The sequence below is a fragment of the Ochotona curzoniae genome, unplaced genomic scaffold, assembly GCF_017591425.1.
Source record: "Ochotona curzoniae isolate NIBS_2020 unplaced genomic scaffold, NIBS_Ocur_1.0 contig_3498, whole genome shotgun sequence".
In the NCBI taxonomy this organism is placed as follows: Eukaryota; Metazoa; Chordata; class Mammalia; order Lagomorpha; family Ochotonidae; genus Ochotona; species Ochotona curzoniae.
Window position 1 is genome coordinate 43,739,675 of NW_024465885.1, and position 142,720 is coordinate 43,882,394.

The following is a 142,720-nucleotide window of genomic DNA, read 5'->3' on the forward strand; positions in this document are numbered from 1 at the left end:
CGTGTAGCACACACACCATACACAATGCTCACAGCATAACCACATAACCACATTGGTCACGCACAGCATACATCATATGTACCACGCATACCACATACACACCAGACACACACCACACACATGTACATCACATAGCCACACTCAAATACGTATACCACACCCACAACGAACACCTACAACAAGCATACCACCTACTACATTTGCCACACCCACAACAAGCATCGCACAACCACATGCATCACACACAGCATGCACCATGTATACCGCACACTACACACATACACACCTCATACATAACCGCATGTGCCACAAACACCACACAACATACACCACAAACCACATGTGCTACATACACCACCCACACAAGATACATACATACAACATATCCCTGAAACCCACAAACCCCTTACTCCCACACACCCCCAGCCCCCACCATGCCCTATGCCCAGACCATCCAAACTGCACACAGCCTCCAGTCCACGCATTTGAACCAAGCAGACCCTTTCCGGCTACCCCACCCCACCCCACGACCCGATTTTCTGGCTCATGTCCGTTATGCTTCCCTCCTTTTCTTCTTGGTCAGGAGGGCTGACTTTCCCAGATTCTTTTTCCAACCCACACATCTGCCTCAAGCTGTAATTTGCAAGCGCGGAGGTGGACGAAGGCAAAGAGAATTCACAGGCTGTGCAGAGCAGCGGCTTGCTCTGCAAATGCCAGCAAATGTCCCCAAGCCCAAGCGCAGCCACTCCTCACCACAGCCCTGCCACAGGGGGAGCAGCGGAGCCCACAGCCTACCCTGGGGACAGCCTGCTGGAGACACCCTTGCATGGTGTTGCTGGGCTACCCTGGGCAGTTTCTCCTGCAATCACTTCTTTGTCCCATAACAGGCTGGGGCTCTTTTGCCTTCTTCAAGTCAGTGCTGCCTGCGGCGAGGCTGGACCAGCCCTTTGCATCCTGGGACCCAGTCTACCGCAAACATTCAAAAACAAAAATGCATCTGAACATGTGCAGAGCTTTTTCTTCTGCTCCACACTCTCTGAACACAATTTACCCAGCACTTGATGTTAAGAGTGACCACTTGGTGCCAGGCAATGTGAAGTGGAGGGCAGGACAGGATGAACAGAGAGGTTGCCAGGAACACCAAGGGATGGGACATGAGTGTCCTCTGATCTGGGTTATGTGCAGATGTCCCCAGACCACCACCAGGGCTGCAGAGGAGTGCCAGAACTAAAGAGAAGACTGCAGAATGAAACAACCAGGAAGGCGGGGCCGAGACAGCATGCCCGCCCTGACCCACACACAGTTGGGATGAATGCTGGGTGCGAACTGCGGAGGGGGAATGTTGTGGGCTGTTTTGATTTCACTGGGAGACGCTGGATCCACTCCACTGCCTTCACAGAAACTTGACCACACTGAGCCCTGGCAAGCATTCCTCGCGTTTCCTGGAAATTTTCTGTGTGCCAGGAAGGATCAGCCTGCAGCAGCCATGACTCATCCTGAGTTAAGACAGGCCCTAAGACAAACAGCTTCATTAGCCTTTGCCTGTGGCCAGCTCTGAGACCGCTGCTCAGAGCAGGGTAATTCCTGCCCTGGAATTTCCCTCCAGCGGCCCACAACTCAGCTTTTTGAGCCATGCCAGCCAGCATTATTAGCAGACTCATTCCAAGTCGTGTTTGTTTCTTAATAACACCAACTGTATTAAGAAACATGCACACTCAACTATGACAAGTGACCTTTAATCTACTCCCTTGTAGGACATTTCCATGAAGGTTATAACACGATAATAAAGCAATTTGAAGACATCTATTGGAACGCCGCATCTGGAATTAGAGAAGGTGAGTTGGAGCCCCAGTTCTGGGCCTTCATTTCAGTTTCTTTCTTTCTTCCTTCCTTTCTTTCTTTCTTTCTTTCTTTCTTTCTTTCTTTCTTTCCCTCTGGAAGGTGGCAATGTTGGCTCAAGTGTTGGGTCCCTGCCCCGATGGGGGAATCTGCAATGAGTTTCTGCCTCTCGGCTTTAACCTCAGCCATTCTGGGCATTTGGGGAGTGAACCAACGCATGGAAACTCTCTCTGGCTTCTTTATAAAAGAAGCTTTTTAAATTTTTTATTATTATAAAGTCAAGTTCTACTTAAGTGCGCTTTTAATCTCCTTTGCTGTAAAGAAGTGATTTTTAGCATTGTATTTGTTTGTTTGTTTGTTTGTTTTTATTTATTTAAAAGGCAAAGTTACAGAGCAAGAGGGAGAAATAGATATGAATATATAAAAAGTTCTTCCGTCCACTGATTTACTCCAAAATGGCCACAACAGCCGGGGCTGAGCCAGGCAGAGATCAGCAGCCAAGAGCTTCTTCCGAGTATCCCACACTGGCAGCAGGATCCCAAGCATTTGAGCTGTCTTCTGCTGCTTTCCCAGGTGCATTAGCAGGGAGCTAGATTGGAAATGGAACAAGCAGAACTTGAACCAGTGGTGCCCATAGAGGATGCAGGCATTGTAGGCAGTGGCCTTACCTACTGTGCCACAACACCAGCTCCAGCAACGATTATTATTTTTTAAATGGGGACTGTCCTAAACTACTCAGGATGTGCAACCACTGGGTGTGAATCTGTGGATTCCTGCCTGCACATACAGACTTCCCCCTTGCTGCCTCAGCACCAGCTTCTCAACTACCCCAGCCTAAGCCATAGCCTTGCTACAACACTCAACTCCTTCTATCATAGTCAGCATCCTTGCGGGATTCCCCCACAGACTCAACATAACTCACCTCCCCCTTCTCACTTCGCATTCTTCTACCCCCAATTCCTAGCATTTCCCTGCCTCTCCAGCTGCTCCGCAGCTTCCTTGCCCTAACAAATCTCCATGTTGGCATCTTCCTTTGCTTTCTCCTCTTCTCATTCAATATGCCTGCTCTGGGCCACACATTCTTATGGGGAGCTGGGTGAGATTAACTTTGTAAGAGTGGATGTTGCAAGAGAATCAAGATGGCAGAATAGGGTAAGGACATGTTTAAACAGATGGAGAAATAGTGTGAAGCAGAGGGCACATTCCAGGAAATAGGAGAGGACAGAACAACAGCAGAGGGGCATCTGGAGACTGACAAACACAGGAAAGCAGCAGACATAATGGTGTGGTGTTGCAGTAACCAACACCACAGTGGCATTTAGTGAGCAGCAATCTGGACTACACCAACAGCCAGAATTCAAACAGCAACAAGGTGGAAAGGGATATTCACTGAGAGCTCAAGGAGATGAACCCAGGCTAAGAACTGGCCCGTACTGCTAGTCTGTTTGATTGGACCAGTAGCAGAGACAGAGTGGCAGGTCCCAGATGGGCAGTTCAGGAACAGGGTAGATTTCACAGTCCAATCCACCCCCTAGAGATGAATCTGGATCCATTTTGTAGAGGGAAGCAAAGGCTATGGGACAGTACTGTGCATGCACTGAGCTGGGAGTGATCTCATTTCTGGCTCAGTGAATTGCAATAACGTGGCATCCTACAGGTTCCACCTAAGATAGGTCTGGGTAGCCCTCAGACCTGATGGCCAGCAGATCAAGAACTCTATTAGTGGCACATTAGGCATCATTTCGTACAGAGTGGCAAAGAATTTAAGACTACAAGGGACAACAGTGAGCTGCACATGCACTGAGCTTGGCGAGAACTCACTGAGCTCCATGCATTGCACTGATCCCACAGGAGAATAATACCGGTTTTGGCATCCTAAGAGTTAGAATAGGTCCGGGTGCCCCTCAGACCTAACAGCCAACAGGTTCCAGCAAGATCAGCACCACTAACAACCTAGCTATGTAGAATACCCGGTGTCTCCCTAATCCTGGGACCTGCTCCAACTGGAAGTGGGAGAAAGGCTGTACAGACAACGGTGCAGCCTCAGCATAGTATCACAGGAGGTGGAGAGTGGTGAGCCAGGAGCTGGGGGTCTCCACCATGGAGACCATGGTGCAAGTCTAATATACCCAAACCTGGAACTCGCTAGAAGGAGTGGCACAAGAACCTGCAAACAAAGAGCCTTGTGTTGACTGCAATAAGCAAAATCAAACTGTAGTTCTGTGGGTGACACAGCTTAGAAACCTGCCCCAAGAAGAAGAATCTAATAACCAGAAATATAATGACCAAGAGTAAGAGAAGAGACAAAGGCACAAAGAATATTACTGAAGACTTCCCTGCAAAAGAGCAAAAGCCTTTACCAACCTCAGAATTAACTGAAGACTACATTGAGAAAACTGGGGATACAGAATTCAAAACACTTGTTATAAAGCTTCTTATCAACAATGAGAAGCATATAATACAGGAGTTCATGGGATTTAAGAAATGTGTCGCACAGGAAATGAGTCAAATGAAAGCTGATCTATCAGAAATTAATAATACAGTTGAGGAACTTAAAAGTACAGTGGAGAGTCTCCAAAAAAAAGAATGAATGAAGCAAAAGAATCTCAGATTTGGAAGATATTTCCTGTCACCAGGAGGAAACAAGCAAAAGGCTGAAAGCAGAGCTGGATCAAGCTAAAAAAAAAAAATCAAGAATTGAAAGATACTATTAAAAGGTCAAACATAAGAGTTATGAGAGTCCCAGAAGGTGCAGAAAGAAAAACAGGGTTTACATATATATTTAATAAAATGATAAGGGAAATTTTCCCTAATCTAGAGAAAGGATTGGGAAACAACATCTAGGAGGGGCACAGAACTCCCAACAGGGTTGACCAAAAGCGATCTTCACCACACATGATAATTAAGCTCTCTTCAATTGGACATAAAGAAAAGATCCTGAAATGTGCTCATGAAAAAAAAATCAATTGACATATAAAGGAATGGCAATTAAACTCACAGGAAACCTCTCAGAGGAAATTCTCCATGTCAGAAATGAATGGAGCAACATATTCTAAATTCTAAAAGCAAAAAAAAAATGTTGATCTAAGATAATGTATTCAGCAAAGCTTTCCTTTGTCTTTGAAAATGAAATAAAATTTTTCCACAGTAAAGAAAAGCTAAAAGACTATGCCTTGTCCAAACCAGCCCTACAAATGATATTTAAAGATGTTCTCTTGATAGAGAAGAGGAATAGCGCCCCAAAGCCAAAGGCAAATATGAAGCACATCCCAGAAAAATAACAACAAAACACTAAATCCATAAACAACCCATTGCTAAAATGACAGGATGAAATAACCACCCACTCATATCATCCCTGAATGTAAATAGATTAAACTCATCAATCAATGTAAATAAGTAGACTGGAATAAAAAAACAAAACCCATCTATTTGTTGCCTACAAGGGACATAGCTCACCAACAAAGATTAACGAAAACTATATCTCATGGATTTTTTTTTTTTTAAAGATTTATTTTTATTATTTTTTATTGGAAAGGCGGATATACAGAGAGGAGAGACAGAGAGGAAGATCTTCCATCCGATGATTCACTCCCCAAGTGAGCGCAACGGGTCGATACTATGCCGATCCGAAGCCAGGAGCCTCTTCTGGGTCTCCCACGCGGGTGCAGGTTCCCAAAGCTTTGGGCCGTCCTCAACTGCCTTCCCAGGCCACAGGCAGGGAGTTGGAAGGGAAGCGGGGCTGCCGGGATTAGAACCGGCGCCCATATGGGATCCCGGGCGTGCAAGGCGAGGACTTAACCACTTGCGCCACCGTGCCGGGCCCTATCTCATGGATTTTAATGGTTTTTTTTTTAGTTCATCTTTTCAAAATACAGTTTCTCATTAAATCATACAATAGCAACATTTTCTTCAAGAAGGTTCTTTATTTCCTTTTTCATCCCTTCGGTGACACATTAGTCATTCAGTAGCAAGTTAACTTCATGACATTTTTAATTTCTTCTTTTCTTCTTGTTGTTGGTTTTGTTTTGTGGCTTCTCATTTACAGGGATGTATAGTAACTGTGTAATGGAGGCTCTCATATCCAGATGTGAGGATACAATGCAGTATGCATCTCTACTTCCAGACAAAGATGGGCTCCCAATGAAACTGTTAACTATATCTTCACAATAGGGTGCTGGACTCTCTGCCATTGCCCATGCCAGCAAAGATGGACATATGACTGTTTATGAAGAATTGTACTATAGTAATAATATAGGGGAACTCAGTGGAGGGGAGGAAACTTGGGGAGGGGGTAAGGAAAATCCCAGAGCCTATGGAAATGTATGATAAAATTATAATAATAATAAAAACAAAAATAAATAAATGCATATGCCAAAAAAAAAAGAGTAAATGTTGCATTACCAGCACGCAGTGGGTGACGGCAGAGAGGTCAAACAGGGCGACATTGCCAAGAGGCTTTGTGCACCCTGCTGAAGACGTCACCTCCCTCCCAAGGACTGTTACCTCTGTGGGCCCCAGACACCCATGCCAGAACTTCTCCGAGCTCAGCTATCACATTCACACACACAACAGGGCTGGCAGAGTCAGTGTGTCCTGGATCTACCCCATTATCTCCTCACCACACCTGCTTCTCCTCCCGGGTGCCCTTCCCCATGCCTCAGCATCACCACTCAGCCAGGTGCTTGAGCAGAGGAGTCCTGCACCCACCTGTCCTTCCACCCATGCCCAACCCAATCACCAATCCCTTCCAAGACCAGCTCCTAAATATCTGTAAAACCTAGCCACTTTTCTCCACATTCAGAACCACGGCTTCAGGCACTGGCCATCTCTCCCTGGACTTCTGTGGTAGCCTCCTCCCAAAGCTGCCTGCTTCACAGCCCCCTATGTCAACCAGAGCTAACTTGTGACATAGCTGCTTTGCTCTGATCTTTGACTCTCTTCCTTAAGCTCCACAACAGCTCCCACAGCTCTGACAGTGCAGTCCCCAATCCCTGACCCTGCAAAATTGCTCTCCCCACATTCTTTTCAAATTTCTTGGCCCCATTGCTGTTTCCTCTGGCCATATCAGCCCTTGCCAGCACCTCGATGACTATATGCCCTCCTTACCCAACTGGAGCAAATTCCAGTCCTTCTCAGACTAGATGCCTTAAATGCCTCTGTCCAGCTCAGGGCTCAGATCCAACATTTTTCCAATGTCCTAAATCAGCCACTTCTTCCAAGAAGCCTTGCTCAATCACCAAGAAGTGTCTCCTTTCTAGAACTCTTCCCAAGGACCATGGGTCACCTAGGTGTGAAATGACTTCTCTGGTGGCCCTCTTCATTGGTGTGTACACAGCTGCGTAGGGACACAGAACATGACAGCCCTGCCCACTGTAAGTACTTGGATGCCCAGTACAGCTCCCAACAGAGAGAGCTCAGTCAAAACCCATTAATGTGGACTGCTGCTCCTCCCAAGTTAACCAGAGAGGAACTACAAAAAGCTGATGAGTGAGAGGGAGGGAGAGCAGATGGGAAGGGTGGGCTCTGGTTGGGTGCAGATTGTAGTGGGTAGGGTGAAAAGGAAGAGGAACTGTGAATTTCTGCTTTTGTTTCACATCCTGTTGGTACCAGGGACATCAGGGCCAGACCTTGCACCCATGCTAACGCTGAGCCAAATCCAGATAACCCGTTGTTTAAAAAAAGAAAAAAATCTAGGCATTTCAGAAGTCCTGCACCTGCAAGCAACTGGGAAGGGTTGAGGCGAGATGGGGAAAAACAAATCCCAAGCCATTGTTTCCCTCCTGATCCTTCCTTTCCAAAGCCAAGGAAATTATAGCCTAGTGAATGGATCTTCCTCCAAGGCATTGCTCTGGATGTAAAAACTGACCTGAGGAGTCATCTAAGGGTGGGCATACATCGGGGATCGGTCTGTCCCCCATTCACTCTCCTGAAACTGTCATATGTCAGAGTCCAAACTTCTGCATAGTCATTGCCTAGACAGAGAAGCCAAACACCATCCCCATCTTGTAAAATGACTAATGGCTAACATGACAAGGTGATTGAGAAGTATAAGCATTTTCAAAAAAAAAAAAAGCTATTAGAATACAGATTCCATCAGGAGCACAAATGTTAGAATATTATTAACTTATGTTTTAGCTTACTAAAGAATAAGGAGAGGTGAGACAAAATATGTTAACAATAACAACAATTTAAAAACCATTAGTATAACAAAGATGTACTTACATGTGTATGGCACTGTTAACACTGTACCCTATAAAAATATACAGCCATCATATGTCAATAAAAAGTGTCTAGGGTGCAGGCATGCATCTCCTATTGGAGGGCCCAGGTTCCCAGCTGTGCTCCTGATTGCACCTTCCTCTTGATGCACACCCAGGAAGCAGCAGATGTTGGCTCAAGCAGCTGATTCCCTGCCATGCTCAGGAGAGACCCAGACCAAGTCCCTAGCTCTTAGCTTCAGCCTGGTCCAATCTTGATTCTTATAGATATTTGGGGAGGGGGAAGGGAATGAACCAGTAGGTAAAAGTCTTCTCTCTGGTTTTCTCTCTCTCTCACTTTCTCTTTCAAATAAATATATGCCTACAAAACTTCTTGGAGGGGCCAATATAGTAATGTAACAGGTTAAATCCTCCACCATGAAGCACTGGCATCCCATATGGGTGCCAGTTCAAGTCCTGGAAGTTCCACTTCTGATCCAGTTCTCTGCTTATAGCCTGGGAAATCAGTGAAGGATGGTTCAGGTCCTTGGAATTTGCATCCGTGTAGGAGACTCAGAAGCAGCTCCTGGCTCCCAGCTCCAGATCAGCTTAGCTCTGACCAGTGTGGCCACCTGGGGAGTTAAACAGGAGACAGAAGAGCTTCTCTCTCTATCTCTCCTTCTCTCTGTAAATCTGCATTTCAAATAAAAAATAAATTAATAAATAAATCTTTTTTAAAAAACTTCTTGGAAAAACAATAAAGAACACATTGAGAGCAACAGGCTCAAAATGAATACAGCTTGGAGACAGATGGAGGAGTTGGGTGTTGAAATCAAAAGATGATCAAAATATTAAAGAAAAGCAAACAAGATGGGGCAATTTATAAACAAATGTTAATGTCCAGATAATGAGAGTCTGAAATATGAATAAAACAAAGAGGAAATGTTTGGAAAAATAATAAAAGTAGAGCTCTTAAATTTTTTCAGATCAAATTTCACAGTGAAAGAATCTACAGAATTAAAACCAGCAAAAAAAAAAAAAAAAAAAAAACTAGACACTTTATAGTAAAGTATGAGACTATCAAATACTGGAAAAAGTAGCTCTACAAAGGAACCTAAACAAGAGTAGCACCTGACTTTCCAAACACAACAGAGCATTCATGAAGACAATGGAACTCTGCCAATCAAATGACGAAGGAGACAACCTTAGAATTGTGAAATACAGATATGTTCTTCAACTATGTCAAATTCCATGCATCAAGTCCACCAACTCAGGCCTTTAAAATCCCATGATAACAGCACCTTGATTAGTGTTGGATTAAGTACCACGTGTGTTCCCCAGGAATTTTTGCATCCATACTTTACACAAGTCAGTTTGTGGGATGAAGCATTTCAGAGCAATGAAATGAAGCACACAAAAGCCATTTGCAACAATAGGAGGGGATGCCAGTCGTGTGTGAGAAGACACAGTCCCCCAAAGACTACAATGTAAAAACAGCTAAACATGTGAGAAAGAGAACAAGGACACAATTAGCTGAATTTGGGATAATGGCTGCACAGGTTTGGGGAGGGAGAGGATGGGATGCTGGAAGCTTAGATGTGTATGACTGCAGAGCTTGGCTTGAGGGAGGGCAAGTGGGTATATAGAAATTGCTAGATTATTTAAAATACAGGACCAGTAACTAAGACAAAGCAAAAAAATATGAGATGAGAATGGAGAAAGTAATGGATCATAACCCAAGTTATTCCTACTCCACAATACTTATGAGGCCCAATTAAAAATAACACAGAAAGTGGCCAACACTCTCTGTAGTGCAACACTTCACAGTGCACCAGTTGGAGTCCGGGCTGCTCCACTTCCAACTCAGCTGCCTGCTAATGTGCCAGTGGAGGATGGTCCAAGTGTTTGGGACTTGCACCCATATGGGAGATCCAGAAGAAACTCTTGGCCCTTGACTTTGGATGGGCCCAGCTCTTGCCATTGCTGCCACTTGAGGAAAAAGAGTTTCTCTCTCTCTCTCTCTCTCTCCCTCCCCCCACCCCACCTTTCAGATAAATAAATAAACGACTGATTCAGAAAAGAAAACAAGACTTATCAAGGAAAAGGGAGTATTATGCAATCACACATTGTGTTCCCCATATACATAGGGCAGGGAGAGCCATTCATCTTCCAGGTAACATCAAGGAGGTGCCAAGTAACTGGTCTCCTCAGCTCAAACTTGTCATTCTGGAAGCTTCCAAAATGTGAGATATTTGCTCTGGGGAAAGCCTAGTCAGAAAACATGAAGAGCTCTCAGACACCACAACCATCCATTCCAAGCTTGGTGTCTCCTTTTTCTCCATCTTGGCTGCAACCACACTTTAAAAATGCAAACGGGCCACTCCCAGGTGGTGAAGGGAGAGACAAGCACCTTTGTTTCCAGTGCATCTCCAGGTGCCTCCCACATTCACCCCGCAAAATGTCCTGACAGCTAGTTCCCATTCTCACCGCCATCCTCCCCATCGCACCAGTCCTGCACTTAAACACGCTCTGTGTCCAGTTGTTCATCACCCACCCTCCCGACTCTACCAGCCACTTCCCCCTGAGACTTTCCCAGGCAGCTGTGACACTGTTTTGGGTTTTCTGTAGGGTTTCTGACCACACTTTTCCTGTGTCATTCTCCTCCAATTTCTTCAATGTCAAAATCACCTGGTCTCTGTGCACCTACCTTTGACTCTTATCACATATTGCAACCTTCAGCCAAAAAATTCCTCTTATTTTGCTGCCACCTCACTCTCAACCCCAGCACACTTCCATATGCACCCAGTAGTCTTAGTGAATGTACATTTGTACAGGATCCTTGCTCTTGGGACAACGCTGGTACAGTCACCTCTTCCCCTGACCAGATTTCAGATGCAATGGAAAGTCCTTTACCAATCTCTGCTCTGACAGTTAATCAGAAACAAAATCATCCAATGTGTGTTTTGACTCAATACATATCACTTGCAATCAAATGCATTCCTCACTTTTCCTGGCCATACCTGCCCAAAGGGTAGACAGCAAGGGGTCCAGAAAAAGGCTTTGGTTCTGCTCTTCCAAGCTGAGAGATTACTGGAATGCCAAATTTGGGTTCTCTGCCCACCAACATCACAACTCTTTAGAGTACTCAAAGAATGGGTCAGAAGAGTCCTCCAACTTTGTTGGGATCCCTACGGCATTCATCTTTGAGATTCTTGTAGCTATGAGAAGGCACTAAATGAGTTTGGTATGAGATTGGGGGACTGCCATGATCCTGATATGGTGTGTCCTAAAAGGTGTATGCACTGGAGGCTTGGTTTCTAGTGTGGTCCTTGGTTGTGGTGATGGTAACAGATAGGGGGGAAACAAGCTGTGACAGGCATTAGTCTAGCACTTAAGATACTAGTTAGGAACCCCAGGGTCCTACATCCAAGTGCCTGAGTTCAATTTCCAGCTCTAGCTCCTAACTCCAGCTTCCTATTAATGCAGACCCTGAGAGGCAGCTGAGTTCCGGCCACCCACAGATGAGACCTTGATTGAGTTCACCCAGTTCCCGACTTGGAGCTGGCCTAACCCTGGCCATCTGAGGAGGGAACAAGCAGGTGGAAGCCTCATCCCCTTACTCCTGCCTCTCTCTCCACTCTGTCCTGCCTCAGTCTCTTTAAGTCTCAAATAAATCATTTCTTTTGTTACAGAGAGAAGCGGGGCCTCACTTTTTCTCTTTCCTCCAGCACTGAATGCAGTCATTTCTCAAGCAAACTCAGGGGACAGCTCAGGCACCTGTGGCAACCCCAGGGCCCTTGTGTATACACCATAAAATGGTTGGTACATGAGGATGGAGAGAACCAAATCCCGGTGGTGATACTGGCTTTAAAAGAGAGCAAAAGAGGAACAAAATGAGTAATTCTGAGAACCAGAGGAGGAAAGAGAGTCGTGTTTTGCACCTGTTTTGGTCCTTGGGTTGAAGTTGGGTGTAATAGAGTCAGCTGTTTTTCTGTGTCTGCCATACACAGAAGACCACGGCTTGCACAACTGCACAGTTATGTTACTAGAAACATCTAGAAACCAAGCTGAAACAACAACTGTCATGCCCCTCCCATCCCCACTTCCTCCCATCTACTGAGCTAAAGAGGGCAGTTGCCTAAACAGAGAGGCCAAATGTGACCAAACTATGGTTTGGGGTTTCTCAGACACCAAAAGAACTGTCCCCCCCCAACCCCCCCGGCCACTTCACTCATGTAAGGTTGAGGTCAAGTTTCTAGCTGCTTGCAGGTTTAGCCACATGGAATCTCAGCCAGAACCAGCCAGGAGGAGACTTGAGGGGTGAGTTTGGCCTCAGAAGTGAACTTGGATCACCTCTGGTGCTCTAGACGCCTAACCTGGCACTCTTTCCACTGACCCCAGGAAAGCAAGACGTGGGGGTTGGGAGTGAAGAGGAGGATCCAACCCGTGTGAGGACTTTCTCCAGCCCTGAGAAACGACTTCACGGAGTCATTTTCCATCTGAAGTCTTCAATAAACACACATCTAGACTGTTCTTTTTCAGCAAACAATGTTGCCACATCCTTCCTGCAAAAAACAGAAGCTTCCTATTAGGGACCATCCTACTTTCTGCCTTCAAAGCTATGTACTCTCTCTCTCGTGTTGAAATCGTTGGGTTAATGTCAGCATGCCATATAGCTCTGCATCCTTTGAAATTTAATCTATTTGTTGCTCTATTTATATCAAGTGGGTCTCTTATAGACAACATGTACTTGGATTTTGCATATTTCATTCATTCTAAATCTCTGATTTTTAATAATGTTTAGATTTTTTTACCTAGTGCTGCCATAGATGCAGGTGGATTGGTATCTGCTACATTTTCAGCTTTTCTGTTCCTTGCATTTCTTGTTCAGTTTTTGATTGGTTGTTGTTTATCTTCAATTATTTTCCTATCGACTCTGCTTTTTAAAATTTATTGGTTTATAGTTTATTCCCCAAATGGCCACAATAGCCAGGGCTGGACCAGGCTAAAGCCAGGAGCCAGTCACTCCATCCAAATTTCCCTCCCATGAGGCTGCCAGGAACCCAAATGCTTCAGCTATCATCTGCTGCCTAACATACACATTGACAGGAAGTTGAATCGCAAATGCAGGAGCCAGGACACAAACCAAGCACTCCAATATGGGTGCAGGTGTCCGAGGAGCATCTTAACTGCTGTGCCATCCATCCCTCTACTCTGGTTTTAACTGAGCATTGTTGTATGATTCCATTTTTTCTCCACATTTATTAACCAAATTATATTTCTTTTTCTGCTTTTTTTAAAATTGGAAAGTCAGATGTACAGAGAGGAGAAGAGACGGAGAGGAAGATCTTCCATACGAGGATTCACTCCCCAAGCGGCTGCAACAGTCAGTGCTGCACCAATCCAAAGCCAGGAGCCAGGAGCCTCTTCTGGGTCTCCCACACGGGTGCAGGGTCCCAAAGCTTTGGGCTCTCCTCGATTGCTTTCCCAGGCCACAAGCAGGGAGCTGGATGGGAAGCAGGGCTGCTGGGATTAGAACTGGTGCCCCTATGGGATCCTGGCACATTCAAGGCGAGGACTTTAGTAGCTAGGCTATCATGCTGGGCCCCAAAATTATGTTTTTTTTTTAAGGCATACATTTAGTGATTTCCCTAGAGTATGCAATATTATGTTGCAAGGAATTCGAATTCTCACTGTATGATTCCCTGGGTAGTACAGGTCCATTATAACAGTGCTCCAAACCCTTCTTTCCCATTCTTCAGACTGCTGCTGTGCCATATCCACTTATCCACAGCCTACAATCACTTTATACTTTGCCTTGATTACCTTTGTTTGAAGTCAGTTACTAGCCTCAACTTGAAAAAGAACATTTACAAAATTCCTGAAGTTCTTCCCAGGACTCAGGAATGCACGTGGAGCAGCCAGATGGATGAGATGCAGGAGGAGCAGAATTCATGCCTTCCCCAGGTGCGCCATCCTTTCAGCACCTGGCTTTGATCACCAGTCCAGGAGCTCTCAGGGAGGCCTGGTCAGGCAGACTTGATTGATCATTAACTCAGTCTCCAGTTTGAGGAAGGTTGTGGGCTTCATTGTAGAAGGCTTGGTCTTTCTGGCTGCCCAGCCTTCATCTTGACAGTATCCAACTGCTCCCCAAGAGTCACCATTCAAACGGAAGCAGCAATCACCCCAGTCACTCAGAAGACCCAGACAGTGCGTGTCAGGAACCGAGACAAATATCACACATCCAGGAAACCATAGAACCCTTGATGTATGAATTACATGGATGTCATTTTTTGCATTGATTTATTTTAATTTTGTTTGAAAGAGATGCATAGACAGATCTCCCACTTGCTGGTTCCATTTCCCAAACGCCTGCAACAACTGAGACTGGGCCAGGTTGAAAGCAAGATCCTGGAGCTCACTCTGGGCTTCCCAAATACAGCAGGGAACAAGTGCTTGAGCCATCACCTGCTGCCTTCTAGGGTGAGCATCAGCAAGAAGCTGGATTGTAAGCGGAGGAGCTGGGATACAAACCAAGCACCTCAATATAAGGTACATCCCAAGTGGTGCCTTCAGCACTATACCAAACCCTCACCTCCGTGCTGATTCTAAACGTGTACTCTGATCTTTGCAAATTCTCTGTCACACCTGAGTCTTATCCTTAAGCCTGACTTTTCAGATTTTATTCCTTGCCCTTTATATACCTTGTAGTAGTCTTTTCAAAAAATATATTTATTTGAAAGGCAGAGTTACAGAGAAAGAGACCTGTTATCTGCTTCACTCCTGTTAGTTATTTAAAACAGTATTAGAGTTCTAGTTCTAGTTCATACAATATTAAGATACTTTACGCACAGCTAATTCCCACAACCTGGTTCTTTACCGTGAGCTGAAAACACCAGACGCAACGAGGTATCTTAGAGGTTTATTCCAGCGGGGCAGGAACAAGGTGGAGGTGGTGGAGATCAGGAGAAAAGGGCAGAAGGAAATACCTGGGACCTTTTATGCAGGTAGGCCCACAAGGTGTGGGGGCGGGGATTGGGAGGGGTCGAGAGCAGGCCCCAGGGGACTAGTGCCTGGGGATGACTGGTGAGTGGGCGGGGTTGGGGAAGGGGCTGGGAGATTGGGGGTGGGATTCTCAGCTGGAATGCCAGGTTACATCTGATTGGTGGATGGTTAGGCTGGCTCGAACTTCCTGAGCTGTGAGGAAGAGGAAATGGCGCCAGGTCCAGGGTATCAGTCTCCGTGACGACCTTCAAATCACTCCTCACAACTCCATGAATGGTCACAACAGCCATGACGGACCAGGGTGAAGCCTGGAGCCTGGAACTTTTCCTGAGTTTTCCCATGTGGGTGGTATTCTACCGTCCTGTGACTGAAGCTCAGGCCTTGGGCCGTTTCTGCTGCTTTCGCAGAGGCGTTGGCTGGGAGCTGCACAAGAAGTGAGCAGTTCAGATTTGAACTGATGCTCCCATTGGGATGTCAGCATTGCCAACAGCGGCTCCACCCACTGCACCATGACACTGACCTCTGCCTTGTGACTTTTCTATGGAAAGCTAGATGTATCAGGTATCAGGCACCAAGATGCATAGTCCTTCAGTGGAGGGTGTTTGCACAAGCCATGTTGGCTACAGCTATGGTGTTGGCTCATATAATCTCATCTAGTAAGTTTCTCTAGAAATGCCTTCTTAAATACAATTAAAACCTATTGTTATTCTACAGATGTTCTGATGATGTGGTTGTAAGGTATTATGGCTGTGTGTATTTTGGCTTAATAGGGGGTGGGGGGGAGATCTTTTACAACCCTGTGACTAAAGCTCATGGTTGGCTTTTAAAAAATTAAGTCTCATCTACGGCCATCCCACCCTGAACGCGCCCGATCTCGTCTGATCTTGGAAAAATTACGTCTCAAATGGAGCTCATGTTGTGACATAGTAGGCTAAACCTCTGCTACAACACCGGCACTCCCTAAGGATGCCAGTGCATGTCCTGGTTGCACCGGTTCTGATCCAGCAGTCTGCTTATGGTCTGGGAGAGCAGTGTAAGATGGCACAAGCACTTGCATCCACAGGGGAGACCCAGAGAAGCGTCTGGCCTCTTGGCTTCTGGCTTTACATCCACCCAGCTATAGCTGCTCCACTCATTTGGGGAGTGAGCTAGAACATCTGCCTCTGTCTCCTCTCTTCTCTGTAACTCTGCCTTTCAGATAAAAATCAGGGGGAAAAAAGCCTTTGAAAAAAAAAATGAGCCAAAATCAATGTGCTATCATCTCCAGAGAAGTTTACCTTTGTTTCCACATACACACATAGCCAGGAGGGTTGGTTGGGCTAAACTAACTGCCCTTTTCTGAGATCGGAGGCTAATGAAGTAACACCCCTTTGTTATAGAAACTGAGTACCAATTTCTAGAGATGCTAGAAATGCCACTTGCGGAAAGGAAAAAAACAAAACCTTGGTTTACTCTATAAGACATCAGGTCAGATCACTCCACAATCGCTGAACCCCAAAGACTATTCTCTGAAGGGTGTTTTTTGTTTTGTTTTGTTTTTAAGATTCACTTTTATATTTATTGCAAAGTCAGATATACAGGGAGGAGGAAAGAGAGGAAGATTTTCCATCTGATGATTCACTCCCCAAGTGACTGCAATGGCCGGTGCTGCACCGATCCAAAGCCAGGAGGCACGAGCTTTCTCCAGGTCTCCCGTGCTGGTGCAGGATCCCTAGAGTTCGGGCCATCCTTGACTGCTTTCCCAGGCCACAAGCAGTGAGCTGGAAGGGAAGTAGGGCTGCTGGGATTAGAACCAGCACCCACATGGAATCCAGAGCGTTCAAGGCGAGGACTTTAGCTGCTAAGCCAGACACCGGGGCCTTTCTCAAGGTTTTATAGAGCAGTTGTGTGAGCTATCTTTAGCACTGGTGAGAGCAAGTGAGTGGAGATACAGGGACAAATACACAGCAGTTAACTTTGGGTATTTACAATCCTGGGAGCTTCCTAAGCTGTTCCAGCCAGCATTTCCTTACCTCCTTTCCTATCCTAGGCATTCTTGTCTTTATCCGACTTTGATGTTTCTGTGGAACCTGTTTCCCTGCTACATGACCACCGTGTCCTGCTTGTGAACCTGGGTTTCTCCCCCATGTGGGTCTGTTTCACCATGAAGACAGGCTTGTGTTACAGAACACGTAGGGCATATCTCAAAACTGTCTTTTCTCTCTCCCCTGGACCAAGACAGGGGAGACCCTTTCCGGGTCATCACTAGCACAGGACCTCTCAGAGTGAAGCTCAAGAAAGCAGGGGTGTTACACTAAGACTCAGCTGTTGTGGTTTAATTAAAAAAAAAAAAAGTCTTTCCTTTTTTGAAAGTCAGAGTTACAGAGAGGAGAGTACGTCCATCTGCTGGTTCACCCCCCAAATGGGCTCCATAATGGGGCTGGGCCAGGTGGGAGCCAGGAATGCAGAGCTCCGTCCAGACCTCCCACGGGGTGCAGGGTTCCATGTGCTGGGCCATCTCCTGCTGCTTCCGCAGGCTCAGTAGCAACGAGCTGGACAGGAAAAGGAGCTGCCAGGACAGGAAGCAGTGATTATTTGAACGCTGGCATGGTTGGCAGCACCTTATTTTGCTTTGCCATCATGCTGCTCAATGCTCCAGGAGTTTTTATCTCTTCAACTAGTTCAGTTGCAGCCTCCAGAAACTCGACGGCTACTGTTCACCTTTTCTTGCTGTGTTGGAGGCTGCCTGGTCCCGGCCCACTGTGATTCTCGCCTTTGCCTATTGTTGACTTTAGGATTCTACTCACTGAGACATCAAAAGAGTTGTTGGTTCTTAGTTTATTCAGCTTTTCTCTGGGTGGATGATGCTCTTGTTGAGAAAAAGTATATTGCTTTGTTTCTGATAGCTTAATGTTCAGGGTGTGCACATGTTACTGAAAATGAACTCGCATCCTCCTTCGACGTTGACAGGGCATATCACAGGTAGACAGACGAATGAAGGGTGTCCTCTCTACCTGCCTGGTATCTGGGGGCGGCGTCTGAAGGGAAAAGCTTTGGGGTGCAGGGTCCAGGTAGGGGGGCGAAGTCCGCTTTCCAGTCTTCCCACTGGGATGTCGGTAGTCTTCTCCCGTTTTCTGGGTGGGAAAATTACACTCAGAGCAAGCTCAGGTGACTGACAAGTAGGGAAGCCAGTGAAGAACCCATCACATCACAGTTTCAAATACTGAGGAACCTGTTTCCTTCCTTGTCGCGCCCAACACCTTCCAACCCTGAGGCGGAGTTTAAGAGCCGACCCAGCCAGGCAGTGATGTCATTCGGCATCCCCGCCCACGCCCCTATTTGGCGTGGCCACGCCCCTTGCTGCGGCCGCCTCAGTGCAGCCTCTGGCCCCGCCCCACTCCCTCCGCGAGGCCCCGATCCCGCCCCTCTGCAGGCCCCGCCCCACTCCCTCAGCGGGGCTCCCGATCCCGCCCCCGCAGGCCCCGCCCCTCTGCCGGCCCCGCCCCCGCAGGCCCCGCCCCGCCCCCGCGCTCCCTCTGCCAGGCCCAGCGCCAGCCCTCGGCCTGCGTACCGACGCTGCCATCTCTACCCCGGAGTTCCCTGGTGGCTCGCGGAGCGCCCTCTGACGCCTGCCTGTTCCGCTGCCCAAGGGGCCGCCAGGAGCTCGCATCCCGGCGGCGGGAAGCTCACTGGGGGCGCCTGGCTGCGAACCCAAGGCCCCGACTCTGGGTGGAGGGCCGGAGGCCGGCATCTCTGACAGGAGTCGTGGTGCTCAAAGCCAAGGTAAAGCGGCATGGTGGGGTGGAGGCCCCTTGCAGTCCTCTGGTCGGCCCTGCGGCCGTGCCCGGATCCTGGGACCTCAGTCCGCGCGCCCTGCGCCCCGCATGGGGGACCCTTGGAGACCCCGCAGCCCTCCAGCTGCTCTGGGATGCCGCGGGCGGCCCCGTCAGTCATCGCCCTGCTGGGGGCCTCCTTGGCTGGGAGTCCAGGCTTGTGTATCCCTTTTTTCCCCCCCGAATAAAGGGTGTCGTCTTCCCCGACGAGGAAGCCCAGAGTGCTTGGGCGGGTCACCTGGCTCTTGTCACTGCTGCCTGGGCATCGTTAGGAGGCTAGGGGGTCGCAGTCCTCAAAATCCAGCCCTCTTTCAAAACGGACTCATTGGGTGAGGCCTCGGGTTCCGGGGTCTCCTGCCCCTGCACCCCAGAGTTGAGTATGCTTTGCCCCCACCTGCTCTCCCGCCTGGGAGCAGTCGCTGCTCCAGCCGAGGTTGGAGTCCTGTGCCCTCGAGATCCGTCGGTGGGGAACCGGGGTTGAGGGGAGGAATGCGGGGACACTTTCGGGGACCCCAGACCCCCCCACCGCCGGGTCAGTCGGGCGAGCCGTTGGGAAAGATCATTCTTCAGGTGCTGGGCGTGTGGGGCGCCCGAGCGAATCAATCGGAAAGTACCGGAGTGTGGAAACTCTGTCCTCTTGTTTATTTGACTAGCGGGGAACTAACCTGCTTTCCATTTCAGTCTTTGTTCTGAAATAACAAACGAATGTAACCCCAGCATGCTCTCCTTCCCTGGGGGAAAGGGAAAAGGACAACGCCCCTAGCAGGCTGTCTTGCTCTGTGTGTGTGTGTGTGTGTGTGTGTGTGTGTGTCTTGGAACAGAAGTTCCTTGTGATTGCTTTAGACCTCCCACAACTTGATTAAAAATTGAGTTCAATGAAGTAAGCTTAAGGATGACACAAAATTTTAATGGTGATAAAAAAGACTGTAGACCAAAGAGAATAATTGATAAAGACCATAAAAATACAATTGCAAAGGAGATAATTTGGAGGACAGAACAGACTAAATATGACCAAAAAATAAAAACACTTTACTAGAGGAAAAGACGGAATGTAAGCCTGACGAATGCAGATAAAAAGAGAACGGTCAAGTCCATTGCTGAGAAGTCTGACTAGGAAGACAGAACACAGAAGCCTGGGCTCATTGCAGTTCCTAATGTAGAGAAACCGACGCAAGGGACAGAAAACACAAATTAAAATAGAGCAAAAAAAAAAAAACTTATTGAAACGAAAAATAAAATGGCCTATAGGCCAAAGACCATGTCATGATCCAAGAAAATTTCCTGTAGGTGTGCTTGTCACCACCTCATCTCAAATGATTCCTTAGGAATCCACAGACAGCCAAGCTGGCCTGACTTCCCCAGAGAGATGCTGAATGCCAGCAGGTGGTTGTTCTGAGGGCAGAGTTCATGGGGTCACAGACTTTTCCCAGGGGGCTTCCCTGCCCACTCAACTTGAGAGTCTGTGGGTCTGAGAGTCTCAGGCTTGAAGAATGGAGCAAAGTCAGCACCCAAGGGCCCTTTTGGAAACGGAACAGATGGGTGCTACAAGCCAGGAAAGAACAAGGTTGAGAACTCTGGAGCAGAGGACCTGTCAAAAAGACTCTTAATGAATATCCGATTTAACTGCAGAGCTAATACAAACTTTAGAGCTATTAAATAGGATGGGATGTGATTATTGTAAATCTAGATCAAAATACATGAAAAATGTACACCCATAGGAGAGGAAGGGGAGAGGAAATATCAAAATGCTATTGTTACCTTTCAAACCATCGTACCATAAATATTCTGTAAAATTCCAAAGTGCTATGAATATGTAATACTCCGACGTCCAGACTAGGGGCTATTTTAAGAGGATGTTTTTTCTTATGGTCAGAATTACATTTTTTATTTCAACAATTCTTCTGGCTTTCTTTTACCTTTTCTCCCAAATAAAAAATAAATTTAGAAACACTGTAGTGTGTTTGTTTATGTATAGAAAAGTCAGTGAGATTATGTTTACCTAAAGTTAACGATGGGACACTTATGTAGATTATTTTCATTTAAAAAAAAAGATGCAGAAGAATGCTTACAAAAAGCAAGAAAAATACTTGAGAAATAAACTAGGAATACACCAATATAAAGAATGTTTTCTATTAAATGGTAGATGATGGGGCTGAAATTCAGATCTGGCTGCCTGCCATCATGCCCAAATGCAGTCCTCCGTGACATTTGTCCTACACTTTCACATCTGGCGGTTCTCTGATAAGATTCTGCAGCCACTTGACAAGGTCCCACCTAATTCCTGCATTTCCTTCCACCTTCCCAGGAGACAAAACCTATCAACCGTGAAAGTACCCACAAAAAGCTTTTGTAGCCCCTGCCCACTGCTCAGGACATTCTGAGACTCTAAAACTAGAAAAGGCTCAGCCTGTGGAGAATCTGGGCCTTCCCCATGTGCTGCTTCTGTCTGCACGTTGGTAGCTGGTCACCTCTTCGGATTTATTTCTCTCATATTAGATTCAATTTGGCTGTGAGTCCACTCTCGGTGTCTCCTTTGCTCTGCAACACTTTCCCAACAATAGAAATAAGGACATTTGTTACTGTTTTCTTTGTACTTTTTTTAATTTAATTTTTTTCCAAAAAATATGTAATCATATGAGTGTGTTTTATTGTTATTTATTTGAAAGGGAGAGAAGGAGAGGGATGAGGGACAGAGGCAGACATCTCCCAATTCACTGGTTCACTCTTCGAAGCTCTTCTATGCGGGTGCAGGGTCCCAAGGCGTTGGGCCATCCTTGACTGCTTTCCCAGGCCACAAGCAGGGAGCTTGGAATAGAGCAGTCAGGACATGAACCGGCACCCATTAGGGATCCCAGCACATGCAAGGCAGATTTAGCCACTGAGCCATCACACTGGGCTCCACGACTAGTATTTTATAACAAGTGTTGAAAGGTTCTTTCAAACCAACCAGAAGAAGCCAACTTAAGCCAGGTTCAAGAATGTTGTAAAAGAGGAAGCAAGGGTCTTCCCCAGGCACAGAGCCATGCACAAGAGTAATCCCTTGGCTATGAGGGTAGTGATGGGCTCATGAGGAATTCCCAACAGCTGCTGGGGCTCCTCTGCCCAGGCAATTGCAGGCATACAGACACTTAGGCCTGGAGTCCCCCTCTTGGCACCTGCTCCTCAATCCAGCATGTGACAGGTTCCGGTGAAGTTGAGCCTAGCATCTCCTCTTCCAAGGACCTCCCATCCCAACCCTCAGTATAGTGGCCCCACCCAGAGGTCTTTAAACCTTTAATAGAGCATGCTAGGTGCCTGGCTTAACGGGGAACTACAGGCTCATCCTCTCCGGACCCAGCCTTCAACCAGCCTGGGTAAGGTAGGCACTACCTGATCTGGACTGGCATACCTGATCTTGAACTCCCTGGCACTCATGCACGGAGGGCTTTAGAGGAACACTGGGACTCTGCCAGTGTCACCCAGCTGGCACCCATGCAAAGGGTGGCAGGGCCTGGGAATCAGCTGTTGAGAGCACATCTTGCAGGGAACAGAAGCCATGCCTGTGTGAGCTGAAGCTTCCATCTCGGGGTGTGTTTTTCCCTGACCCACCAGCCTCCCACTCACAGACTACAAATGCAAAGAGAGAATTACTACAAAAATCCTGGCAGTCACAGAAGACTGTTCAGCCAAGAGTGTTTGTTGGAACAAAGAGAAAATAAATCCAAAGAGGGTGATCAGTCGCCAACATGCTGACAGGAGGGGTGTGTTGCAGATACCCAGTCTTTCAATGGGCTGGGTCTTTCCTAGTTTGAGGATCTTGGGGTATTTGGAGGAGTAGGGAGTTTGGAGAAATGGGTAAGTGGGCAGAGACTGGAGTTGCTTTCTTGTGGGCATCGTAGTTGGAAGAAATGCAGGGGATGGGTCTTTTGGAATGCAGGTGCCTGTCCTGGGTGGGGGATTCCTTTAGTGACAACCCTAAGGTCATGAGTGACACCCATAAGGTCAGCCCCAGGGGACCCTGGGGGCAGAAGCTGGCCCTCCCGGCAGAGACGAGACTAGGCAGGCTTTAGGGAGACTGCTCTATTTGAAGTCGGGGAGAGTTTGAAAAGGTCTCTATTAAAATAATTTCTGGCAGGAGGTACAGACATTGGCTGAAGATGTTTAGACCGCACGTTGGAATGCCGGCAAGGGTCTTGGGCTTGAGGCACACCCCCACTCCCCCACTCCCCCACTCCCCCAATCCCCACTTCCCCCACTCCCCCACTTCAGCTTCCTGCAAATACGCACATGGGAGCCTCAAGCAGTAAGGGCTCTACTGCCCACACAGGTGTCTCAGCTGTTGCCAGCATTGGAGAGTAGAACAGCATGTGGCAGATCCTTCTGTGTATGTCTCTCAACCCTTTCAAATCAATTTTTAAAAAGTTTTAAAATTAAAAAAAAAAAGGCAATCCAGACTAGAGAACAAAACGCAAAACTAGATTTTTGCAAACAAGCACAAATCTGTTTGTCAGACATAAGGTTCAGAGTAGAGTTTGGGTCATCAGGAACAAAACAAGGGGAAGTGGACTTCCTGCTCAGGGCAGGAAAGCAGAACCTCTGTGTGTGTTAGAAGTTCATGTTTGGGGACTGGATCTTCATTGCCAGATATGTAACAGAAAATTGATATAGAACAGAAGATATATAACGGAGTTGCATCAGCTATAACAGCAGCAATTGAGATGTGCCCAGCATCTAAAGGAGTGGGTGCAACCATGCATCTCCTCCACTGTGAAGATGAGGATTGGCACCAAATACATCACAGAGGTCTCCTAGCAGGTGTTTCTAAGTAGGCGTTGTACAGTGGGATAAGCTGTGGGCCAAGGGGCCTAAAAGTCTCATCAGTGTGCAGGTAGAATGTGCAGCGGGGATACAAATGATGACATGGAGCTTCTTGGACAAGACAGTCAAGAGGACCTGTTAAAGGAAGTTTTTGGCTTGGGCTCAATCTGCTACATCATGATACGATTTTTGCTTTGGATCTGAAGCCTTAGACCCCTAGTGTTTGAGGTGTACAAGAGCCCAAGGACAGAGTGAACAAGACCTGCTGGAGCTCTTTGCCTTTCTTGAAGAGTTCCTTTCTTACCTCAACAGTGGAACAGAATTCTAACTACAACTCATAACTCAGATGCTAATAAAATACCTTTTTTAAAAAAGATTTATTTATTTATCACAAAGTCAGATATACAGAGAGGAGGAGAAAGAGAAGAGTATCTTCCATCCAACTGATTCACTGCCCAGTGTCCTCAACGGTTGGAGCTGTGCTAATTCGAAGCCAGGAGCCAGGAGCTTCTTCCCAGTCTCCCACATGGGTACAGGGTTCCAAGGCTTTGGGCCATGCTCCATGGCTTTCCCAGGCCATGAGCAGGGAGCTGATGGGAAGTGGTGCAGCTGGGATAGAAACCAGTGCCCATATGGGATTTGGATGCCAGCATTTGAAGGTAAAGGATTAGCCTAGTGAGCTATGGCACTGTCCCGCACCCCTCAAATATATATATTTGAAATGGTGAAATCACAGTGGAGCAGGGACTATATGTGCATTTTCATGTCTGTTGTCTAAAGAAGAGGGAGGGTTAGGAGATATACTTTTTGCTTATGTTTAAAGGCATTCTGGAAGATTTGGGGGAAAGAAAAGTCTTTTAAAGGAACAAGATTCCTCAGTAGGTTTTTGTATGCTTAATTTTTTGAAGGAAGTGACTGTTTATATTGTTTGAAAGTTTAGGACTGTTCCCTAAAGGCTGACAATGTGACCCAGCGGGTGAAGCCACCATCTACAACACCGGTGTCTCATACAGATACCTGTTCATGTCCCAGCTTACTCCACATCTGATCTAACTCCCTGCTAAGGCACCTGGGAAAGCAGTAGAGATTGGCTTGCAGTTCTAAGGCTTTGCTAGCCACACGGGAGATCAGGATAGCGTTCCAGACTCCTGGTTTCAGTCTGGCCCAGCCCCAGCTGTCAGGGCCACTGGGGGAGTGAAGCAGCGATGGAAGATACCTCTTCAACTCTCTCCCTTTCCTACTCTTAACTCTGCCTCTCAAATAAATAAATAAATAAATAAACCCTGTCTTTCAAAGAATATCCCCACTGGCTAGGAAGAAGGTCGGTGTGAGAAACTGAGGAAGGGTGAGTAAGTGCGTGGGGTCCAGTCCCATGGAGGGTAGAAGAAGCCTGGACTCGGGAATCTGACCATATTGCTGGCCTAGTGCTCTGATCTTTGCTTCCGTGCTTCTCTTTACAATTGGGACACCAGAATTTTGCTCACTTGCCCTGATTTCCCTTCAGGTGAGAACGAAGCAGAGTTTAAAAAATAACCAAGAAAGATGCTTTTGAAGCTGAGTGTTGCAGCCATCCAGTCCCTTCATTTTGGTGCTTTGGGTAAGTGTTACTTTCTATCCTAACTCTTGCAGGAACAAGCCTATGATGTCCTCAGCACCAGGGCCCTGCCTAGTGTCCAGTCACCTGTAGCAGCTGTGTCAAGAGTGACATAAAACTCAGTAAAGATGAGGAACACTTTGTGTGTAATTTGAAGATGATTTCTTTTAGTTGTCCAGGGTAGAATTTGTCGCCCTATTTGGGGAGGAGCGGGGAGGAAAGTCAAGCTCCTTGGAGCCGGTGCAATAGCTCAACTGGCTAATCCACTGCTTGCAAGTGCCAGCATCCCGTTTGGGTGCTGGTTCCTGTCCCAGCTGGCTATTCTATTTCCTCTCCAGCTCCCTGCTTACAACCTGGGAAAGCAGATGCACATGGGAGACCCAGGAGAAGCTGCTGGCGTCTGGGCTTCTGATCAGCTCAGCTCCGGCCACTGTGGCTGGAGTAAACCAGCAGATGGAAGATCTTTGTCTCTCCTTGTCTATAAAGTCTGCATTGCCAATAAAATAAATCTTTAAAAAACAAACACACAATTAAAAAAAGAAAAAAAAGATCAAGCTCCTTATCTCCTACCACATCCATCAGGCTGAAAGCTCATCTCTGAACCCTGCTGGTTGTAATTTTTTTCCTTGAGTGCTATTGATCAAACCCTCTCACTGCCTTCCCACTGATCCCTTTTCCATGTCCCTATGTCATCTTTTCCATGGTTTAGCAGTAGAGAATCTATGAGAGGGATGGTTCTCTGGGTGCAGGCCATGCCTGCACTTGACAATGGTTAGCATCCTTGCTGTCCTCTTACTAAAATGCTGGTAAGCCCAAATCCCTAAAGTCATTGTCACATCCAGACAAAAGGACCCCATGATGAGACTCACCAGTTTCCACCAGGAAGTTTATTAATTAGCAACATGCTCATTCACATTTGGAGAATGTTCTAGGAAGATAAGCGCTTCTCAGGGTATACCATTAACCAGCCCAGTCCTCGTTGTTAGTGTCAGATCTTGCATAGATCTGCTTTTGCATAAACTCAGGGTATAATTCTTAGACCACATGTTGCTAGGCAGACAGCTCCCATCTGCTGGTTTACTCCCCACATGCCCACAACAGCTGAGGCTGGACTGGCCTTAAACCAAGAGCCAAGAACTCATAAGGGTAGCAGAGACCCAACAACTTAAGCTATCACCTGTGCCTCCTGGGTGCATGTCTGCTGAACCTGCAGTCAGAAGCCAGAACTGATACTCAAACTCACATACTCTAATATGAGATGTGGCTGTCCCCCCAGATAACATCTTAAACAACAGCTCAAACACCCACCCCTGGTTTTTTGTTGCTTTTTATCAAGCACAAGAAAGTTTGAATCCAATATGAATACATGTATAGAGAAGACGCTGAAACTTAGAGCGATGATTCTAAGTTGAGCCCAGAGAAAACTTGCTTGTTTTCTGACATGCTTTTCTTCTTCCTAGTGTACATCAGCCTGATGTTTGGGATTTCATGTGCTTGGCCTGGTAAGAGATTTTGGTGTTTTGATTACATTTTGAATAAACTGTTGAGGTGACCATTCGATTTCTTATCCCAGATCTTTTGTCTATTTTATTGGAAGCCTGTAAAAGGGAAAAAATTATGACTAATTTTTCTCAATGCTATTTGTAGAAATTAACACTAGAGGTCATTTGAAAAACCCTTGAAAGAATATTCAAACTCTTACTATTCTCACTAATGGAAGAATGGGGAGACCCCAGTAATGCCAAACAAAAAAAAATTATCTAGAAATAATTTCCATTTCATTTACATTCTTCCCACTTGTTCATTCCAGATAAGAAAAAAACATTTTTTTAAAACTATGACCACTTCTTGGTCTTTTGACTAAGTAATACGTCAACTGAATTTCTTATCTACTTATATAAATTAGTTTTAGATCTCCACTAAACATTCAACAGGTGTCAGATCTTGTGATAAACACAGTTGACCACCACAAAGGCCTGAGTACTAATAACAGGAAATCCAGAAGTTCATTACAACTTTTTACCGTATAAGGCAGAGCTTGACAAGGGGTAGCCTTCAATTCTCAGCTGCCACCATGCTTCCGGGCTGCATAACACTGTATAACAATTCAGTTTCCTGCTCTGTAAAATGGACCCATGAATGCTACCTACTGGGACGTTGTTGGAAGCCTATGGCCTACAAAGGGCCGGTCTACAGAAGGCCACACCTACACTCCCACCTTCTGCTTCTCTGTAACAAGAAGGAAGTGCAGTGGGGAATCCAGTGCAAGAGCAGATTGTAGTCCTGCTTAAAGAGGACTTGATGGAAGGAGGAGCGAGGAGCTGGGTTGAGGGGCTGGCATGGGGATAGTGAGGGATACACTCCATGTAGTCCAGGAGGATCTGAATTGTTTGGGTCTCATGACATCCCTCAAGTCACCAATAATCAGAACAACCCTTCTGGACAAATTCTGCTTCCTTGAACTTGCTTGCTCCAAAAATGTGTTGCTCATTAAGAAGCTATGTTGATTAGCTCATTTCCTGTATCCAGCAGATTTACTGTGCTTCAAGACCCCATGGCTATCCCAAGGGAAAGGTTGAACAGTGGCCAAAAGACACCCTGGGCTCCAAACACCAATGCTTTTCTCTGCCACCCCCTACCCCTTTCAATTTTTCAGAGAAACCCTGTGTTTTAAAAATGAAATTACAGAATCTACGGCCAGTTTTATCATGGGAATTCAAAAATGATTCCATTGTACCAGCTTACTACAATTTGCAGTACACAATCATGAGGTTAGTTGACTTCTTTTTTCTTTAGCTAAATATGCTCTCTTTTTGTTATCAGTGTTTACTCTCTCTGACAGATTTTTATTCACAGAATTAAAAAGCTAAAGGCACCATCCGTTTCTCATTAATTGTTTCCCTTTAATAATCTAAAGCTGCTTGTGACAATTCTTGCATTTATATTCAAAGCTAGTTTCTGGAAGTCAGAATTCCATAAGCAAAACAGTTATTGTGTATGGTCCCCGCAATGCTTTCTCTAACTTACTCAGCCTCAATGTTTCCTAAAAGTCCAAAGATCTGTTGACAGTATCAGTGATTTATGTTCACTTTTCTTTACTTAGGGCCCTCTGTGGGGCACCAGTAGACACCAGTAGACACTGGGTGCAAAGTCTAGTTTAGTCACTAATGTCACTAATCAGATTACCACTTGGGATACAATGTGACTTCCATTTAGGGGTTGTTGCAAGGGTCAATGATATGATGTGTGGAGCCTTCTTCAGTTTCCTTCTGCCTGTATCCAATAGTCACATTCCTAAGGCATTGTTTTGAGCCAGCAGGCCCTTGGAGAATCTCTTTGTGGGCTGTTTATCTGGCTGGTGGGTATCTGGAAGTTTCCTTCTGCCTTGTGCAGGCACAAATCTCACCCACTTACCTTTCTGAAGCTTGATAGATAGAAATAACAGGGCTGCCTGAGGCACAGGACTGTGCAGCTTTACTCCAGGGGGGACGGTGTTTCAGAGAAAGAATTAAGAGTTGTCCTTTAGGGAAATGCTGAATGGGGACCTCTACTGTAAAAGTTCAATCATTCATTCATTGGACAAATGTTGACAGAGCAAGGGATCCAACCATGGACCCAAGTCCCTTCCTTTCGGGAGCAGACATTCTGAAACCGGGCAGAGACATCATTAAACAAATGAAGATGCACTGTAGCAGGAGAAAGTGAACACGATGAAAATTAAAAAAAAAAAAAAAAGTAAAAGGACCAGGATAAGAGGGATTGAGGTGCAGAGTTGTGGGCGGTAAGGGGTTACAGCTTACATAAGGTGCTTAGGGAAGGTGGCTTGATGTGTGTGATATGAGATATTTGGGCAGAGTTCTAAAGGAATGAGGAAATAAGAAACACCGAAAATAGTTTCTCATGAGATAAAGTTGTCCTTTTTCCATCTCTTTTCATCCCAAAGTAAACCAGAAGCTATAAAAACTATTGAAAGCTGTACAAACATCACAAGCACATTTTGTGACCTGACAGAGGCATGGGAAGACTTTTATGAGAACTACTTCATCCTAGTGGAAGGATTCCAAGGGGCCGTATCGGTGAACTGTTCGGCCGTTTTCACGTCTCTGGACTGTGAGTGGATCTCTGTTTGCCAACTTCCTCATCATCCAGAGCATCATTTGTACTCTGCCATGAGATGGGGAGGGCTGGAAAAGTGTTTTAGGCTCCTGGCGTAGGTTCAGCCCTGGCTATGCCATCTCTTGCTTTGCAACTGCATTAGTTCCTTGGCAGCTCTGAGCTTTAAGTTTTTTTTTCTGAAAACATTATGAAACCGTAATCTGGGCTTTGCAGATTGTCTCCCAGTGCCTAAACAAGGTGGCCCTTTGGGCAGTCCTAGTCGCTGTTTTTCTGTTCCTTTCACAGTCTGACAGGATGTGGTATCTCTGCTCCCCGTGAGGTAACCCAGTAGCTCTTGCACAAGGGAGCACCATATGATGCCCAAGAGTACAGCTGCGTCTTCTTTCTGTTTTGTTTTAAAGATTCACTTATTTTAAAGCCAACAATACAGAGAGAGGAAGAGAGAAATTTGCCATCTGCTGATGAACTTCTCACATGACTGCAACAGCTGGGGCTAAACCAGGCCAAAGCCAGGAGCCAGGAACTCCATCATGGTCTCCCATGTAGATTGCAGGGGCACCACCAGCATCCCATATGGGCACTGGTTCATGTCCCAGCTGCTCTGCTTCCATTCTAGCTCCTTGCTTATGGACTGGGAAAATAGTGAAAGATAACCCAAAGCCTTGGGACCTGGCACCTCAACAGGAGACCTGGAAGAAACTCCTAACTCTTGTCTTTGAGTCGGTTCAACTCTGTCTACTGCAGACATTTGGGGAGTGAACCAAAGAATGGAAGATCTTTCTCTCTGTCTCTCCTTCTCTCTGTAAATTTGCTTTCCAAATGAAAGCAAATAAATCAAAAACCAAAAACAGAGCAAGGAGCTGGATCAGAACGCAGGCTCCATGGCTCCATCAGCCCTCCCATATGGATGGATGCCAGCATCTCAGGCAGTGACTTAAACACTGCACCACAGTGACAGGCCCCTGGAGTTGCCCCATCTTTCTTTTCCTATGCTTGGAAACAGCTCCCTAAGACAACTTCAGCTCCATTATTTTTCTTTTCCTAATCTCAGAGAAATGTATGAGACTGCTACAATTTGTGTTTGCTATAGATCTGTGTGTAAATATGCCTAGAAAAGCAAATATTAACTTCCAGATCATTATGATTTATTAAAGAATGCTCACTTAAGTAATAATGAGATATTTTTCATGATTCAACCAATAACTATAAAAAAATGCATGAAGAGCCAGATGGGGGAGGGGGCAGTGTGCTTTGTCCAGCACAATCCTGGGAAGGGATTAGGTGTGTATTGAAACTTTACCACAGGGCCTGGCAGCGTGGCCTAGCAGCTAAAGTCCTTGCCTTGAATGCACCAGGATTCCATATGGGTGCCAGTTCTAATTCCAGCAGCTCCACTTCCCATCCAGCTCCCTGCTTGTGGCCTGGGAAAGCAGTCGAGAACGGCCCAAAGCTTTGGGACTCTGCGCAACGGCAGATGCTGCACCAATCCGAAGCCAGGAGCCAGGAACTTCCTCTGGGTCTCCCATGTGAGTGCAGGGTCCTAAAGCTTTGGGCCATCCTCGACTGCTTTCCCAAGCCACAAGCATGGAGCTGGATGGGAAGTGGAGCTGCTGGGATTAGAACTGGCACTCATATGGGATCCTGGCGCATTCAAGGCGAGGACTTCAGCCACTAGGCCACGCTGCCAGACCCTCAAGCTTGTTTTGCACTGCTTTTAGTTCCTTTTCCGGTGCACTTTTTAAAGCAGCCATGGGTAGGTATAGTTATCTACACGTCACATAGGCAGAAGATGATTAGCCACATATAAAGAAAACTGCCTGTTCTTGTTTCCTGCCATGATTATCTATTGCTATTCTAATTTGAAGTCTATTTTACTTTCGTGTTTTAAATACAAACAATTGAAAGTTACTGACTTCCAACCTGAATCTTTCCTCAGATTTCCATGGCTCTGTTAACCAAACCACCTCACTTTTACTCTTCTTAAGATTTTCACCTATGAAATTAAAATAGCACATGCTACTTTTAGAATCATTGGCCAGACTTAGGTTGTATCGTGCCAGTATGAGACACTATTCTGCAGTCTTTGGCTGATACTGGGTTTATTTTCTTTCTGTTTTCTCCCACAGTATATATTGAGCCACCAGAGTTTGAAATTACTGACTTCACAGACCACATTAATGTTACAGTAAAATTTCCATCCAAGCTCCCCAAGGTACTGAGGAACAATTTAGAAGATTACTTACGGCTCATCATCAGTGAGGAGACTGGAGGGATTGTTAAGACGGTAAGTGATCCCTAGGGGTAAGTCAAGTCAGTTTGGCCTTAGCTGTGGACACATGTGCCCCCTTAAATAAAGCAATCTGTAGTTGAACTGCTCAGGCACCTCAGGGTGGTCTGGCTTTAGAAAATTCCTCTTTGTGGTTTGTTCATTGTAGCAATGTGTAGAGTTGGCCCAACAGCCCCAGTCTTTAAAAGAGTAAGTCACATGTACAATGTTAGGGGACACCCAGAAGAGAGAGATGAATGGTATAGACCAGGACAGCAGTCAGATTTCAGAAAACCAAAGTGAGAATGCCTTGAAGAGTAGTTTAGCTGGGCTACATGTGTTGTACAAAAAGTATCTGCCTGCCCCTGCTGTTCTCACACACAGCAAGAAAACTGGCCCTTCCCAGCAGCTCTGTCCCTTCCTGATTTCCCCTTTGGGGCCCAACTAAAGGTCAGTAACCTTGAGATGACCGCAGTATCATCAGACAGATGTGGATCTTCAACTGCCTAGTGTCCCGAGCTACCCAGATGACGGGAATAAGCAATGAAAATGGATAAACCACATCCAGCAGGCGGCCCTGCTGTCACAGCGGCTTAGCTTTGGGGAGCTCATTTCAGTCCAAAATTCTTTTTTGAGTAAGACTAGCCCACAAAACTCTGGGTAGAGTCCTTTCGGACACAGAGCACAGGCGGGCCAAGGATCCTAAGTCCGCAGTGGGCCCTGTGGATCTGAGAAATGACAGGGAGAGGAGTGTAACTAAGAAGGGAGGGTTGGAGGAAGTGAGGTCAGAAGCCAAGGGACAGACCCATTAGGGCACTGTGGGCTTACCAGGTCATCCCACAAGCGTATTAAGAACAGATCACAGGGGGCAGAGCTGGAAGTGTGGAGACCAGCTAGGACCTTGTTAGGATGATAATCACTTCACTGGCAGTAACAAATTACATTATCACTTTGTATTTAATACCCGTATGAATTATAGTCTACACACCACAAAATGAGAGAAAAAATGTGAGTTAATGCGGCTCAGGGTGCATATCAAAGGACATTACATGTATTTTCACCATTTCTCATTTATTTTTAACCCATGAACCATTACCTATCTGAGGTAACTATTTCTTTTTGTTATTATTATTTGAAAGACAGAATTGGGGAGGGAGAGAGAGATCTTCCATTTGCTGGGTCACAGAGGCCACCACTGTACCAGGCCAAAGCCAGGAGGATTCATCCTGGGCTGATTAGGATGTGGACAATACTAGATGTGGAAAATCATCATTAATAAGGATCTTATTCACAAGAGAATACTCATCCTTAAGTTAAACCAAGCAGGGGAAAAGCTATTGATGTAGTCCACGGAGCAGATGGTGTTTGCTTGGACTGCCTGGTGGCTGTGGGGACACTGAGAAGTGATCAGTCCTGCACAGACCTTGTGAGTGCAGTGAACAATGCTTGCATATTGGCTGCGTGATGTTGCAGGAATGGAGTGTAGGAAGATGTGGACCAGTTTCCTTAAACCTAATACAATGCACTCAGTCAAGTCCACACAGACCACAGCAAGCAAAGGCTTATCGCATGAAGAAGCAGAAGGAGGCCAAGAACCAAAGCTCAGATCAATGCTTCCAGGACTGGGGACCCTGAAGGCAACTGGCACTGTGGTTTTCTAGCACTTCGTCTTGGGTGAGGACCCTTAGTGTAATTTTGAAGTCACCTGCTGTGTAGGCCATCTGGCCATTATATCCATATGCAGCTTCTAAGTGAAGGATTTCCAAGCCTGCATTTTTTTCCCCTCATCTCCAGGTAGTCTTATTCTGTCTTTTATCTCAAGCTCTAGGATCAGGGATTTCAGTTAAATAGATTAAACAGAGAATTTGGGGATTTACTTTTTTCAACTTCCCCCTTAATCTTATTGCCTTTCTGCCTCAGTATAGCAGAAAAAGAACGAAGTCAGGTCTCTGATGCTTTGGTTAAGGACCAAGGAGCTATGAGTTGGTTATCAGCACTCAGGTTTGGATGTGCTTAATCAAAGTACCCAGAAGGCACCTTGGAGGAGATGTTTGTTGGCAGGAATTGGATGTACTGAGCCTAGAATCTGGGGAAGAACTCCCAGTGAGGAAAATGTACTTAGGGTCATTGGCTTTGTGATGTCTGTTGGATTTCCTCAACTATTAAGTGGGGGCACACAGAGAAGAGATGTCCACGGATGGAACTCCAGAATGTTCTAGAATGTGGAAGTCTACCAAGTGAGGAAAAAACAGCAAAATGGACTAAGAAGGACCCAACCTATGTTGAACCTAGTTCTCTTCCCACCAACCTATGTGGTGGGAAGAGAACTAGATGAGAGTGATGTCCTGGTTGCTGAGAGAGGAAAGTTCTGGAAGGAAAGTGGGAGTTATTGAATCAAATGTTATAAATGAGACAGGTTAGGACCATGAACTGAAAATTTTGGTCTGGGCAACACGGTAGGCATCGTGCCCTTAATAAGACAGTTTTGGTGGGGTAATGAGGGCAAGGCCTGGATTGGGTGAATTCAAGAAAGAAGGGCAGCTATAATGGAAGACAAAGGAGAGGCTATCGAAGAGTTTTCTAGAAAACAATGCATATTGGTAGCTACAAGGGGAAGTAGGAGAAGAGGAGAAACTTTTGAAGGTAGAGGAAATTGTAGCATGTTTGTATGTAGATAGAGTCTTCCAGAAGGTATTGTTGCAGTGTGCTAGTGCAGGTAAGAGTGGATGGTGGAGCAGGTGAAGGTTAGCCTTGCTTGTAGACTTACTGAAATTGTGCCATGGCTGCACCCAGCAAGGCACCAGGATGCTCTTCTTTCTGCCACACAGGCTCCCGTAAGAGATGTGAGAGCCCTACTGTGGTACTGGGTATAGAGCCTGGTGTGGTGGTTCAGTGGCTAAATCCCACTGGGATACTGGGTATAAGGTGTGGCGTGATAGCTCAGTAGCTAAATCCCACTGGGATACTGGGTACCTTGATCCCCATTTGCTACTTTATTATTTGCATGCATGACCTTGCATGTTACCCTGTTTCATCATTTCTCTCCCTTGCCAACAGAAACACACTATCACAAAAGACTGAATTTCTAGAAATCCACATTTATTCAGCCGCTAGTAAGCACGCATTTTGGAAACTATAAAACATGATATGAGAGTTTCTCTTCATGAAAGGCTTCATATCTTCTTGTAAATTCTGGAACAGAACCAATTTGAAGGGAAAGAAGAGGCAGGGTGTTTCCAGAGACAGGAGAGTGGCTGCCTGGAGCTGTGCAGTTTCCTCATCTGTTGAGCAGGGAGATGCCTGCTTTGCAGATAGTTTTGGAAATCAACCAAGTTAAGGGCATATTATAAAAACTATGCAGAAATTTCAAGTGTTTTTTTTAAAGATTTGTTTGTTTTACTTAAAAAATCAAAGTTATAAAGAAAGGGAGAGAGAAATATCTTCTATCTGCTGGTTTATCCCCAAATGGCTGCAACAGCTAAAGTTGGGTTCATCTGAAGCTGGGAGCCAGGAGCTTTTACCAAATGTCCCATATGGGCCCAGGGGCCCAAAGACTTGGGACAACCTTCTCTGCTTTCCCAGGCCAAAAGCAGGGAGCTGGATCAGGAAGCAGAACAGCTGGGGTACAAACCAGCTACTCCAGTTGTTAAGCCATTTGCCAGCCTTTGTGCTGGGATTTCTTACTTATTTTGTTACCAAAATCAGCTTTTCTATTTTAATTCCACAACCTGGATTTCACCTTTTCATTTGAGAGCGAAAACACGTGCATGCCCATCTGTTGGTTCACTCGCTGAGTGCCAGGGAGGGGCGGGGGCACACAGTAGGGAGAGGGTTAAAGCCAGGACCTGAAGCTCAGTCCAGATTTCCTATGTGGGTCAAGGAACCCTATTCCAGGAGCCACTATTGCATTAGGAGCATTGTGCATTAGCGGCATGCTGGAGTCAGGAGCTGGAGACACCTCGCTGTGAATCACGGGGGTCTTAACTGGCTGCTCAACTCCTAAGCCAGCTCTGGTTCTTGCATCAGTTGAGGAGTGAGCCAGTGGAAGACCCTTCTCTCTATTTTTGTCTCTCTGTAGTTCTGCCTTTACCATAAATAGTTGTGTTTTTTTTTAAAGATTTATTTTTATTATTTTTTCATTGGAAAGGTGGATATACAGAGAAGAGAGACAGAGAGGAAGGTCTTCCGTCCGATGATTCACTCCCCAAGTGAGCGCAACGGTCGATGCTATGCCGATCCGAAGCCAGGAGCCTCTTCCGGGTCTCCCACGTAGGTGCAGGGTCCCAAAGCTTTGGGCTGTCCTCAACTGCTTTCCCAGGCCACAGGCAGGGAGCTGGAAGGGAAGCGGGGCTGCCGGGATTAGAACCGGCGCCCATATGGGATCCCGGGCGTACAAGGCAAGGACCTTAACCACTTGCGCCACCGCGCCGGGCCCAATAGTTGTGTTTTTTTTAAAGCTGATTGCATGGATTAAAAAAACAATGTTGCAACAAAGCAATATCTTTTAACTCTATTTTCCAAGAACTTTGCAAAATACCCTTGTCTGTGCTTATATGCATGTACGTAAAAACATATCCTTATCATTTTATGGTAAGTTAATTGTTGCAAGTGACTCATAAATTTCTTTTCTTGCCAAATCTATAATATTTCTTAACTCTAAGTTAGCTCTATCTTTTTTTAAGATTTATTCTATTCTTTCTAATTTTGAGTTTTATGGTACAATTCCATTGGGTTTGGAATTTCCCTACCCCCTCCCCAAATTCCCAACCCCCCCGATTAATTTTCCCCATATTATTACAATAGTATAGTCCTTCATAAGCAGTCATAAGTCCATCAGTCTGTTATTTAAATGTTATTTAAATATTGCTGATACAGACAATGTCAGACAGCCCAGCATCCCAGTATTCACTGAGTTTCATTGGAAGTTGAACAGTTTCATTGAGAGTCCATCTTTGATTTGCAAGTAGAGAGGAATGCTGCATTGTATGTTCACATCTGGATATGGTAGTCTCTATCGCACCATCACTATGCATTTCCTTAAATGAGAAGGTGCAAAACAAAGTCAACAACAACAGGTATGAAGCTAAAACAGAAAATGTACAGTACCATGGAGTCAAAAAACATTCCACTGAATAAACAACGTATGGGTGAAGAAATGAAAAAGGAAACACAAAAGCCTTTTGGGTACAGTGAAGCCACAGTGCGATCCAGGAGCCAGCCATCTTAACCCTACTGAAGGCAAATTCCCTAAGCTCCTTGTAGGGTCTGCCTCAGGAAAATTCTCACACAACGTCTGACTGATATGTTAATTATTTTGACAGCATAAACCCGGGATACCAAAAAACATCAGTGGAAATATCAGCTATGTCATTGAGAAGTTGATTCCAAAAAGCAACTATTGTGTGTCTGTTTATTTTGAGCCTACACTTCAGACTAATGTAGTTAAACCTCCTCCAAAATGCACCCTCTTTCCACCTGACCAGGAACCAGGTATGTTCATTTTTTAAAATAGTTTTGAAAGTATATGCTTTTATTCTAAGAGAAAGCCTACAGAAGAGTCTGAGGTTCTTAGAGCTACTAGAAGACCAATAAAGGCACAACGCAGAAGTGTTTTCTGTTGGCCAGCCTCAGCTTTCTGACAGAGTCATTCTCCTATTGTCATGCTGTGGGGCTAGTTAGACATTTACCTTTATAAAGTCAGAAATCTTTCTGAAATGGAAAGAACTTTATTTCAGGGAGTCGGGATTAGATTGAATACCATTGTTTCCTAAGCTTGACCATTGTTGAAGCCAAATGCTACACCAGGCTGAGTTTCTCAGAGCAGCTGGATGCAGAGGCAGCCAAGAGTGCTAGAGTGGAAGCAACGAGATTGGGAGTGATTCCCAGGCAAAGGAGACCACTATTCTGGGTCACGGGTGAGAGGGGAACATGCCAGAATGGATGAGGGACAGTCAGGGATGAAGTTGTAAAGCTTTTCTCTTGCAAGATCTCTTGTAAGAACGTCAGAACAGTGAGCAGGGTGATCCTGACCCTTCCTGCACACTGAGAAATACACAGGGAACAATCCAGCCTAGGAACCTTCCTTGGATATTAATTTCTAGAAACTAACAAGGTCTCCAACTCTCACTAGAAAGAGATTGAAAAAAAAAAAAACCTTCCCTTGGAGAAGCCCTGCTAAATTTCCCAGTCCCAATAGAATACCTGAAACAGGGTAAAGAAGAATGGAGATTTATTTTCCACAGTTCTGCAGATTGGCAAGTTCAAGATCAAGGAGCCAAGTGAGAGCCTTTTTGCTGTGTCATATATGGCAGCAGGTATCATGTGGCAAGAATGCATGAGAAAGCGAAATCTCACTTGTATAAGAAAACCACTGCTATGTTAATTTATTCTTAAGCGCAGAGCCCCCACCACACACATGACACTTGAAGGTCCCTCTCAATACTGTCACGTGCCCTTTAACTTTTACTGTTCAAGGTCAAGCCATAACCGTGACCACAAGGGGGCCTGTTAGGAGGAGCAGATGATGCAGTTGTCACTCAACGCAGGTGTTGTGGGTTTCTGAAGCTCTGTGCTATGAGCTGGGGAGAAAGCCTGGACTCTGGCTTTTCCATATGTCCATATGTTGTATGGTTTGTTTGCAAACAAGCCTCCTCCTGACACTGAAACCTCACATGACTGATATGACAGACAGATGAGGTTTCCTGTCACATCCAAGAAGCCCTGGGGTTTTTGGAGGCAGGCATGCCATGTAGTGACTCATTGTCTCCTCCAACTCTCTCTAATCCACCTGCTGAGAAATATTCATGCCACTGCATGCTATCAGGTCCTTTCTTCTGTGGAATGCGTATATCATCATGCCTCTTAAGTCAGCCTCCATTCCTCAACCTTATCTAAGACCATTAATGGGGAGGTGGCCCCAGCTATCCAAATGCTTAATGTCTGATTCTTCTCTGACGCCACATACTGAGGCATCCCATCATCCACTTATCATCTGATTCTACACTTACTCAGCCATACTCAGGGAAAGGAGTTTGGGGGAGGGTTCCTGGATGGACCAATAAACAGACTGACAGAGGATTATAGCCCCCAAACCTGGGGAAATACCTTCCCTCACAAATCTTCAATTGATTGCTCTTAATGGGGGCATTGAAGGGAAATTCTGTTCATTTGATGAAGGTCTCTTGGAGACAATCAGTAGGTCAGATTCTCTTCTTGATGTGGATAAATTAGTGAACAAAACGGGTAAGAATCCCAGACCTTGTGCTCATGTTCTAATAGGAGACAGAATTGCAAGGTCACAGATCAAATATATTGTGTGCTAAGTGATAGTAGCTGCTATGGAAAGAAATTAAAGCAGAAGAGGGGTGACATGAGTGGGGGATGGGGCTCACTATATCAAATAGGCAGGGTCTCTTGGTTCATGTTCCCTAGAAGCAGAGTCTGGGGTGGGAATTCTTGTTCAAGGGTGAGCTATCAGTACGGGAGAGGACAGTTCAAGAGAAAGAGAAACGAGGATGGGGTGGTAGAAATGAACTAAGCAAGCATGTGGTCCCATTCAGGCCTCCTTCAGCCATGATCTCTAGGGTTTTCCGGAATGTGAGTTGTACTCCCAAGTCAGTCAGTTGGTTGCTCCCTGATAGGATCTATGATGGACACGCCGCCCCCCCCCCCCCCCCCCGCCGCCAGGCCAGTATGGCAGTCCCACTCTGACCCAGAGCAATTCCTTAGAAGAGCACGTCTGAAACATGTCAACCAACAGGGGAAGTGGCACGTGGGGGTACCCAGACAGCTAAGGGGGATGTGAGCAGGACCCCTACAGCATGACAGATAGCCAGGAAGGGCCTTTCCGAGAAGGTAGATTGGAGGAAAGACCCAAGAAAGTTGTGTCATGCCCCCTTCCCCCAAAAGATATCCACACCCTAATCCCTGATAGGTGACCCTGACAAAAGGATTTTGCAGTTGTGATTACATTAAACATCTTTGAGATGGGAAGATGACCCTGGGTTAGCCAGGGGACCCAGGATGAGCAGGTGGGTCTGTGGAAAAGAAAATAGCAGGGCAGTGTGACAAAAGAAGCAAAAGTCAGAGTGAGAGAGATGGAGATGCCATAAAGGCTGCCGTAAAATACAGGAGCCTCTAGATGCTGGGACAGCATGGTGTATTTCCATGCCAATTCCAAAATATTTAGCTCAGAGAAACCCCTTACTATACAAAATATATTTGTTATTTCATACCACTCGTAAGAAATTAATCCGGAAGGAGATGGAGGAAGTGACGCAAACATAGGAGGGGAGAGGATTGCATCCCGAGGGTCCAGCAATGCAGGCTGTCAAGCAGGATCGTGCCTGGCAGGGTTCAGCAGAAGTGAGCTAAGCAAGGCAAAGATGGTAACCTCAGGATCAGAAAAGGTGTCTGAAAGCAAGGCCCAATTATAGCTACAAACTATCAGGTCCCAGTCTATCTTCCAAAGCTTTTGGTTCCTCTGTCTTCACTCTAACTCACTAAATTAAGGGTCAGGCAGCCCCCATGAGACTCCAGATCACAAACAGGGTGTAACTGTTACCTCTAACAGCCTAACTGTAGAGTGTAGTTTGAGACAGTTCACATGCACCCCAGAGCCTGATCAAATAAAGTAACCACCAATCTACCCATAGGCCCCAGACAGCCGGAGCCCGGTCTACCATCACAGCATTTTCAAAAGAACCCGCCAGCCTCCCATCACTGACCTATCCAAGGAAGGCCACGGACACTGTGGACCAGCCAGAGACGTGCACGAGAACTGATCACACCCCTCCTCGCCCCCAGCTTTACTCTGCAAGACTACCAACCTTAATCTGCCCCTCTCCCCTGTGCAAGTGAACAGTAGCTGGCTCTGTGCTTTGCAAAATAAACACCTGCTTTGTTCAGCCACCCTGGTGTCAGTGATTGGCTTGCTGTGCATTGGGTGAGCCGACCCAGGCTTGGGGGGTTCTGTGACATATAGGAAGCCATTGTAGGAAACAAAGACCCCCTCGATTGCCCCCTCATGATCAAAAAATGTGGGATGGATAGAGAGCACCTGAATGCTATTGCCAGAAGCCAGGAACCCAAGGACCTTGTTGCATCCACTCAACCATTAAAACAGAATGTTGCATACACCAGTGATAGTCACAGCAAAGTTTTATTACAATGAGAGACAAGCCAACCGATCAGAACCTGGTGTAGTGGCATAGCAACTAAAGTCCTCACCTTGAACGCACAAGGATCCCATATGGGCGCCAGGTCTAATCCCAGCAGCCCCACCTCCATCCAGCTCCGTGCTTGTGGGCTGGGAAGGCAGTCGAGGATGGCCCAAAGCCTTGGGACCCGACGTCCACATGGGAGATCTGGAGAAAGTTCCTGGCTCATGGCTTTGGATCAGTGCAGCAGTAGCCATTGTGGTCACCTGGGGCGTGAATCACCAGATGGAAGATCTTCCTCTCTGTCTCTCCGCTTCTCTGTTTATCTGACTTTGCAATACAAATAAATAAATCTTTAAAAAAAAAGACAACTGATCAGCCAGGACCAACACCCCTTACTAGAGTGAGGTCCCCAATAGCACATTCACAGAGTTTTTATAGGGGCAATTTACAATGGCTTGTATGGTATAGCAAGGGAGGAAATGCTGTGCATTGCCTGGCTATCCCACCCGGACAGTCCGTGCCCTGTTTCCTCTCCAGCCCAGCAGCTGAGATAACCAGACTCAGATCTTGGAGCCACCTGTCATTTAGCCAGACTTGGATCTTGATTCCTGGCAACTGAGAACCATCTTTCCTGCAGGTCACATAGAGGCTCAGCCCTGTGGGCTTGCCCAGTCTCACACAGTTTCATAGCTAAGCAAGCAAAGCAGAAGTTACAAAAGTGAGAAGTATTTCAGTTAGCAATGAGCCATGTTTGCTCCATTTTGTTTTTGACTCACTCTACAGGCTGATGCCAACCATCCAGGTGCCAGGTGGTGGTGTGGGTCCAGCAGCGCAGAAGGGAGTTGCTCTGAGAGACTGATGTTCATCTTCTTCGAGCTCTTGACAACGTTCTTTGTCTTTTCTCAAGATCAGATGAATCAGACATGCCCTACCCTTGTGACTCAGCTCACTGCTGGGCTTGTGAGATCTCTTTGGGTTTTAGCTTTTTATTGATTTTTAAAATTTTAACAATGAATGCAAAGAAACCTTCATCCAAGGCCATTTTTTTTTTTAAAAAAAGGTTTACTTATTTATTTGACAGGAAGAGTAATAGAGAGAGACAGACAAATCTTTCCATTCCCCACATGGCTGTAATGGCCAGAGTGGCCCAGACCGAAGCCAAGACCCAGGGGCTCCACCAGTGTCTTCCATGTGACTGGCAGGGACCCATGTACTTGTCATCTTCGGCTACTTTCCCAAGTGCATTAGCAGGAAGCTGGAAGGGAGACAGAGTAAGTAGGACTCAAACCAATGTGCATGTGGGACGCCAGCACTGCAGCATCACCTTCACCTCCTGTGGCACTACACTGACCCCAAAGGCTAAATTTTGAAGGCTTGGGTCTGATCACGCCTTTCCGATGTGGGATGATCTGACTCCTCTTTTACAAATAAGGTATTTACAACTTCTCCTGAGTAAGAGCATTGATAGCACTACTTTCTCAAAGAGGAATATTTTCAAATAGCTTGTCTGCATGATTTTTCAGGAATCTAAGACAGACTAATGTTTTTTTAAGATTATTATCAAGCTAAGAACAAAAAAGTATAAGCTCTCATCAAAAATAATCAACCTCATGAGAATACCCCAGCTAGAGAAGAACTGTGCTAACCCATTAACTAAAACACATCATTTGGTTTGCAAGGTGTCTTTGGAGTAGTTTCAGTGAAGTCCTCTAGGTTTAGTGTGGAGGAAGCTGCAGGGGTACGTGACTCAAAGCCTGAGCTGTATGCCATTGCTGCACCTGGGAAGTCACTGTGGTTTCCAGTGTCCTGTTGAGGAAAGTCACCTCTATGCCTGTGAGGATCTCACACTGTGAAGGTGTGCCTCAGTAGCTGGGCCCGATTCCAGGTCTCCACCCCTGATGGAGAGGATCGTGGACTCTTGAATCTCATGCCGCCTACCAGTGCAAGGGCCTTTAGGAACTCTCTGTTGATTCCCTAATCTTCTGCGGGGCCAAAAGTACCCAACCCATTTCTTTAAAAAGATTTATTTTATTTTTATTGGAAAGTCAGATATACAGAGAGGAGGAGAGATAGAGAGGAATATCTTCCCTCCTCTGATTCACTCCCCAAGTGGCCGCAACAGCCAGTGCTGTGCCAATCTGAAGCCAGGAGTCTTCCCCCCAGGTCTCCCACATGGATACAGGGCCCTGAGGCTTTGGGCCCTCCTCTACTGCCTTCCCAGGCCACAGGCAGGGAGCTTGATGAGAAGCAGGGCTCCTGGGATTCGAATAGGCACCCATATGGGATCCTGGCATGTGCAAGTCTAGGCTACTGTGCTGGGCCCAAAATCCGTTTTTATTTTCTCATTTCTCTTCACATATTTTGCACAAGCCTTCAGTCACAAAGTTAAATGAAGGGAGATCCTTGTGGAACGTTAAGGGAGCTAGTCATGAAACAGTCGGCTTCCTCCCAGTCCCATCATACTTAGGAAGAGGCTAAGAGGCTGTTTTTTGGTCAGCCAATTGCAATTTCCCGAAAGGAACTGTAAGGAGAGGCTGAAAAAAAAAGGAGAGGCTGAAGGGACCTCTTCAAAGGTCAAAGGGAGCCCCAGAGAACTCTGATTTTTGTGGTGGCCTGAGGCAGAATGACTGGGTTGTTTTTGTCCCATTCATTCTTTCCTGCCTGCCTCTGTCCGTGCAGCACATACTAATATGGGGATTTGAGATGTGGCTAGTGTCATGTCAACTGATCATGTAACTAAAAATCCTTGGGGAGGGGCTCCTGCACTGGGTAGGCAGTGTTGAGACAGAAACTGAAAGCAATTTTACTTTTAAAAAGTTGAATAGAGTTCATTTTCTAAAAAAGGACACCCTTGGATGACTATGCGTTCTTTGGTATTCAAGCAATAGAAAACCTGGATGAACTGTTGGACTCACGTGAACTTGTAACAGCAGATACTGCATGCCCCCTGTGGTTATTTCTTGGATTGCTTTTGAAACAAAGCATTTGATTTTTCTTCATCAGAATCAACAGACTCTGCCAAAATAGGAAGAATCATTGCTGTGTCTTTGGTAGCAATGGTCCTCATAACCACCACAGCGACCCTGAAACGCGCTGGTTGTATATGCTTAAAAAGCAAGTTACCCAAAGCCCTGGTATGTAGCTTAAAGTTTTTCTATCTTTATTATTTGTCTTTAAGTGAAGGCATTTGCTCTCATACTTGCAAATTTTCACAGGAAATATAATTTGCTAAAAACATCCAGGTGCGTTATTCCCCGGGTTGTGTTCCCTCCGAAGAAGCCTGTATTTCACAGTTACCTGTGCATTTTGTGATTGCTTCTTGTCTTTGATCTAACGACAGTTGCTAATGATTCCACAGGTCTCCAGGACTATTCATGTACCACGTCCCCGCCGGAAGGCTACTGGATTGGGCTACTGATTTTCCCAGTAGTTTTTCTTCCCTTTTCTTTGTCCATTATGTTTGGTGCATTGGCATTTTTAAAATAGATCATCTTTTAGTTTTAGATGACTTCAGGGAGACGTATACAAAATGGACTTGAAAATCTAAAAACTGATTTAAAATGCCACTAGCGATACATTTCTCTAAAGCTCCTCTGATATAGATTATTGATTGAAGATTTATTTATTTTTTATTTGAAAGGCAGAGTTACAAAGAGTAGGACAGACAGGAAGATTTTGTTCACTTCCCAATGGCCATGCTAACTGGACCTGGGCTGCTCCAAAACCAGCAACCAGGAGCTTCTTCCAGGTCTCCCATATAGGCGCAAGCACCCAAGCACTTGGGCCATCTTCTGCTGCTTTCCTAAGCCTGCTAGCAGGGGGTACACCAGAGAAGTGGAGCCACCAAGACTCGAACTGGTGTCCGTATGGAATGCTGGTGCTGCAGGCAGAGGTTCAGCGTGCCACCCAGGTGCCAGTCCTAGATCATAAGTTTTACTATTTTGTTCGTTATTAAGTATGTGGCAGTTCCCAGAAGGGACCCTCGTTGTGGTACTTCCACTGTTAGTGGATCCAACTGTTGGCCTGGCTTTGATTCTGCTCTGTGCTTCCGCTCACGGCCTCCACTCAGCCGAGCCCACATTTTAATCTTTCACATTTCCAAAGCTTCAATTTTGTTTTAAGCTTAAGTGCTTCTGTCCATCATTTCCCCTATCACAATGCTTTATTTTTCATAGAAACGCTTTCCTCTTTCATTTGGAAATATTTTCTTCTATGTTGAACTCACTCACCTTGTCTCCAAACTTTACTAGTGGTGTAACAAACTTCCCTTCACAACTGATAAAACTGCCTCCATTTTACAGGTTGTGACCTCATGTCTCTCCATTAAAATTTTACTTGATGTTGAAGTCAGAACTCTAAGATCTAGTACTTTCGTTATACAGAGGTTAAAACTTTTAAATAACATTTTTCATTCTTTTTAAAATGTAATGAGCATCTACATGTATCAGGATGTTCTTGGCACTGAGGATGTAGAAACAAAGAAACAGGACCCAGGGCGGTAGCCTAGCAGCTAAAGTCCTCATCTGGTAAGCACTGGGATCCCATATGAGTGCCAGTTCTAATCCCAAAAGCTCCACTTCCCATCCAGCTCCCTGCCTGTGGCCTGGGAAAGCAGTCAAGGACAGCCCAAAGCCTTGGGACTCTGCACCCACGTGGGAGACCCAGAAGAGACTCCAGGCTCCTGACTTTGGATCAGCTCAGCTCTGGCTGTTGTGGTCACTTGGGGAGTGAATGCTCATATGGAAGATCTTTCTCTCTGTCTCTCCTCCTCTCTGTATATCTGACTGTCCAATAAAAAGAAATAAATCTTTAGAAAAAAAGAAATAAAACAGAACAAAAAGCCCACCTTTATGGAAGTATAAGGAGTAGGGTAGAGACAATGACAACTTACAGATGATACACTTGTCTAAATAAAAAATCCTCATGACACTTAGAAACCCTGGAGATTCATAGGTTTACACACAAAATATTAATAGCACTTGATTGCTAAGTAAATGAGAAACTGCTCTGCATTATCTAAAACATGAAGCATACATGTGACAGGTGTATACCTGGTGAATTTCCACAAACTGACCATACTCCTGTGACTCCTGCTCAGAGAACATGGTGCCGGCATGGTGGTGCAGCACATTAAGACCCTGGCTAGCATGCAGGCATGCCATGTGGGGACCCATTTATGTCCTGGCTGCTCCACTTCTGATCCACTTGCCTGTTAAAATGCCTGGGAAAGCACCGCAAGGTGGCTTTCCATGTGCCACCCGTGTGGGAGACATGCATGGAGCCGCGGGCTCCTGACCTCACCTGTCCAGCCCTGGCTGTTGTTGCCACTTTGGGAATGAACCAGGCAATGGAAGATCTCTGTCTCTCTCCAACTCTGTGTTTCAGGTAAACAAACAAATCTTCTTAAAGAGAGACAGAGAGAACATGAGCAGCACCCCAGAAGGCTCCCCACTGCTACCTTGTTATCACCCCTTACCAAGGATAAACATCCTGGTAACCAACAGCGTGGATTAATTTTGCCTGACTTTGAACTTCATCAAAATAGAATTGCACAGTTAACAACATAGTGCCTTTTAAAGCACTCAAAGAATAAATGTAACAGAAGATGCAGCGACTTGTGAAGACGTTTATCAGATCCCACTGAAAAGTATTAGCAAAGACTTTGTCAAACAGGGAGTCCCAGAAGCAAGCCTGTGCCTGTGAAAACACAGCTCACACAGGCTGGAAAGAGAAAGCACACTGGCCGGTCAAGGCTGCCCACTGGGGAGGAAAACTCCCCACAAAACTCAGTTACAGGTGAACTGAAGACCATTATGAGGAAGGGCTTGGGTTTTAGAAAGGAAGGCAGATGATTCCTCACTTATGGTGTAAATCAATATATATATTTTTAACTTTACCATGGTGCAAAAGCAATGCATGTTCAGTAGAGGGTGTACTTAGGACTTCTTGAATTCAATACCTTAGTGTAATATGGCCTTCGTTAAGTGATTCAGCCCAACTGTTCTGTTGATGAAGTGCATCATTGAGTTAGGGTATCTTCAACTGACTGGCTTGTATCCCCAGCATAAGCTAAGCAACATCTCTATGGGAGGTAAGAGAGTTTGTCTCGGACATAAAGAGCAGAAACTCATTTGTTTTCAACAAACGGCATAAACCACAGTTAGTGAGAATACACAAAGCATAAGCAATAGACATTATTTAGCGTGCCAGTTATACAAACAACTCATATGAGTCAGTAAGAAGCCCCTTAAGCAACCCAGCGGAAAAATTCTTACCCATCCAACCCCGCCCCCACAGCAGAGTCTGGCTAGAGCTGAGGGCAGAACAGGTGTGTGGTATGGGAGTGCCTGTGCAGGCACGGGAGGGCAGCAAGGGAGGCAGAGCTAATCAGGTCTAGCATCACAATTATTCCCATAATTGCTTACATTGTGTTACGCACCGTACATAATCAAGGAACAACGTCAAATGCAGGAGTATGTGCAAGTACTTGGGACATCTTACATCAGGAATCTGGCATCCCCAGGTAGTAGTACCTGCCAGGGGCTCTGAGAACCAGTCCCCCACTCCCTTTAGGGGACAGGCATGTGTGGGAAGCTCTAAGGGCAGTGCTGGGCCAATAGCAACCACTGCGTCACCATCAGCTGTTGTGTTTGGTGGTGACGTCCTCACCGTCACCATCTCTCCGCCCCTTTGTACAAATGCTCTAAGCGTCATGACGTAAAAGGCCTAAACACAACTGATGCAGATTCTGCTTTTCTTTTCTTTCTTTTTTTCTTTAAAAGAGATTTCACGACTTTTTTACCTGGATATTCCCTGACCTGCCTCCATCAGAAGCCATGGACCCGGTGGAGGTCATTTGCATCAACAGGAAGAAGAAAGTGTGGGATTACAACTATGATGATGAAAGTGACAGTGATAATGAAACAGCCCCCGGAGGCAACGCTGGCGGTTACACCATGCACAGCTTGTTAGGTAGGCCTGTCACTCAGGCCTCCGCCTCTCCGGTCGCCTCGGAGGGGTCTCAGTCCCCCAACCTGGGCACTAGGGAGTCGGATGTGGAGGAGCTTAACTCACCAGAGGCCCATGCTGAGCCACCCACGAGCCCCAGGTGGGACTTTTGCCCCTTGCCCCCGGAGTGTACCAGTGAGAGGCCAGAGGGCCAGACCACGGACCCCTTCCCCAATGGGGACAGCTGCTCCCCTGTGAGCTCCGGGGATGGAACTGCCTTCAATGTGGATTTGAAATCTGTGTTCATGAGGCTCCTGGACGAGGACCCAGAGGAAGCCCCTGCGAGGTTGTCACCCCTCCCGGAAGACATCAGCAACCCGGAGGACCACAGTAACCCAGAGCCAAGCCTGCTGATGTCCAGCACGGAGGCCATAACGCTACCCAACCCCAGCACCTGCTCTGAGTGCCAGTGGCCTGAGGACACTCCTTCCGAGAAGAGTGGCACTTCAGACTCTGACTCCGACTCCGATGTTGCTGCAGGGGGCGGTTATATAAGGAGATGAGCCAAAAACGTAAACCCACCCAGGACCCACACGGTTCTGTCTTCCGGGACCGTGCTGTGCTGCTCTGAGGTTCACAAGTATTCTCTGAGAGGAGTAGGACAGTCGTCTCGTCTGTTCCCCCTGGTGGCATCACCTGTGCAAGATACTCAGTATGGGAAGCACCCTGTCACTCGGTGCATTATTTCCAAGTTCAAAGTGATACTCTTTGAAATGGGTCTACTGTATCCATTCCTTTAGGCAGATGTGCCCAGGAGCAAGATTCCTCGTGACTTCCAGGGCGATCTTGTGGCCTTGTGGTATGTCTGAAATAAGGACATTGGGCCAGGGGAGCCCCAGAATCAACATGGTTTAACCAGCAGAGACCAGAGCAGCTTTATCTGGAAAGGGTAGCCAGGCAGGCCTGCAATGGGAGAGGGGGCAGGGGGCAACGGCCGAGAAAGGCGGACATCTCCCTGCAGGTTCCCTGGGCACCTCTCAGATATCTACCTCCTGAACTGTGAAAACTCCACTGCCAGCCCCTCATCCAGTTCCCTGAGGTGGGGAAGAGGGAAGGACAGATCACAGATGCTATAAGCCCAGAATCAGCTGGGTGCACTAACAGACCAAGGACACATTGCATAGGCAAGAGGAGTCAAATCTCAGGGTCATCTTTTAGTTTTTTAAAAAAAAAGAAGAAGAAGAAAGAAAAGAAAAGAACAAAAGGGCTTCCAATATTTCAGAACAAGCATGGCAGATAAGTGCTAGAGAGGAGGTTTGAGACTGGAAAGTGCTGTATGCCAATGCCAGGGGTTAGCTGTGTGCTTGCGTTTCTTGTAACTCAGGAAAAAAAAAAGTGAGGTTCTAGAATGTCATGGACCAAACAACAGGAGGCCTGAGCTGTGATCAGAGCTCGGACTGCTGCCGTTTTTGCTGGCGTGGCTCTGGGCATTTTCCCCTGACCTCCACTGCCTCATTCAGGAATTGGAGGAAGTTGACTAGGTCATCACCCTCTGAATTGAAGGGAAATAATAGGAAATAGGAATTGAAAAAAAAAAAAACATCCGGTGGAAAGGCGTGGGCACCTCCGTTCTTGCTGCCTGCACTCCAAGAGTGGGTTTCTTGGACCTGTCTCCCATGACTAGTCCAAAGATGACAGGCGCAAGTTCCAGAAGACCTAGTTCTAGGCCCAGATTTTTTTTGTAACTTTGCTCTCAGATCACTCTGCAGAGGAGGGATGGGAGTAAGAATCCACAACATTCCATAGGAAAGAGCCCAGAAACACATAATCCTTGCGGTGCCTTCCGAAAGTCTGCACTTCCAAAGTGACATAACTTCGGGAACGAGCTCCGGGGCCTGACTTTGTGTGAACACTGCAGAGTTCCGTATGGTGGCCGGAAGCTGGTGACGGGCAATACAAAAACACTTTTAATACAAACTTGCCGGGGTTGTTTCTGATGGGGCCCGAGGGCAGGGGAGCAGCTCTGGGATTCTGTGGGCACCTGGGCTGCCCCCTCCCCACACATCACCCTGGGGCTCCTGGTACCCAAGGCAGGCAGTGCCCTGCATTTCCCAATATGCCGCTGATTTTCCAACCTCATCACTGCCCACATTTAGGAAGAGGAAATGAAAGCCTTCTCAGCCTTTCCTTGTGAAGGAAACTGCTTATTGCAAAGTAAATGCCCCCTGGCACAATGTGGCCCCTCCCAGAGGTGGGTCAAGAACACACTTATTCCTGGATTGCTGGCGGTGCTTTTCAGCCACCCTCCCAGCCCCCACACCCCCTCCCCCCTCTCCCCTTCCCCCCTCCCCCCACGCCTCCCACCCCCGCCAAGAAGAGGGCCTTGCTGAGAGCCTGTAGGAGCTCTAGAGGAAATGAAAGAACAAGGAGACACCAGCACTGCCCCAAGCTCTAGCCTCTGGCTATAACTGCCCCACCCCGACAGGCAGTTCAAGTGTGTGTGTGTGTGTGTGTGTGTGTGTGTGTGTGTGTGTGTGTAGTTTGAGAAGTTCCAGGGCCGAGGCTTTGGCATGGCATTCCAAGTCAGAGTCCCTGGCTTCGAAGCCCAGCTCTGCTCCGGGTCCTGACTTCCTGCTGAAGGTCCCCTAGGGCAAGCCTGTGGCCGGGCCTCAGCCACCTGCCCCTGCGCATGGCAGGATTGGTTCCAGGCTCCTGGCTTAGCCCAGGCACTTTCTGGGCACTTGGGAAATTAACCAGCAAATAGGAACAAACACTCTCCCTCTTTCAAAATTAAAACTTCCCAGAAAATGAAATTAAAACACAAGTTTATTTTGATGCAACATAGTGTTGAATGCAATGCATAACTTTTAAAAAAATATGTATTTAACATGAAGTTTTTGCAGATGTCTGTGTGTGTGGATTTTGAAATTTTTACAACAAACTTAACTTTTCTATCCATTTTCCCGCGAATTTACTCGCCTATACCTTTCTTCCCTGGCTCCTCCAGCCATGCCCGTGCCACTGACCTTTGGGGGTGGTGCAGGTGGACCAGGCTGGGGGCGGAGCCTGACCGCCCCGCCCCACCCGGTTCCCGGAATAGGGCGCGGCGGCTGGGGACTTGAGCCGCGCGCTGCCAGGGCCGCCGTGGCGCGGCCATGTCGCCGAGCCTAGGGAGCTGGCTGAGCAGTTGCTTCCTGGTGTCAGGTGAGCGGTCGGGGGTGGGGAGGGGCGCGGGGCCCAGACCCGTCCTCCGACGCGTGCGCGCCATCCCACCAGCTGAGCTTGGCTGCACGCGCCGGGCGACCCGCGTCGCACCACTGGAGTGCCCGAGTATGGCGGCACCGTCGACGTCGCCGCGCGGAGCAAGCCCCGCCTCTGTCCCCCGCACGGGCGCGGTCTGCACCTGCACACTGGGAGCCTCTAGGTGCCTTTATCCCCTCTGCCCCGCAGCGCGGTCGGTGGGCGGTCCCCAAAGGCCATCTCCTGAAAGACCCACGGCATCCCATGGTGGCTGTCATCAGAACCCCCTGAAGCCCACCGTGCGTTGTGGTGGCACCCGACTCCCTCCCAGCGCGTTCCACGGGCTCCACAAACCACCGGGGACACAAGTCTTCCCCAGCCACTGCCGCATGCTCCATGCGTATCCTTAGCACCCTGGAATCTTACTCAGTTCTCCGCGCCACAACCTCCAAGTCTAATTTTTCCGACCTGTGGCTTTAGCCACGCCATGTCCCTCCTGCCCCCCAGGCCCTGTGCACACCGCACTGTTGGATTTTCCTGCTGCTTGGAGGGCTACGGACCACCACTTCTACTCTGTGTAGCCAAGTCTGTACCTGCCTTCTTAACCTGTTCCACTCACGCTCTCCTTTGGGGGTTCCTGCAGGATCCTGGCATGAATTCACCACTCCATGGAGGCCCGGACTCCTGGGTTGGTATCTGTTAGCAACAATTGGGTAACAATTGGTAGCTGACCACATGTTAGAAGTTTCTAGGACAATTTAAAAAACACAATTTCTGTCCCTCGCACACCACTGTGGGCCCTCCAAGTTGCATTCATCTGTGTGCTGATTTCTCAGTTTGAATCACTCTCGCCTCTCCAGTCTGGTGCCACTCTAAGGGAACTCTTGGTTTACGATCCCAGCCCAGTCAAAGCATCAGGAGCTGAAGCCAGTTGTGCACATGGGCTGTAACCTCTGCACAACAGATGTTACTGAGCAGTCTAGAAGCCATCTCTCAGGAAACATACCCAAAAAGCTATCTGACTTTGGGGCTGGTATTGTGGCATATCAGGTTAGGCCGTTGTCTATAACACCAGCATCCCATAGGGACACTGGTTCGAGCACAGGCTACTCCACTTCCTTTCTAGCTCCCTGCCAATGTTCCTGGGAAAGCAGTGGAGGATGGTCCAGATGCTTAGGTCCCCTGCACCCATGTGGGAGACCTGGAAGAAGCTCCTGGCTCCTTGCTTCAGGGTGGCCATGTCCTGGTCATTGTAGCCATCTGGGGAGTGAAACAGCTGGTGGAAGGTCTTTCTCTGTCTCTCCTCTCTCTGTAACTTTCAATTTAATAAATAAATCTTTAAAAAAACAAAAATTGAGCCCAGCATAGTGGCTAAAGTCCTCCTCACCTTTCACACGCCATATGGGCACCGGTTCTAATCCCAGTGACCTCACTGCCCATCCACCTCCCTGTTTGTGGCCTGGGAAAGCAGTCGAGGACGGCCCAAAGCCTTGGGACCCTGCACCCATGTGGGAGACCCAGAAGAGGCTCTCGGTTCCTGACTTCAGATTGGCACAGTTCCGGCCATGATGGCTGCCTGGGGAATGAATCAGTGGACAGAAAATATTCCTTTCTGTCTTTCCTCCTCTCTCTATATCAGACTTTCCAATAAAAGTAAATGAAATAGAATAATAATAATCCTAGCCCATCTACCCCCTTGCCTCTTAGCACCCAAATCCAGGTCCCTGTCATCCTTCCGTGCTTCACATCTGCCCTCCCAGGAGTTTTTTGACTTGGTTCTTCAAATAAGGTGGGCACAGCTAATTTCTCTCTCCTTTCCCACATGGTGCTGGAAGACCCAGAGCCATTTCAGAGACCCGAGTGTTAGATATGGTCATTTTTATGGGCAGCCTTTCAGAGGAAAACGTTGTCTGTTATGTCGCTCTGTGTTTACAGCACTTAGCATGGTGCCACCTCCTGAAAATGTCAGAATCAATTCAGTTAATTTCAAGAACATTCTACAATGGGATTCACCTGCTTTTCCCAAAGGAAATCTGACCTTCACAGCTGAGTACCAGAGGTGGGTCTGGACCCATGTTGGTGGGAGGAAGCCAGAGGATGGGAGCCCTGGGGTACATCCCACCGGTGGGGTGCCAGAGGTAGGGGGTGGTGGAAGGAAGCTGACTGTTGTTGTCTGTGTGACCATGGCCATGACCCCCTGGGGAGCCTTCCTCCTGGTCTTTTTCTTTCTGTCCAGGGAATTCTTGGGGTCAGCTTCTGCTGACATTGGCTTGCTGGAATGGCTGATGGTCTGACTTTCCCAGGGCTGATGGTGGATAAACATGTTACTGTGTGTGTGTGTGTGTGTGTGTGTGTGTGGTCAGCCACAGAGGCAGCCAGAGATCTTTTGTCATAATTGATGTCCTGGAAAACTTTGAAAAGTGTGTGGAAAATCGAACTGAAAGACAAATTTATTTTGGTGCCAAAAAATCAGAATCTGTTTCTTTGAAAAGTTCATTAAAAAATGTGCAATGAAAAAAAAAAAAACCCCTGGGTTTCAAAACAATTTTAAACTTTAACAGAATTATCTTTTTAAAACTGAGTTTTTAGCTATTTATTTATTTGTTTGTTTATTTATTATCAGGCAGATTTACACAGAGATGGAGAGACAAAAGAGAAAAATCTTCCATCACTGGCTCACTCCTTAAATGGCCAAAATTGACAGAGCTGAGTTGATTGGAACCCAGGAGCTTCTTCAGGTCTTCTATGTGGTTGCAGGGTCCCAAGACTCTGGCCTATTCTGTGCCACAAACAGAGAGCTGGACAAAAAACAGAGCAGCCAGGACATGAACTGGCACCTGTGTGGGATCCCGACGCTTGCAAGATGAGGATTAGCCAGTTGAGCCATCATACTGATCCTAAGTTTTTTGTTTTTTAAACAATTATTTAATTTATTTGAAAGACAAAAAAGAAATTTTCCATCTGATAGGTCAGTCTCCACATGTCCACTACAGCCAGGGCTGGGCCTGGCCAAAGCCACCAACTTGGAAAGGGGCCAGGCCAAAACCAAGCAGCCTGGGGGTCAGTCTAGGTTTTTACGCGTCTGGGTAGCAGCGACCCAACCACTGGCATCACGGTCTGCTGCCTCCCGGGGTGTGTGTTAGCACAAAGCTGGAATTGGGAGCAGGGTGGGATTCCCCGGGCTCTCCACAAAGGATGCACATGACCCAAGAGGCTTTCAAGTGCTGTCCCAAACTTACCTTTCAGTTCCTTTTCCTCCTTGCGATTTCTGAAGTCCTCTAGTTGTGTGTGTGTGTGTGTGTGTGTGTGTGTGTGTGTGTGTTAAGAGAAAGATGATGTTGCTGTCATCTCTCTTAGAGTGGCAGTGCTAGAAGCTGACAGTGTACGCATTGTGTGCCTGGGGAGCCTGTGTACTAAGGTATACTAAGCCATCAGGAAGCCCCTACTACCATGTCCCCCACCCCTCTGGTGGATCAGAACAGCACATGGCTGCGGTGGGGGCGGGGATGCTCAGTCTCCCAGTGGCCACATCCAAAAGTGAAAGGGAGGCAGCTTCTCCAGCAGCGCTTCCCAAGGAAGGGTGACTGTCCTTGGAACAGTCATCTCACCAGGGCTTCCCCACGTTCCAGGCAGGCAGTCCCTGCCGCCACCCTCCCGCCGCAGCCTGCCCTCCCCACCCCCAGCCACAACAATGAAGACCAACCAGCCCTTCTGCAGGGCAGGAGGCAGCTGGAGCACAAATGCCATGGATCCCACAAGGTCTCAGCTGGCCCAGTGGGAGAAATGAAAAGCCGACATATCATGCATCAAGTGTGTTGGGATTGCTTTTTCTTTTTGTTTGTTTGTTTGTTTGTTTCTTTTTTTTTTTAATTGAAAAGGCATATATACAGAGAGATCGAGAGGAGCTAGAGAAAGGTCTTCCATCCACTGGTTCACTTCCCAAGTGGCCACCACGGCCAAAGCTGAGCCTATCCGAAGCTGGCAGCCAGGAGCTTCTTCTGGGTCTCATGAAGGTGCAGGGTCCCAAGGCTTTGGGCTATTCTTTGTTGCTTTCCCAGGCCACAAGCTGGGAGCTGGATGGGAAGTGGAGCAGCCAGGATACCGAACGGTACTCATACAGAATCCCGGCGCATGTAAGGCAAGGATTTAGCCACTAGGCTATCACTCCGGGCCCGGTATTGCTTTTTAACTTGTCAGTTTCTGAATTGCAAATGGTCACAACAGTTCAAAATTTGAAGTGTTATGTGAAAGAACATGTGACCTACACGCAGATTCACCGGCTTTTTGTATTTCCTCTCTCTCGTCATGCCCTTTGCCCCTTACTGCAGCAGTAAGTGTTTCGCAAGAACAAGGCTATTGTGCTTACACAGCAGTTATCAAGTGTAGGAACGCTGACGGAGCCCTCCCATGGCTTCTGCAGTCTGGAGCCTGGTTTTGTCTGTTGCAAGAATAGAAGAAAGATCCTCCCATACTTCTTTCCCCACTTGAAATGCATTTTGCAACACTGCCTTTGTCCTTTCAGCTCTGTTTTCTGCACTCCGGAAAGCCATAGAGACTTCGTTGTGGAACATTACCTTGCTTCCCGAGCTCTCTCTCCCTGTAGCTTCTTCTGGGTTGTTCTGGACCTTCCTTCTTTCCTACAATCACACAGGTGCTTGGGTTCAGCGATTCCTTTTTGTCTTTAATATATTTATTTCCTTGAGAGCCAGGGTTACAGAGAGAGAGAGAGAAAACATCCTATGTGCTGGTTCACTCTCTAAATGGCTACAGTGACATCACAACTGCCATCCTCTGCTGCTTTCCCGGGAGTGTTAGCAGGGAGCTGGAATTGAAGTGGAGCAGCACCACTTACAATCCAGCTCCTTGGTTACGGCCCGGAAAGCAACAGAGGATGGCTCAAGTCCTTAGACCCCTGCAGTCTTATGGGAGACCCAGAAGAAGCTCCTGGCTCCTGGCTTCAGATCGGCTCAGCTCTGGCTGTAGTGACCATTTGGGGAGTGAACCAGAAGTTAGATGACCTTCTCTGTATTTTTCCTTCTCTCTGTAAATCTGCATTTCAAATAAAAACATAAATCAATCTTTAAAAAAAAGAAAAATATGGAACAGCCTAGACTTGACGCAGCATCCATATGAAATGCTAGCACTGCAGGCGGCAACTTCACCTACAATGCCTCAGCACCAGCCCCAGCCATTCTTCTTTTGATACAAGGTGTCAGTAATTTCCTAAAGGTATAGAGGCAGGAGGTAGTTGTTCACTAAGAGGCCTCATGTGGGTCTGAGGTTTCTACTGCAAAAAGACAGACCCACTAAGGTAGGTGGTGTGGAAAATCAGACAAGCGCAAAGGCTGTCCCTGAGAGATTTGACCTCGAATGATCTGACGACACTGCATGGTTCTGTAGATTTCTGTGTTGTATGTGTGCAACAGTTACAGTAGGATGGGGCGGGGGGACAGAACAAGGCAGCCCTTGCTTCGGAGGGGCTGTTGGTCATTTTAGCATATACATGCTCCCTCCTTCAATTAGCTATAAATATAGTGAATAGGCCATGTTTCCTATTCCATGGGGAGGAAAATATTTGTAAGTGAAATAAAAACTAAACAAGGTAGCTAAACAGAAGGGATTGTACAACTTTGGATGCATTAACACAATCATTTAAGGAAAGAAGCTCCCCCGTGTGAGAAAGCTCCCTGAATGAAATGGCCCTTCGGTGTTCCGAATGATGGGGTGCTGGGCAGCCTTGGAGAGTGATGTGTGGGTAGAATGTATGTGGTAGATTTACCAAAAAGAGTCAATTGTGAAACAGGGTCATCCCCGTTGTGCCTATCTGCCTTCTGAAGAATGCCCGTCACAGTCTGGCTGTGGTTGTGATGTAACATCCCAGGCTGAGTACTATAGCAAGCAATTATTTGGCCCAAGATTCTGGTGGTTGGAGGGTCCCAGCAGCATGGCACCATTATCCTCAGACCAGCTCCTGGGCTGCATTCCAACACAGCGAAGCAGCGGAAAGGAAACTGATGGAAGGGACCAAGCACTTGGCATGGCCTCACCCATTACAGCTTACGTTCTTGAGAGCTAACTCATTCCCTTCCCAAGTGATACTTCCATGACCAGGCCTCACCTCTTTTAAAAGGTTCCACCAGAAGGCCAGTGTGATATCTCAATTGGCTATTCCTCTGCCTACAAGTACCGGCATCCTGTGTGGGTGTCAGTTCATGTCCCAGCTGCTCCACTACTTATCCAGCTCCCTGTCTGTGGCTTGGAGAAGCAGCAGAGGATGGCCCGAAGCCTTGATACCCTGTACGAACCTGGAGATCAAAAAAGCTCCTGGCTTCGGGTTGACTCAGCTCTGGTTAGTACACAATTTGGGAAGTAAACCAACGGATCGAAGATCTTTCCTTCTTCTCTCTGTAAACGACTTTTCCAATAAAAACAACTAAATCTTAAAAACAGCACACTGGGGGACAAGGCTTCCAGCAAGGGAACCTCTGGGGGCACGCGCAAACTGGGCTATAGCATGTCTCATGTAATCTCAGGCATCACTAAGGTCCCACGGAGCACGGTGTGGAAAATACTATACAAAAAGTATTCATCATGCTGATCAGAACTGGCCGCCAAGAATACAGTTCAGTTTCCACTCGTATCCTCTGTGAATCTTTGGTAACAGGAGGCCTCAGAGACACTGTAGTTAGAATTCTTGTGCTTTTGTCTTCCTGGTCATGAAGTTACATGAAGTTCCAAGGCATGTGCCAGAAGACGGCATTGACGGAATGCAATTTCTCAAGTCTCTCCAAGTACGGCGACCACACTTTGAGAGTCAGAGCTGAATTTGAAAATGAGCAATCAGATTGGGTGTACCGCGACTTCTGCCCTGTGGAAGACAGTAAGCCATTTGGTTCTTTGTGTTGTAATGTCCTCCTCTTACCCTTGGTTGGTTAGTCCACCAGCTAGAATACTTTGAGTGCTTACAAAACGAACAATAGCCTTGTGCAATGAGCTTGGGAATATGTTGTCCAGAGGTCTGTAGCCTTGAAGAAACCCATCAAAGGAACATAATAAATAAATGGCTAACTTTTCAGGGTCATCAGGGAGTAAATGAGTTGGAGCCAGTGCTGTTCTTGAGAACAAGATTGAGCTTGTGGATTTTCTGAAAGGAAATTAATTTGAACTTGTGACTTAGTGGAATAGGAAATAAGAGGCAGTAGAATATAGGCAGGTGTGGAAACAGAAAGATCTCATGGCAGATATGAATCAAGTCATGTTGAAGGTGGGATGCAGCTGATGGTTGGATCACACTGGTTGGTAAACAAAGAATGTCCCCAGGTCAGATTGGAAAGGTCAGAGGTCAGTAGGTGAGCCTGTTTATTTGAAAACTCTTTGAACTACCATCCAGCAACTTGGGAAGTAAGGAGAACCAGAGATTCTGAGAACCTGATTAACAGGACTCAGGTACAGCCCCCCGGAGTGGGTAGAGAGAAACCCCTCCAAAGAGTTGCCTCTAGGTGGGGGAAGGGTCTCTGTTCCCATCCCCTGCTCTGACCCCTTTGTCCTCAACAATTCCATCCTCCTTTGTAACTAGGGTAAGGCTAGGGACGCCTTCTTTCCTTTCTCAATTCTTTCCCAAGCCTGGACAGAAATTTTGCTGTGGAGACAGAAATTATCAAAGTTTTCTTTTCTAAAGATAATTTTAAAACTTATAAAAGTACTGTTATAAAAGTAAAGAAAAAATGAGCACATAAAGAAATAGAGCTTAACAGTGGTCGTCAAACAGCGCAGGTTTCACACCCCTGGTCCCCGCTGGCTGTGGATTGGAAAGGCCTGGAAAACAAAATTGTATCTGAATGTGTATAGATTGTTTTTACCGTGCAACAGCTATTTATGCAGCACTTACTGTGTGAGATGTTATAGGCAATTTGTATGCAGAATGTACATGGGAGATACGTACATCCTACTGTGTTTTTCTGCAGGAGTGAACATCTTAGAATCACTCCCAGGTATGAGGGATGACTATCCCGGTTTCTGCTCCTGTAACTGCTTCCCAGGTCCTGATTGATCCCAAATCCCATTTTAGTCCCATTCTATGGAAGCCCCCTTTGAAGGTACACAGCTTGTTGTGAGGTTGTGCAGATAACGAGGGACAGGACAAAGCACACACAGGATCCTGTATCCTCACTCCTAACAACCGTCAACCTATGTTGAATAGTCACATAGAAAGTTCTGTGATTCAGTGACAAAGGTGCTTCAAGATGTCATATAGTACCCATTTGTACTTTGGGAACATATCTAACAGAGTTCTCATGTCTGGTTTTCAGGCCAACGGAATGGAATGTGTGGGGGCAGACCCTCAAAAAGTCACAGAGCCAGAGAGAAATGCAGGATTCCACACCTCAGACAGTGCCGAGCACTTCCTGTGTGCCAGGTGCTTTCTCAGTGTTAAAGCAACACCTATAAACAAGAGCATGTGTTCTGATGGGAAGATCTGTGATACACGTACACATGTTGTGTGGCAAGTGGAGATCGTGGCTCTCAGGAAAACTAAAGCAAGTTAGCAGGGCAGAGACAGGAACTGCTTTTTGCTATGGGGGAATAAAATTTGATCTCTTTGAGGAGGTGGCATTTCAACAGAGACCCACATAAAATGAAGGGGTCAGCCACATGATTGCCAAGTGAAAGGCATGTTGGCAAAAATCCACTTAATTATGTATGTTAAACATTTAAGAGCAGCCTATGGAACTGTATCACAAAACAAATTAAATATTTTTAAATGTGGAAAAAAACATGTAAGCATAGCTGTTAAACTGTAGCTTCCAACCCAGCAATGGGAAGAAAATTCAAGCCAGAAAAACCAGAAAAAGAAAAGAGGATAAGAGGCCAAACATAAGCATATTTAAAAAATGTTGAAAGTTATCTGTTAAAACAAATAAAGTAATGGAGTTGGAATGATTCCATATGTATCAAAGAATTACCATAAATATAAATGAGCTAAGCTTCATTAACAATAATAAAAAAAGTTAGCACTTTTTTCCAATAAAAGCCAGCTGTGCTCCTTGGCACACCAATCTGTCATAGCCACCATGTAACAGAGTGCAATGCACCTGATAGACTCCTGGCTCTGCACAGTTGTGAAGAATTAATTCTGATCAAGTTTTTGAAGTGTGATTTTTGATGATGATTTTGTTGTTTCTTATGCCTAGCCATCATTGGACCTCCTGGCATCCAAGTGGAAGTAATTACCGATTCTTTACATTTGCGTTTCTTGGCCCCCAAAATTGAGAATGAACCTGAAACATGGACCATGAAGAATATTTATAACTTATGGGCCTATGAAGTGCAATATTGGAAAAATGGTACCGATAAGAAGGTAAGCGTGGGTGGTTGTAGGCATTCCAGATGAAGACTCTGCCCTGTTTGTCTGAAACCTTGGTGAAGGAGAGAGGAAACCAGAAGGCCGTCTAGGCAGTGCCTTGCAATATTCAAGAAGCTCCAAGGGCTAGTCCTCTGAAAGCAGCAGCTTTCCAGGCTGAGGGATGACCTCTGCCGAAGAGCATGGAGGGAGACGATCACAGTCAAGTCGGCTCCTTGAGAGTGTCAGGAAGTGGCAGAGGGTGAAGCTGAGTCAGTAGTTAGCAGGGGAGCTTGAGTCTGCTGACTTAGCTAACTACAACTGTCTGGTGGCATCAACCCAGTAGACCCATGACTATAGCAGGCTACTCAGGGGCACAGCCAGGGAAGCCCCACCCTTGGACTGGTGCTGTTTGCAGTCTTCCTAGTCCTGTTCTAGTCTCCGTCTAAGTGCTTTGAACTGAATGCCATTCATGGTCTGGAACTGACTTCCAGAAAATGTTAGATGAGCTAAGTTGCAGATATGTTATCTGCCCGATCAATGTCAATTTATTTTTTCATTTTCAAGAGTCTGGGAGAAAGGGATCACCTATGTTTATTTTAGGAATGAATACAATTTTATTTATAGATACATGCATGGTAACTCCAAGAAAAATTCCAATCTTAAAAAAAAAAAGACCATATTCAAGGAAATTGACAGCAGAAGTTCACTTCTCATGGTTGAGAAGGCTGGGAAGGCCAAGGTCAAGTGCCAGCCAGGTTCCTCAATGCCTGCTTCCCAGGCAGGGCCATGTTGTCTCTTATGTGGCACAAGGCCAAAGGCAAATAGAAGGAACAGCTCTCAAGCCCCTTTTATCAGAGAGCTAGTCCCCAGTGCTGCAGCTCTCCCTCTGCAGACTGCCTAAGGCCCCATCTCTTCACACTGTCTCTTGAGTGCTAAGTTTCAACAGTGGTAGCAGGAGGCATAGACTCAGACCACAGTGACAGGAAATCTACCTTCTTCGCGGAACACTCAGTTTTGCTGATAACACCCTAGGAAGTGTTTGCTAATCAAGTACCCAGGCTCATCTGAAGCAGGTGTCTCTGCTAAGTCCTGGCAACCACACCAAGACCAGATCCCTTGGTGAAGGATTCCTTCCTGCCACTGGACACAGTGCCTCGCACACCCTCCTGTGTAAGGGGGGATGCGACCCGGTTGTGAATGTAGCCTCCTATCTGGAGCTCGCCCATGACTCAGCCTCCCTCCCCCCAACCGGCTGCTCTCTGATGCTCAGGCTTCACACCTCAGGGCTGACATGGGACAGGCCAGCAGTGTCACCATTCGCAAGTCACATGACTGCCTCTGGAATGCAAGCATTCCCCCCCAGGGAACTCTCGGAAGTCACCTTGTAGATGTATGCCTCCTTACTGGCTTGCCTCTGAGCGTTGTCTGTGAAAAAGAAACGGAATTGCATTGTAAGCCATTAGAGGCGTTGGGCTTCTGGAAGTGAGAGTTAAGGGTGTGTAGTTTCGTTTCTAATTTATTTAGGAGGAGAGTAGAGTGCAGAGTGGTGTAGAGTGAATGCCATCCAGTCTTTGCCTGCAGTGTAAGCTTCTCCAGGGAAGGAATGCAGACAGCCCTCACCGTGCCCTTTTGCTCCGTTTTAATTCCCTTTCTGTTGCCAGAAACCAGGTCGGTTTCTCAGATTCAGAATTGCGTCACTAAGTGATATCTTGGGTGCAGATTAAGCCATGAGGAAGGTGACGTCAGCCCCAGTCATCTTCTTGCACATGCCAACTATGTCACCAGCTTGGGGGCAGTAGCAGGCTACTGCTGCTGAAGAGGCTCAGGCGGCAGACAGTCCTGGAGTTAACAGTTCAGCACCAAGGTTCAAGGAGGGGTCGGTTCCAGGCCTTCCCTGCAGCACCTGCTCATTGCCGAGTCTGTGCCCTCTTGACTTATAGCAGCATCACCTTGGCCCCCACTTTGGTCTCCCAATGGCCTGCCCCTCTGTGTGTGACTGCATGTAAGGACACCAGTCATACTGGATCAGGGACCCGCCCCAACAGGCCTCGTGAAGACCCCAGTTCCAAATAAGCTTACATTCGCAAAAACTGCAGGGTCACAACACCTTCATCCCAGGGGTGCTCATCAGACACTGCTCAAGCCACTGAGATGGATTCCCACTTTTCAGAAAGGAAGCCAGGTGGTGTGTGTGTCATTTAAGATGGAGGATTTAGGAAACAAGACGCTTTCTGTCGGCATCACAGCCCTTAGACAGGGGCCCAGCGCCACGCTAAGAGCTGAGGGGGAGCTGCCTCCTATTCCAAGTCACAAGCAGAGGTCAGGACTGGTGGGAGTGGCTGACAGAGGGAGAAGACGCTCCTTTCACTGAGCATGCTCCTACTTCCGTCCCCAGGAAAAGGTCCCGGTCACCCGGCAGTATGACTTCTGGGTCCTCAAGAGCCTGGAGCCCTGGACCACGTACTGTGTTCAAGTGCGAGGGTCCGTCTCTGATCGCAACAGGACGGGAGAATGGAGTGAGCCAGTGTGCAAGCAGACAAGCAAGGACGGTGAGTCTGGCAGTGCCCAGCCTGTCACACTGCCTTCCCTGAGCACTGCCCTTGACTTTGTGGGTGCCCAGCCTGCAGGCATTAGGGCCGGACGGCTTTGTACATGCTGGAACATTCAGCTCCCCCTCCACCCAGTTCAGAAACCTGCACCTGAGGATGATGCTGTGGCACCACAGCTAAAACCACCACCACCAACTCCTATGTTGGAGTGCCTGCTATTCTGTTTGATTCAGCTGCCGGCCAACGTGCCTGGGAAAGCAGTGGATGATGACCTAAATTTCTGACCCCTCCTTTCTTTTTTTTTTTTTCATAATTTATTTTGATTGGGCATTCAGATATATGGAGAAAAGGAAAGACAGAGAGGAAGATTTTCTGTCCACTGATTCACTCCCCAAGCGGCCTCAACAGCTGGAGTTGAGCCAATCCAAAGCCAGGAGCCTGGAACCCCTTCCAGGTCTCCCAAATGGGTACAGGTCCCAAGCCTTTGGGTCATCTTCAACTACTTTCCCAGGCCACAAGCTGAGAGCTAGATGGGAAGCAGGGCTGCCAGGACTAGAATGGGCATCTATATGGGATCCCAGTGTGCGGGAGGCAAGGACTTTAGCCACTAGCTATCCATCGTGCAGGGCCTGACCCAGCCCTGGCTGTTGCACCCAGCTGGGAAATCAATTTCTAAAGAGAAGTTTTAGAAAATTCTCTCTCTCTCTCTTTCTCTCTCTGTTTTTCAAGATCTTTAAAAAAGCAAGCTCTGCACTCCTACTCCCAGCCTTCCAGGCCTGGTTGCTCAGCGTTCTGCTGGGAAGGGCCGTTCCCTTCTGAGTCAGCTCTTTCAGTCTCATACCTAAGGGGTAGAGGGGAGCTCAGGTGAGCTGAGCTCTCCCACCTTTGCAGAACTTGTCCTTATCAGGGCTTGGGGTGTACCCCGCCCCCTGTCTACACCTCTGTCCTTCCCAGGCTGCACAGCACCAGCCCTGCAGGCACAGGATGGGAAAGAAGAATCTGGAAGCCTCACCCTTTCCCTCAGTCATTGCCTCTTGTTTCAGAGGCACCCCTAGCCTCCAGCCCCTCCCCCCGTGCAGGGAACCCACAGTATCCAGGACTCTCATGTTGGTGTTTTTTGTTTTGGTTTTGTTTTTAATATTTGTTTCTATAATTAATTGAAAGAGTTACAGATAAAGAGGGAGAGTCAGAGAGATGTCTTCTATCAACTGGTTCACTCCCCACATGACTGCAGTGGCTGGGCTGGGCCAGGTTGAAACCAGGAACCAGGAGCTTCATCTGGGTCTCCCACATGGGTGCAGGGACCCAAGCTCTTAAGCCGGCCTCTGTTGCTTTCCCAGGCGATAAGCAGGGAGGTGGATTAGAAGTGAAGAATCCAGGATGTGAGCCAATGCTTGTATGGGATACCAGCACTATAGGCAGAGGCTTAACCTCCTATGCCATGGTACCAGCCCCTGCTCATTTTGTTTTAGGATTTATTTATTTACTTGAAATAATTATGGAGAGAGAGAGAGACTAAGATCTTCATCTGCTGCTTTACTCCCCACATTGCTGCAATGGCTAGGTCAGAGGCCAGGAACCAGGAGCTTTGTGTGGGTCTCCACATGGGTGCAGAGACCATCCTTCACTGCTTTCTCAGGCTATTAGCAGGGAGCTGAATCAGAAACAGAGCAGCCAGGACTTGAACCAGCACCCATATGGAATGCAGGCATTACAGGTGGTGTCTTAACCCACTATGCCAGAGAGCTGGCCCCATAAGCAGGTGCTTCTTGAAAGAGATAGAGGGAAGACAGGGAGAGGAGAGAGGGTGGGTAGTGAACACAGGAACATTGCAGTTTCATGGTCAGTGAGTACAGTAGTGGCCTTGGTGTGGTGGACAGCAAGCGGACTTTATTTTTTTTTTATCACATGACAGCAGCTGGCTCAGCAAGCTTAGACCATGGAAGGGGGAATATGTAGCAGCTTGCCTGTGACCTAAAACTGCATGAGACCTGTGATTACATCACCAAAGAAAGTATGTCAGCTAGCTTATAAATGTCAATGACCAGCCGTTAACTGAGTACAAGGCTTTCGCAAAAGGGAAAAGCAGTCCATTAAAAACCTGCTTTTGTCCAATGCCAATTCTAGCACTTCTCAAAAGCACATTAGTCTCGTTGAAATCTCACAAGTTTTCTATGAGAACATTCTAAGGCCCTTCTCCCTTTGCATCCACAGGAAGAGAAGGTTCAGAGAGGTCAAGTAACTTCCTTAGGGCACTCAGCTTGCAAAGGACGGGAACAAAGCAACACAGAGCAGTCAGTGCCCAGGTGACATTTTTATAACTGACTACATACAGATTGATGTCAGAGGTAAACTGAGGCACCGTGTCCCTGTGGTTGACTGGCAGTAGGGTCAGGTGTGCTCATACAAGTTGGAGAGCTATTACTCACCAGATTCATCTAAATTCTTCCCATTCAGCCTTGAAAGACATTCCTGAGTCTTGATCACCCTAATCTAGTCACCATCTTATCTGTGATGCTGAGGTCCCAGAGAGCTTTGTGGGTGATTCTGACACATGCCAAATCACAGAACCACTGAAATAGAAAAGGCAGGTGGATGAATGAGTAGTAACTCCTAACTTCCTCAGAAGCTGGGGTGTCAGGGACTAGGTGGATCCCATATTTTCGACGAGGGCATAGCCTGGGGGGGCCACACCAGCCAGCTCACTTAGCGCATGCACCAAGAAAGGACTTGTTCAGTGCATGAGGGAGAAAGAACCATCCCTAGGACAGGGAGACATTGGTGGGAACCTGGAGTGAGTGTCGTTCTCAACTCACTGAAGGATATGTTGTAGAAAAAGTTGAGGTCGATTATCTCAGAGAAAGGAAACACATGCAGATAAGGGAGAGAAGGAAGCAGACAGAAGATACAGCCAGTCCTGCCAGCTTCCCTCTGTACAGCTGCTGCATCTGCCCAGGGATGTCTAAGGAGCATCCACTATGGATCACACACCGAGACAGGTGCTGAAGGATGCCAGCAAGTGACGGCAGTGGGTGTGGCTCCAGGACCCAGGCTTCAGGGTTCTCGATATGCCTTGGGCAAGTGCAACTGGCATTTCGCCACAAAGAATCCTTCAGAGGGCCTGCTCTCAGGGCCAGTGTTATGGCACAGTGGGTGTAGCTGCCAGCTGTAATGCCAACATCCCATAGGGATGCTTATATGAGTCCTGGTTGCTTCTCTTCTGATCCAGCTCCCTGCTAATGTACTCAGGAAAGCAGTAGAAGATGGGCCAAGTGCTTGGACCCCTGCCACCATGTGGGAGACCCAGAGGGAGCTCCTGGTTTTGGCCTGGCCCAATCCCAGCCATTGCAGCCAATTGGGGGAGTATACCAGCCAATGGAATATCTCTTTCTATGTTCTGGTCTCTGCCTCTCTCTCTCTCTCTGTACCTCTGCCTTTTATCTAAATAAATGAATATTTAAGGCAAAAATGAATTGGTCCCTCTCCTCCCAACACACAGTGCACAGACTGTGCTCATGAGGGTGGTGCTTGTTGGCTCAGCTTGGGAGGAGCGAGGTCAGGTGTCCAAGGTTGCCGGGGCAGGGGCCTGGTGCTAGATTGAAGGGAGCTGGGAGCACAGGTGACCCAGGCGACATCCCAGATGCCAGCAGAGATTAAAAAATGGAATATTAGTTAAAGCAGTAAGAATGGATTTTGTTCAGTCACAGATGTGGTATGGGAAAGATTGGAATTAGATTTACCCAGAAGCAGCTGAGTATGTTAAAGGCAGAGAAGAAATTATAGAAGTCAGGCAGGAGGGCCGGTCAGTGCCATTGCCTTTACAGGTTTGCCAAAGCCAGGCCTCTACCCCATCCCCAAAGAAGCTGCACTTCCCGATGGTTCTAAAGGAATGGCCATGTGGTCCTGGGGAAGGAGACATGGCTGTGTGGTGGGCAGTCTCATGGGAGACTGGGGCTCCAGTGAGTTCATGGCCAGTACAATCAAGAGACCATTCTGATTTCCCACGACTTTGTGGAAGGGTCAGCTGCATGTCTGGAAAAGCGGAGGGATGATTCAGGAGTGAAGCTCTCAGTAACAGACATTCTCAGAAAGAGAACCTCCCTGGGGCAACATGGAATTTCTCCCGGCTGGGTCATCCCTGGGACAGCTCCAGCCAAAAGCCAGGCTGGAACCTTGTTAAACCCAAGGCTGCCCTCGTCATGGAGTTCGGCAGGGTCATTCCTGCTGGAAGCTGTGGTGGTCCTCACTAGCAAATGCTCTGCTGCGTGCTTGGGCGTCACGAGGTGTCAGCAAAGGGGGTCCCACTTGCTGCTTCAAGGTGCAAGAGCTTTTTCCAAAATAAGGAAGCTCATCACTACCCTTAAAGTAAGCAAAGTGTGTCAACTCTTGCTTGCTATTGTTATTTTCTTAAGACTTATTTCTTTATCTGAACAGTAGAACTAGAGAGGGGAAGAGAGAGAGAGCTTCCATCCATTGGTTTATTCCTCAGATGGCTGAGCTGGGAATTCTATCCAGGTCTCCATGTGGGTACAAGGGCCCAAGCACTTGGGCCATCCTCTGCTGCTTTCCCAGGCATATTAGCAGGGAGCTGGATCAGAAGTGGAGCAGCCAAGACTCGAACCAGTGCTCCTATAGAATGTCAGCAGTGAGGACAGCAGTTCCACCTGCTGCGTCCCAACCTCTTTGCTTCTTACTCCTTTTTCTGTCCCTTTTCAGCAATGCCAGGAAAGGGATGATACTCAGTGACAACCTCTGAGTTCTCTCCCAGTCACTCTGGCCCGAGAAGCCCCTAAGATGAGCATATGGACAGTGTGCAGCATTCACCATGGGATGGTCTTGAGATCACAGTGCCCTGGGCCCCAGATGTGGCAAGGATGTGACTGACATAACCTGTTGTTCCCGCCAGACACTAGGCCCTCATGGATGGTAGCTGTCATCCTCATCGCCTCGGTCTTCGTGGTCTTCCTTGCCCTGCTGGCCTGCTTTGCTGCACTGTGGTGTATCTACAAGAAGACCAAACACATCTTCTCCCCTCGGAATGCCCTGCCACAGCACCTGAAGGAGGTAGATGTGCGCAAGGCCTTGTTCCCCCTGAAGGTGCGGGGATGGCTTTGCTCCTGGTCTGGTCCCCACCTTGTGCTGATCGCTGAGGATCACAGGTGGATTTGCTAGCAGTGACACCATTCCCATTCTGCCCCCTTCTTCACGTGGCCTTCCATGTGTGTCTGTGTCACATTCCCCCCCCCGGCTTTATAAGGATCCCAGGCACCACTCTCTTCTGCTCCTCCACTGTGACTTCATTCTAGTTTTTTGTTCTTATTTCTTGTTTTTAAGATTTAATGTCTTTTTTACTTGAAAGACAGAATTACATAGAGAAAGAGATCTTCCATCCACTGATTTACTCTCCAGACAGCTGCAATGACTGGAGCTGGGCCAGTCGAAAGCCAGGAGCCAGAAACTTAATCCAGGTCTCCCATGTGGGTGCAAGGTCCCAAGGACTTAGGCTATCCTCAACTGCTTTCTCAGGCCATAAGCAGGGAGCTGGATGGGAAGTGGAGCAGCTGGGATTCAAACCAATGTCCATATGGGCTGACGACAGTCAGAGGCTTACCTACTACACCAAGATGCCATTGTAGCTTTAACAAAAGACATTTGTAATGACCCTGTCCCCAAATCAAATCACAGCCTTAGCTATCACGGGTTGGAAGTTTTGAGGAGTCATCATTCAAAGTTGTACTGTGTACCAGTGGCACAATCTCTCTGGGAGTCCCTGGGGGGGGGGCCTACACAGGCCCATATCATTCCTGAAATGAGCAGTGACTACAGTCCAGATATACTGCTGGCCCTTCCAGGAAGCCAAGAGGCTGTGGCTTTCACCTTCTTGGGAACAATTGCACCCAGGGGCTCAGCATTGCTCCTGTTGCAGACAGCTTGAATGTGTGGCAGCCACAACTGCAGTATCAGCTACATTGGCCTTGGTGAGGGGGATCCCCTACCTATCCTTGAGCCCACATGGAGTCCCCATACCTGGCACCATGGCTGCTGTGTACATGAGCCCCTTGTGCCACGTGCTCTGTGGCACATGCTACCTGTGGAAGTTACTGTGCATGACCCCACCACAGGCCTCTTTCCCAGATGTCTTAGTTGGGGAACCTGTTCCCACTAGGCCCCTGGCCATCAGGTTAGCCACTAACTGACACCTATGATTCATAGGCTAACCTGCCTGGGGGCCACTCTGATGTTCATAGCAGGGGATTTCCGAGGCATGGCCCAAAGCACTGTCTGCATGGTGTGTCAGAGGGCAGCAGAAGGCCACTTTTGGCTCACTGCAAACAACATCCCAAGACTGGTCCCCATGACCCCTGGCTGGTTATAGTGTGGGCAGAAGCAGAGATGATGGCACCACAGAGATGAAATGTAAGGGAGCCTGACAAGTGTACCCTGACCCCAACTTAGGGCCCATCGGGCTTCATGATGCCATCAACCTAAATAGCGCAGAAAGATTTGCTAACAAGAGACAGTCTAGGAGTGAGTAGGGAATTTGACATCCGGGGTATGTGTGCCACAGTGGCCATAGGCATGTCAGGGGAGAAAGAGAGAGTGTTTTCCCTTGGCTTTTAAACTTTTTTTAAAAAAAACTCATTTATCTTTATTGGAGAGGCAGATTTCTGGAGAGAAGGAGAGACAGAGAAGGAAAGATCTTCCATCTGCTGTTCACTCCCCAATGTCCACAATGGCCAGACCTGAGCCAATCCAAAGCCAGAAGCTAGGAGCTTCTGCCAGAACTGCCATATGGGTGCAGGGTCCCAAGGACTTGGACCATCTTCTACTGTTTTCCCAAAGCCACAAGTAGGAAGCTGGATCAGAAGTGGAGTGGAGTAGCCAAGACATAAACTAACACCCATGTGGGATGCCAGCACTTGCAATCAGAGGGTTAACCAGCTGAGCTATTGTACCACCCTCAAGGGCAGGGATTTTAGTAACAAAATGAGGATGGTTACCTAGGCTTCTTTGGAACAGTAACCTTTGGCTTCAAGGCTTAAGGAGGGTGGTGCAGTCCAGCGCTGAGCACATGATTGCCAGGCAGATCCTTCCAAGTGCCATAAGTCTGGTTCCTGCTATCAGCTGAATCAGGTGTGAAGCCTCTCAACCCACTTCATGATTGAACCCTGAGCCCTCTCAGTCACACTGGTCAAAATGGTCACTTTGGGGCAGCATGGTCACCTAAGTGTCCCACGGCTACTCCCAGGTCCCCATTGCTCTCCATCAGCTGTGACAAAGGATGAGGTCATGACTGTGTGCTGCAGCTGGCGTGGCCTGACCCAGAGTTCTACTATCTACCTTGGGACTCAATTCTTGAGGTTGACAGAGAATTCTTTCCCCTATAGACACATCAAGCAGCTGCTGGGTCTCCTATGTTGCCATGGGTAAGGACAGAGGAGCAGGACAAAGAGGAGCAAGATGTGACTCCATGATGTATTCAGGATATAAGCCCAAGAAGTGGCTTACTCCTGGCATACACACAAGGGTGAACACATGGCAGAGAGCCCAACCCCCACACTAGCCAGGTCTTACATGGCTTGGGCAGCCAAGGGTCATGAGTGGGAGGATGCTAGGCAGGGCTGAGCTGGTTGATGCTAACATTTTGCAAGCTAAATGGCTGAGGCAAGATGGAGCTGGTTTGAGGATGAGTACAGGGGCTGGGAGGTCCCTCAGGGGATTGGATCTGACTTCAGTAACTTAGGCAAGGGACAAAAGTAGCTCTAAGGTGCATGTCCTTGCTCTATCCATCCTGTGTGTATACATAGGGGGATGTGGCACCAGGTTCTTTCTGGCTCCTTCCTGCTGAAGTGGGTCATTTTGTGACAGTCCTGGTGGTGGCTCCTGGTGCATCAAGTTCCTGTAAGAACCCTGTAAAATAGGTTGATTATTCATGGTGGGAATGAAAGCACTGTGATTAGGAGGATGACATCACCCATTGTGGAACAAACGAGGCGGGGCTGATTTGGGAAAAGATTTCTGTCTGTTCCATGCCTTCTCTCAGCTCACCATGGCCTTATAGTGCAACCATTCTGATAGGCTGGCATGAGGGTGTCTTGCTGCGCACATCAGAGCTCCTTCTTGGTGGGGCTGTCTCAGCATGCCCTACCCCATGGGACCAACGCCCACCCACATCACCCAGAAGGTCAGGTCTCAGAATCTTTGCAGATTCCACACCTGTGCAGGCATGTCACCACTTCCTGCACTCTACTTGGTGAGCGCATTGATGTTGCTGACATCCAGCCTTTGTACCATCCTGGAAGAACACATCCCTTTGGGCAGGGCACCTGTCATCTGTCAAGGGTGTTTCCCAGAAAGGGACTCCAATGAGAGCCTGTCTAGCTGTCAGTATTTCTTGAAGGTGGAGAATAAATACCACCTCCTCCAAAAGGATCTAAGCATGTACATACCCCAAGAGAGATGTTTCAGAAGGGGCTGGAACCTTCTAGAAAGAGTGCCAGTGAGACTGCAGCATAGCAAACCCAACAGAGAATCTTCTAGAATGAACAAAGAATTCCCTGTCAGCTTAGAGTAACCAGGGTCACTGCTGGGCAAAGAAGGATGGGGCTTTCTGCCCTGGGCAAAATGTGCATTATTAACTGAGAACCAAGAGAAAGCTAAATAATTCTGTGTGTGTGTGTGTGTGTGTGACTAGTGGGGCAGACAAGGATTCAAATCAAACCTGGGATAAGTGTAGCCTAGGAGCCTGGTAGGTTGAACCATCACTACCTGAGCCAAGGGACCCCTGCCACACTTGGGAAGTGGGAGCCAGTAGAAGAGCTGAGGAATGAGAGTAAAGAAGGCTTCAGGACACGCCACTCCAGAGCATCTCAGCTTCTTTGTCACCAGATCCTGCTGCTGGGCTCCTCACGGGCAGACATCCACTACCCACAAGCCCGCAGAGTGTTTAGGATTGAGGGAGGCTGGCTGGAGAGAAAGACTCCAGAGTTGAAATCCAATTAGGAAGTCTAGCCAACACTGATCTGGTGATTCAGCCATTGGTTTCTATCCATATCCAACCAAGATCTGTTGTAAGATTTCATGCCTGTTCCTTGGCCCTCCCGTCCTCCCTCCTTCTCCCAGCAATATTAGGGATAGTTGGGGGCCTGTTCTCAGAATCCATAGCTGCTGAGGTTTGCGGAGACACCCTCCTTCCCAACACCCTCCAGTTTTCTCCAGTGTCTAGCAGGAAGCTGGACAGAGTCTAGCTTGCCCTGCTCCAGACCTGGATGGAAAGCCTGCTAACTAGGTTAGCTGCTCTCCACTTCCATTGAGTCACATGAGCATGAAAATGACCTGAGAGGGAAACAGACCGAAACTGATTAAAGATCGTCCCCGAAGGGTTTTATTCAGAGGGCAGGACATAAAAAGGCCTAAGTTTTAAAGGATGTCTCCCCATCCAGTCTCAAAGAAGGAGATCCACTGGTGGATCTACAAGGAAGCAGATCAGATTCCAGATTCCCAGATTCCTTCCCAAGCACTGGAGACACAGGATGATGGGGCCCTGGCCCCTGTCTTCCAGTAACCCTAGCTACAAACGTCAAGACACAGAGTGGCGAGTGAGGCATGCTGAGGCCCCAGTGTCTCATAGAAGCCTTAGCATTAATTATGCATTTTGTTATTTTGCATAACAAACCATTTCAATGTGTAACCACTATTTAGTATTATTGTTATTAAGATATCTTACATTCTTTTTTTTCACAGTTTTCAAAAGATGGTTATGCAATCACACACTTCTAGCACATGTTGGTACATTTCACATAGTCTGCAGCCAGCCCTTGGCTACTGCATTGAACAGGGCATGTCATGGAGGATGCAGGGGACTACCATGGGAGGCTCCTAAACACAGCCTGGGGACAGTTGGAAATCCCCATTATTCGAAGAGGCATTTCCCAGGACTGGCAATAGCCCTGCTTCACAATGGGAATGACATCCAGACCATGGGCCACACGACGCATCCTGATCATGCAAAGAAATATCCCTCGCTGTGATCCCCTAGAAAAGGAGTTGGAGATTTATGAGCATAGCTCTTTTTATCATAGAGAGATACATGTGAGACTTACTGTCAGTCATGGCACATGTGCTCCTGGGACTGGCTCCTTTTGCTTAGTATATAAAGGCTGCAAGGACCAGGCACAATGTGGCGTGCACCAGAACATCCTTTTCTCAAAGGCTGAATACCATCCTCATCCTCTTCTGTTTAGAAACCACATGTTGGTGTCCAATGCTCTGTCGCTGGACATTTGAGTGCCTTCCACCTTTCAGCTATTGCTAGTAATGCTGCTACAGAGACAGGTATAAACACCTCCTTTCCAATTACCTATATACCCAGGAGCAGAATTGTTGGGTGGGGTGGTGGATGAATCTATTTTACATTACTATCACAAAACACCTAAGGCTGGTTGGCTTATAAGGAAAAGAGATTTGCTAATCCCCCAGATGGGGAGGGTACAAGACCACACGCATGGTGTGGGTGCCGGTGAGGGCTGCATCACATCCTGGGAGATAACATCAACTTAGGCACCCAGAGCAGGCAGCGAGGGGCCAGGCTCCTCCTCTCTGCCTCCAGAACTCTCCAGAGCCCCAGGAAAACTCACCAGGAAAATGTTATAAACCATATCCAAAAACTGCAAAACAAGAACCACATAATAGTTTCAATAGATGCAGAAAAAGCTTTCGACAAAATCCAACACCTCTTCGTGCTAAAAACTCTAGCCAAAGTAGGCATAGATGGGAAAATCCACAACATAATCAAAGCAATTTATGAAAAACCCAACGCCAGTATCATACTGAATGGAGAAAAGCTAGAACCCTTCCCACTGAGATCTGGAACAAGACAAGGGTGCCCGCTATCACCACTGCTATTCAACATAGTCCTAGAGGTACTTGCAGAGGCCATAAGACAAGAAAAAGAAATCAAAGGCATACGTATAGGAAACGAAGAAGTCAAGCTTTCACTATATGCAGATGACATAATCCTATACATAGAAAAACCAGGAGACTCAATACAGAAACTGCTAGAACTTATACGAGAGTTTGGCAGAGTGGCGGGGTACAAAATTAACGAACGAAAATCAACAGCCATAGTGTACGCAAATAACACCAAGATGGAAGAAGATCTAACCAACAGGATAGCATTCAAAATAGCAGAGAGAAGTATGAAGTATTTGGGAATAAATCTAACCAAAAGCATAGGAGACCTATTCGAAGAAAACTACAAACTATTTAAAAAGGAAATTGAACAAAACCTCAAAAGATGGAATAACATCCCGTGCTCCTGGATAGGCAAAATCAATATCATTAAAATGTCTATACTACCACAAGCAATATACATTTTCAACGCAATTCCAATCAAATTGCCCAAAACATTCTTCACGGAACTGGATACAATGATTCAAAAGTTCATCTGGAAACACAAAAAACCACGAATAGCTAGAACCATCCTGAAAAATAAGAAGTTAGCAGGGGGAATCACAATCCCGGACCTCTGGACATACTCTAGAGCAGTGGTTATCAAAACAGCCTGGTACTGGCACAAAGACAGAAAGGAAGATCAATGGAATAGAATAGAAGCACCAAAAGGGAACCCACACAAATACAGCCAATTAATCTTTGACAAAACGACCAATGACAGCTCAAGCAAGTAGAAAGGCCTCTTTAGTAAATGTTGTTGGGACAACTGGCTGATAGCCTGTAGAAACAAAAAAATAGACCCACATCTATCACCATACACTAAGATCCAATCTACATGGATAAAAGACCTAAACCTACATCCAGAAACCTTCAAACTCTTGCAAGAAAATGTAGGAAATACCCTGCAAGACCTAGGAGTAGGTCCCAACTTTCTAAGAAGGACACCAAAAGCAATAGCAGTTGAGAACAGAATAAACAAATGGGACCTCATCAAACTAAGAAGCTTCTGTACAGCAAGGGAAACAATCAACAAAGTAAAAAAGCAACCCACAGAGTGGGAGAAGATCTTTGCACACGATATAGGCGATAGGGGGCTAATTTCCAGGATATACAAAGAACTTCAAAACAACCAAAAAACCAAAACAAACAAACCACTCAAGAAATGGGCACGGGAAATGGGCAAACATTTCACAAAGGAACAAGTCCAAATGGCAAACAAACATATGAAAAAATGTTCCAGCTCCCTAACAATAAGGGAAATCCAAATTAAAACATCGATGAGGTACCACCTAACACCAGTAAGATTGGCCCACATAAACAAGAACACCAACGACGCTTGCTGGCGAGGATGCGGGGAAAAGGGAACCATACTCCACTGCTGGTGGAGCTGCAAATTGGTACAGCCTTTATGGAAATCAGTCTGGAGAACACTCAAACAACTCAAAATCTGCATACCATATGACCCAGCAATAGCACTCCTAGGAATATATCCAAAACACCTGTTTTACGACAAACCAACATGCATCCCTATGTTCGTTGCAGCACAATCAGTAATTGCAAAAACATGGAAGCAACCGAAATGCCCATCAGCAGAAGATTGGATAAGAAAGCTTTGGTTCATCTACTCCATGGAATACTACTCAGCTATTAAAAAAAACAAAATGCAGTTCTTTGTGGCTAAATGGGCACAACTGGAAACTATAATGCTAAGGGAAATGAGCGAATCCCAAAAGATTAGATACCACATGTTTGCCTTGATTTAACCTGTAATTTATTGTTTGGTTGTTTGTTATTTTTTGAACCTGTCATTGATACTGTCTCAACCCAGATGTTTCGAAGAAGGGAACTTGCATTATTTTTAACATATTGTTTACCCAATACTATGTCAATTAATTCCATAATGTTGTATATTGATACTGAGGCCTTGTTGGGGCTTTTAACTGACCGGATCTTTACTCTGTTAGACCTATCTTCAGACCATAGAAGGTCTCCCCAAGAGGCCACTGAACTTATCTGGACAGTAAGACGCTGAACTTTATGCTAGGCATGTGTTTGCAAGCAATGAATCTCAACTGAACTTGAACTATGGTTATGCAACAAGGTGGAGGAATCCACCATGGGGGGAGGGGTATGGGAGGGGTGGGGGGAATCCCCAGCGCCTATAAAACTGTACTACATAATACAATGTAAGCAACAATAAAAAAAAAAAAAAAAAAGAAAAGAAAACTCACCAGGAAAACGACCTACATTCCTCCACGGGCAGTGACTCCAACGACCCGACCTCTCTCTGGGCTCCTCCTCTTAAAGGTCCCATCACACGTGGGACCAAGCCTCGACTACATAAACCCTTAAGCCACAGCAAATAATTCAGTTTTTCTTTCAAACTTTTTTTTTATAGATACTTCATATTTTATATATATATATTTTTTTTTTATTTAAAAGGAAGATTTATGGAGAGAAACAGAGAGATCTTTTATTCACTGGTTCACTTCCAAGTGGGTGCAATGATTAGGGCTGAGGTCAGGATCCTGGAGCTTCCTCCAGTTCTCTCATGTGAATGCAGGGGTCCAAGGACTTGAGTCATCCTCTGCTGCTTTCCCAGACACATTAGCTGGGAGCTGGATTGGCGGTGGAGCAGCCAGGACTTGAACTGTACCCAAATGGGGTGCTGTGTAGAGGTTTAACTTACTATGCCCAGGCACCAACCACCATATTTTTATTTATTTGGTAAACAGAGAGAGTGAGAAAAAGGGCTCCCATCCACTGGTCCACTCCCCAAATGCGTGCATCAGCTAGGATTGGGCCAGGGCTGAAGCCAGGAGCTGAGAAATCAATCCAGGTCTCCTATTGGAATGCCAAGAGCACAGTGACTATAGCTATCACCTGCTCTCCAAGGGTGTGCATTAGCAGGAAGCTAGAATCAGGCGTGGAACCCCACGGTTCAAGCTCAGGCCCAGGCTCAGTGTCCACCCTGATAGATATAGGTTTGCTTTTTTGGAAGATTATTATACTATCATACTGTTGCTTTTTTTCTTTTTAAGATTTATTTATTTTTATTGGAAAGGCAGATTTATCAAGAGACAGAAAGATTTCCACCCACTGGTTCACTCCACAATTGGCCACAACACCCAAAGCTGAGCCGATCAAAAGCCAGGAATCAGGGGCTCCTTCTGGGTCTCCCTTATGGGTGCAGGGTCCCAAGGCTTTGAGCCATCCTCAACTGCTTTCCCAGGCCACAAGCAGGGAGCTGGATGGGAAGTGGAGCAGCCAGGACACAACCCAGAGTCCTTATGGGATCTCAATGCTTGTGAGGGGTAGGATTAGTCAGTTAATCTATTGCACCAAGCCCCATTGGTGCTGTTTAAGAAAACTGCATTTTCCATCTGGGAGTGCTGTATAAAACCCCTTGTAAATTTGGAAGAAGTGGGGAGACTGATAATCAACTGTTTCTTCTGGATCTTTCCCAGTTTCTAGGCCACCCACATCATAGCACACGTCTGATCTTCTCCTTCCCACTGGCTGACGAGAGTGAAGTTTTTGACAAGCTCAGTGTCATCACAGAAGACCTGGAAGGCAGCAGGCAGCATCCCAACAACAGCTGCGGTGTTAGGACGCTGTTGGTGCAGGAACTCCCGGAGCTAGTGCCACAGGAGGTGGAAGATCCTCACTCCCCACCTCTCCCAGACTGCCGGCAGGACAGTCAGAGGGACACAGATGGAGCAGGAGCTGCAGCGCCAACCCCAAAACTGGAACGACCAGTGGATGGACCTGTCCCCACAGCCACAGAGCTGGGTTTTAACAGCTGACCACAAAATGACTCCTTTCCCGAGGCTCTGGCCGGTTCTCAACAGGCCGAACTCCAAAGGTGTGCTACCAGCCCCTGCGAGGCACTCCATACGAACCGCCTTTCTGTTGTGTAGATCACTCCCTTCTGTGAGCAAGGATGGACATGCTCTGAGCCCTGGGAAAAACGGACAGCAAGAATCCACAACCTCTGCCCAGAAGTGGTTGCAGGACACTGGGCGGGCACCAACTTCCTGGGTCCTCAGAAGAGGACAGGATTTACATTTCTACCAAAGTGTGTTTTGTATGCTGAGGGTGCTCTGTTGAAGTTACACATTCCGCATTTAGTCTGGATGCAATGATGCCACGCTCAGGTCACTGTTAACCACAAAGCAAGTCTCTGGGTTTCACCTCATTGATATCCCGCCTCTGGTTGGGTGCTGTGCTGGGTTTGGGGTCCTTTATTTATTTTTTTCTTTAAGAATTAATTTTATTTGGAAGCTAAAGTGAAAGTGTGTGTGTGTGAGAGAAACACTAAGAGAGAAAAAGTCTTCCATCTACTGGTTCACTCCCCATATAGCTGCAAGCGCCATGTCTAGCCTAGACCAAAACCAGGATCCTTGAAATTCCAGTTGGTCCTCCTGTCTGGGTGGCAGGGATCAAGTTCTTCGGTCGGCTTCTGCTTCTTTGGAAGTGGAGCAACCAGAACTCAAAACTGGTGTCCCAATGTGATGCTGGTGTCCCAGGCAGCAGCTTAACATGCCATACCCCCAGCGCCAGCCCCTCAGTTGGCCACAAGCACTCAGCCAAGTAAGCCTGGAGGAGCAGAAGGTCTCTGGGGTTTGAATCCCAACTCAGAATTCAACTAGGCAGTGGCCTCTGTGCCCTGTCACCTACACTTGATTGGAGAGCGAGTCATCAGAGCCGCCTGCCCCTGCATGGGCGCCCAGAGAACTGCAGCTGTACTTCCAACACCAGTCACATTCATCACCTCCACCAACTCAGATCCCCAACCAATGCCCCTCTTCCTGTGCCAGATGGCCCAATCAAACAATTCAAAAAAAGCCCCAGCATAGAGAAACACTTTTCTGGAACTGGCCTTTTAAAAATGAAACACCTGAGGGTCAAGGATCGTAAGTTTATTGGACATGGTGCTCATTTTAGAGTTCAATGTTTTGTTTTTTAAAGATTAAATTTTTATTGGAAAGTCAGATTTACAGAGAGAAGAAGAGACAGAGAGAAAGATCTTCCATCCAGTGGTTCACTCCACAAGTGGCTGCAACAACTAAAGCTGAGCTGAACTGAAGCCTGGAATTTCCTCCAGGTCTCCCACATGAATGCAGTGTCCCAAGGCTTTGGGCCATCCTCTACTGCTTTCCCAGGCCACAAGCAGAGAACTGGATGGGAAGTGGAACAGCCAGGATATGAACCAGTGCCCATATGGGATCCTGGAACATGTGAGGACTTTAGCCAATAGGCTACTATGCTGGGTCCTAATGTTTTCTTGTTTTTGTTTTTTTAAAGATTTATTTTATTTTTATTGGAAAGGCAGATATACAGAGAGGAAAGACAGAGAGGAAAATCTTACGTCCAATGATTCATTCCCCAAGCGGCCTCAATGGCTGGAGCTGAGGCCAGGAGCCTCTTCCGGGTCTCCCACGCGGGTGCAGGGTCCCAAAGCTTTGGGCCGTCCTCGACTGCTTTCCCAGACCACAGGAAGGGAGCTGGATGGGAAGCGGGGCCGCCGGGATTAGAACCTGTGCCCATATGGGATCCCTGGTGTGCAAGGTGAGGACCTTAACCACTGCGCCATCACGCCAGGCCCTGGTCCTAATGTTTTTATAGTTATTTTCAATGACCTAGGAGAGCTATTACCAGTATGGTGCCTGGGGCCCCAAGGGTCTATTCCAATCTGTTGTTAAGAGACACATTTGTCCTCTTCCCCACTCAAACTCCACTTCCCTGAATGTGAGGCTGCTGGGAGTACACTTTATTATTATTATTATTATTATTTAAGATTTCTTTATTTTAAAGGCAGACAGAGAGAGAAAGGCTGGACAGATCTTTCATCCATTGGTTCATCCTCAAATGGCCACAAGTTTTGGGGTTGGACGAGACTGAAGCCAGGTCTACCATGTGGGTACATCCACTGCTACTCTCCCAGGTGTATTAGTGGACAGCTAGAATGGAAATGGAGCAATCAGGATTCAAACTGGCACCCATATGGGATGTTAGCACTACGGTTGGAGGTTTAATGTGCTATGTCACAGCACCAGCCCCATGGGGAGAGTTCGTTTGAGTTCTACACATTGTGGGTGCACATAGACAGGGAGAGACGAAAAGGAGCCACCTCATTCTTCACCCTGCTTCTTGCCTTGGACCCTTGTCCCGTCTGCCTATCTTGCATTTCAGTCTCTTCATGTAATTCAGAACTGTCCAATCTTACAAGTATGACCCTGTTCCCTTCCTGAGTGTCTTACATGCCATGTGCTGTTCCCCAGTGCCCCCATGCTGCCTAGCTATAGATTTCCTCTCAACTTTGAGCTAGAAGCCCAGGGGACACAGCAGAAGAGCTCAGCGGTCAGCTCACATACCATGTGGTCGAGGGACAACTGTGGACCTGCTGCAATTTTGGTGACACCTTCATTCTGGACATGCCCCAGGCTGAGGAGAGTGGGAATGGCAATCTATGCAATACTGCTAAGTGTTTGCACAGGGACATGGGATGTGCCACATCTGTCCTCATTCTTTTGGCTAAAGACATGGCCAAGTACAAGGTGAGCAGAATGGGAGATGTGTATTCTTTCTCAGAGCAGCAGGCAGAATCGTGTTGTTTTCTTACAGAGAAAGATTTACAGGGAGAAGGAGAGAAAGAGAGAAAAATCTTCCAACAATGGTTCACTTCCCAAATGGCTGCAATCGCTGAAGCTGAGCCATTCAGGAGCTAGGAGCTTCCTCTGAGTCTCCCACAGGGGTGCAAGGCTTTGGGCCATCCTTCGCTGTTTTCCCAGGCAAGAAAAGGGAGCTGGATGGAAAGTGGAGCAGGTGGGACATGATCCAGCACCCACATGGGACGTTGATGTTTGTAGACTGAAGATTAGCCAGTTGAGCCATTATACCAGTCCCAGGAATGAGGTGCAATCTTTAAAAGCAATTAGTCTGTTCTGCTGCAGACCAACAAATGATCAGATTTGGAGAAGGATTGAGGGCGGGGGTGCAAGTAAGAGCAATTTAGACACAAGTAAAGGGAGTAAGTGAGCTGGCCACAACCAGACTGTGTTAGGATTCTCCAGGGAAGCATCACCCATAGGGTGGGTGATTGTGTGTGGAAAAAGAATTGGTTACTTAGTTAAAAGAATGTGCTTAAGGCTTTGCTGTGATGCAGTAGGTAGAAGAGCTGCCTGTGTGCCGCCATCTTACCCAGGTGGCCCACTTCCCATCTGTCAGGAGCCGTGTACTATAGCCACACTGAAGCCATTTTGAATATAGAACTATGGGCCAGTGGAAAATCCCTGGCTGGCTAGATGCTTGAGAAAGAAGTTATGAAACTAATCACACGCTTAGCTTCAATTGTTTGTAGCGACTGTTTTAGAATATGATTTATGCTGTACCTGCCGACATCTTGTTACTGATTACCTATGCTATTGTTGATATGTTGGTTACTATTGTGGATATGGTGACTGCTCAAGAACAATCGGTCTGGAGACCATGGCTTGCATCCTAGTTTCTCCTTTCCTCCCTGAGCCTTAGTTACTGAAGAGTATAAAAACCCTCAAACTGACAGCTTGATCAGACATCCTGTCTTGCTGTCCATTCTTCGTGTGTCTTGTCCCCCAATCTCTCCTAGGTGGTTGCGACCCCCATTGACTGTCCTGCTGGACGGGACAATTTGGCGCCCAACGTGGCTGGTGTGCAGACCACCGACAGGGAGATCGCCACGCAAAAGGAGAGGCCTCTCGAAGTGGTGTTGAGTAGAACACCGAGTGAGCAGTTTCACGGTTGACCCGCCGGAAGTCGTGCTCAGGGAAATTCATGGCGCAAATCTTACGGGGTTAAGGTAAGATGGGACAAGCATTATCACAGCAAGAATTATTCTTGCAAGGTTTTATCAGTCTTATAGACTTATTCAAGACACGAGGAATTTGGGTGATTAAAAAAGACCTCAAAGCCTTTTTGGATTTTATTGGTCAGATTTTTCCCTGGCATCCCCAGGAAGGTTCTATATAAGTCATTTAAGGTTTATATAAAAAAAACGAAAAACAAAAAAAAAGTGTTCTGTAACTTGATTTCACAAAAGTAATATGATATAAAGTGGTCCAAATCCACTGTTAAATTAATCTAAAACATGAGATGAATTATGTGTGCTTGTTTTACAAAATATCTCCAGGTTAAAGTATTTCAAAAAAGAGGTTGGAAGTTGCAAGAGATTTAATAGTTATGTGTCTCTGTTCTGACATGTTTGGTGTTTGTGTTTATGTTTGTTTTGTCAATATTGTTGGTGTTCTATTATTTTTGTCCGGACAAAAACTAAATTTTGTTTTAATACTCTTCCTCCAGTTGTGTCTTTGTCTTAAATTGTTAAGTTGTTGTTCTTGTTCTGAATTGGGTGCGTGTGTGACTGACAGACGAGTTGGGACGGACCGAGACTAACCTCCTTTTTCTCTCCTGGTAAATAATTTTAGAGAGGTCTAACAAATTTAACAGGACCTGGCCAGAACAGACTCCCCACCTCCACTGGGGAAATGTTCTTGTGTCATTTTCTTGCTGTTTGGTCTTCAACTTACAGTGTTGTCCTTGCATTGATTAAGTCTAACATACACTATTTAACATGTTCAGTTAAATGCTAAAGGTACTTTTTGTTTAACTCATTTAGACCTCTAAATTCTTCATAGTCTCATATATTTGAGGGTTCTAGTAGGATCCCTGGAACTCTCAAAGATTGAGACAAAATCTGAATAATGTACTTGTCAATTAAAATAATTTGGATTATAATCTCACAATATTATAAAATTATGTTTAATTTGTTGCATCATATATGCTATTAAAGTAAATGAATATTTATGCTTATTGGTTCAAATGTTTCCTATTCGTAAAATTGATTCAGATTGTAAATTACTTGTATTCTTATTTACAAGGAAGTATGTGAGATTTTGCCTTGCAGGAGAATAATGAATTCTTTAAAGATGCATAAATAAAACTGCTCATAATGTGTATATTTTCTGAATGTTTGCCTTTAAAACAAAGGAATAGAAGTCTGATTCCTTGTGAAAAACAACAGTGTTTTAAATCTCCTGTAAGTTATTTTCATCTTATTAATAACTAAACCTGTTATCTAGCTTCAGTAAATTCCAAGGTAGTCTCTCAAGACAACAGCCAACTGAAGTTTTTTCAGCTCTTTTAACTTCAATAAAACAGAAGCTAAAGAAAAGCTCCAGGCCCATCAGCCATAAAACAAGGAAGAGGCATGCTTGGAGTCTGCCCTTTGAAGAATTTGGGACTTTGACTTTGTCCCGGTTGTGGTAATTCTTATCTGCCTTCATTTAAAAAAAAAAAAATTCCAAATCAGCTAAAAGAAGGTTGTTTAAAAAAACTTTTCTTTCCTGGTTTTAAAATAAATTTGTGCTAAAATATGTTTCCATGAATTAGGAGAAATGGTTAAAAAGTGTTTAAAGCATTGTATTTAAAAGTTAGTATGCTTTTATTTAGAAAATGTCTTAAGAAAAGTTGAGGAATAAATCTTATAAGCTTTACATATAATTGGCTATAATTTTAAAGATACTATTACAACATTGTTTAAGTCTTTAACATTAATACCTAATACATGCTGATGTTAGAATTGATATCTGTGTTCAAAAAGTTTTTGAAGTGTGCATACACAGAAATGCTAGTAAATATCTAAAGATAAAAATATCTCCAATTTTGAAAGCTGTTAAAAAAAAAAATTGAAGCACTGAACCTTAGGTAGTCTCTGTTTAATTGGTGAATTTGTCAATTCTCTATCCAGCTTCAGTAAGCTCTATTCTTATTCCAACTTTTGAATTTGTTAAAGTTCTGAAAAAGTTATGAGATAATTTTATACAGTAATTCCTGTGTTTAAGGTTATATTTCCATTTAGGTGATTGACTAAGGAAATATACATTTTGCCTTTCAGTTAGGTAATCCCTTGGGTTCTGTATATTGTCTTTGTTAAATTCTCATGATTTAAAAAACAAAAAAACCTGTGTTTAAAATGTTTGGGTGATCATTTATAAGTGATAAAAAAATTTTTTTTTGATCTATTGCTATTTGAATCAGTCTGATTAAATGGGTGGTTATTATAATGAGAAATCTTTGATCAAATACTTTAAGGCCTCTTGGCATAATTAATAGACTTAACTCTTCTGGTTCTGGGATTTCTAATAAATAAATAAATAAATAAATAAAATAATAAAAATTTGAGGGGGCAGGGAGAATTGCAGAAAAGACATTGGGAAACCTTGCCAGTGGGGAGCCACAACTAGATACAATCCTGCCAGAAAGGCTAGGTCTAAAAAGTACAAGAGTGTGTAAAATCCTATAGGTCATATCACAGCGCCAAACATAGAGACTTTGTATTCTAGAATTCCAGCAGACCTATTGTATCCATTAAAGCTAAAGTTTAATTGTAAACTATAGGTATGGTTTATTAAGACTACTAAGAGCAATAATAATAATAATAATAATAATTCTAAAAAATTGGTAATTTTAACACACTTAAGAGAATTCTCAAGTAGCTCTTACAAGCTGTTGTTTCATGTGTGTTACCTAATATGCATGTGCATGTTTATGAATGAGAATTGCTAAGCTAAGTCCTTTTTTAAAAAAAATAATGTATAATATGTATAAAATATAATGTATAATATGTATAAAAGAGCATAATTAGGCTCTTAGAGAGTCATGTCCATTATTGTTTTCCCAGGACCTACAAGATCTGTTCAGCTCAATAGTTTAACATGATTTCAAATGCATTCACTGCTAGGGTACAGTTTGAAGACTGGCCATGGGAACCCAAATCCACATAAGTTAAATGCAAAACATATGGGTATATGTATGTAAGTGTTTAATGATAACTCAGATCTCAGAGAATGTTAAAATGCTAACATGGGAAGCAGCTCTTACAGCAGACTCATAGACTGACAATTTTGAGTAACACTCAGTGGCCTCAGAATCAGCCCAAAAGGCATTCTGGTCTGACAGGAGAGCCAGCAAGAGAACAAGCATATCAGGTGTGGAATGCCAGGACACTGCTGCTAAGAGTGTCCCTCTGTGAAGGACCTCAGTGGTCCACACCCCAGTGCAAAGAAGCAGCCATCAAGGACGGTTGTGCTCTTCTCTCAATGGAGGAGAGAACTTCCACTTTGTGTGTGGTCTTGTCTAATGGGGTTGTTGTGGATTCAAGAGGCTTCCACAGCCTAAACACCATTTGTCTGGAACCTCAGGTGATCACTGACATCACACATAAGGGTGCTAATTTGTTAAATCCACTAGAGTCACTGTGTACACTGTCTTCCAATGCAGGAGCTGTATATTCAGAGTCATAGTACATCTTGCTGTATTTTAGTATAAAGATTTATCATCTCAGTTTTGATTATGTTTGAATATTTAACTCTTTTGCTCTAAGAAGTCAACTTGCATTTACCTGTCCTGTGATGGGCTTATATCCTGATGCTGTATGCTAATCCTTGCATTGTGCCTTCTGATTGATCTAGGTTACCAGTTTTATACAGCTCAGAAGTTTCATGTGTTCCATTGAGCTTATTGGGTATGTTCCAAAATTTGAGACTTAAAGAAGTTAATTTAGACAGATACAAATCAGGTCCATAGTCTTAAATTAATGTTCACTCTGACAAAAGTTGAAACCTAACAATTCTTTTACATCTAAGTTCTGATGTTCAAATATTCAAACTGCTAACTGAACTCACAACATGCTAGGCTGGGAAGAGTTATAACTCTATTATGTTTTGCTATTTAGACTTCAACACAGAGAAATTTTTCAAGTGCCAGGATGTACATCAAACACCTGATGACTTCTGCCTTCTATCAGGAACCACAAGATGGACCCCCTACAGCTGCTGTTACCCAATGGCGCCCCCTTCTCAGCAGGAAGTAGCTAAGAGCGGATGACAACGCCCCTTCTCCCTAAAAACAATTGGGGTTCATTTCTGTTTGAAAATGTAGGAGTCAGATGGGATGATAGGCAGTTAGGATCTCTGGTTCCTGATAAAACTGTTTTGTATACATGTAACATCTTAGCACTATGTGATTCTGGAATGTTAGTATTTTCAACAATACTTGTACATTGTTAAGTATGTCTTCTTGAATCTCACCAGCCAGCTGCTCCCCAATATACCCTCATATATGTATCACCCCAGTATAAGTTCACAATATTTCGGCCAGAGTGATAAAAATTAATCAACACCTCTGGGGACAACGGTCTAACACCTTAGTAAATTTCACCAGTCAATTAGCCACCAGTATAATTAAAGTAAATGAGACCCGAATTCTACCCATGTCGGGGAAAGTTATTCTAAATGGCATTAAGCTGGCAGCTTGCATGTTCAATAAATGCAGCAAGGTTATGGCCTTAAAAACCTTGATGGTTGCTGCAATGGCTCAGGCTCCCCAAGTGATGACACCCCACATCGTGCCATGCGGCTCCAGTCTTCAAAGAGGCTCATCTAATATAATGAGGCATGGCTTTTCCTGGGTAAGCATTTAGCCAATGACGGGCATCTTTCTGATACCCCGCCAACCTAAGACAGGGAGCCCTGGATGACTGGCAGGGCTGCCCAAAGACGGGTAAGAGTTGAGGGTCCCTCAGAATGAGCCTAAGACAGGCAGTGCTTATCTTGCCTCAAGGAACCTTTTTCTTTTCGCCGCTTTCATTGATATATAGAAAAGAGGGGGAGATGTCAGGAGCCGTGTACTATAGCCACACTGAAGCCATTTTGAATATAGAACTATGGGCCAGTGGAAAATCCCTGGCTGGCTAGATGCTTGAGAAAGAAGTTATGAAACTAATCACACGCTTAGCTTCAATTGTTTGTAGCGACTGTTTTAGAATATGATTTATGCTGTACCTGCCGACATCTTGTTACTGATTACCTATGCTATTGTTGATATGTTGGTTACTATTGTGGATATGGTGACTGCTCAAGAACAATCGGTCTGGAGACCATGGCTTGCATCCTAGTTTCTCCTTTCCTCCCTGAGCCTTAGTTACTGAAGAGTATAAAAACCCTCAAACTGACAGCTTGATCAGACATCCTGTCTTGCTGTCCATTCTTCGTGTGTCTTGTCCCCCAATCTCTCCTAGGTGGTTGCGACCCCCGTTGACTGTCCTGCTGGACGGGACACCCATCCAGCTCCCTGTATAACCTGGGAAAGCAGCAGAGGAAAGCCCAACTTCTTGGGACACTGCACCCATGTAGGAGACCCGGAAGAAGCCCCTGGCTCTTTGCTTCAGATCATCGCAGCTCCGGCCATTGCAGCCATTTGCATTTTGAAATACAAATAAATCTTAAAAACAAAACAAACCTTCAACTAGCTGAGACACACATAGGACTATCCACTCCAGGTCTACTGACTTAATCTCATCTGAAAATTACCTTCTAAATAGCATCGTGACTGTTAGTGGACCACATAATAACGGACAGCCAACCCACACTGACACATCAAACCAACTGGCAGGGAGAGGGCGTGTCCTAGGTCATGTTAAATTTAGTAGTTTTGTAGAACCTTTTGTTTTTTGCTTTTTTCCTATAATATATGTTGTTTGAATAAAGGATCCTTTACTTTAAAATAACACACATAAATAATTATCTAGGGCACAATCCAGAGAAACCAAAGAATAGAAAATTTAAGCAGATCAAGCAGATAATATGCAAAGGATAGAATAAAATGATTTGGTACCTGTGTAATCAGAGTCCCAGGTGGAGAGGGGAGAAAGAAGATGGCAAAACCAACATTTGAATACTGGAAAAGAAAATGGCTAGTGAAAGATGCAGGATACAAATTTAGAAATCCTAAAACCCCAGAGGGATAAATAAGAAACCACGTCAAAGCAAAACTGCAGGGCACAGGGACCAGAGAGGGAAGGTTCTCTTCAAAGGAAAAACAAACTGGTGGGTGATTACAGACATTCATGGAAGCCAAAAGAGGGTGGGCCACCCACCCTCCAGGTGCAGCAGAAACTTTTACAATTGTGAACCTAGAAGAAAATACCTCTCAGGAAAATGGATGAAGATTCAGAAAAACAAACTGAGGGAGTCTGACGTCAAAGACCTTTATTAGGTAGAGATGTGAAGGTTTATTTCAGGCAGGAGGAAATTGCTCTTGGATGCAAACTGTGCTAGGAAGAAGAAACACATAGGAAAGAACCAGGAAGCATGCTGGCTAATCTAAAAGAATCTCAACTGTGACAGACAGTAACTTCAAAATCTACTGTATAACTTGGCAATCCTAAGGATTAACCACGTATTATATTTTTGAAAATCACTGCTATTAAGTGCTCTTATACAAAAATGTATGTGAACTAATGTATATATCCATTGGTTCCATTTAGTCAGTCCACAAGGCATGCATATTTCAAAATCTCAAGTTATACCAAATCAATACAGACATCGTTTGTCAATCTAAGAGCATTCATTAAAAAATTGGAGCAACAGCAAGCTTAGGATCCAACTAAATCACCAAAAAGGAAAAAGTTGAAATTAAATAATTTGATTAAAGCTCTTGTGAGTGGAAAAAGCTATAAACGCTGCTAATTTGAGGATGGATAAACAAAGCATGCTACAATTTCTAAAGTACCTCATTATTATAGAAAGGTTTCTTAGTTGGAGGGAGAGGATTGTGCCCCAAGGAACACTGGGAAATACCTGCAAACACACATTTGGTTTCCCAGACAACTGGAGAGTGTGCTAGCATCTAATAGGCAGAGGCCAGGGCTGTCATTGAGTATTTAAGAATGCACAAGACAATTCATAATAAAGCATTATCCAGTCCAAACAGTTAATACTGTATAGATTGAGAAACCATATAGCACAGAAAAAGTGTAAAAAGAGAAATTACTCAGGGGGGCAGAGTTGTGATTTAGCAAGTTATGCCTCCACCTACAACACCAACATTTCGTATGAGTGCTAGTTCAAGTTTGGCTGTTCAAGTCTCTGTCCAGCTCCCTGTTAGTGTGCTTTGGAAAGCAGTAGACAATAGCCCACATACCTGGGCCCCTGTACCCACAGGGGAAATCTGGAAGAAACTCCTGGCTCCTGTCTCGCCTGGCCCAGTACCAGCTGTTGCAGTCATCTGGGGAGTGAATCAGTGGATGGAATATCCCTCTTCTTTTCTTCTCTCTTGATAATGCTGCCTTTCAAATAAAATAAAAATAAATCATTGGGGAGAAAAAAAATCATTCATCATGAGATTATTCAAATAAGAAAGGAAGGCAGAAATCTTAGAAAAAGGTAAAACAAAGAAAAAACTAATGTAATGCAATAAACACAAATCTAAATGGCAGAAAGACTAGATAATTTAATAGAAAATAAGATTATTGGATGACACTTAAAAAAACAGTAAAATTTTAACTGTTTTCATAAAACTGACAAAAACATTCAGATATAGATTTAGAAGGGGACAAAAGACACGTAAGAAAAGTTCTAACCAAGGAAGTTGATGACACCCACATAATACAAACCAAAGCCAACCTTAAAAACATGAAGCATTATTAGAGCTAAAAGGACTCATCCATATTCATAAAAAGCTTCAGTTCTCCAGTAAGATAAAAGTAGTAAACTTATAAGCACTTAATAGTATAGTTTCAGACTATATTAAAATTAACACAGCAAATGGGAGAACTAGACAAATGTACCGTTCTAACAGTGACAACAGCATCACCAGGGAAGCTTTACCATCTGTTCATTCTGGGCCTCTATCCCAAAGGATGGAGTTAGCTGGTCAAGCAGTGGCCTGGCTTGGCCAGTTGCCATTGCTCAAGCTTCCCCAGTTGGCCATAACATGCGGCTTTTGTTGAAAGCCCTGGTTATAAGAGGGAGGACATGGGGTGCCTCGGGGGCTGATTGAGTCTTTGGTAGAAACAGGGTAGACATCCTATTTTTGTGTAGCACTGACAGTGTGCTAGACACTGCTGGGCACCTTACAAATTCCACTGCCTACGGAGTCTACCTTGCCATTGGTTATGAGATGCACCATTAGTCTTTGGAATACTGAGGCAGGGGGGTGGAATAAAAACAGTGTCATTTGTCAATTGTAAGACTTATCAGAGTGTCAGAAATATTAAAGCATATGTGTGCATGAGGAAAAGAAAGGAAGAAAATATGTCCAGGTGTTAATAGTGATTCTAGATTAAGGTTATCTGGATATTAAACTTTTTTTAATTTAGCATTTCCAAAATAGAACTTGGAAAAATATACAAATATGTACAAACAACTTTCATTGCAGATAGAGACCTCCATGTTCTAAATGTGTTCCAAAGACACAATGATTTCTCAAATAAGCTTAGTAATGATCTATTTTTTTTTTTTTTTGGTTTTACCAAAAGAAACAAAACAAAACAAAAAAACCATACAGGTACTCCACATTCATTTTGCTGCTTATCCTTAGACACAGTCGCGTCCCAGTCCCTTTCTTTCTGACAGGTAACATTTCTGCGTCAGTCCGACAGGCAGGTTTTCACTGGGGACACCCCCTGACAGGACACTGTCTGTGCTAAACCGAGCTGAGCAATCCTGAATATTGTGTCCTGCTGTGCAGTGTCCGCCCTAGCCATTGCCTTGAGTCTTTGTCCCTGCCCAGCTTTCCTGACGCTCACTTGGAGAGCTGTAGGAGGAACAGTGGGGCTGAGGGCATTCACACAGCACCACGAGGTCCCTGGCAGAGAGTGGGCACAAATTGAGGACTACCAACCGCTACCTTGGTGTGCTGTCCGAGCTGGTGCCTCTACATTCACACTCAAAGGCCTTTTCTCATTAGGACTGTTCAGATCTCAACTCCCATATCATGAAATTAGTTGAGGCTTGGGAAGGTCGGTCAATTTTTGTCTTCCTCTTCAACGTTACTTGAAACTTCTTTTAAAAATATAAGCAGTAATATTGGCAACGGTAGCATGTATGTTCTGACCATGGGGCAGGCTTTGTACCATAAATATGTTCCTTATCTGGTCTTATTTATTTTTTCTGGCTGAACTTTCAATGCAAATTTCTAAAATCATGGAACAAGAGCTCAAGGCAGCCATAGGAGCTGCACCAAGAGTTTGTCCCAGCCAAGTTAAGGCTGCAAACTTTGCAGACTGGAAGTGAAACACCTTAGAGAAGGTGTCCAACCCCAAGACTAGAAGGGACTTCAGCCTGCTGTCTCAGGGGCCTCCACAAAGACATCCTTACAGAAAGCTTGGAGGGGCCCCTGCCAAGGAGAAGCCGGTACAAATCCTTGGCACCCCTCTCCTCGCTTCCTCCTTATGTGTTCTTTCTGGCTTCCCAGTCTGGTGATTCAACTTCCTCTTGGGATGTCTACCCTGTTTCTACCAAAGACTCAATCAGCCCCCGAGGCACCCCATGTCCTCCCTCTTATAACCAGGGCTTTCAACAAAAGCCGCATGTTATGGCCAACTGGGGAAGCTTGAGCAATGGCAACTGGCCAAGCCAGGCCACTGCTTGACCAGCTAACTCCATCCTTTGGGATAGAGGCCCAGAATGAACAGATGGTAAAGCTTCCCTGGTGATGCTGATGTGCAGCCCAGGTGGAGAGCAGATGCTGCAGCAGAGCAGGCGAGGTGGTGTACAGGAACCTGTTGACCTGTGCACCTGCACAACTTCCATCCTCTGGCCTTCAAAGCAGCCTCTCTTGTTTCTAACACACACATAACTGGTTCCATTTGTTATCCTGGTGCTTCCACAGGAAGATCAAAAGTTATCTGTGTTCCTTTCCTGAGAATTCCAGGAAATGTTTGCACAACTCACGAGTTCACCCTGGAGGAAGTAAAGAGTTCCTAGCTACTTCCCTCTGGTCATCTTGGGAGGCAATTCTTGCTGTTCCCTTTACTCTGTGCTGACTGCTAGTGCCTAGCACATGTGCAGAACTAACTATTTTAGTTCATGGATGAGAAAAAAATAGGTCCATGGAAGCCAGCATGTCCTGCTGAAAGCTCTTTGGGATGGGAGATACACTGTGCCTAATGGAGCAGAGATGGAAGGTAAGGAACTGGTTAGAAGAAACTGGAACAACGATGACCTCACCCATATGCTTTATGCCAACCTTCAAAGAGAACCACCTCACTCAGTCACCCAGCTGGGACTGGCTGTGAGCCATGCTCATTGGCTAGGGTGCAACACCAGCCCTTTCCCCTTCCCCTTCCACTCCCAGCAGGGAAGAAAGGCGCACGCCTGTGTTGCCCTGTATCCAGGCAGAGCGTGACACATCAGACTACAGCCATGGCCTTCTCAACCCATAAGTGACTTCAAAGACAGAGTGCCAACTGCAGAGGCAGATTTAATAGGAAGTCACATACATGTATGAATTAAAGAGCTCTAGATGAGCAAATCATGTGCAAAAGTAAAACCAAGTTGTAAAAAAAAAAAATCCAGATTAAAGAAATAGTTTATCAGGGACCCATGTTGTGGAATAATATGTTAAGCTGCTGCCTATCATGCTGGCAACCCATAAGACTCCTGTGTGCTCATTTTACATCCAGCTTTTTGCTAATGCATCTGAGAAAGCAGCAGAAAATGGCCCAAAGCCTTGGACACCTGCACTCACAAGGGAAACCTGGATGGAGTTCCAGGTTCCTGGCTTTGGCTTGGCCCAGCTCTAGCCACTGTAGTCATACAGTGAGTAAATCAGCAGATGGAAGATCTCTCTCTCTCTCCCTTTTTTTTCCTCCTTCTCTCTTAATTCTACCTTCCAAATAAATAAATCTTTTTAAAATTAATTAACTTATTTTCTAATTTTATGATATATTTCCACAGGCTTTGGGATTTCCCTTACTCCTTTCCCAAATCTCATCGCCCCCACTGATTTTCCCTATATTATTACAATAGCATCATCCTTCATAAGCAGTCATAAGTCCACCATTCTGTTATCTACCTGTATCCTGACATTGCCAGCACAGACAATGGCAGAGAGACCAGCATCCTATTGCTAAGATACATTTAATATTTTATTCCTGGTCTGAGTTTTTCCCTCCCTCTAAAATCCACTTGTTGAGATAGACTCTCAGTATGCTGAGCAGTGGCAGCTATGGGAGGTCACTAAATCATGAGGATGGAGTCCTCATACATGCTATTAGTGACCTCTCACAGGTGCTGCCAGGGAGCTGCTTGTCTCCTCCATTTTGCGAGGACACACAGAAGCCTCCAACTCTGAGGAATGGGCTGTTCCCTGGACACTGCATCTGCTGACATTTGGATCTTGGCATCTGCACATGCCAGAGCTATGAGCAGCAAGTTCCTGCTGTTTACAGCTAACAAAGTTGAAGTTGTTGCTCAACTCTAAATGTACACCAGAAGCCACTCAGAATTCCACATCTTCTCAAATCTATTTCCCAGTCTTCTTTAAATATTTACTTTATTTGCATTTGAAAGACTGAGCTAGAGAGAAGACACACACAGATCTTCCATTTTCTGGTTCACTCCCTAAATAGCTGCAATGGCTTGAACTGAGCCAAGTCAAAGCCAGAAGCCTGGACTTTCTTCCGGGTCTCCAACTTGGGTGCAGGAGCTCAAGCACTTGGGCCAGCCTCTGTTACTTTTCCAGGTTTATTAGCAGGGAGCTAAATCCAAAGTGCTGCAGTCAGATTATGAACCGGTGCCAATATGGGATGCTGGCATCATAGGCAGAAGCTTTGCCTACTATTCCAAGGCAATGGCCTTTATTTCCCATTTTTCCCATTTTTAATTCTTTGTTTCTTGTCACTAAAATTGGAGTAGAAACCTTATTTTAATCAGTATCATAAGAATAGCTTAATACGTATACCCTTGGGGCCCAGCATGACAGCCTAGTGGCTAAAGTCCTCGCCTTGAAAGCCCAGGATCCTATATGGGCGCCAGTTCTAATCCCAAAAGCTCCACGTCCCATCCAGCTCCCTGCTTGTGGCCTGGAAAAGAGCTTTGGGACCCCACACCCAAGTGGGAGACCCAGAAGAAGCTCCTGGTTCCTGGCTTCAAATTGGCTCAGCTCCAGCCATTGCAGCTGCTTGGGGAGTGAATCATCGGACAGAAAATCTTTCTCTCTGTCTCTCCTCCTCTCTGTATATCTCACTTTCCAAGAAAAATAAATAAATCTTTTTTAAAAAAGTATATCCTTGGTAAACATCACAACATCAAACAATTAAACACTGAAATCCATCTTTGAGTGGAAACACCAATGATGGAGTTATTTGATGAATGTTTCAAAACTTAGTTCTTTAGCTGTTTAATCAAGCCCTTGTCAGAGAGCTACAGATGTTCCTGGTCTTTGACACTTGACACTTTGATACTTGTCCTACAGACAGATGTGAGAATCAAGGGGTTGCTGTGTCCCCAGCATGTTTTATTCTAAAGATTGTCATTCATGATTTCTGCCAATAGGGTTGCAACTCCACAGCCATCACCACCACTTGGCTTGCCTCTCTAGGGGTCATCAGAAACATCATTTTTCACAACTTCATACTCACCAAAAAGCAAATAACAGACAAAAATGGGAGTTTTGATAATATGGACAAAACCCCAAGGAACCTGGCCTTGAAAGAAAATCAGTGTTTTCTCTCTTTTTCTAGCCTTTCAGAAATTCCACGTAGAACTCACAGTAGGAATGACAACGAATTGCATTTGCCAAGTAAAATGAGTGAAAGCTCAATCTTAGATGATCCTATTTTAAGCCAGAGGAAGCTTTTGAACTTGACTGCCTACCTGGGTGGCCAGCTCACCCCACAGCTTGGTGATTTCAGAAAGCCTCATGGAGAAGCTAACAGCAGTAGTCATGACGTCTGTGCCCTGACCCCAGGAAGCTCTCTGCAGACCCTCAAGCTACACACCAGTTGCCCTCCGTGGGCCTGCCCCAGTATCCTGTGCTTAACTGCTCTTGACAAAGATACTAACAGCTTCCACAAGAAAGAATTCACAAACCATAACACTCACTCAAAGTGCGCAATGTAAAAGTTATAAGCATACTCACAAGGTTATGCAAACATCTTTGCTGTCTCCTGGCAGAACATTTTTGCAACCCTTGAAAGAAAACCTCTGCCAGTGAGCAGTTGCTTCATATGTTGGTCACAACCCTTCTTACCCTTGAAAGACACTACTGTGTTTTCTGCATTCATGAATTCACTATTCAGGACATATCCTTTTGAAGTTCAATTTATTTTATTCAAAAAGCAGAGTTATAGAGAAGGAGGGTGAATGAGAGAGAGAAAGAGAGAACTTTCATCCACTGGTACACTCCCTAAATGGTCATATGGCCAGGGATGGCCAGGCCAAAGCCAACAGCCAGGAGCTTCTTCTGGGTCTCCCACATGACTGCAGAGGCCAGCACCGAGGGTGCAGCTTTACTAGCTATGCCACAGAACCAGCCTCTGTTTAAGACATTTCATGTAAAGGAATGAAGCAGAATGCAACTTTTTGTGTCTGGCTTATTCTATTCAACTGTAGCAAGTATCAGTGCTATATTTATTTTCCTTGCTGGATAATATTCCATGGTTGGGAAAACCATGTTATCTATCCATTCATGAGTTGATAGGCATTTGAGTTGTTTCCGCCTTTGGATTCTGTGAATCACACAGCTTTGAAGATTCAGGCACAGGTTTTTTTAGGTGGGTGTATGTCTTCAGTTCTCTGGCTTCTCCACCTAGTAATGGGGCTGCTGGAGCATGGAATAATTTTTATGTTTGAGAAAGATCTCCTTTCCTCACAGCCATCTTGCTCAGCCCAACAAGGACCTCAGTCTGTGTTGCAGCTGCAGAGGAATTTCTTAATAACACTTCAGATGCTCTAAGTCCCCAGCCAAGCTGGCCCCCAGCTACCTTTTTCTTAAGAAGGTGGGCTACTCTTTTACACCTTCTGCTGGCAGCCCTGTAGCTGGGCTGCATCACCACCTGCCTCATTTGCATAAAAGGAGTAGAGTTGGTGGGTTGGGGATATGGGACAAGAGGAACTGAATCCAGGTTGGCTCAGGAACTGAAACAGTGTAGGGAACTGAGAAGGACTGAGTATAGTAGACATAAGAGACTATCATTAATTGACCTTGCACAGAGTATGACATTCAGGGCCCGCGGTATGACCTAGTGGCTAAGGTCCTCACCTTGAATGCACCAGGATCCCATATGGGCACCAGTTCTAATCCCAAAAGCTCCACTTCCCATCCAGCTCCCTGCTTGTGGCCTGGGAAAGCAATCGAGGGCAGCCCAAAGCTTTGGGATCCTGCACCTGTATGGGAGACCTGGAGGAGGTTCCTGGCTCCTGGCTTCAGATTGGCACAGCACTGGCCGTTGCGCTCACTTGGGGAGTGAATCATCGGATGGAAGATCTTCCTCTCTGTCTCTCCTCTTCTCTGTATATCTGACTTTGTAATAAAAATAAAATAAATCTTAAAAAAAAAGAGTATGACATTCAAAGAGCAGGATGAACCGACAGCCGGCTCCACAGATTAGGATTGGATGAACTGCCCTGTTTTCTCAACCTGAAGCCCCTATGTCCAGCAGATCTCTCAATTCTAAGTGACTTGACAAGAGTTCAGGGGAAATGCAGATTATGAAAAACCCAGGCATAGACACACCATCTACATGATGACTTCAAATTGGTGACTTCTGTGACAAACCCCGACCTGTTCCCTCCTCCCTGGGACTCCTTTGCCCTACTCCTTGGCCCTTCTCCAGGTCCCCTGGATCCCTGCTTTCTTGCTTGTCACAGGCTCTGCTGGCCTTTGTGGCTGTAGCTTTGATCTGGTCAGAACACTGCTTGCACTTGTCCTTTCCCGCCTGACCAGTCTCTTTGATGATGAAGTCAGAAGCAAAGTAGCAGGTGAATGATGTTACCTTCTCTTGGTTCAGTTAACAAACTTTCTTCCGGCCCTCTTGGTTCTGCTGTGACTATGGCTTCTCAAAACCTTGCAAGAGATTTTCAGTCCGTTGCAGGCTTGACGTCCTGCTGGCACTATTCCTAGAAGGTCCTAGAGGCTCTGAAATGGACAACTTTGGCATTGTGCCCACTGTTTATCTCTAGAGAGAATCCTTTACTGGGTTCTGGGAACCTCTACACATTATTAATAATCAGCACTTTGACCTTCAAGTGGTGTTTGTCTGCATTTCAGTTCTGAGGGCCCCTGCCTGTATACTGTCTTTAGCCTGGGTGACCACATCCTTTCTCTGACAAGCTGCTATGCAGAATGAAGAAAATAACAGGAAATCCTCTGCAATGATTTTTCACTAAAGTAAGCTTCCTTAATTGATGCCAGAGAAAAGAGGGCAGGAATTGACAATAAAATGGAGGTTGTATTTGGTGGCACAAACTTGGCCTGTGGTGACTATGTGAAAACCTGCATCTGAATTCTCAGAATTTCATGAGGATCACCTTCCTCGGCCCTCCAGTGTCCGTCTTGTTGTTTTAAGCAGTGGCAAGCATCAGCCAGCACATGTGAATCAAGCTTCTGGAAGAGTTCTTTGTGCTCTCCTTACTTCTCCCTCAGCTTTAAATTATTTCAAAACAGCTTCAAGTTTAACAGGAGAGGGACATACAACAACTAAGCTACCTATGAGGGCCTGTGTCATATCATAAGCAGTGGCTTCAAAACAAATGTAGAAACCAAATTAAAAGGTAAATTTATTTTGATGCGAAGTATTTGGAATTCATGCATACGAGAAGTCTCCAAATAGCTGATGAAAATGTATATCTGAAAACTGTGTGCCTGGGTTTCAAAATTGTTTTGCACAATATTTTGATTCCTTTTTTTCCGCCCCCCATTGGCTATGAACTTCCCTTACACTTGGGGAACTGAAAAACCATAAGGGTGAAAAATCAGATCAACTTTAAGAGCATTCCAGAAAGAAAGGCCACCTCACAGGAGAAGGGATGTCAGCTGTAAACTAACCCAGAGTTGGACAATATTATTATTAATTTTTACAAACATACTTCATTTATTTAAAAGACGCAGTCACAGAAAGAGAGGGAGAGATGGAGATGTTCCCTGTGCTGATTCCTTCCCCAAACGGCCACATTGGCTTCAGGCTGGGACAGACCAAATTCAGGAGCCTGGAGCTAGCTGGCAGGGACCCAAGTATTCCAGTCATCACTCAACAGCATGAAAACTTGCAGCACATGTGGACAAGGCTGTGAGAAACAGGTGCATTCTAAGGAACTAGGAAGTGACAATAGGGCCAAGCCTTTCCTGTTTGTTTTGTGGAAGGAGGTAAGACAGACTAGAGAAGGTGGTCCCCACAGACCCAGCTCACCAGACACATACTCCCCTCCATCCACACTTTTGGTCTGAGACTGAAGGACTGCCTCAGAATCGAGTGACCCCTTCCCAGCATGAAGTGGAGCAACCAGGCCTGGGTGGCCTTGAGTAGGAATACAGATCTCTTCCTCTCCTTTTTTTTTTTTTTTTGTTAAAGATTTATTTACTTTTATTAGGCTGATTTACAGAGCGAAGGAGAGACAGAGAGAACGGTCTTCAATGCACTAGTTCACTCCCCAAGCGGCCACAACATCCAAAGCTGAGTCAATCTGAAACCAGGAACCAGGAGCCTCTTTGAGGTCTCCCACGTGGGTACAGCATCCCAAAGCTTCGGGCCGTCCTCGACTGCTTTCCTGGGCCACAGGCAGGAAGCTGGAAGGGAAGCAGGGCTGCCGGGATAGAACCGGTGCCCATATGGGATCTCAGGCGTGCAAGGCGAGGACCTTAACCACTGCGCCACCGCGCCAGGCCCCAGCACATTTCTTTAAGAAGAGGGAAGGTAAGAGGGGTAAGAGGAGAAGGAATGGCTTCAGAATTATGAAGGGGAGGGAAATTTAATGAAAGAAGTTTCTCGTAGACAATTTCAAGTGGGCTGACATGAACAGTTAGTTTCTGGTGCAAGAGATCTTTTTTTTATCTGTTATTTTTTAATTATTTTTTAATGATCTTACTTAGATGCTTGGGATACAAAGGATCAAGGGTTACAGGGTGAAAGTGGGTAATACCATCGTTTCCACACTAATATTGTCATTTTTCCCTTGTATCTGGGGTCAGGGGAGAAACAAAGGGAAAAGCCCCATCCAGCCTCCCACCCATCCAAGATCCCCAACGTGAGACACGCTCCAAGGGTCCTGCTCAAGCAGTTTTGATAGTTCAACAGTTCTGAATTGCTGCCAATCTCGCTGTTCCAATCACGATGAAACCTATTCAGAATCCACTGGCTAACACAGTCTTCATGGTTGGGGTTCTGAGATCAGCAGTTCAGTTGGAGGGATCTCCAAAAAAACTTCATTTCAGATGATACCAGACCTGACTCATACTTCATACTTCATACTCAGTCCTCACGCAAACCAGTGGGAGCTGCAGCCTAGTTGGGGCCACTCCCTATAAGCTCCCACCAGTTCTGCCCCCTACCCTGGTTCCCATGCTTGCCAGTATGTACCGCAGGCTTGTCCAGTCTGTCCCACAGCCCATTAAGCTCTCACACATGTCAGTGGGCATTGAAGCCTGGTTCAACCCAACCGACCTACTATCCAGCCCATACACATACTGACAGGTGCCTTTCTGTCTAGCCACCCCTGACCCTGTCCTGGTTTTCGTGCTGTCCAGTGGGAGAGGTAACCCTGAGGGAGGTGTCCACTATGTCCCTACTAGGGTACTCCCACTTCCAGATTATGCACTCTCCAGGTGGTTCTGGCATTTGACTTGACAGAATTAGCTCCCAGTGCCAGCCTCTGCCATCTAATGCTGTGGCTAAGCCCAACCATCCCTCACCCACTCTAATTTTTGCTTGCACCAGTTGGAACAGTCAGCCCACTATGGCCCTTCCCTTATCTAGCTCACATGAGGCCCACTGGTGTTATAGCCCTGCCTAGTCTGATCTGCCCCCATCCCTACTCACACTTTCCAATGGAAGTAGTTGTCCAGCAAGGGAGCCCACATTCCCCTGTCGGCTTTGCCTCCTCCCCGGTTTTCACATGTGCTGTTTGGGTGCTGCAACCACGTCTGGTACGGCTCATCTCACCTTGGCATTCCTTAATGTGTACTGGTACACATTGCAAAAGAACCTGGCTCGACCCACACTCTGTTCTGGTGCTTGGATTCATTCAGCCTGGTCTATCCCCAACCTATGCCAAGTGTATGCCAGTGGGATAATTTCCATAGCCTGTTCTGGGCTGTTTCCTATTGTGCTTCTTGCGCTTACCTGCAAGGACTGTTAGTTTCTGGTAGAAGAGAACTAATTCTTCCTAGGAGCAAAGGAAGGAGTTTTACCCATTCTAAGTGGTCCTAGATGGAGAGTGTTATTCCATTTATACATCCCACATCTCCTGAAGAAAGGAGCTGATAGGAAATCTGGAAATGTCATGAGTTGTAGAAAGAGGTTGATACTAGTCAAGTAATTTGGGAGGGAAGTTCTGGTCAATTATCAGATTGAATGGAATCAGGAAGTCTGAGGAAATAACGTCTCTTAATAATAGAGTAGAAAAAGTTGAGGCTCTTCTGTTGGTGGTGGGAAAACCCTCCACCCAACTCAAGGGGCCCACCACAAACAGAAGGTAACGTATCTGTGAGATACTCTTTGAATAATATCAAGAATGGAGGTCTCTCAGAAAGGACCTAGAAACTACCTGAGTCCTCCTTGCAGGACACTTGTTGAAACAGATTTCTAAATCTGAACTGATAGGAGTGAGGTTGAAGAGAAACAGTGGGACTGTTGCATTAGCTGTTAAGTCAGCTTGGTTACAAATATTGTTCATCTTACAATTTATCTTTCCAACTTCCTTTATACAATGGGTGATGGATGCTCTTACAGGTGCTCTTACAGCATCAATAAGCACCTTTGTCCATTTGCCATTTATTAAAATAGTCCTTTAGGCAGACATAAAGCCTTTCTTGCACTGGAGTGAACAATGTTGAAGCTATATGTGGAATCTGTGTAAATTGTTAACATCTCCCCTTTGCTAGATCAGGGTTCAGTCAAGAACAACAGCTCAGGCCTTCAGGAGGTTGTGCCCTGAGGTAGGAGTCAAGCCTCAATTTCAGGGGCTGGAGGGAAAGGAGGTATCTCCATGGCAACCTAGCAATTTCCTATCATCAATAAGCCAATGAGGGGCTTTGATAGAATGAGCATCTGTGAGAAGAGAACTATGATTAGGGAGAAGTTGAGGTAATCTAGGCAGGAATGGGATTTGTGGGCATCAGAGAAGATGGTTGGAAGAGTATATGGGGTCAGGAGAGGAGCAGCAGTGGAAGGTGATGATGGACTACAGAAAAGTGGAGTGGAATCTGGGTGCCAGATGTCCATTCAGACTGAAGAGCTGAGGGCAAAGAAGGTCTCAGAGTCCATAGGAGACCAAAACTTGTAGTAGTTGATGCACGGTTGAGTTTCTGAGTCTCAGGCATGAGAAGGGTAGCCAAGACCAGAAATTATAGGCACAGAAACCAGCTCTGATAAAGCCTGTCCAATTGCCTGGAGGATTTAACCATGGGGGCATCAGAGTCTTCCACCTTCTTGGCCAATAGACCAAGTGCCTATCCTTAGAGCTACAAGTATAGAGAAGGAACAGTTTATGTGGGTTAAGAAGGCTCAGTACATAAGTTTATAGAACCATTTTTACAGTTTGGAGTGGGATATTTAGGAAGGGGTTCTCTGGTAAGGGTTCACTTTGGACACCTTTGGTAGCTTCATAGTGAGGTTTAGCAGTAAGGAAGACATGGGGAAGCCAAATATGAAAGTAGACCACAAGCCCTCAGAGAAAGAGAAGGTCCACCCTGTATATGGGAGAAGAAGGGATGGCACTGCCTATTTTTAGACTGGAGGAATTACCCAAATGTCCAGTGTCACGGGAAGTTCTAGAAAGTCACAGAAGTAGAGATTAGCTGAGCCTTTTTGATGAGTTACCCCATAGCCTTTATCAGCTAGAAAATTCAAAAGATTAGTGGTGTATTAGAGATTGGTTTCTTGGGAGAGACTGCAATTTAGATCATTCATGTATTGAAGAAGGCTGCTGGGTGAAAGGTTGGTAGAAGCTAACTTAGGCTTGGTTGGGGGCTGTCCAAAGTAATGGGGGGCTGGCCTGAAAACCTTGGGGTAAAACAGTCCAGGTAAATTGTTGAGAGAGTGAGGGTGGGTCAAGAGGAATCATGAAGAAGACATGTTTGAAATCTTAACGAAGAAGAAAGAAGCTGGAGGGCAATACTTGGGAGAAGATAGTATAGGGGTTCTAAACAATTGGATATACCAGAGGTTCCCTGTCCAGCAGGCCTCCAAAGCTACTGAGGGGTGAGGCAATGCATGGTGTTCTTCAGCACAAATCACCAGAGATAGTCTGATTATGTCCATTTATCATAAAGCAAGCACAAGCTTATATACACTAAGAAAGGGTTAGGGAAGGGCAGAAGAGCATCTCCTGACAATCTTTCCACCCAACAAAGACACTGGAATTGGTTACAATGTATGTCTATCTCTCTGGACCCTCCAATCATGTAACAGGGGAATGCTAAAGGTCAAATTCACCACATATGGCTGTGGGTCAGCTTAAGCTCATGCACACCACAAGCTCATGCAACATGAGAAGACCACATCAACTTCCCAGTTGCTTACCAAGGAAGTCCCAGAACAGCTTGTCCAAGAACAGAGAAGAGAGACTATGGCACAGCTCACCGTTCTTGCCTATACAACCAATGAAAAGACCATGTTGAGATGCACCGCATATCTATGACCTCCCCCACATGCTAAGCAGGCAGATGTGGGGAGCCATGCAGTTGGGTCAAGTGGCATGGTGTGCGATGAGCACCACTCCTTGGTTAGCAGGACTATGAGGAGCTTCTGGCTGTGTGGCAGGGACCAGCAGAATGTCTCTGGTCACCTCATTGCTGCCTCACCCTATTGTATGGACACTCAATCACCTCTCTGATGTTCATAGAATTCTCCTGAGGGTGTTGTTGTTGTTTTTCTGCTAAAATGAAGTGATTCATGTAACTGTTATAACACCTCAAATTGATCAATCATGTTATGATAAAAACATTTTTAGCGACATAAGGCTATGACATACAGCTAAAAGTATACAATAGTACAACTGAGCCCACAATGTCTCCAAACATCTTGTTATGTGCCCACTTTTGTCCTGAAGTTTGCCCTAATATAAGTAATGTTTTCCTTAAGAAATGGCTTGATAATATCTTGGAACAGATGGCAATCATGGAGGTACAAAACCAATCTCTTACCATGTGCCTCGAACTGTTACAACACATGTTATGACGCATTTTAGTTTCTCACCACAGAAAGCAAAAAGTATATAGGGCATCTTCTAAAGGGAAATAAATGTGAACCCCTCTCAAAATGGCTTAAAATCTCAATCTTATACTGGAACAATTTATAAAAACTTCTATCTTATATTGCCACTCATATTTGGGGAAAGAAAACAGTTTATAAAGATTAAAGGAAGTTTCTTGTAAAGGCCCTCTGTAGATTGGCTGCGCTGCCTTGATCCCTTAAACTGCCCTTTAACAAAAGAACAAAAAAACAATTAAATCAACACTAAGAACAAAAAACAATTGAATCGGCACTAGGTGAAGGTGACAGTAATTTATGCTTGATTTGATTATAAGATTTAGCAAAGAATTTATGTTATATACTTTTATAAAATCCTTTCATTTATAATCTTTTAATGCTGTGCTCTTAATATTTTAAGCAATATTAGTCAGTTTGTGTTTAGTAAAAATTGATTTTGAGTATAAATAAACCACTTGTCACTATGTAACCGCATGCACTGCCAACCGTGGAGTTCCTGGCTTCAGCCAGGTGACTGCAGGTTTCAATGACTAATGGTTTGTGCAAAATGTTTTCTTTGAAGTAAAATAATATTTTTAGGATTATTTTTGTATTCTCTTAACCATGAAGTAAAAATTAAACAATTGGATATTGTGCAAAAGCTTGTGATAATTTGTGTATAAATAAAGAAGGCAACTTTTCTGAGTTGTCCATTATGAGCATCATGCCATAGTGGTCCATGTCTTATCTCTTCTTCTTATCGTCTCACCGATCTACGCATCCTTTGCAAGCTCTCAAGTCAGCAAGAGCAGGTCTCCGGCAGGCAGAGATCCAGGGTTGATTTCCCACATGGTTAAATTTTATTTATTTCTGCATAAAGAAAAGAGTTAAGATCTTGTACTAGACAGAAGGAGACATCTACTTCTTGGGAGGAAGTTTGGATGTGCTGTGAGGTGAGTGGATAGGGACAAGGAAACAAGCCTGGAAGAGGAAGTTTATAATGGGATTTAAGTCTCTATGGCTTTCCAAATTTAAGGGATATTGAGGTCCAACAATAGCTTCTGCAGAATCCTTTAGCGAGACACACATGGGAGCATGGTGAGTGACAATTGTGGAGTAGAACCCCATACTGCAGAGCTGACCAAAGCAAAAATAGAAGGGAGGGAAAAGGCCTTGAATGGATAGTTGGGGAGAAGGCCCTTGATATAGAGTGCTACAGACAGAAACTAAGTATTCTGAGAACAAAGGCATTCTGTGTGTAAGGCAACAGTCAGCCAAAAGCCAGATATCCAAAGCAGGTGCAGTCCCTAATAAAACAGATTCAAATAGCAGCGATCATTAGCAAATTTCAACAGCAGGCAGGGAAGGGCAGTGACAGACCAGTGCCAGGTGTCTGAGGATGAAAGTTATAAGAGAGTAAAACCTTGTTGACAAGGTCCATGGCAGCCAAGATCAGTCTCAGGCAGCACATACTTCTAAGGTTCTGCTCTCCTTCTCTTTGTCTGCAATGAGTAACCGTAGTACCTCCTGGTTGGGACAGTGATTAGTTAGTAAACCAAAAAACCCACAGGTGAATGAAGTGTATATGAAATACAGTTTCCCAAATGAACAAAAGCTATTGGGGGCAGCCTTTGAGTCATTCCTTCCTCTCTCTAAGAGGAACTTTCTGACCTGCCTGCTTTCAGAAACTTTTAGGTCACCATTCTCCTTATATATTACTCCTTCTTCAAACCCTGGTTCATGCTGCACAGGCCATGGCAGGGAGGACAAACATGGATTTTGTCCTGGTTAGAAGCAAGATAGATGCTCCTATCAGTTGAGGAGGCCTCTGCCCAAAAGGGATGGGGAGTACAGCAAAGGACTGCAGTAAGGCAATAGCACCAAAGGGCTGACAGGAAGTAGGAGATTGGTTGAACGTCTCAGAGAGGCTCTTTATTCCAATAATAGAGAAAGGAAATAGTGGGTCCCAATATTCATTTAAAACAGAGATGTTACCTTACCCTGTGCCCACCAAGGAAGAAATACATTTGCCAGCTCCTTTCCTAGGTCCATACAATCATCTACAATGGGAACTATGGAACCAGGGCCTCGTTATTCTATTAACAGAGATAAGATGTCCTGTGTCGGAGTTAGTAGAGCAGAGGGCTGTCTCTTCTGAAGGCTTTCCATCTTCCAACGTCCACACTGTCTACAGATGGGACATGGTTTATTGGAAGGTCTCAAATGGGGATTAGCCAGCCTTAGCCCAGTGCCCAGTGTTGTTGCATAAAAACCATGCTGGGGTTTGGCTTGTGGTTAGACTTGTTAGGGACATGATGGATAACAAGTGCAAGTATTTGATAATTTAATTTCATATTTTTCCCTTTTGCATCTTTAGTTCCTCATTTCAATTGTTAAAAGATACAAAAACTCACAATGATCCAGTCCTTGTGGGGAGTCCCTCTCTGGGGTCTTTGGGCACCACCTGTTAGTATAGGAGCAAGAGAAAGAGGGAGCAGACCATGAACACTGCAGCCAGAAAAGAGTTGAGCTTACCAGGACTGCTTTCAACTTGGGGTAAAAGGGGTTTAGGCATGGCTCAGCTTGTTTGCACAGGTTTCTTGGCATGTGCAAGCTGCTTGAAACTTCGGGCAGGGCTGTACCATTAATTGCCTACTTCTAAGATAGCTGTGTGGTTGTAACATAGGGCTACTCCTACTCACAAACCATCATAGATTTTTATTTCTCATTTTTAAGTGTCTATGTGAGAGACAGAAGACAGAAAGAGAGCTCCTGTCCACTGGTTCAATCCCCAATAGCCAAAAACAGCCAGCGCCAGGCCAGGCAAAGCAGAGAGCTGGAAACTCAATCTAGGTCTCCCATGTGGGTGTCAAGAATCCAGTGACTTGGACCATCATCATTGCTACTTCCCAGGATCTGCATTGGCCAGAAACTGGAGTCAGACCCCCAGAACCAAATGGAGGCCCTAGGATAGATGACATGGCAGCCTGATTTCATGGATAATAGGCCTGACACTCAGCATGGACAAGCTTTGTATTAGTTGGTACCACTGAATTACAGTAGGAGATAGAAGCAGCCGCTGTTTGTCACCCATCAGCCTCTGTTTAGGGCCTGCCCTGTCCCCAGGGAGTTCCAGAGGCTGTGGTTTGCTGCTCAATGGAGCTGTTGGAGGGGTTGTGATAGCCTCACCCTCCTCTGACACTTCCTATGTGCAGGGCCTATGTGAAGAATGTTTACATTTTTGTTTAGTTCTCACAACAACCCATGGAAGCAGATGGTGCTATTGTACTTCCAAAAAATAACATTGATCTCCTTGCAAAATAATTTGTATTCTGGGCATAGACTAGGTGTTTGAAAATTTCATAAAAAACACATTCTTTTTTAAAAGTCGGTGCATGGATTTCAAATTTGCTTTACACCAAATCTTTTCATTCCTTTTCCCTAAGAATTTCTGGTACATTCTCATCTGCCTCATTTTGCAGAGTGAGCAAAGTGAACAAATAAGGACAAAAACTAGATCCATTGTTTGGTTTATTGCCTATATGAACAAGCACAGAGCCCAATTCTGCTCCACTCACAAACTCCAAACCCCTTGCCTTGTTTCTCAGCAAGATCAACCCACCTCAACTGTTGGCCAAAAACAGCCATAGAAACCTGCCCAGTCCTGCCTAGCACCATCCCCTTCATGACCTTTAGCAACCCAGGCTGTATAAGCCTTTGGCCTGCAGGTAAGAATGTCCCCATGCAGGTACAGGGTCCCAAGGCCTTGAGCCATCTTCTACTGCTTTCCCAGGCCACAAGCAGGGAGCTGAATGGGAAGTGGAGCTGCCTGGACACAAACTGGTGCCTGTATGGAATTCCAGTGCTTGCAAGGTGAGGATTTAGCCACTGAGCCATTGCACTTGGCCTAAGTGGGGTTTATTTGTATCAACTACAAACACAAACACTGTTCACAAAGTGATCCAGTTCATTTAGAGGACAAGGAAGCAAATATACACACAGGTGGGCATTGAGTAGGCTACAGAGAGGAATGAGAACAGGGAAGGGTGAGGGAGAGCCACATCAAATTCCACACAGAGTTTAACAGTCATATTTCCATGGTAACCCTTTCCCACGTCCTGGAGGCAAGTAGGATGTGCTGGGGAAGGGGGTGTCCTGATAGGTGGGCTGGGACTTTATGGAACAGGGCCCTGTGCTTTGTAACCTTCAGCTTGGCCAGCCACCTTATCTCATATCACAATCACCATGGAAACCACTGGGATGTTTCTATGGAGTTAAATTCTGCCCACAAACTGAACAGAAATCAGCAGTATGGCTGGGCTGGCAGTGTGGTGTGGTGGGTGAGGAGGTCATAGCTTGCCATGCTGGACCTAGCATTTGAGTGCAAGCTATGATGCCAGTCACTCCGCTTCTAATCCAGCTCCCTGATAATGCCTTATGTGAAGTCAGTAGAAGATGGTCCAAGAGCTTTGGGCCCATAGCCTCCCACACCAGAGATGGAGTCCCTGGCTCCTGGATTTAGCCTGGCTCAGCCCTGGCTATTGTGGCCCATTAGAGAAGTGAACCTAAATGGAAGAGGTATGTGTGTGTGTCTATCACTTTGCCTTTCAAATAAATGTATAATTTCTTTGAAAATCAGAAGAGTGAAGATTACAGATGAAAGCATTGTTGCTTGTGGGGGTAAGGGATACAGTCATTGATTCCCATACCAGAGAGTCCTAGATGGTTCCATTAAGTAAGACTAAACACTGGGAAACAGACAGTTTAGAAGTTCATTAAAAAAAAAATTGTCATGTGCAAGTTTAACTTGCATGTTCCTGGATAGAAGATGTGCCTGAAAAGAAATGGGGGGACAGTGTACTCTTGGCCAACTGACAGATTATTTCCAGGGTTCCAGTTTATATACATTCAGCAATGCAACACTTCAAACACAGTTCAGCTCAGACATCGGTTACAATGATCAGGTTTGATATATAACTCATGTCAAGGAATTCTAGAAGGGCTAACAAGGCATCTGGATCAAAGCACCACTGGTGCAAGATATTGATAAGGAGCATTACTTTGATTTAGGATAATTAGCTAACTAGAGCACAGATGTCCGCCATATATCAGGGAAGCACAAAAGCTCATCCAAAGACTCAGTGGGGACAAGAGTGCACTCTGGGGCAGAGGCCCTCGGCCTCCTCTTTCCTGGAGCCTCTTCTCAACAGGATCCCACAGGCCTCTGCTCTCCCAGCTATTCTGTTGGATATATTCTGACAGTCATGTTTCTGTTCTGTTTTTGTTTTTAGAGAGAGTTATTTCTTTTTATTTAAAAGGCAGATATATATAGAGAGAGGGGTTAGACAGAGAGAGACACAGAGAGAGAGAGCTTGCATCCACTGGTTCACTCACCAACAACCACAAAAGCTTCAGACAGGTCGGTCTAAAGCCAGCTGCCTGGAGCTTCTGGGTCTCCCATGTAGGTGTAGGGGTCCAAGGCTTTGGGCTGTCCTCTGCTTCTTTTCCAAGTGCATTAGCAGAGAGCTGGATTGGACATAGAGCAGCTGGGACATGAACCAGAGCCCATATGGGATGCTGACAGTGCAGGCAGAGGTTTAACCTACTACACTGTGGCACCAGTCCCAAAGAGTATTTGTGTGTATGTGTGTGTGTGTGTGTGTGTGTGAGAGAGAGAGAGAGAGAGAGAGAGAGAGAGAGAAAGTTAAAAATCCTTCCAGGGTACAAAATACTTCAGAATTAACAAAACCCAATCCATAGCATTCCATCATGTGATTCTGCATGATTTGTTGCTCTGTTTCCCCATGGAGCATCCCAGTGACTGGCTTCTATAATAAGCAGCATAGTGAACATCTGTACATGTGGCTCTTGGCCCACTTGCCCCACCATTCTAGATTCCTGGCTGTGGAACTGGCAAGACATATCCAAGAAGGAATTTAAATCAATATTTACAGTGTGCAAGAGCAAAGTCTAGCAGATGATTTCTTGGGAAATGTGTTTTGTTGTTCACAAGCTGCGCCTGTTGCTATGATACTAAACCATAGAAAGATCAAGAGGAACGGCAAATGTCATAAATATTTTATACTTTCTATAATAAGTTAAAAATAAAAGACTTATCCTATGATCCAAAAACCTCATTTCTGGGAATAAGGCCAAAAGAATGAATATCAACCAAAGAAATATCTGCACTCCTAGGTACAATGTATCATTAATCAAAATAGCCAGGATATAGAAGTAATTCAAGTGTTCATGGTGGGCAAATGGAGAAAGGGTAATATATATCCACGGAGGAATACTATTCAGCCGTGAAAATGCTGCCATTTGGAGCAATATAGATGAACCAGAGAATGGTATGGTAACTAAAAGAAATCAGGCTCATTAAGACAAATAGTGCACAATCTAACTTATACATACTACCTGGGAAAGTTGAGCTCAAAGTAGAAAGTAGAATGATGGGTGGGTGGTAAGTCAATATTTTGGATATCTGATCCCGTACTGGAGTGCTGGTTCAAGTCCTGGATACTGACACCAGTGGGTTATGACACTGCCTGAATATAAGGCAACCTTCATGCAAAATGCTAGATCAACAGATAAATAGGTAAGCATATATACATACATATTCATCTAGAACTATATAGGGGGGATTAGCATACTGAGAAGTAAAGATGCAGTGCAGCATGTCTTATGAGCTCCAACTCAAGTCCTGGCTATTCCACTTTCAATCCAACATCTGGAGAGCAGTAGAAGCTGGTCCAAGTGCTTGGGTCCCTGCCACATGAGAGACCAAGATCGAACGCCATGATCCTGGCTTCCAGTTTTGTGGCCATCTGGGGAGTGAACCAGCGGATGGAGAAACTCCCCCGACCCCTTACTCCATCTTTCAAATAAATAATATAAATCTTAAAAAAGAAGAAGACCTGGCTTCCAGCCCACTTCTTGCCAACATGTCTGGGACTAGAATACACATGGAATCCAAAATCTTGATTTGGGAGGAGTTGAAAAGTGCTGGGAGGGTTGCAAGGAAGATGAGACAGCAGGTATAGACAGCTCCTTTGAGAAGTACACATTTAGGGCTCAGACAAATGTGACCACACCTAGAAGACGTCTCAAGGTCAAGGGGGCACATTTTCAGGCAGGAGGTCTCACCCCATGATTGTATATCGTCAGCTGGAATCTGTAGCTGGGAGGACTGCAGAGCTCGGCCATGGTGCCTATGCATGATCTTTCAGTCCTAACTGACCAAAAGTGGGCAGGCTTTTTCTGGCAGGTCTCTTGGGGCAATGGTGCCCTAGAGTACCTGGAAAGAGGGGTGGTCAGGGACCTGGGTCCCTCTCCTGATCTGAGTGTACACACGCCTGCATCCCTAGCCCCCAGTACCTGCATTCCCGGCAGTCCACGGGAGCTCCTGCACAACACTCGTGCACTTCCAAGAAACCACCTGGAAGTCCAGTGGGGAGAGAGGTGTTCATTCTGCTTACAGGGTGATGGATGGTAACTGCTTGGCCAATCACCTGCCCCTCCCAGGCAAGGTGCACAGTGTTCAACAGTACATGGGAGTCAGCGAGCCCATGCTTAACTCGGCCTCGCCCTCCCCAGCAGATGCTTCTTAAGATGTTTATCCTGGGGAAGGGGACAGCATTAGAAGCCTTCTCTGCAGAAAGTCTCCATCCAAAGCCCAGGAAGAGACTCCAGGTGGGTATTCACTCTGACTCAGTCCCCTCTGAGGAAATAGGACATCCCACTCCCATCCCCAACAGGCAGGATTAGAGAAAGTGAGCTTTGGGCAAAATCCAGGAAAATTCCACCCCTTTGGAGTAAAAAAAAAAAAAATACAAAAAACAAAACTTCAACAACAAAAAAATGTGAGAGAACACAATTTATAATAGAGAAAATTTTGAGGGGATAGGGCACCTAAGATAAGAATACAGTGGGAAAATATTAACCAATCACTACCTTTCCCACACAGAGAGACAAAGGTGCAAGGTGAAGTGAGGGGATGGGGGTAAGAATGAATCCAAGCAACAACCCTTTCCCACGGTGCTTGCAAAAAGGGGCCAATCCAAACAGACCCCTCTGCTTGCCCTGGGCAAAGGGCCCAAGATGTCACAGACAAAGGGGAAAAGAGAAAAGTAAAATCAGAGATCAGCCCTGGGGGACCCTGGATACCCAGCTCTGGGGTCCTTCCTCCCCGTGGGGGCGCTTCTGTAGTCAACTCAAACTCCCTCTGGTGCCAGCACTCCGTCTGGGACTTTTCTCTTTTTTTTTTTTTTTTGTCTGTTGTGCAACCAGTCCACAACAGAGGGGAAGTAGCTTCAGGGAGAAGCTGAAAATCGCTGATGCAGGGAACCAAAGGGACCCACACTCCCATGATTACCACACTCCCATGATTAGTAGTGTTAGCAGAGATGCGTAGGATGCAGGTTCTTGTCTTCATGCAAGGAGAAAGGATGCAGGCACGAGATATAGCTTAGCCTGGTGGCAAGATTCAACGTGGTGGGCCCGCCATCCAAGGGATGAGCACCTGGCCAGATGAAACTGAGAGACAGTACCTGGCCATTCACACTGGGGTAAGCCTGGGAGAATCCACCTGACAAACCAGGTGGGCATCTCAGCCAAGAACTGAGGAGGCTGAGCAGCAAAGAATACTCCTGATGGACCAGTAAGAGACAGAGGATGCACACAGTATTCAGACAAGAACTTACGAAAGAACGGATTCAATTATACCCACTGTTCTTCTCCCCACCCCCTTGCTCCTAGGCAAAGGATATGATATAGAGACAATAACCAGTGTTACCACTTGGCACCTGCCAAGCAGAGAAGCTTCTTGTGGGGTGCCTTCCTTTGGCAGGAGTGTGCAGCTGGGACCACCTACAAAGCCATCAGGGTATGGGCAGGGCTTGAGAGTGTGTCAAGGACTGGGCTGTTTCTGAAGCTGCTTCACTCCTTCCACCCAGAGGGCGGGGGCTTTACACACACAGGCTAATTTCTAGCTTCCCACCTAACAGAATTAGGTCCTTCTGATGTTATCAAGTGGCTTATATTGGTAATATCATAAGCACTTATGTAATTGGAGCCCTATGTAATTGGAATCGTTTTATTGTGGAGGTGGTTATATCTGGACCTACAGCTGCAAACTAAAGGTTTTGCAACATTTATTTATTTATTTATTTATTTACTTATTTATTTAACTTCTAAGCTTTTTTTAACCTCCAGTAGCCTTTTTCCCGTCTCAAGGTCGAGGGAGGCAGAGCTGGAAAGAAAGAATTTATGAGAGTGCTTTGGAATTTCCCTTCTCTGGGCCTCAAGGCCAAAGACAAGGGAGGCAGAGAAGAAGTTGAAATCAACTTTCTTTGCTTCCTTGGTGAACCCTTAGGAGTCTACTATCTCCTACGGGAGGAAAATCACCATAATTTAGAATCTGGGACGAGACAAATGCTTTTTATTCTTGAACCCTGAGCTTCCTGTAGGCAAAACAGAAACGAAACATAGTCTTGTTTTTCATTTTGCTTAAACATATGCATACCCCCATTTTAAGAGGAATTTTATTATTTATTTATTTATTTATATACAGAGAGGAGGAGAGACAGAGAGGAAGATCTTCCATACGATGGTTTACTCCCCAGGTGAGCGCAACGGCTGATGCTATGCCGACCGAGGACAAGATCCAGGAGTCTCTTCCGGGTCTCCCACACGGGTGCAGGGTCCCAAAGCTTTGGGCCGTCCTCCACTGCTTTCACAGGCCACAAGCAGGGAGCTGGATGGGAAGCAGGGCCGCCAGGATTAGAACTGGCAACCGTATGGGATCCCAGGCACGCAAGGTGAGAACTTTAACCACTACGCTATCGCACTGGGCCCAAGAGGAATTTTTTGAAGGTTTATTTATTTGGAAGTCTAAATTACACAGAAAAAGGGACAGAGAGACCTTCTGTCCATTGGCTCACTCCCCAAATGGCCACAATGGCCAGGCCTGGGAGGTGGGGGCAGAAACTAGGAGTCTGGAGCTTCTTCTGGATCTCCCAGGTGGGCGGCAGGAACCCAAGCAGTTGAGCCATTTTCTGCTGCTTCCCTAGGCTCTTTAGCAGGGAGCCAAATCCGAAGTGGAGCAGCCAGTACACGAACAAGTGGCTTCACTTGCAACTTCACAGTGCAGGTCCCCGAAAGGGTTTCTTCACTAGGAAATTAACTATGTTGTTCCAGTCACAAGCACCGTGGCCTTAGGGGCTCTCAAAGGTAGCACAGGGGTGGAAGTTGTAGACAGTCGGACAAGCCGTTGCTTGGGACTCCCACAACCAATACCTAAGTGCCAGTTCAAGTCTAATCTGCTCTGCTTCCACCCAGCTTCCTGCTAATGTGTGTGGAAAGGCAGCTGCAGATGGCCCGAGTGCTAGGGTCCCTGCCACCCCATGAATCACCTGAATGGAATTCCTGCTTCCAACATTCATCTGGCCGATTCCTGGCTGATGGGAATACCTAGGTAGTGAAGCTGGGTGGATGAAAAATACTCTCTCTCTAAGTAGACAAATCTCTTATAGAGAGAAATAAAACTCCAAATAATTCAAACAAATAACTCAATTCTAAAACAGGTGAAATGTCTCCAAATAAAACATACAGATGATCACTCCACTCACGAGATGTGTTTCAGTGTTGTTAGCCATCAGGGAAGCTCGAGGCAACCCACAACAAGATGCCACTGACACCCACTAGGGAGATAAAATGAAAAAGACACACAATGACAAGGGCTTTGAGGATGTAGAGAAATCAGGACCCATGTTAGTTGCTGGTAGAATTGGAAAATGTTAAATAGAATGATCCAGAAGCTCTGCAATGCCCTACATCCACATGGAATTCAAACACAAATGCCCATAGCAACATGTGAGTGACAGCCCCAAAGTAGAAACAAACAAGAACAAATGGGTCAACACTATAATGTATCTATCTGACAAAATGATACTGGGCCGTAAAAAGGAATGAAGACCTGAAACATGTTACAATACACTAAACCTTAAAACATTCATGTTGCACCATTCCACTGATATAAAATTGTCCAGAATAGGAAAACTGATAAAAACATAACACTGGTATGGCTTCTTAGGACTGGCATGTTGGGTGCCAGTAGGAGATAATTGTTAAAGGGTATAGGGCTTTGCGCAGAAGCAATGAAAACATTCTCGAATTAGGTAGTGGTGATAGTTAACTCCGTGAATATACCAAAAACATTGAAGGACACAGCTACAAAGAAATTCCCAAAGGAGCTTGGAATCACTGGCTTAAGTCAATATAGTCTGGAAAATTCCCAACCTGCCGAGTAGGAGCCTCAGCCCATGGGGGAAAGACCACAGGGGGTGGCAACCCATAAGGCTCTAGCAAAAGGTGTCTCAAAACAGACATTTTAAAGAGAAACTTTAGATTTACAGCAAGTTGAGCAGGAGCACAGAGAAGTCTCCCTTCCTCCCTCCCCTTATACCTCCTCTTTCACCATCAGGATTCCCCCCACTGCAATGGTAAATTTACTACAATGGATGAACCTACATGGACATGTCATCATGACCAAGCCCCTCATTAATACCAGGGCTCACTTGAGTGGTAACTATCTGTGGCTATGGACAAATGGATGAGGTCACGTACCTACTATTAGTCATGCAGTTATACAATCCTAAATATCCGTGGAAGACATCTGGCCTAAAGGATGATACTTAGGATAGCCGATTCCCCATCAGAGCACTGGATCTCAATCCTTGGCTCCTGACTCTGGCTTACTCATAATACTGTTAGACAGTAGGGATGGCTTAAGGGGTTGGGTTGGTGCCTGGCATTCCCATGTGAGACCTGAATTCACTTCCCTACTCACTGCTTCACTGTGGATGTCTGGCTGTGAGCCCGTGGGCAGAAGCTATCTCACTCTCCTTACCCCCAATGAAGACAAAACAGGAATTTTTTTAAACCCTTCACTGCTCCATCTATATTAATTCTCCCCTACTCCCTGGATGCCTGGCAACTACTGACCTTTTTACCATCTCCGTAGTCTTGTCTCTTTCTTGTCCTAGAGGTGGAATCTTACACTCTCTAGCCTTTTCAGATTAGCTTCTTTCTTTTTCATGACTTATTTCCTTTGGGTCTGGTGTGATAATCCAATGGTTAAATCCTCGCCTTGCAAGTGCCAGGATCCCATATGGACACTGGTTTGCATCCCAGTTGCTTCACTTCCCAGCCAGCTCCCTGTTTATTATCTGGGAAAGCAGTCGAGGATGGCCCAAAGCCTTGGACCCCTGCACCACGTGGGAGAACCAGAAGAGGCTTCTGGCTTCAGATCAGCTCAGCTCTGGCCATTGCAGCCATTTGGGAGTGAACCAGTGGATGGAAGATCTCTGTCTGTCTTTCCTTCTCTCTGTAAATCTGATCTGTCTTTCCAATAAAAAATATTTATTTCACTTATTTGAAAGTCATAGTTACAGAAAAAGAGAAGAAAGAGACATAGATATTCTATCTGCTGTTTCATTCTCCCAAATGGTCACAATGGCCAGAGCTGGGCTGATCCAAAGCTGGGAGCCAGGAACTTCTTCTGGATCTCCTACATTAGTGCAGGGGTCCAAGGACTTATAATATCCTCTGCTGCTTTTCCAGGCCTTTAGCATAGAGCTAGATTAGAAGCGGAACAGCCGGGACACAAACCGGCATCTATACAGGATGCCAGAACCATAGTCAGAGGATTAGTGTGGTATGCCATGGTGCCAGCCTCTGTCTTCCCTTATTTGTAACAAGTACACTTAAAAATGTGCATTTAAAGTTATTCACCTCTGCATGTAAGCTTCCTCCAAGTCTTTTCACATATTGATGATCCATTTCTTTTTCATGCCAATTTTCCATTCATGACAACATTCATATCCATTCATCTCCATGGCACACGTCTTGGTTCCCTCCAAATTGTGGCAGTTATGAATGAAGCTGCTATATCCATTCATGTGCAAGTTTTTGTGTGGACCTGGTGTTAGGTAATACTCTTCATGCCAAATATTTGGTTCATTTCACAAGCCCCTGCCAGTTTGGTCATGTTTTTCTAGAGGATGTCAGAGCAGGTGCTAGAGATGCTTCTTTGTCCCAAAAAATGGGGGAAGTTGGAAAACATTGGACATTCATCAGGTGCAAGGCACAGCGCTATATGTGACATCACTGAGGTCTTACCAGCAGCCTCACCTGGGTGTAATTTACAGATCGGTCCACTGAGGCTCATTCATGCATCAGGACAGGCAGCCTCACACTGGCATTTCCATTTCTGTGTATCGTCCATGACCACTCTTATAGTCTCAGACCCTCAATTTAGAAGGAGCCTTGGATGCTGCCTCATTCAAGCCCCTCCCTGAATTTGTAAGACCCAAAGACAGAGAGGTAAGGACAAAGCCAAAATCATGGAGTCATGCTTGACCCCACCAATGCTCTTTCAGCCACAAACAAGGCTGCACACCTTACCTTCAGAATCTATCCCAACTCATGCCACTTCTTCATATTGGCATTGTTTCCATCCCAATGAGCCTCTCTCTCCTAGCAATGCCCCCCAACAGATCCTAACTGTAACCCTGCCTCCTTGGTCCCCATCCCCACCTCATACTTGTGTCTTTGTACAGAAACCAAACAAATCAGGTTTTCTCGATGCTCTGCTACAATCTCAAGAACTTCACGTCTTACTCAGAATACCCCCCATACACCTCCCACAGACTGAAGGCCTTACTTACTGTTTCCCAGCCTCTGCACCAATGCACCCGCTTTCCCAGCTTGCCCAGCAGCCCAGCTTCTCAGCTTCTGTCCTGGGCCAGGGCCATGCCAGGGCCATGACTGCCTCAGAGTTTTTGTACCTGCCTTTTCTTGGACACATCACAGTCCTCCCTTTCTGTCATTCTGTTTCAGCTCCAATGTCTCCTGCTTAGAGAGGCCTCCCCTCTCTCATGGCCACTGGCCTGCTTTCCGTTCTTTCACAGCAGGTGTGGAGGGGGTAGGGGGAGACCAGAACATGACCCCCCAGAATTTGCTTCCAAGCAGAACACAAGAGATTGGCAAGGACAAAATATCTTTTCACCTCCCAACTTCAACTTTCCCAGCCAATACAGAAATGTAAATTCTCCATTACTGAGCAAGCCTCCGTGAACCCAGCATCAGCCCTGGAGAAAGCTATGAGTAGGCTTTGTGTCTGGTGCCCATTGTTCATCTTCCCACACTTCCACCCTTGGAACCGCTTGACTCTGTCGTGTCAACCCACTCACATGTATTGCTCTTTGGGCCTGTTAAAGCCTGGGTTTCCAGCCACCAGCTTCTGTTACTTTTCACCGAGGCTTTCCCAGTTTGATGTGCTTTGCACAGTTTGACAGCCTTGTTTTTTCTCCTGTGAGTCTGCTTGGGTGACAGAAATCTGTCCCATCTATGAATTTACACAATCCTCAAATTACTCCAGAAGTCTTGTTCTTGGTTCTGCAAACCCAGTATCAGTATCAGTGCATCGAAACAGCTGAGATTTTTCCCTTCGGTCAATAAATGTTTAGGGGGAAAATGTTCTGAAAGATTCTAAACTTCTCCCCTTTGCATAGAAACATCACCATATCTGCAGGATATTTGGGTCCCATCCATGTTACACCTAAAAAGAAGATAATTCACTGAGCACAATGGCTCAATTGGCTAACCCTTCAAGCTGCTCCACTTCCCATCCAGCCTCCTACTTGTGGTCTGGGAAACCAACAGAGGATGACCCAAAGTCTTGGGACCCTGCATCCACCAGGAGATCCATAAAAAGCCCCTGGCTCCTGGATTCAGACTGGCTCAGGTCTGGCTATTGTGACTAATTGAAGAGTGAACCAGCATATGGAAGAGCTTTCTTTATGTCTCTCCTTCTCGCTGTAAATCTGCCTTTTCAATAAAAATAAATAAATCTTTTAAAAAGATGATCTGTTAATGTTTAAAACTAAACTACATTTATCTTATCACTAAGTGAAAAAACTGTTACTGTGGACAATTACAAGGGAGGACATCCTCCCATCACTAACAGTTTGCTAGATACAATACAACCACATAAACACTACACACAGGACATCTGATGGAAAGAACAGAGCCTGTAGGAGACACATCATCTAGATGATTCCCAAGGTGCGTCCCCTGGAGCCGCAGCCCGAGTGGCATACCCTGAAATTTTACAGAAACGCCCACACTCCATTTCCACCTCCGACCTACCCACTGTTTCAGAAGCTCTCTGAGTGGGGTCTGTGTTTTGTGTTGTAACAGGTCTGTGGTGCGGGGGGATTGTGCTACACCCTCAAGCTGAAGAACAACTGCCTTAAAAGAAGTGACATAGGGCCCGGCGCCATGGCACAGTGGTTAAGGTCCTCGCCTTGCACACCCGGGATCCCATATGGGCGCCAGTTCTAATCCTGGCAGCCCTGCTTCCCATCCAGCTCCCTGCCTGTGGCCCGGGAAAGCAGTCGAGGACGGCCCAAAGCTTTGGGACCCTACACCCATGTGGGAGACCCGGAAGAGGCTCCTGGCTTCGCTTCCTGCACTCACTTAGGGAGTGAATCATCCGACGGAAGATCTTCCTCTCTGTCTCTCCTCTCTGCATATCCGCCTTTACAATTTAAAAAAAAAAAAAGTGACATTGTCCATGAAGTCCCATTTGAACAGGTTTCTGTGTTCCTGTGGCTTTAATTTTGCAGAAGTAGAAGGGCAGCCCACTGTTGTGGCAGAAGATGGATGTAAAACCCCAGTGTCAGCACAGGAGCTTGCTCAAGATGACTGGACCCTGCACACCAAGTGCTGCCTTGGTTCGTGGTTTAACAGTTTGAAACGTAAATCTGCCACATTCTGCCCATGGGCAGAAACTGAGAGTATAGGAGTAGAGATCTGCCCCCTCTTTATCAAGCTCCCCCAACAACCTTCCTTAGAAAATAAACAGGAGAAAGTGATGGAGAAGTGGCCATAACACCATGTCTTCATTGGCGTCACACAAAAAGGAGATGCTGAAATGAAAGTGAAGAGCATGTAGGCTTACCCTCCCCCTCCCCCAGGAGGTGCAGGGACAGCCCCAGAATGAGAGAGTCTACCGCACAAGGAAGGAAAGAACCCAAAAGCCAACTCTTCAAGTAGGTGAGTAAATCTTCATCCTACGGGGAAGCTGGAGGGAATTCTGCAGGCTGGTGGGCAAAGGAGCTGTGGTATAGATGCCCCCATGTCCTTTGCTCATTGCCTAAGGCCTGGCACCTGCATCCAATCAAAACATATGTGTGACCCCAGAGGCTGGAGGTTGCTGTGCACAGGGATGTAATGGAGCCCCGACAGGCTAGTCAGCAATGGCATCAGCGTAAATCAGTCCAGAGGGCAGTGTCTGGGCCCTGGCCCGGGGTTGCTTAATGAGGACCTGGTCCCTGCTTCAGTGGTTTTCTTTCAGTTGCTTCCTCATCTGCAAGGCCGTTTTCCAACCATCAGAGTGAGAAGAGAGCAAGTGGGTACACATTACTTTCCAATGCCTGCTCATGACTCATGCTCACAGTTCCAAAGTCTCGGTCGTTGCACTGAGAAACCAAAGAGTCTTTTATTGTGGGCTTCTAACCTTTTCCTACCTCCAACACACGCCACAAAGTGAGACAGCACTTCTGATACTTAGGGAATATTCTCAGGGCTTTGTTTTTTAACTAGAGGAGAGGAAATCTGACATAGAGGCAATGGAAATAAGTCACTTTCTTCACACAAAAAGCCACAGATTGACCCCTTCAGCTTTCCTACACATTGCTTTTGTGTAGGAAAAGCATGGCTTATACATGCTTCCTGCACTTCATAAATACAAAGAGTAAATACCAATCCCTCTAGATAATCTGCCACTTTTGCAAAGTGCTTATTAATATCTATGTCCAGAGTGGACTTCATGAGGGCCAGTGATACCATGCTGGACTGAACTATGCCACCATCTGCCCCTTTCCCACGCACACAAATTTATACTGTAAAGCCTTAATCCCAACATGACTGTATTCATAACACGGGGCTGACAGAGGTAATTAAGCTTACAAGGTCCTAAAGTTGGAGCCCTGGTTGGCTGTGACTAGTGCCCTTATAAGAGACACTGGAGATCTTGCTCCCTCCATCACATGTGGCACAATAATGAGAAAGCAGCCATGCAAGTTGGGAGAGACCTCCTAAGACCTAAAATGAACCATAACCTTTTGGTGATTGCAGCTCCTGGAACTGAGGGAAAATAGATCTCTGGTGTTTTAGCCACATAGTCTGTGTGGTATTTTGTTGTGGTAGCCTGGGAAAGTTCAGTGAAACCACCTTATCTACCTTATTCACTGTTCTATCTTGTGGATATATCATATCACAGTCTCTCCAATATGTGTTTAATAAGTAAGAAGATGCACCCTGGTTGGAAAGCATTGGTTTGGGAGTTAAAGGACTATGAATTGTTCTTCATCTCCAGGATTGATATGTTTCTTTTTTTTTAAAAGATTTATTTTTATTATTTTTTCATTGGAAAGGCAGATATACAGAGAGGAGAGACAGAGAGGAAGATCTTCCGTCCGATGATTCACTCCCCAAGTGAGCACAACGGGCCAATACTATGCCGATCCGAAGCCAGGAGCCTCTTCCGGGTCTCCCACGCGGGTGCAGGGTCCCAAAGCTTTGGGCCGTCCTCTGCTGCTTTCCCAGGCCACAGGCAGGGAGCTGGAAGGGAAGCGGGGCTGCCAGGATTAGAACTGGCGCCCATATGGGATCCCAGGCGTGCAAGGCGAGGACCTTTAACCACTTGCGCCCCCGCGCCGGGCCCGATATGTTTCTTTTAAAAAAACAAAAAGATTTACTTATTTAAAAGCCTGATTGATTTATTCATTTATTGAACCAACAGATAGATCTTTCTCTTTGTATCTCCTTCTCTCTGTATATCTGCCTTTCTAATAAAAATAAATTAATCTTAAAAAGATAGAAAGGAAGGAAGAAAAGAAAAGGAAACAAAAGAAAAGAAAAGAAAAGAAAAGAAAAGAAAAGAAAAGAAAAAAGAAAAGAAAGGAAAAGAAAAGAAAAGAAAAAAGAAATCCCTATGAACGTACAAGCTAGGAGCCGAAGATTTCACACAGCAGAGAACCATAGCAGAGAGACTTAAACACAGACAGAAAACTCTGGAGAGCTGTAAAGCAAACACATTCAAGGATTTAACTCATTATTGATCACAGCATGTGGTATAAGGATGCCACAAAAAGAACCATCCATAAAAAGCAAAGTGATCACTCTTACCCTAAGTCCCAACCATGGCTAGAAATAGCTCATCTGCCAGAGTGAGAAATCTCACATTTCAGAGAGTGTTGGGTACAGCACTCATGAAGATACTGCCTCAGTAGTTGGGCTAGAGTGCATGCTTGAGTAGGAGTTGGCACACCAGTTATGATACCTAGGCCCCGCATCGGGGTGCTTGGAGTCCCAGCTCCTGCTTTAGCTCCTGGCTCTAGTTTCTGTCAATACAGATTCTGCAGTCAGTCCTGAGAGCTCAAATATTTGGATTCCTGCCACTGACCTAGGAGACCCAGATTACAAACCTAACTCATGGTTTCAGTCCAGCTCAACCTCAGCTGGGTACAGGGGTCCAAGGACTTGAGCCATCCTCTGCTGTTCCCCTAGTCCATAAATAGGAAGTTGGACCAGAAGTGGAGCCAGGCCAGAACTGGCACCCATATAAGATGCTGGCATTATGTGTGAGGGAATTAGCCTGTTGAGTTACCGTACTGCCTGTATTTCTTTAAATGATCATGTTACTGTTTTTTCTTCGTGAATGCTGTATTTCCCTCTTTAAGAAAAAATAATACATAATTTTATTTCTTTGAAAGACAGTAGGAGAAAGAGAAAGAGAATCTTCAATCCACTGGTTCACTAACCAAATGACCACAATGGCCAAGGCTGGGTTATAGCAAAGCCAGGAGCCTCTTCCACATCTGCTAATATGGGTCTGTACAGGCCAAAGCACTTGGTCCATCTTCTAATCCTTTCTTAGGCTCCTTAGCAGGAAGCTGGACTAGAAGAGAGCAGCCAGGACTTGAACTCCCCTCCCATTCCCAATAGAATGCCACTGTTGCAGGTGGAGGTTTGGTTTTACACCACCACACTGGCCCCGGATGTGTCCTTTGAAGCTGGAAAACAAGCAAGAATATTTCATTGTTGATAAAAATGGAGGAGAGCAAGGCCATCATAGAGAGGCATCTCTGCAGAGCAGTTGCAGAGAGACTGGAGGGAGACCCGATGGACTGGCAAGGTGTCTTTACAATAGCAGAAGGAAAGAATAGACAACGGTATAGCCAGCTGGAGGGGTTGGTTGTGGAAAGCTGACATCTGACTTGTTGATTTTTCTTGTATTTTTCAAGAAAGTAGCAGTTGGGTGGTTGGGAGAAACATCTGTCAAAAATGAGAAGGGACATGTCAGGGCAGAGATTTGAAATGACTGCTGCTTTTACATTTTAACCCAGTTGAGGTCGGAAACTGTTTCAGCCATTGGCACTGTGTGATCCTGCAGGGTTGTTTTTTGCTTTTTCTCTAGCAGAGCTAAATCTTCCTCTTGACACCTTTGACAGCATAAAAACCAATAACCACAAACTCACAGGAAAAACTCAGCAGTGGTTACTGAGTGTTGGGTACTGCCCTGAGCAGTGAAAAGCAGTCAAATTCTTTTTTTGAAGATTTTTTTCTTAATTGGGAAGGTAGATTTACAGAGAGGAGATACAGAGAGAAAGATCTTCCATCTAATGGCTCACTCCTTAAGTGGCCGAAATAGTAGGAACTGAGCCAATCCAAAGCCAGGAGCTTCTTCTGGGTCTCCAATGAGGGTACAGGATCCCAAGGCTTTGGGCCATCTTCAACTGCTTTCCCAGGCCACAAGCAGGGAGCTGGAAGGGAAGTGGAGCAGGATACAACCGGCACCCACAGGGGATCCTAGCAGTTGCAAGGTGAGGATTTAGCCACTGAGCCATCTTGCCAGGCCCCTAAAGCAGTCAATTTCAACCTTTCTTAAAACCACATGAGACATAGACCTTCCAGTATGCTGTTCCATTTACAGGTAGAGCTGTTCCCCTCTTCTTGTCACATCTTATTGACACCCTAAGCCTCCACTAAAGCCATCCTCTTCCCCCAGGTCACTTGTCACACTTCCCAACCCACACCCCTCACCAACACACCACTTGAATGTTCCTACTGCTTGCTTCCTCATTGCTTTTTCACATACTTCCCTAAAGGAGGGGTGGAGCGGGAAGATACAAGGAGAAGCGGGTTCTGGAGGCCCCACAGTAGAATCGCTCAGGTTGCTCCCTGAGCCTTCCAGCACTGGTGCTTCTAGCCCAAGTCTGCGCCACTCCATTGTTGCTCAGCTAGTGATTCTATAACCTGTCCAGAAGGAAATGCACTCATTTTCCTTCTAGAAGCTTCTAGAGAAGCAGTTTCTAAACAGGCATGAACTGACCCTGGGGAGTTTTTGAAGTCAAGTCCCAAGCCCAGTGCAGTGAAATTCTATTTGCATTGTTAAGTATGAAACACATCAAGCCTTACTAACACTGCATAAATGGTCTCGCAACAGCAACTTCACGTGATCCCAGGGTGACAGGCTCTGTCACAAGTGGGAGCACAGGGGGAAGCCCACAGGGCAAAAGTTCAGCACTGCTCTTGCTTGTTCATTTTGGGAGTGTATGACTAGGTCTGTTGTCATCACCTTAGCCCGGGTATGGGTTTTCATGGATTATGCCAGCTATTTTAATCTAATTCCACACAAACCAGAAGGTGACAAGATTTCTACTATGAAATTGGAAACTGAAGAAAACAATATTACGAATATATAAGTCAAATAATGACAGAACCAACCCTCCTACTGCTAACTGGAGTATATAACAAGATAGAAACTGGCAAACCAATCTGAACCTTCAAGAAGTTGTTAAAAAATAAAATCACCTGAGGCTGTACAATGAATTCACACCCACCATCAATCGCCCTTCACCTGCCCATAACAGGAGTTTTGACATATTAGCTAATCACTGTTCGAAGCTACCACATTAGGAACACATTTTCTAAAAACACGATGCTCTGCAATTTTTTTCAGAAGTGCATTAGGATTAGGGTTGGTTAGGGTTAGGGTTATTGTGAATACACAATCCTTTACCAAATTTCACAACAACTAGTGATGGTATTTAGAAACTGCTTTTGAGGATCTCAGTTAATAGCAAAAAAGAAACAGTCACACACCACGTGTAATTCTTGCCACAGCAAGACTAAAACCTTGTCCTTAGTCAGCTACATTATTGGAAAACATACACGAAACAGAGTTGAGGACTTAAATTTCAAAGCATGGGAAATCACCCATGTGATTACACATCGGCATGCTCCAAACTGCAGCTGTTTCTAGCAGGTCCTCGAGGGCAGTGAAACAGAAGGTGAACCGTGAAGAGACAGACAAAACAAATACTCACCAGTAATTGACTCCTTCAACTCAAACAGTTGGAAGATTTAGTGCCCAAACAGGTATTTCTAACCCTGGTTCCTCACTAAGATTAACCAGATCCCTTAAAAGAAATGCTGATATTTTAGTCTGGGGAGAAAAGAACAAGACACACTTGGAACATTTTGAGCTAGAAAAACAAAGTGCTTCCCCAAATGAAGAAGGCATTTTTAAAGGAATAGGAGGCAGCTTGAATGCCGCCCGGTGATCACACTGGGACAATCTGAGCATGCCAACAAATAAGGAGGATGAAGTGGTGAACTCTGGGGCATGCTGAGGGCAGGGACTCTAGTCTGTGTGCTATTGCAGTGGATCTGGCACAACCCATAGACCCTACCACACAAGAAGTGAGTCTAGCGTAAGCAATGCACATTAGTTAATAGCAATTCAGTCAGAGAGGTTCATCAATCATCAATATACACTAATACAAGATGTTTTCGAAAGGGAAAACCAAGACGGGTATTACAATAAATGTGTACTCTGAGGATAATTAAATTTTTTAGAAGGTTTCTTTTATGAAGACCAGAGTTAAAGGAAGAGATAGTGAGAGAGATCTTTCATCTGCTGGTTCACTCCTTAAATAACTGCAATGACCAGTGTTGGGTCACGTTGAAGCCAGGAGCCAGGCACTTCATCCAGATCTCCCACATGGGTTCAGGGGCACAAGCACTTGGGCCACTTCTGCTACCTTGCCAGGCACATGAGCAGGGAGCTGGATCAGAAGTAGAGCACCAGGAGTGGAACCAGGGTCCATGAAAGAAACCAGCACTACCGGGCCCAGCATGGTGGCCTAGTGGCTAGTATTCTCCTTGAATGTGCTAGGATCCTATATGGGCACCGGTTCTAACCCAAGAAGCTCTGCTTCCCATCCGACTCCCTGCTTGTGGCCTGGGAAAGCAGTTGAGGACGGCCCAAAGCCTTGAGTCTCCCATGTGGGAGACCTGGAAGAAGCTCCTGGTTCCTGGTTTTGAATTGGCTCAGCTCCAGGCATTGTGGTCACTTGGGAGTGAATCATTGGATGGAAGATCTTCCTTTCTGTTGCTCCTCCTCTCTACAGATCTGACTTTGCAATAAAAATAATTTTTTTGGTTTTTTTTTTACATTTTATTATTATTGCTATCATTTTATGATACAGTTCCATATTCCCTTATCCCCTCCCCAAATCCCTTCCCCCTATCTAGTTCCTTTATATCATTACTAACATATTGTTCTTCATACTCAGTCATATGTCCATCATTGTGGGCATGAACCATGGCAGAGAGTCCAGAATCCTATTGTCAAGATATAGCACACAGTTTCATTGTAAGTCCATCTTTGTCTGGAAACATAAATGCATACCACACTGCATCCTCACACCTAGATGTTAATCTCCATTTCACAGCTACCGTATATCCCCTCAAATGGAAAGTCATGATACAAAATCAACAATAGAAAGAAAAATAGAAATTTACAATGCCATAAAGTTAAATGACATGTTACTAGATATGACAGTCTCCATTACACAACCACTGTGCATTCCCTCAAATGAAAAGTCACGATACAAAATCAACAATAGAAAGAAAAATAGAAATTTACAATGCCATGAAGTTAAATGACATGTTACTAGATATGACAGGCTCTATTACACAACTACTATACCTTCCCTTAAATGAAGAGCCACAAAACAAAATCAACTTCTGGGAGAAAAAAGAAATTAACAACACCAAGAAGTTAAACAAAATGCTATTAAATGTATAACGCGTAGCTGAAGAAGTGAAAATCAAGAACCTTCTTGAAGAAAATGATGCCACTGTATGATCTATGAGTCACTGAATGTTTTAATCAGAAGAAAGTGTTTTGAAGAGATGAAACCAGCAGAAAACAACAAAACCCATGTGATGTAGTTTCCACTGATCTTTGTTGGAGTGTGTCTCCTCCCGACAATAAACAGATGGGTTTTGTTTTTTAATCCAGTCTACTAATCTATGATGTTTGATTGAGCTTAAGCAATTTACATTTAGAGTTAAATATACATAGGTGGTACTTTGGTCCTGTAATTTTAAGAATGGGTTGTTCAGAGATCTAAGATGGCGGCATAGAGTGCAGACGTGTTTGGTGGAATGGAGAGTCTTTAGGCAAGGAGAGGTACAATAAGTAGATTTCAGGGAAAAAATAGGGCTCAGGCAGTAAGCAGGGGGCACCTGGAACTCCCCTGGACACAGGGAAGCTGCGGAAACGAGACAGCAGTGTTGTAGTGGACCGAAGAACCCACCAGCAGTTGGCGAGTAGCAACTCAGATCCCAGTGATCCAGGCTCTAGCGATCCGTTTCCAGCGCCAGCCAAACATCCAGCAGCGGCCTCCACACAGCTCTTGTGACCGCCAGGTGAGAGCCTGGGTCCGCGTGGGGAATAGGAAAGTTAATATAGTCTGGGCACTGACAATCAAGCTGAGTGACTGGAACCAGCAATAGGCGGAGGGAGCAGGGGACTCAGGGCGCCATCTTGTGCGGAGAGACAGAACGGGGAGTTGACAGAGCCGCACAGCGGCTCCTTTCTGACTGTTTACCCGGGACTGATCTACGTGGGGAGGGAAACGCCAGCTTCGCTCCCTGCAGGGTTGGTGTGGTCCCTGGAGCTGACGGCGGACAGCCCCCCCACCTCCCGACCTTTGCTGGTGCCCCTACGGGCGCCATCTTGGACACTGTGGCAAGTGCTCCAACCACTGATAAGCTGCAAGAGGAGGAGTGGTAATCTGCGCCTGTGCTAATTCGGCAGCTCTCAGATAACAGTGTCACGGGACCAGACAGTGTTACACTGAAGGGAGAACAGCTGAGTCACCCAAGTACTGACCTGGGGACAAAAATACCACCATCTTAGAGCACTGCACAGCTGCAGAGAAAACAGCCCATACAAGGCACGCCACCAACTCCACCCAAAATACCCCCAGGAGGTACTCTGACTTATCGGCCAGCAGCGGGCGACAAGCTCAGTGCTGCCTACAAAATCAGTACCACAGACAAAGCAATTGTCAGGACAGCTGTGTTTCCCAAATCCGGGGCACTGATTGAACATAAAAATCAACTTATAGACCTGTAGGTAATATACCATAGAGATGATTTCGTCAAACAGAGCGGCAACTACAAAAGGTAAAAGACAAGACAAAAGTACTGTGAATGTTACTGAAGACTCTCCAACAAAAGAGCAAAAGCTCCGCCCACTCTCAGAGTTAACTGAGGAAGACATTGAGAAAATGGGGGACAAAGAACTCAGAAAACTCGTTGCAAAGCTGATGGTCTACAATGAGAAGTACAAACAAGAGTTCAAAGAAGAAATAGCAGTAATACATCAAATTAAGGCTGATATCTCAGAAATTAAAAACACAGTAGAGCAAATTAAAAATACAGTGGAGAGTCTCAACAACAGAATGAATGAAGCAGAAGAAAGAATATCAGAATTAGAAGATATTTCCTGTCACCATGAAGCAACAAGCAAAAAGCTGGAAGCAGAGCTAGGTCAAGCTAAAAAAAGTATCCAAGAATTAAAAGATATGATTAAAAGGTCCAACATAAGAGTTATGGGAGTTCCAGAGGGTGCAGAAAGAGAAGTTGGCATTAGAGGAGTATTCAGTGAAATAATAAAGGAAAACTTCCCTAATCTGAGCAAAGAATTGGAAAATTATATACAGGAGGGATACAGAACTCCAAACAGAGTTGACCAAAACCGAACTTCACCGCGACACATGATAATCAAGTTCTCTTCAGTTGAACAAAAAGAAAAAATCCTTAAATGGGCACGGGAAAAAAATCAAGTGTCCTATAGGGGAGCTCCAATCAAACTCACAGCTGACCTTTCAGAGGAAACACTACAGGCCAGAAGAGAATGGAGTGACGTATTCCAGATCCTAAAAGAGAAAAATTTTCAGCCCAGAATAACTTACCCTGCAAAGCTCTCCTTTGTCTTTGAAAATGAAATAAAATTCTTCCACAGTAAAGAAAAATTTCAAGATTTTGCCTCATCTAAACCTGCCTTACAAATGATATTCAAGGATCTTCCCATGAAAGAAAAAAGAAATAACAACCACCAGCAACAAAGGCAAATGTGGAGAACATCCCACTAAAAGGCTAACAAACGACTCAATTATAGAACAACACATCGCCATAATGACAGGACCAAACTGCCCCTTATCCATAATAACTCTGAATGTAAACGGCTTAAACTCATCAGTCAAACGCCATAGATTGGAGGACTGGATCAAAAAACAAAACCCTACTATCTGCTGCTTACAGGAGACACATCTCACCTACAAAGATCAGAAAAAATTGAAAGTGAAAGGATGGAAAAAGATATTCCAAGCAAATGGTAAGGAAAGACGAGCTGGTGTAGCCATTCTTATATCAGATGACATAGACTTTGACGTAAAGAGCGTCAAAAGAGATGAAGAAGGATATCACATAATGATCAAAGGATGCCTTCAGCAAGAAGAGATCAGCATACTAAATGTTTACGCTCCAAATGCCAAAGCATCTAGCTACATGAAACAAATATTAACGGACTTAAAGGGAGAAATAAACTCCAATACGATCATAGTGGGAGACCTGAATACCCCATTAACACAAATGGACAGATCAAAAAGCCAGAAACTCAGCAAAGAAGCAATAGAACTCACCCAAACTCTAGAGCAAATGGATTTAGTTGACATCTATCGAACCTTTCATCCTACAGACAGAGAATACACATTTTTTTCATCAGTGCATGGAACTTTCTCCAGAATTGATCATGTTATAGGCCCTAAAATAAGCCTCAGCAAATTTAAAAAAGTTGAAATCATACCATGCATCTTCTCAGACCACCAAGGAGTGAAGCTTGAGACCAAGCAGTCAAAACACCAAGGAAGAATTACAAACATGTGGAGACTGAATAATATGTTACTAAATGAGCAATGGGTTAGAGAGGAAATCAGAGGAGAAATTAAAAAATTGCTTGAAACAAATGAAGGCATCGACACAACTTATCAAAACTTATGGGACACAATCAAGGCAGTGCTGAGGGGAAAGTTCATTTCAATCAGTGCTTATGTCAAGAAACTAGAAAAGCACCAAGTAAATCAGCTAACCTTACAACTGAAAGAACTAGAAACTCAACAACAAAGGAGTCCCAAGATTAGTAGGAAAAACGAAATTGTCAAAATACGGGAGGAAATAAACCAAATAGAGACCAAGAGAACTATACATAAGATCAATCAATCAAAAAGCTGGTTCTTTGAGAAAATCAACAAAATAGACTCTCCACTAGCTCAACTAATCAAAAAAAGGAGGGAGAAAATATGCATCAATAGTATCAGAGATGAGAAAGGAGATATAACAACAGATACCTCAGAAATACAAAGAATCATCAGGACCTATTACAAGCAACTATATGCAAACAAATCAGAAAACCTAGAGGAGATGGATAGATTCTTGAACACATACAATCCAGCAAAATTGAATCAAGAAGCAATTAACAATCTAAACAGCCCAATAACATGCACTGAGATTGAATCAGTAATTAAAGCCCTCCCAACCAAGAAAAGTCCTGGACCAGATGGCTTCACAGCTGAATTCTACCAAACATTTCAAGAGGAACTTACCCCAATCTTACACAAGCTTTTTCAAGCAATAGAAAAAGAGGCAATCCTCCCAAGCTCTTTCTATGAAGCTAATATCACCTTAATACCAAAGCCAGAGAGAGAAACAACAGAAAAAGAGAACTACAGACCAATATCCTTGATGAACATAGATGCAAAGATCCTTAATAAAATACTAGCCAATAGGATCCAACAACACATCAGGCAGATCATTCACCCGGACCAGGTGGGATTCATCCCAGGCATGCAGGGATGGTTCAACATTCGCAAAACAATAAATGTGATACACCACATCAATAAATTGAAAAATAAAAACCATATGATCCTCTCTATAGATGCAGAGAAGGCATTTGATAAAATCCAACACCACTTCATGTTAAAAACCCTAAGCAAGATAGGCATAGAAGGAACATTCTACAACATAATCGAAGCAATTTACGAAAAACCCAATGCCAGCATCATACTAAATGGGGAAAGATTGGAAGCTTTTCCGCTAAATTCTGGAACTAGACAGGGATGTCCACTGTCACCGCTACTCTTCAATATAGTTTTGGAAGTCCTAGCCAGAGCTATTAGGCAAGACAAAGCAATTAAAGGTATAGAAATTGGAAATGAAGAATTGAAATTATCACTATTCGCAGATGACATGATTCTCTACATAGGGGAGCCAAAAGACTCAGTCAAGAGACTATTGGAACTCATAAGAGACTTTGGCAGAGTGGCAGGATACAAAATTAATGAACACAAATCAATGGCGCTAGTGTACGCAAATAATTCCACGGCTGAGCAGGAAATTGTAAGTACTGTCCCCTTTAAAATAGAGGAGAGGAATCTTAAATACCTAGGAATTAAGCTAACTAAAGATGTGAAAGACCTCTATGATGAAAACTATAAATCATTTAAGAAGGAAATAGAAGCAGACCTTGAAAAATGGAGAACATTACCTTGTTCTTGGATTGGCAGGATCAACATTATCAAAATGACCATATTACCAAAAGCAATATACAGATTCAATGCAATCCCAATCAAAATCCCAACAACATTCTTCTCGGAAATAGAAAAGATGATACAAAAGTTCATTTGGAATCACAAAAGACCACGAATAGCTAAAGCTATCCTGAAAAATAGAAATCAAACTGGAGGACTCACAGTTCCAGACCTCAAGACATACTACAGAGCAGTGGTTATCAAAACAGTCTGGTACTGGTACAGGAACAGAGAAGAAGATCAGTGGAACAGAATAGAAACACCAGAAGGAAATCCACACATGTATACTCACCTAATCTTTGACAAGAAAACGGAAAACAATCCAGGTAAAATACCTGGTTTATTCAACAAATGCTGTTGGGACAACTGGATAGCAGCTTGCAGAATAAAGAAGCAAGACCCACACCTGTCGCATTATACAAAAATCAGCTCTAACTGGCTCAAGGACCTAAATTTACACGCAGAAACCATCAAACTATTAAAGGAAAATATAGGAAACACACTCCAAGATATTGGAACAGGGAAAGACTTCTTAGAAAAGACACCCAAAGCAAAGGCAATTAAATCCAAAATGAACAAATGGGACTACATCAAACTAAAAAGCTTCTGTACAGCAAAGGAAACAATTAATAAAGTGAAGAAGCAACCAACAGAATGGGAGAAAATTTTTGCATACTACACAAGTGATAGGGGACTAATATCCAAGATCTACAAAGAGCTTCAGAAACCCAGGGACAGCAAAAACAACAACCCTGTAACAAAATGGGCAAAAGAAATGAACAGACATTTCTCAGAAGAACAGGTTCAAATGGCTAACAGACATATGAAAAGATGCTCAGGCTCCCTAGCCATCAGAGAGATACAAATGAAAACCACGTTGAGGTACCACCTTACTCCAGTGAGGCTGGCCTACACCCAGAACTCGAATAACAACACCTGCTGGCGTGGATGTGGGGAGAAAGGTACCCTCCTTCACTGCTGGTGGGAGTGTAGGCTAGTACAACCACTATGGAAATTAGTATGGAGAGTGCTGGGAAAAATGCAAATAAACCTGCCATATGACCCAGCTATCCCGCTCCTAGGAATATACCCAAAAGGAGTGAAATCTGCCTGTGAGAAGGGGATCTGTAATTCTATATTTATAGCAGCACAATCTACAATAGCAAAGACGTGGAAGCAAACCAGATGTGCGTCCAAGGAAGAGTGGTTAAAGAAACTGTGGTATATCTACACCATGGAATATTATGCAGCTATTAAGAAAAACAAAATTATTCTATTTACAACCAGGTGGTCCCAACTAGAAACCATTATGCTGAGTGAAATGAGTCAATCACAAAAGAACAAATACCATATATTCTCTCTCATATAAGGAAGCCAACATGGAAAGGGTAACTCCAACAGTCCAATCTATGCTGGTTTTTTGATGTTTTTACTTCAGTTTGGTTGCTTCCAAATAATCTTTATTCTCTAGTAGAATTCATCATGTGCTTATGAAGTATATGATGGCACCATTTTTCCCGAGAGACTTCTGTGTTTCCTTTTTGTCATGCATGTGTTGGCTATTCAGTGGTGTTACTTTTTTTCAGGGTGATATACTTTGTTGTCGATGTTGTTAGTGTTGTTGTTGATGTGGTTGTTATAAATTGATGTCAATCTGAAACAGTAATATTATTTCAACCCCAAACAACCTGTATCTCATGCAATAAGCTATTGTGAAGTAATCAAGGAATCAATAATCGATATGAGTAGACTGCTTCTGATCTACATCAAAGAATTGTAAAATTGTAAGGCTCTAAACAAGATGGAAGAATCCACCATGGGGGGGGGGGGAGCGGGTTTTGGGGAGGGGAGGGGGGAATCCCAGTGCCTGTAAAACTGTGTCTCATGATGCAATGTAATAAAAAATAAATAAATAAATAAAATTATAAAAAAAAAAGAAATAAAGATAAATAAATTTATAAAAACAAAAAAAAAAAAAAAAAAAAAAAAGAATGGGTTGTTCATTGATTTAGTCTTCTGTTGTCATTTTACTGGGATGTTCTTCCCGTTTGCCTTTGGTTTTGGTAGGTGCTATTCCTCTTCTCTGTCAAGAGAACATCTTGAAGTATCATTTGTAGAGCAGGTTTGGAAGAGGCAAATTCTTTTAGCTTTTCTTTACTCTGGAAGAATTTTATTTCATTTTCAAAGACGAAAGAAAGCTTTGCAGGGTATGTTATCCTAGGCCGACAATTTTTTTCTTTTAGAATCTGGAATATGTCACTCCATTCTCTTCTTGCCTGTAGAGTTTCCTGTTTGAGATCTCCTGTGAGCTTAATTGGCCTTCCTTTATATGTCAATTGATGTTTTTCACGTGCACATTTAAGGATCTTTTCTTTATGTTCAATTGAAGAGAGCTTGATGATCATATGTCTTGGTGAAGATCACTTTTGATCACGCCTGTTGGGAGTTCTGTGTCCCTCCTGGATCTTGTTTCCCAATTCTTTCTCCAGATTAGGGAAATTTTCCTTGATTATTTCATTAAATACATTTGCAAACTCAGCTTCTCTTTCTGCACCTTCCGGGTCTCCCATAACTCTTATATTTGGTCTCTTAATAGTGTCTTTCAATTCTTGAATACTTTTTTTGGCCTGATCCAGCTCTACTTCCAGCTTTTTGTTGGCTTCCCCCTGGTGACAGGAGATATCTGCCAATTCTGAGATTTTTTCTTCTGCTTGCTTCATTCTATTTTGGAGACTCTCCACTGTACTTGTAATTTGCTCTACTGTGTTCTTAATTTCTGATATTCCAGTCTTGATTTGCTTTACTGCTTCCTTAAATTCTTTGAACTCTTGCATTAACTTCTCATTTTTGACCAGAATCTTTAAAATGAGTCTTATGGATTCTGTGTCCCCCATTTTCTCAATGTCTTCCTCAGTTAACTCTGAGGTTGGCAGAGGGTTTTGCTCCTATGCAGGGGAGTTTTCAGTAATATTCATTGTGCCTTTGTCTCTTCTTTTGCTCTTGATCATTGTACTTCTGGTTAGCAGAGTCTTCTTCTTAGGGCAGGTTTCTAAGCTGTGTGACCTACAGGTCTACAATGCGATTTTACTTATTGCAGTTGGTACACAACTTTTTGCTTGCAGCCACTTGTGCCACAACCTCCAGCGAGTTCCAGGTCTGGGTTCTTATGTCAGATTTCCACCGTGGTCTAAACAGCCCCAGCTCTCGGCTTACCACTCTCCACCTCCTGTGATACCGTGCTGAGGCTGCACTGTTGTCTCTGCAACCTTTCTCAATCTTCTGGTTGGAGTGGGTTCCAGCATTAAAGAGACACCAGGTGTCCTATCTAGTTAGGTTGTTGGTGGCGCTGATCTTGTCGGAACTTGTTGGATGTTAGGTCTGGGTGCCACACGGACCTGTTTTGACCCATACAATGCCACAGTCGCTATTATTTTCCCGTGGGACCTGAGCGAGTTCTCGCAAGCTCAGCACATGCGCAGTTCACTGTTGTCCCTGCAGTCCCAAAGCTATTGCCACAGTGCACAAAATGGTGCCTGACATGCTACCACAACAGTTCTTGATCTGCTGGCTGTCAGATCCAAGGGCTACTCAGACCTGCCTTCTTGGGTGGAACCTGTAGAATGCTATGTCATCGCAGTTCACCGAGTCAGAAATGAGCTCACTGCCCGCTCAGAGCATGCTCAGTCCTTTCCCTTGCCCTTTCCTCCTTAGGCAAAATGGCGAACAATTCAGCTCTAGGGGGCTGACTGAGCTATGAAATCTTCGCTGTTCTCGCACTGCCCCTCTGAGATTTGCTGCTCTGTCTCTGCTCCTGGTCAAATCAAACAGACCAGCAGGACAGACAGTTCCACGTCTGGGTGCACCTCCCAAGCTCCCAGTGAAAGTCCCTTAACACCTGGTTGCTGGTGGAGTTCCAGCTGCTGGTGGAGTTCAGATCGCCATGCTGGAGTATCATCACTGCAACACCACACTGCTGTGCCCGCTGCTTTCCTGTGTCTGTCAGTCTCCAGGTACCCCTCTGCTGTTGTTCTGTCCTTTCACATTTCCTGAAATATGTCCTCTCTGCTTCATCCTGATTAAATGTTTCTCTGTCCATTTAAACGTGTTCTTACCCTATTCCACCATCTTGATTCCCATTCAATAAAAATAAATTTTAAAAATCATTTTAAAAAGAAAAAAGAAGAAAAAGCCAGCACTACAGGAACAATTTAACCCACTACACTGCAGCGCCAACTCCAAGTAAAAAATTTTTTAACAGTGAAATAAACCTAGCTGAACCCATGTTGATAATAAAGGGAAAGAAATGCTCTTTCCTACAATGAAACTAGTACTTTCAAGGCAGATAAATGGCTGGAAAGTTACCATTTTACAATCACTGCAATAAACTGGTACAGACAAGGAGCATCAGCAGATGTTGATTCTGAAAGAAAAAGCTTGATGAAGACCAGGGCTTTTGAGGAGCTAAGTGTCTTCCCACCCAGTCATTGAAGGTGAACATAGTGACTGTACTATGGAAACTGACACGTGACCTAAGTAATGTCAGCAACCAAGGAGGTGCTTTCTGGTGGGTTACAACTGTATAGCACACACTTTATGCAATGTTCCTGGTTGGGAGACACCATGGAATCTACTTAAGAGAAACATCAGATGAGCCCAGCCTAGAAAGCATCCCCTAAGATAACTGGCCTAAATATTTCAAGCAACAACAAAATTGTTAAGTGATATAAAAGATAGAGGTCAGGAAACTGTTCCAGGTTTCAGAGCTAAAGACATTCAAGAGAACAAATCAGTGATATGAGGCAGGCATCTGACATGGTACTTAAAATGCCTGCATTGCATTCTGCAGTGCCTGGGTTTGAGTCCCAGTTCTGCGCCCAATTCCAGCTTCGCTGGGTGGCAGCAAGTAATGGCTCAAGCAGTTGGGGGTACTGGTACCCATGTAGGAGGCTTGGGCTGAACTTCTAGCTTCATCCTGACCCAAGGCCAATTTTGTATCTGGAGACTGAATCTGTAGATGGAAGCTCACTCACTTTCCCTTTCTCTCTGCCTCTCTAATAAAACAAATACTTCATAAATAATGTATGATTGTATTCACATGTTGAAGAAAGAGAAAATGCCATAAAATATTAGTAGTTTGGTGAATCTGGACAAAGAATATATGCAAGAGCTCTTTTAGATGTTTGCCTCTTTTCAGTCTATTTGAATTTATTTCAATATAAAAAGAAAAATGCTTTCTCCAGCTGGCAGATGCTAGCATGGGGGCTAATTCTGTCAAGCTAAAGTGCAGAACCACCTGGAGAGTGCAAGATCCAGGACTGGGAGTGAGCCCAGTAGGGAAACACTGGACACCTCCCTCTTGGGTTGCCATTCCCACTGGTGAGCATGAGAACCAGGACTGGGGTAGGTATTGCTAGACAGAGAGTGGCACTCACCAGCACCAGTGTGGGCTGGATAGTGGGGCACGTTGGGTTGAACTTGGCTTCAATGAGAAGCTGAATGGGATGTGGGAAAGACTGGACCAGTCATCTGTACATACGGGCAAGCATGGGAACCAGGGCAGGGTGGACCTGGTAGGGGTTGTTGTGGGTCACTCCGACTAGGCTGCAGCTCCCACTGGTTTGCATGAGGGCTGAGTGTGTGGTAGACAGGATCAAGCTGGGCTGCAACACCCACTGATTTGTGTAGAAGACAGGGCTGGAGACAGAACTGACCCAGCAATTGCAACCACCAGCATGTGAGTAGGCTGACTTGGGAAATGAACTGTGCTGGACCCTGTATTGGTAAGCACATACAAGAATCACCTAAGACAAAGTTTCTTTGGGGATCCATCTAGCTGAATCGCTGGACAAGGAGAGAACTGCAGGTTCCATGGTCTTGACCGTGGAGTATGTGTCAGAGCTGGACCTCCTCAGTGGCTTAGATGGAGCAGTGGACAGCATATCCAGATGCACATGAAGGATATGGCAGTCTATTGGAGCCTGCAGAGGACACCTTGTACCACAACAGAGGATGGAGGACAGAACAAATTGATCAACCATCTCAGCCAAGTGTTGGCAGTGAATATCTGGGCAAACGATGACTCTAAGGTGAACATGTCAACCAGTAGATTCTGGAGAGATTTTGTTGTGCTTGAAATGGTGAGATATGCAGTAATTCAGAACTGCTGAACTGTCAAAACTTCATGAGCAGGACCCTCAGAGCATGCCACACCAGGGACCCTGGGATGGTGTCAAGTGGCTGTCCTCCATCCCAGGGTACAGAGGAGTTTGGGAATCTGGGTGTGGTCTCTCCCCTTATCTCCCCCTTTCCCCCAGATACAGGAAGAAAAAAAGAGAGAGAATGTGGAAATAATGGCCTCATCCACCTTCCTGTAGCTCTTGACCCTTTGCTGCACCCTAATCAACTATGTAAACATCATCAAAACTAAAATAATCTTAAACACTTTCTGGGAAAACTGCAAATGTAACCTCTGATGAATCATCTGTGATGGGAGAAAGGAAGAAATGAACTGGAGCTCCCAGGATTAGGTTACAGAGCCAAGACCACATGGGAAATGACCTCATGTCACACAGACAGCCTAAAAATCGTAGCAAATGGCTTCAGAAGCACGCACATTAATGGCCTGCTACAGGGCATCACACTCGCAGTATATTCCACTGAAGCACACTGGGATGACTATAGACAACCAAAAATTATTTTATATTTCAAAAAAATCTAGAAGAGAGGATTCTGAATGATCCCAAACAAACATGTTGTGGGGGAGGGAAAGAGGCAGTGCAGTGATGCACTGCCTGTGGTGCCAGCATCCGTATGGGCACTGGTTGGAGTCCCAGCTGTTGTGATCCCAATCCAGCTCTTGGTAACTGTCTGGAAAAGCAGCAGAGGATGGCCCAGGGCTTTGAGCTCTTGCACCCCTGTAGGAGACCTGGAAGAAGCTCCTAGCTTTAGATTTGCTCAGCTCTGACTACTGTGGCTATTTAGAGAGTGAACCAGCAGATGGAATTTCTCCCTCTGTTTTTTTCTCTCTCTCTCTCTCTGCTTCTCTGTTTCTCTCTCCCTCTCCCTCTTTGACTCTTTCTCTCTGTGTCTCTAACTCTCTTCGACTTTCAAGTAAAGATAAATAAATTTTTAAAAAAAACCACTTTGGCAATGTATACGCTGATTACCCTGATTTCATTACTTCATATTGTATCGTAGGTATCAAAATATCACATTGTACCTTACATTCTATACAATTGCTACATATTGGTTACAAATAAAAAAAAAATTAGGAGTGAGTGTTTGGCCTAATGGTTAAGACACTTGTTAGGATTTCCGCATCTCCTACCACACTAGCAAGATTCAAGAAGCCCTGCTCTGTATCATGCATCTAGCTTCTTGCTCATGTGGTCATCAAGGTCAGAGGTGGGAGAGAGCAGGTAATGCCTCAAGCACTTGGGTCCCTACTATCCACATGAGAAACCGGACTGAGTGTAACCCAGATGTAGCTGTTGCCAGCATTTGGTGAGTAAGCCAGCAGGTGGAAGATCAATCGATCTACAAAGAGAGAGTAAAATGCAAGTAAAATCTTTTAAACTGCCTTTATAGTGAGGAGATAAAAGCCAAAATAAACTTATAAAATATATTTGGAAATTTTCCATTGAGATGTAAATGTTTCCACACACCCACACATAAAAGTTCTATGCCCACCAACAGACTCTAGCTATTCATGAAAGAGAGTGGGTAGAAATTGCTAACATGTTTATCTTTCGGATGAAATACTTCCATAGTCTTTATGGGGACTCCTCTGCTGGGCTATAAATCCCACTGGTAAGTGCAACAAAGTTTTGTTGGAAAGAAATGCAGCAGCCTCACACACACCCTGTATTCTGCAAAGTCCTACTCCTCCTCCAGCATCTTCACAGGCTGACCTGAAAGTCTGAGCAAGGGGAGCTCCCCAGGAGGATCCAAATTGTTTAGGGTCAGATGGGCCCCACTGTAGGCAACTGCCTAGGTTGCCATGTACCTAGGCAATTGTCACACTGTGGGGAGAAAAGTAGCCTGTGGCTGGTGGGCATTCTGGGCCTGGCTAATGCCAAATATGTGTTAACTATACCAGTATGCAAACCTAGTTACTTATTCTTTTTCTAAAAGAAATATCTTTACTTTCTTTTTGTTTAGGACATGTAGGGAAGGCAAGGAATGAGGACTGGAACACACCTCCCCAGACCCAGACAGTGGTGCTACAGATTGCCCAGAAAAAGGTTCTGCGGGTATACTAGAGTGGGAACAGCTGAGGGCATGTTTGATAAAGGAGGAATGATTTCTGGGGTTTTCCATGCACTGTGTCACTGCACTTGCAGTTAACGCAAGGGAGCTGAAATGCAGAGGGTAAGTAGGGGAAAACCGGAGGATATCTGGGCTCCTGACAAATTAAATGATTGGTACTGAGAGGAGGCAATGCCAATGAGGATTGCTACACTGACTGGCCTGCATGGGATCTGGGTGTGGGAGCAGGCATGGTAGGAAAATTTGTGAACTCTTTCCCCAGGCTGCAGATCCTGCTAAGAAGCATAACAGGGATGTGGGCAGGTATCTGTGGGCAGGATCTAGGAGCAGACCAGGCTGGGCCAGGCCATAACACATTATGGCACTCATGAGAGCCAAGACAGGTTGTGGCCCATGCCCAAATGAGCTAGACTACAACCCCCATCAAGAAGAGCTGAGACTGTCACAGGCCATGCCAGGCTGGAATGAAGCACCCACCAACACAGGCAAGACCAAGCGCTGTGAAGACTGATAGAGGAAATCTAGGGAATCCCCAACAGGACTAGAACTCCCACTGACAAGTACAAAAACCAGGGCTCTGCGTCAAACAGGCTGAAGAAAGCTGCAGCACCCACCGGCGTGTGTGTGGGCTGGGTCGGGGGAGGGTCAAACTAGGTTAGACTCAAACACCCACTGATGCTTACAAGAACCAGAATGGGTGTGAGACAAGCAGCCCAGGACATGGTACATACTCGTGAGCAAACAGCACCAAGCTGGATTGTAGCACCTCTTGGCATATGTGTAAGTTGTCCTGGGGACAGGCTGTATGATCCAGTCCACAGCACACACTGGCATGAGCAAGAGTCAGGACAGAGTACAGGCTGGATCCAGCTGCATTGCAACACCCACCAGTTCACACAAGGGCTAATGCTATGCAGTAGGCCAGGATGGCCTAGGCTGGGCTGCCCTGCTACACCTGCTTGCAAGAGCTGAACGAGGGATAGACTACATTGAGCCAGGCTGCAGCACCTGATGGCACATGCCAAGACTGAGGGTGGCCCATCTCAACCTGAACTAAAGCAACTGCTGCAAAACTTAGGGGTGGGAGGGAGCCTAGTAGGGGAACCACAGCAACTCCCCTGCTGGGCTGCTGCTTCCAAGGATGACCCTGAGAGCTGAGACCAGGGACAGGCCAGGTGCAGCCAAGCTGCTATAGCCACTGGCATGCATGAGAGCCAGAATGGGTGTGGGTCAGCCTGGCTGTGCCTCAGCACCAGCAGAAAAATGCCAGGAACAAGTGCAAGTCATGTGAAGATGGCCTGCAGTACCCCTGTCAGCTGCAAGATCCAGAGCTGGGCCCATGCCTGGCAGGGGAACTGTGGACACTTTCCTGCTAGGCTGTACCTACCTCTGGTAAACACAAGAACCAGGACTGGGGGCAGGCCAGGCTAGACAAGGGGATGACACCTGTTCACAAAGATGAGAGCTGAATCTGGGGGCAGGATGGGCTGAGCCAAGCCACAACTCCTGCTGGTGTGCATCAGAGCCAGATGGGAGGCAGGAAGCAGGGGCTGGCACACAAACTGGGGCTAGAGGACTGGTGGGAGCTATTGGGGACTGCCCCAACTAGGCCACAGCACCCACTGGTATGTGTGAGGACCAGGACAGTAGTGAGCTGGCTGGGCTCTCCACAGCACCTGTCAGTTCACATGAGGTAAGAAATTGGGGCAGGACTGACCAGACAGCTGCATCCACCCCCATATGTGTATTGGCTGGTGCAGCTGACAATACTGAACCTGATCCTGCACTGGCTGGTCCAGGCCAGAGTCAGTCTGAGGTCACCCAAGAAGAGGTTTCTTGGGGTATTCCCAACTGGACCACTGGACTCACATTCCCAATCACAGGACAAAAAACACAGGATATGTAGTTCAACCTTGGAGGAATGTATCCAGACTGAGCCTCCTCAGTTGCTGATACCTCAGTTGCTGTGCAGTGGACAGCATCCCAGACGCAAACAGAGGACATGACAGCCAGCTCATCTAGGCCTGCAGGGCACAGCAAGTGCCTCCTCAGAGGGTGGAAAGCAGAACAGGTTGGACAACCCTCCAGCCAAGCTTTGCAGCATGTTTTTGAGTCTGTGGCTGCACTGAGGTGGAGTTTGTCAACCAACAGATCTGGGAAAGATATTTTCAACCCACAAGCAATGAAACCAACAACTAACAACTTCTCACAACTATCCAAGCCATTGCAGTAACACCCTCAGAACACTCTGCCAGACTGCGGGCTTTCCAATGTCTGTTCCCCATTCCCTGGCGCTGTGATGTAGTTGGACAGCAAGAGGCAGCCCTCTCCCCTTCCTCTCTTGTGGACACAGGAGGATAAAAAGAATAGAAACACGTGTCCCACCCACCTTCCTCCATGCCTGACCCGCCCCACCCTCACAATCAGAGGTCCACAGGGGCATGCATCCCTCTCAACTAGGTAAACAACACGAAACAGAACATTTTAGAATACTTTTTTAAGAGGCCAAAGTGTGCCACTCAGCCTGATGATACTGGACAATAGGAGCTTACCAGTCTTCTCCCAAGAAGCACACTTTCAGGGAATCTGTTTTGCACAGCACCTAGTAGGAAACTCCTGGGAGCGAGTCTACCTGCTTCCCACTCAGCAAGCCCTGGGTCCAAGAGAAGAGGGAGGCGTGGAAAGCAAAAGGGTGGAGCTGGACGCAGTTCCCTTCAAACAAACAAACAAAAGAAACCTCCTAAGTAGGTATTCTCTATCTGAGATCTGCCCTGCCCCATTTAACCTTGCTATGCACACCCGTCTTGGACAAAGAACCTTTATTCCACTTGCCTCCGTTATTTTAAGCTTATTGTTCTAAATATTACACGTGCAACCTACTCCGACTAGTGGGCAAGCACAGCTTTGGGGCAGCAGGAAATGGCCATTTGCCACAGAAGCCTGAAGGCAACAGGCCATTGGAAAGCTTTCTATGCTTCACATTTTTTTTCTCTTTTACATTTTTCTTTGAAAGCCGGGGTTAGAGAGTCTTTGGCCCACTCGGCAGGCTGGGTGTCCTCTGAGCTGGCCCGCCCAGAGAGGCCTCCTCAGCCCGGGTGCCCAGGGGCCTCAGCCTGGAAACTCGGTACCTGGACTAGCCGGGTCCTCCGCCCACGCGAGACCACAGCGGGAAGCCCTGGGCGGATGCCGGCCCGAGCGGCCTGTACAGGCGCACTGACAGCGCGCGGCGTTCCTAGGAGGCGTCCGGCCTCAGGCTGGGTGCGGACTTTGGAGAACAGGGGGCCGAGGCCCGACTAGGTGGTTCCCGGCGCGAGAGGAGATGCCAC

The 142,720-nt window shown here is 45.6% G+C and overlaps 2 protein-coding genes across 4 annotated transcripts; both read left to right on the forward strand.

The window, feature by feature from the left end:
* Positions 1-18,584: 18,584 nt before the first annotated feature.
* LOC121156793 (interferon alpha/beta receptor 2-like) lies at positions 18,585-49,712 on the forward strand. 2 transcript variants are annotated; one of them, XM_040980745.1, is made up of 9 exons: positions 18,585-18,803; positions 25,155-25,247; positions 26,705-26,746; positions 27,901-28,015; positions 29,188-29,354; positions 31,487-31,644; positions 36,948-37,116; positions 43,791-43,921; positions 47,570-49,712. In XM_040980745.1, exons 2-9 carry the CDS (start codon positions 25,193-25,195, stop codon positions 48,296-48,298), a joined length of 1,566 nt encoding a protein of 521 aa, XP_040836679.1. In that variant the 5' UTR covers positions 18,585-18,803; positions 25,155-25,192; the 3' UTR covers positions 48,299-49,712. The 2 variants fall into 2 exon arrangements, with proteins under 2 accessions (XP_040836679.1, XP_040836680.1); XM_040980746.1 differs by lacking the exons at positions 18,585-18,803; positions 27,901-28,015 and having other exon boundaries at positions 25,158-25,247.
* Positions 49,713-50,600: 888 nt separating this feature from the next.
* IL10RB (interleukin 10 receptor subunit beta) lies at positions 50,601-78,103 on the forward strand. Of its 2 annotated transcripts, none has more exons than XM_040980749.1 (7): positions 50,601-50,939; positions 52,911-53,034; positions 57,698-57,855; positions 60,167-60,333; positions 62,720-62,867; positions 67,774-67,931; positions 77,288-78,103. In XM_040980749.1, exons 1-7 carry the CDS (start codon positions 50,891-50,893, stop codon positions 77,624-77,626), a joined length of 1,143 nt encoding a protein of 380 aa, XP_040836683.1. In that variant the 5' UTR covers positions 50,601-50,890; the 3' UTR covers positions 77,627-78,103. The 2 variants fall into 2 exon arrangements, with proteins under 2 accessions (XP_040836683.1, XP_040836682.1); XM_040980748.1 differs by having other exon boundaries at positions 50,607-50,939; positions 62,714-62,867.
* Positions 78,104-142,720: the final 64,617 nt, after the last annotated feature.

Bases quoted from the DNA above. Each gene is read 5' to 3' on its own strand.
- IL10RB (XM_040980748.1), top strand. From the start codon at position 50,891: ATGTCGCCGAGCCTAGGGAGCTGGCTGAGCAGTTGCTTCCTGGTGTCA. The intron at 53,035-57,697 runs GTGGGTCTGGAC...CTGGTCATGAAG, and splicing joins TTCACAGCTGAGTACCAGAG to TTACATGAAGTTCCAAGGCA. The intron at 67,932-77,287 runs GTAGATGTGCGC...GATCTTTCCCAG, and splicing joins TGCCACAGCACCTGAAGGAG to TTTCTAGGCCACCCACATCA.
- LOC121156793 (XM_040980745.1), top strand. From the start codon at position 25,193: ATGCTTTTGAAGCTGAGTGTTGCAGCCATCCAGTCCCTTCATTTTGGT. The intron at 28,016-29,187 runs GTTAGTTGACTT...TTCATCCCAAAG, and splicing joins TTGCAGTACACAATCATGAG to TAAACCAGAAGCTATAAAAA. The intron at 31,645-36,947 runs GTAAGTGATCCC...TTATTTTGACAG, and splicing joins CTGGAGGGATTGTTAAGACG to CATAAACCCGGGATACCAAA.